General features: G+C 37.5%; 3 protein-coding genes across 11 annotated transcripts in view; all 3 read left to right on the forward strand.

Annotated features, from left to right (window-relative positions):
* The first annotated feature begins 36592 nt into the window (after nt 1-36592).
* LOC105438970 lies at nt 36593-67455 on the forward strand. Its single transcript, XM_030994064.1, has 10 exons — nt 36593-38050; nt 38803-39338; nt 46658-46697; nt 46962-47473; nt 48931-48970; nt 49681-50204; nt 50957-51005; nt 52330-52856; nt 66054-66102; nt 66750-67455. Exons 1-10 carry the CDS (start codon nt 36593-36595, stop codon nt 67272-67274), a joined length of 4260 nt encoding a protein of 1419 aa, XP_030849924.1. The 3' UTR covers nt 67275-67455.
* Nucleotides 67456-96405: 28950 nt separating this feature from the next.
* On the forward strand, nt 96406-112226 carry LOC105441766 (glucose-6-phosphate exchanger SLC37A4-like). Of its 6 annotated transcripts, none has more exons than XM_030993589.1 (10): nt 96406-96627; nt 97878-98093; nt 98838-99070; nt 100075-100210; nt 101147-101266; nt 102579-102749; nt 104758-104843; nt 108182-108295; nt 108830-108968; nt 109855-109899. In XM_030993589.1, the coding sequence occupies exons 2-10, from the start codon at nt 97949-97951 to the stop codon at nt 109872-109874; spliced, it is 1164 nt and encodes a 387-aa protein (XP_030849449.1). In that variant the 5' UTR covers nt 96406-96627; nt 97878-97948; the 3' UTR covers nt 109875-109899. The 6 variants fall into 6 exon arrangements, with proteins under 6 accessions (XP_030849449.1, XP_030849451.1, XP_030849450.1 ...); XM_030993587.1 differs by lacking the exon at nt 109855-109899 and adding an exon at nt 110467-112226 and having other exon boundaries at nt 96411-96627; nt 102582-102749; XM_030993586.1 differs by lacking the exon at nt 109855-109899 and adding an exon at nt 110467-112226 and having other exon boundaries at nt 96412-96627.
* Nucleotides 112227-139217: 26991 nt separating this feature from the next.
* Nucleotides 139218-144179, forward strand: part of LOC579319 (UDP-N-acetylhexosamine pyrophosphorylase) — a 31031-nt gene continuing 26069 nt past the window's right edge. For 3 of the 4 annotated variants that reach the window (XM_030993592.1, XM_030993595.1, XM_030993594.1), the window contains exon 1: nt 139218-139349. The gene's annotated coding sequence lies outside the window, so the exon portion shown is untranslated. The remainder of the gene's footprint in view (nt 139350-144179) is intronic. The other variant, XM_030993596.1, reaches the window with a different exon arrangement.

Consider the following 144179-nt stretch of genomic DNA (forward strand, 5'->3'; position numbering starts at 1 on the left):
TTGGGATGATTTGGAGCATTTTAAATTTTTGCGCGCGCGTAAACGCGCGGACGAACGCGCACGCGCGCATTTGCGCACTTTTATTGACCTCAACTTGACCGGACGGATATTGATCTTAATCATGATAATTATGAATGAGAAATACTTTTCCGTTATAAAGATATGATCATAAGTTGATTTTCACAAAATGGCGCCTGGATGACGTCACGATAAATTTGACTCTCTAAAAAGTCACGCAGTTCTAAGTTAGACTAAGATCTATCATCATGGCAAGTTTCATGATAATGGCTTTAGCCATTCTTGAGATATCCTGCGAACAAAATTGAGGAAGAATAATAATAATTTCTTCTATACAGACACAAAATAAATACTAGACTTTAATTCGTCACTTAGACGAATTAGGTGATACGTATGATAATGGTTTACATAACGAATAATGCATTACACGATATATTATTTTGTAAAATGCTTCTCCCATTTATATGCTTCTCCCATTATGATCTATTCATATGTCAAGATTAAATTGTGTCTCCTTGATCATCATGGATCTAGGGAAGATAGATTGAAACAATATATGACCTTTGACCCTGTGCAGTAACCAGTTACACATTTGACTCTAATTTACATCATGAAGAACACCTTTTGACGATTTTATCTTATTCAAAGAAATGAAAATGTAATTGATAAATGATTATCATCATTATGATAATGATGATCATGATGATAATGATCATGATCATGAGCGCGATCATGACATCTTATTGAAAAAATGAGGGTTGATTTAGATAGCATATAGTCTCAGCTACAACTTACTCAAAAGTCAACAAAATCCAAGCAGAAATAACGGCGATATTGCTCGCAAAAGACAGGAATGTAGACTCCAGATTTGAGAAAAAGTCATCTCCCATAGAGATTACACGCAAAAAGTAATGGATTAAGTGAAAATAGGGTAATAATAAAGTAAAAAGGGTTGTTTGTGACATTATTTGCGATTCTACGTGTTTTAATAATCAAAGGAGATGGTACAGTGAAGGTCAAAAGGAAAAAAAAGTGAAGAAAAAAATTGTTGGAGACACCCGGACTCGAACCAGGGATCTCGAGATTGGAAGTCAAGTGCGTTACCGATATACCAAAACATTTCCCATAGCGATTACACGTAAACAAAAATGGAATTCTAAAATCCCACTTTTCAAGTAAAATATGAGCATGATCCCGGCATATGATCGAAAAATAAAGTACACAGTGGAGATAGCTCATTGTCTCAGCTACAACATACCCGAAGCTCAGCGAAAACAAAGTCAAAACAACGGAGATGTTGCTCGCGAAAGACGGAAATGTAGAATGCAGTTTTGAGAAATAGTCATGTCCCATAGATAATACACGCAAAATGTAAAAAATTGACATGCCTCCCTTAATCGGAAAAATACGCCATGATACTTTTGTCAAAAATAAAAATTATGGTCACTACATTCGTAGAAAATTATCTCAGCTAGAACATATCAAAATTTGAAAGAAAAACAATCAATATTTACAGAGATACAATCAATTTTCCAAAATATGCAAACGTCATAATATGCAAATTAAAATTTTGAGTTTGGAGGCCATTATGATGACATTATGACTTAATTGAGGGTCGAAAGAGACATGAAATCATATTTCCATTTCATAATCTATCCAAATATGAAAAAATATTAGGAGTTTCTATCTATTCTGAAGAGTAACAATGAATTTTATATAGGCATGTTTTAGCCCATGTATTGTGGATAAAGATAACGCAAATCCGCGCGTGCTGTCAACTTTGACGGACGCTCATTGCGTTATTAAAAGATGAACAAGTTATCAAAATGCTTGGAAAAATGTGCCAAATATGATGATAGAGAAAATTTGGCGATTCTATGTTGCAAAATGCTAGAACGCGCAAAAATCGCGCACGCATGCGCGTGAGCGTGATTTTTTGTCAAATGCTCCATATGGCCTGAAACGTATGCAAAAAAAATTTGGGATGATTTAAAGCATTTTAAATTTTGCGCGCGCGTAAACGCGCGGACGAACGCGCACACACGCATTTGCACACGTTTATTGACCTGAAATTGACCGGACGGATATTGATCTAAATCATGATAAATATGAATGAATAATTCCTTTCCGTTACGAAGATATGATCATAAGTTGATTTTTACAAAATGGCGCCTAGATGACGTCACGATGATGTTGAGTCTATGAAAAGTCACGCAGTTCTAAGTTAGACTAAGATATATCATCATGGCAAGTTTCATGATAATGGCTTCAGCCATTCTTGAGATATCCTGCGAACAAAATTGAGGAAGAATAATAATCATTTCTTCTATACAGACACAAAATAAATACTAGACTTTAATTCGTCACTTAGACGAATTAGGTGATACGTATGATAATGGTTTACATAACGAATAATGCATTACACGATATATTATTTTGTAAAATGCTTCTCCCATTTATATGCTTCTCCCATTATGATCTATTCATATGTCAAGATTAAATTGTGTCTCCTTGATCATCATGGATCTAGGGAAGATAGATTGAAACAATATATGACCTTTGACCCTGTGCAGTAACCAGTTACACATTTGACTCTAATTTACATCATGAAGAACACCTTTTGACGATTTTATCTTATTCAAAGAAATGAAAATGTAATTGATAAATGATTATCATCATTATGATAATGATGATCATGATGATAATGATCATGATCATGAGCGCGATCATGACATCTTATTGAAAAAATGAGGGTTGATTTAGATAGCATATAGTCTCAGCTACAACTTACTCAAAAGTCAACAAAATCCAAGCAGAAATAACGGCGATATTGCTCGCAAAAGACAGGAATGTAGACTCCAGATTTGAGAAAAAGTCATCTCCCTTAGAGATTACACGCAAAAAGTAATGGATTAAGTGAAAATAGGGTAATAATAAAGTAAAAAGGGTTGTTTGTGACATTATTTGCGATTCTACGTGTTTTAATAATCAAAGGAGATGGTACAGTGAAGGTCAAAAGGAAAAAAAAGTGAAGAAAAAAATTGTTGGAGACACCCGGACTCGAACCAGGGATCTCGAGATTGGAAGTCAAGTGCGTTACCGATATACCAAAACATTTCCCATAGCGATTACACGTAAACGGGAAATGGAATTCTGAAATCCTACTTTGCAAGTGAAATATGAGCATGATCCCGGCATCTAATCGAAAAATAAAGGGCGCACTTGTGATAGCTCATTGTCTCAGCTACAACATATCCGAAGTTCAGCGAAAACGAAGCTAAAACAACAGAGATTTTGCTCGCGAAAGACAGGAGTGTAGAATCCAGTTTTGAGAAAAAGTCATGTCCCTTAGAGAATACACGTAAAATGTGAAAAATTGACATGCCTTCTTTAATTGCAAAAATACGCCATGATGCCTTTGTCAAAATGGAAAATTGTGGATTATTTATTTGTAGAAAATTGTCTCAGGTAGAACATATCAAAATTTAAAAGAAAATCAATCAATATTAACAGAGATACAATCAATTTTCCAAAATTATGCTGACGTCATAATATGCAAATTGAAATTTTGAGTTTGGAGGCCATTATGATGACGTTATGAGTTAATTGAGGGTCAAATGAGACATGAAATCATATCTCCAACTTATAACCTATCTAAATATGAAAAAATATTGGGAGTTTCTATCTATTCTGAAGAGTTACAAAGAATTTTGTATAGACATGTTTTTGCTCATGTATTGTGGATAAAGATAACGCAGGTCCGCGCGCGCTGTCAACTTTGACGGACGCTCATTGCGTTATTAAAAGGTGAACAAGTTATCAAAATGCTTGGAAAGATGTACCAAATATGATGATAGAGAACATTCGGCGATTCTATGTTGCAAAATGCTAGTACGCGCAAAAAACGCGCGCGCATGCGCGTTTGCGTGATTTTTTGTCAAATGCTCCATATGGCCTGAAACGTATGCAAAAAAAATTTGGGATGATTTGGAGCATTTTAATTTTTTTCGCGCGCGTAAACGCGCGTACGAACGCGCACGCGCGCATTTGCGCACGTTTATTGATCTGAAATTGACCGGATGGATATTGATCTTCTTCCTGATAAATATGAATGAAAAATTCCTTTCCGTTATGAAGATATGATCATAAGTTTATTTTCACAAAATGGCGCCTGGATGACGTCACGATAATTTTGAGTCTTTGAAAAGTCACGCAGTTCTAAGTTAGACTAAGATCTATCATCATGGCAAGTTTCATGATAATGGCTTTATTCAGTCTTGAGATATCCTGCGAACAAATTCGAGGAAGAATAATAATAAATAAATAAATAAATAAATAACTAGACTTTAATTCGTCACTTAGACGAATTAGGTGATACGTATGATATTGGTTTACCTAACAAAGAATGCATTACACGATATCATATTATTTTATAAAATGCTCTTCCCATAATGATCTATCCATATGTCAAGTTTAAATTGTGTCGATCCCTTGATCATTATGGATATAGGGAAGATAGCTTGAGACAATATATGACCGTTGACTCTGTGCAGTAACCAGTTACACCTTTGACTCTAATTTACATCATGAAGAACGCATTTTGACGATTTTTATCCTATTCTAAGAAATGAAAATATAATTGATAAATAAGAGCTTATGCCTGAATAATTAAAAATGTATAGTGTATGACGTCACGATGTCCCGGCGTAAATGAAAAGTCAAAATAAATGTGAGAATACATTAACGATCATTTTGAGTTGTCGACGTGAGATTCACTAGTTGCTTGAAAATAAAATCTTTAAATATCGGATGGATATATACTGTCACTGTATAAGGAATGTGGATTAGAGGGATATTGATCCGTCAGTCTTTCTTGAAGGCTTGTCAATTAAAGAAATACAAAGATTTGAATGTATTTCGCTCAAGAAATTACATACAGCATTGCCAGTAAATTTCACAGGATCAATGTTAAAATCTCCCATTATATAAACCTGTTTATGTTCAGTATGTGTTTTTTGTAAAACATTTTCAAAGACAGGGATGAAATTATTGATATTTGATTGGGGTTTCCTATATATGACACCTACAATAATATTATTATGTCTCGGCAAATTGCTTTCAATAAACAGTGATTCATAGTTGTATGATGGGTATAATATAAATATATCATTGCGTATTTCATATTCAAAATTGTCAGCGACCAATAGACCAACACCTCTACTCTTTTCTACTTGGCGATTAAAATGTATAAATGAATGACCAGACACATTGAATAATAGTGGCGTACTATCATTAACCCAAGTTTCTATACATCAGTACAGATGAAATTGTATAAAGCATTACAATGTATGTTTAAACTACGCGAATTAAAATGTAAAATACTAAAATGATAGTTAATGTTACTGAATTCAGTCGTAAAATCCTCATCAATATAATATTTACAGTTCAGAAACCTACTGAAATAAAACTCATATTCTTTTTCGGATAAATAGTTTAAATCATTGATATCAGTATAAGTATATGTAGTATTACTACCAAATATTGAATGAAGTTCGTCATTATTCAAGTCTTGAATAGGAAATGAACAATGAGAACAGAGTGGGTTATTAATGTAGCCGAATGCTCATGTTCTCTATAACGCTCATTTTATGTATTTTATTACCAGAGAAAAAAATATGTCAGTCAGTCACTCAATAGTGTCTGAGAGTAAAGTCTAGAAAGTAAAAGGGTTTCCTTACATAATTTCAATACGAGGACACTGCTAACGTTTAAGTTTCACAAATAGGACATACGTGACATATTCATCATTTCAACATTCAACCGAAAATTGTGATATGATCCCATCATCTGATCGAAAAACTAAAAGCACCGTTTTTATAGCCCATGGTCTCAGCTATAACATACCCCAATTTGGGAGAAAACAGAGCAGACATAAGATAGATAGTGCTCATAGATGAATGCCATGTAGATTCATGATGTGAACGAAATTCACCTTCCATAGACATAACACGCAAATGACGAAAATTCTGACATGTGGCCTTTAATTGAATTTTGTACTATGATGACCTCATTAAAATGAAACTTAGTGAAAAGTGATCTTGTAGAGAATTGCCTTATCTACAACATATCGACATTTCAAAGAGAATCGATGAATATTGAGAGAAATACACTACATTTTCCATAAATACAATGACGTCATAATATGCAATTTTGTATTTTTGACTTCCTAGGCCATTATGATGACGTCAAGATGTACTTAATGGCCAAATGAGATATGAAATCATACCTCCGACTCATACTCTATCTAAATATGAAAAAAAAATTGGTAATCCCTAATCATCCCAATGGACTTTTTATAGGCATGTTTTTGCCCATATATGCAATGTATTACAAAAATCGCGCGTACGGACGGTTATCTTGAACGGACGCTCATTCCGTTTTTAATAGTGATAAAGAGCTAAACATGGTATCAAATTTTCCGGAAAAATATGAGGAATATTCGGTCAAAAGCTTTTGCAGAGAAATTATTTTTCGTTCGGCCGTGACGAACGAAAACGTGCAAAAATGCGAGTTTTGCGTGATTTTTTATGAAATGCTTATAATGGCCTGAAACGTATGCAAAAAAAATTTAAGACGATTTTGAGCAATTACAAATTTTACGCGCGCATTAACGCGCGCGCCTACGCGTACGCGCATTTTTGAGCGCATTTGTTGACCTGAAATTGACCCGACAAATATTGACCTTGATCATGACAAATATGAATGAGAAATGGCTTTCTGTTATGAAGATATGATCGTAAGTTGATTTTCACAAAATGGCGTCTAGATGACGTCACGATGATTTTGGGTCTCTAAAAATTCACGCAGTTCTAAGTTAGACTAAGATCTATCATCATTAACAGTTTCATGATAATGGCGTTATTGAGTCTTGAGATATCCTGCGAACAAATTCGAGGAAGAATAAATAAATAATAAAGAAAAATCTTGACGAAATCAATAGGTGATACGTAGACTTCGTTACGTATCACCTAATAACAATCTTGACGAAATCAAAAGGTGATACGTTGACTTCGTTACGTATCACCTAATGATTCCTTCAAAATTTGCAATTTCAACTTTCGATCGAAAATTTTAACATGATCCCAACATCTGATTAAAAAACAAAGTCACCCTTTTTTGTAGCCCATGGTCTCAGCTATAACATACCCCAATTTGGGAGAAAACAGAGCAGACATAAGATAGATAGTGCTCATAGATGAATGCCATGTAGATTCATGATGTGAACGAAATTCACCTTCCATAGACATAACACGCAAATGACGAAAATTCTGACATGTGGCCTTTAATTGAATTTTGTACTATGATGACCTCATTAAAATGAAACTTAGTGAAAAGTGATCTTGTAGAGAATTGCCTTATCTACAACATATCGACATTTCAAAGAGAATCGATGAATATTGAGAGAAATACACTACATTTTCCATAAATACAATGACGTCATAATATGCAATTTTGTATTTTTGACTTCCTAGGCCATTATGATGACGTCAAGATGTACTTAATGGCCAAATGAGATATGAAATCATACCTCCGACTCATACTCTATCTAAATATGAAAAAAAAATTGGTAATCCCTAATCATCCCAATGGACTTTTTATAGGCATGTTTTTGCCCATATATGCAATGTATTACAAAAATCGCGCGTACGGACGGTTATCTTGAACGGACGCTCATTCCGTTTTTAATAGTGATAAAGAGCTAAACATGGTATCAAATTTTCCGGAAAAATATGAGGAATATTCGGTCAAAAGCTTTTGCAGAGAAATTATTTTTCGTTCGGCCGTGACGAACGAAAACGTGCAAAAATGCGAGTTTTGCGTGATTTTTTATGAAATGCTTATAATGGCCTGAAACGTATGCAAAAAAAATTTAAGACGATTTTGAGCAATTACAAATTTTACGCGCGCATTAACGCGCGCGCCTACGCGTACGCGCATTTTTGAGCGCATTTGTTGACCTGAAATTGACCCGACAAATATTGACCTTGATCATGACAAATATGAATGAGAAATGGCTTTCTGTTATGAAGATATGATCGTAAGTTGATTTTCACAAAATGGCGTCTAGATGACGTCACGATGATTTTGGGTCTCTAAAAATTCACGCAGTTCTAAGTTAGACTAAGATCTATCATCATTAACAGTTTCATGATAATGGCGTTATTGAGTCTTGAGATATCCTGCGAACAAATTCGAGGAAGAATAAATAAATAATAAAGAAAAATCTTGACGAAATCAATAGGTGATACGTAGACTTCGTTACGTATCACCTAATAACAATCTTGACGAAATCAAAAGGTGATACGTTGACTTCGTTACGTATCACCTAATGATTCCTTCAAAATTTGCAATTTCAACTTTCGATCGAAAATTTTAACATGATCCCAACATCTGATTAAAAAACAAAGTCACCCTTTTTTGTAGCCCATGGTCTCAGCTATAACATACCCCAATTTGGGAGAAAACAGAGCACACATAAGATAGATAGTGCTCATAGATGAATGCCATGTAGATTCATGATGTGAACGAAATTCACCTTCCATAGACATAACACGCAAATGACGAAAATTCTGACATGTGGCCTTTAATTGAATTTTGTACTATGATGACCTCATTAAAATGAAACTTAGTGAAAAGTGATCTTGTAGAGAATTGCCTTATCTACAACATATCGACATTTCAAAGAGAATCGATGAATATTGAGAGAAATACACTACATTTTCCATAAATACAATGACGTCATAATATGCAATTTTGTATTTTTGACTTCCTAGGCCATTATGATGACGTCAAGATGTACTTAATGGCCAAATGAGATATGAAATCATACCTCCGACTCATACTCTATCTAAATATGAAAAAAAAATTGGTAATCCCTAATCATCCCAATGGACTTTTTATAGGCATGTTTTTGCCCATATATGCAATGTATTACAAAAATCGCGCGTACGGACGGTTATCTTGAACGGACGCTCATTCCGTTTTTAATAGTGATAAAGAGCTAAACATGGTATCAAATTTTCCGGAAAAATATGAGGAATATTCGGTCAAAAGCTTTTGCAGAGAAATTATTTTTCGTTCGGCCGTGACGAACGAAAACGTGCAAAAATGCGAGTTTTGCGTGATTTTTTATGAAATGCTTATAATGGCCTGAAACGTATGCAAAAAAAATTTAAGACGATTTTGAGCAATTACAAATTTTACGCGCGCATTAACGCGCGCGCCTACGCGTACGCGCATTTTTGAGCGCATTTGTTGACCTGAAATTGACCCGACAAATATTGACCTTGATCATGACAAATATGAATGAGAAATGGCTTTCTGTTATGAAGATATGATCGTAAGTTGATTTTCACAAAATGGCGTCTAGATGACGTCACGATGATTTTGGGTCTCTAAAAATTCACGCAGTTCTAAGTTAGACTAAGATCTATCATCATTAACAGTTTCATGATAATGGCGTTATTGAGTCTTGAGATATCCTGCGAACAAATTCGAGGAAGAATAAATAAATAATAAAGAAAAATCTTGACGAAATCAATAGGTGATACGTAGACTTCGTTACGTATCACCTAATAACAATCTTGACGAAATCAAAAGGTGATACGTTGACTTCGTTACGTATCACCTAATGATTCCTTCAAAATTTGCAATTTCAACTTTCGATCGAAAATTTTAACATGATCCCAACATCTGATTAAAAAACAAAGTCACCCTTTTTTGTAGCCCATGGTCTCAGCTATAACATACCCCAATTTGGGAGAAAACAGAGCAGACATAAGATAGATAGTGCTCATAGATGAATGCCATGTAGATTCATGATGTGAACGAAATTCACCTTCCATAGACATAACACGCAAATGACGAAAATTCTGACATGTGGCCTTTAATTGAATTTTGTACTATGATGACCTCATTAAAATGAAACTTAGTGAAAAGTGATCTTGTAGAGAATTGCCTTATCTACAACATATCGACATTTCAAAGAGAATCGATGAATATTGAGAGAAATACACTACATTTTCCATAAATACAATGACGTCATAATATGCAATTTTGTATTTTTGACTTCCTAGGCCATTATGATGACGTCAAGATGTACTTAATGGCCAAATGAGATATGAAATCATACCTCCGACTCATACTCTATCTAAATATGAAAAAAAAATTGGTAATCCCTAATCATCCCAATGGACTTTTTATAGGCATGTTTTTGCCCATATATGCAATGTATTACAAAAATCGCGCGTACGGACGGTTATCTTGAACGGACGCTCATTCCGTTTTTAATAGTGATAAAGAGCTAAACATGGTATCAAATTTTCCGGAAAAATATGAGGAATATTCGGTCAAAAGCTTTTGCAGAGAAATTATTTTTCGTTCGGCCGTGACGAACGAAAACGTGCAAAAATGCGAGTTTTGCGTGATTTTTTATGAAATGCTTATAATGGCCTGAAACGTATGCAAAAAAAATTTAAGACGATTTTGAGCAATTACAAATTTTACGCGCGCATTAACGCGCGCGCCTACGCGTACGCGCATTTTTGAGCGCATTTGTTGACCTGAAATTGACCCGACAAATATTGACCTTGATCATGACAAATATGAATGAGAAATGGCTTTCTGTTATGAAGATATGATCGTAAGTTGATTTTCACAAAATGGCGTCTAGATGACGTCACGATGATTTTGGGTCTCTAAAAATTCACGCAGTTCTAAGTTAGACTAAGATCTATCATCATTAACAGTTTCATGATAATGGCGTTATTGAGTCTTGAGATATCCTGCGAACAAATTCGAGGAAGAATAAATAAATAATAAAGAAAAATCTTGACGAAATCAATAGGTGATACGTAGACTTCGTTACGTATCACCTAATAACAATCTTGACGAAATCAAAAGGTGATACGTTGACTTCGTTACGTATCACCTAATGATTCCTTCAAAATTTGCAATTTCAACTTTCGATCGAAAATTTTAACATGATCCCAACATCTGATTAAAAAACAAAGTCACCCTTTTTTGTAGCCCATGGTCTCAGCTATAACATACCCCAATTTGGGAGAAAACAGAGCACACATAAGATAGATAGTGCTCATAGATGAATGCCATGTAGATTCATGATGTGAACGAAATTCACCTTCCATAGACATAACACGCAAATGACGAAAATTCTGACATGTGGCCTTTAATTGAATTTTGTACTATGATGACCTCATTAAAATGAAACTTAGTGAAAAGTGATCTTGTAGAGAATTGCCTTATCTACAACATATCGACATTTCAAAGAGAATCGATGAATATTGAGAGAAATACACTACATTTTCCATAAATACAATGACGTCATAATATGCAATTTTGTATTTTTGACTTCCTAGGCCATTATGATGACGTCAAGATGTACTTAATGGCCAAATGAGATATGAAATCATACCTCCGACTCATACTCTATCTAAATATGAAAAAAAAATTGGTAATCCCTAATCATCCCAATGGACTTTTTATAGGCATGTTTTTGCCCATATATGCAATGTATTACAAAAATCGCGCGTACGGACGGTTATCTTGAACGGACGCTCATTCCGTTTTTAATAGTGATAAAGAGCTAAACATGGTATCAAATTTTCCGGAAAAATATGAGGAATATTCGGTCAAAAGCTTTTGCAGAGAAATTATTTTTCGTTCGGCCGTGACGAACGAAAACGTGCAAAAATGCGAGTTTTGCGTGATTTTTTATGAAATGCTTATAATGGCCTGAAACGTATGCAAAAAAAATTTAAGACGATTTTGAGCAATTACAAATTTTACGCGCGCATTAACGCGCGCGCCTACGCGTACGCGCATTTTTGAGCGCATTTGTTGACCTGAAATTGACCCGACAAATATTGACCTTGATCATGACAAATATGAATGAGAAATGGCTTTCTGTTATGAAGATATGATCGTAAGTTGATTTTCACAAAATGGCGTCTAGATGACGTCACGATGATTTTGGGTCTCTAAAAATTCACGCAGTTCTAAGTTAGACTAAGATCTATCATCATTAACAGTTTCATGATAATGGCGTTATTGAGTCTTGAGATATCCTGCGAACAAATTCGAGGAAGAATAAATAAATAATAAAGAAAAATCTTGACGAAATCAATAGGTGATACGTAGACTTCGTTACGTATCACCTAATAACAATCTTGACGAAATCAAAAGGTGATACGTTGACTTCGTTACGTATCACCTAATGATTCCTTCAAAATTTGCAATTTCAACTTTCGATCGAAAATTTTAACATGATCCCAACATCTGATTAAAAAACAAAGTCACCCTTTTTTGTAGCCCATGGTCTCAGCTATAACATACCCCAATTTGGGAGAAAACAGAGCACACATAAGATAGATAGTGCTCATAGATGAATGCCATGTAGATTCATGATGTGAACGAAATTCACCTTCCATAGACATAACACGCAAATGACGAAAATTCTGACATGTGGCCTTTAATTGAATTTTGTACTATGATGACCTCATTAAAATGAAACTTAGTGAAAAGTGATCTTGTAGAGAATTGCCTTATCTACAACATATCGACATTTCAAAGAGAATCGATGAATATTGAGAGAAATACACTACATTTTCCATAAATACAATGACGTCATAATATGCAATTTTGTATTTTTGACTTCCTAGGCCATTATGATGACGTCAAGATGTACTTAATGGCCAAATGAGATATGAAATCATACCTCCGACTCATACTCTATCTAAATATGAAAAAAAAATTGGTAATCCCTAATCATCCCAATGGACTTTTTATAGGCATGTTTTTGCCCATATATGCAATGTATTACAAAAATCGCGCGTACGGACGGTTATCTTGAACGGACGCTCATTCCGTTTTTAATAGTGATAAAGAGCTAAACATGGTATCAAATTTTCCGGAAAAATATGAGGAATATTCGGTCAAAAGCTTTTGCAGAGAAATTATTTTTCGTTCGGCCGTGACGAACGAAAACGTGCAAAAATGCGAGTTTTGCGTGATTTTTTATGAAATGCTTATAATGGCCTGAAACGTATGCAAAAAAAATTTAAGACGATTTTGAGCAATTACAAATTTTACGCGCGCATTAACGCGCGCGCCTACGCGTACGCGCATTTTTGAGCGCATTTGTTGACCTGAAATTGACCCGACAAATATTGACCTTGATCATGACAAATATGAATGAGAAATGGCTTTCTGTTATGAAGATATGATCGTAAGTTGATTTTCACAAAATGGCGTCTAGATGACGTCACGATGATTTTGGGTCTCTAAAAATTCACGCAGTTCTAAGTTAGACTAAGATCTATCATCATTAACAGTTTCATGATAATGGCGTTATTGAGTCTTGAGATATCCTGCGAACAAATTCGAGGAAGAATAAATAAATAATAAAGAAAAATCTTGACGAAATCAATAGGTGATACGTAGACTTCGTTACGTATCACCTAATAACAATCTTGACGAAATCAAAAGGTGATACGTTGACTTCGTTACGTATCACCTAATGATTCCTTCAAAATTTGCAATTTCAACTTTCGATCGAAAATTTTAACATGATCCCAACATCTGATTAAAAAACAAAGTCACCCTTTTTTGTAGCCCATGGTCTCAGCTATAACATACCCCAATTTGGGAGAAAACAGAGCACACATAAGATAGATAGTGCTCATAGATGAATGCCATGTAGATTCATGATGTGAACGAAATTCACCTTCCATAGACATAACACGCAAATGACGAAAATTCTGACATGTGGCCTTTAATTGAATTTTGTACTATGATGACCTCATTAAAATGAAACTTAGTGAAAAGTGATCTTGTAGAGAATTGCCTTATCTACAACATATCGACATTTCAAAGAGAATCGATGAATATTGAGAGAAATACACTACATTTTCCATAAATACAATGACGTCATAATATGCAATTTTGTATTTTTGACTTCCTAGGCCATTATGATGACGTCAAGATGTACTTAATGGCCAAATGAGATATGAAATCATACCTCCGACTCATACTCTATCTAAATATGAAAAAAAAATTGGTAATCCCTAATCATCCCAATGGACTTTTTATAGGCATGTTTTTGCCCATATATGCAATGTATTACAAAAATCGCGCGTACGGACGGTTATCTTGAACGGACGCTCATTCCGTTTTTAATAGTGATAAAGAGCTAAACATGGTATCAAATTTTCCGGAAAAATATGAGGAATATTCGGTCAAAAGCTTTTGCAGAGAAATTATTTTTCGTTCGGCCGTGACGAACGAAAACGTGCAAAAATGCGAGTTTTGCGTGATTTTTTATGAAATGCTTATAATGGCCTGAAACGTATGCAAAAAAAATTTAAGACGATTTTGAGCAATTACAAATTTTACGCGCGCATTAACGCGCGCGCCTACGCGTACGCGCATTTTTGAGCGCATTTGTTGACCTGAAATTGACCCGACAAATATTGACCTTGATCATGACAAATATGAATGAGAAATGGCTTTCTGTTATGAAGATATGATCGTAAGTTGATTTTCACAAAATGGCGTCTAGATGACGTCACGATGATTTTGGGTCTCTAAAAATTCACGCAGTTCTAAGTTAGACTAAGATCTATCATCATTAACAGTTTCATGATAATGGCGTTATTGAGTCTTGAGATATCCTGCGAACAAATTCGAGGAAGAATAAATAAATAATAAAGAAAAATCTTGACGAAATCAATAGGTGATACGTAGACTTCGTTACGTATCACCTAATAACAATCTTGACGAAATCAAAAGGTGATACGTTGACTTCGTTACGTATCACCTAATGATTCCTTCAAAATTTGCAATTTCAACTTTCGATCGAAAATTTTAACATGATCCCAACATCTGATTAAAAAACAAAGTCACCCTTTTTTGTAGCCCATGGTCTCAGCTATAACATACCCCAATTTGGGAGAAAACAGAGCACACATAAGATAGATAGTGCTCATAGATGAATGCCATGTAGATTCATGATGTGAACGAAATTCACCTTCCATAGACATAACACGCAAATGACGAAAATTCTGACATGTGGCCTTTAATTGAATTTTGTACTATGATGACCTCATTAAAATGAAACTTAGTGAAAAGTGATCTTGTAGAGAATTGCCTTATCTACAACATATCGACATTTCAAAGAGAATCGATGAATATTGAGAGAAATACACTACATTTTCCATAAATACAATGACGTCATAATATGCAATTTTGTATTTTTGACTTCCTAGGCCATTATGATGACGTCAAGATGTACTTAATGGCCAAATGAGATATGAAATCATACCTCCGACTCATACTCTATCTAAATATGAAAAAAAAATTGGTAATCCCTAATCATCCCAATGGACTTTTTATAGGCATGTTTTTGCCCATATATGCAATGTATTACAAAAATCGCGCGTACGGACGGTTATCTTGAACGGACGCTCATTCCGTTTTTAATAGTGATAAAGAGCTAAACATGGTATCAAATTTTCCGGAAAAATATGAGGAATATTCGGTCAAAAGCTTTTGCAGAGAAATTATTTTTCGTTCGGCCGTGACGAACGAAAACGTGCAAAAATGCGAGTTTTGCGTGATTTTTTATGAAATGCTTATAATGGCCTGAAACGTATGCAAAAAAAATTTAAGACGATTTTGAGCAATTACAAATTTTACGCGCGCATTAACGCGCGCGCCTACGCGTACGCGCATTTTTGAGCGCATTTGTTGACCTGAAATTGACCCGACAAATATTGACCTTGATCATGACAAATATGAATGAGAAATGGCTTTCTGTTATGAAGATATGATCGTAAGTTGATTTTCACAAAATGGCGTCTAGATGACGTCACGATGATTTTGGGTCTCTAAAAATTCACGCAGTTCTAAGTTAGACTAAGATCTATCATCATTAACAGTTTCATGATAATGGCGTTATTGAGTCTTGAGATATCCTGCGAACAAATTCGAGGAAGAATAAATAAATAATAAAGAAAAATCTTGACGAAATCAATAGGTGATACGTAGACTTCGTTACGTATCACCTAATAACAATCTTGACGAAATCAAAAGGTGATACGTTGACTTCGTTACGTATCACCTAATGATTCCTTCAAAATTTGCAATTTCAACTTTCGATCGAAAATTTTAACATGATCCCAACATCTGATTAAAAAACAAAGTCACCCTTTTTTGTAGCCCATGGTCTCAGCTATAACATACCCCAATTTGGGAGAAAACAGAGCACACATAAGATAGATAGTGCTCATAGATGAATGCCATGTAGATTCATGATGTGAACGAAATTCACCTTCCATAGACATAACACGCAAATGACGAAAATTCTGACATGTGGCCTTTAATTGAATTTTGTACTATGATGACCTCATTAAAATGAAACTTAGTGAAAAGTGATCTTGTAGAGAATTGCCTTATCTACAACATATCGACATTTCAAAGAGAATCGATGAATATTGAGAGAAATACACTACATTTTCCATAAATACAATGACGTCATAATATGCAATTTTGTATTTTTGACTTCCTAGGCCATTATGATGACGTCAAGATGTACTTAATGGCCAAATGAGATATGAAATCATACCTCCGACTCATACTCTATCTAAATATGAAAAAAAAATTGGTAATCCCTAATCATCCCAATGGACTTTTTATAGGCATGTTTTTGCCCATATATGCAATGTATTACAAAAATCGCGCGTACGGACGGTTATCTTGAACGGACGCTCATTCCGTTTTTAATAGTGATAAAGAGCTAAACATGGTATCAAATTTTCCGGAAAAATATGAGGAATATTCGGTCAAAAGCTTTTGCAGAGAAATTATTTTTCGTTCGGCCGTGACGAACGAAAACGTGCAAAAATGCGAGTTTTGCGTGATTTTTTATGAAATGCTTATAATGGCCTGAAACGTATGCAAAAAAAATTTAAGACGATTTTGAGCAATTACAAATTTTACGCGCGCATTAACGCGCGCGCCTACGCGTACGCGCATTTTTGAGCGCATTTGTTGACCTGAAATTGACCCGACAAATATTGACCTTGATCATGACAAATATGAATGAGAAATGGCTTTCTGTTATGAAGATATGATCGTAAGTTGATTTTCACAAAATGGCGTCTAGATGACGTCACGATGATTTTGGGTCTCTAAAAATTCACGCAGTTCTAAGTTAGACTAAGATCTATCATCATTAACAGTTTCATGATAATGGCGTTATTGAGTCTTGAGATATCCTGCGAACAAATTCGAGGAAGAATAAATAAATAATAAAGAAAAATCTTGACGAAATCAATAGGTGATACGTAGACTTCGTTACGTATCACCTAATAACAATCTTGACGAAATCAAAAGGTGATACGTTGACTTCGTTACGTATCACCTAATGATTCCTTCAAAATTTGCAATTTCAACTTTCGATCGAAAATTTTAACATGATCCCAACATCTGATTAAAAAACAAAGTCACCCTTTTTTGTAGCCCATGGTCTCAGCTATAACATACCCCAATTTGGGAGAAAACAGAGCACACATAAGATAGATAGTGCTCATAGATGAATGCCATGTAGATTCATGATGTGAACGAAATTCACCTTCCATAGACATAACACGCAAATGACGAAAATTCTGACATGTGGCCTTTAATTGAATTTTGTACTATGATGACCTCATTAAAATGAAACTTAGTGAAAAGTGATCTTGTAGAGAATTGCCTTATCTACAACATATCGACATTTCAAAGAGAATCGATGAATATTGAGAGAAATACACTACATTTTCCATAAATACAATGACGTCATAATATGCAATTTTGTATTTTTGACTTCCTAGGCCATTATGATGACGTCAAGATGTACTTAATGGCCAAATGAGATATGAAATCATACCTCCGACTCATACTCTATCTAAATATGAAAAAAAAATTGGTAATCCCTAATCATCCCAATGGACTTTTTATAGGCATGTTTTTGCCCATATATGCAATGTATTACAAAAATCGCGCGTACGGACGGTTATCTTGAACGGACGCTCATTCCGTTTTTAATAGTGATAAAGAGCTAAACATGGTATCAAATTTTCCGGAAAAATATAAGGAATATTCGGTCAAAAGCTTTTGCAGAGAAATTATTTTTCGTTCGGCCGTGACGAACGAAAACGTGCAAAAATGCGAGTTTTGCGTGATTTTTTATGAAATGCTTATAATGGCCTGAAACGTATGCAAAAAAAATTTAAGACGATTTTGAGCAATTACAAATTTTACGCGCGCATTAACGCGCGCGCCTACGCGTACGCGCATTTTTGAGCGCATTTGTTGACCTGAAATTGACCCGACAAATATTGACCTTGATCATGACAAATATGAATGAGAAATGGCTTTCTGTTATGAAGATATGATCGTAAGTTGATTTTCACAAAATGGCGTCTAGATGACGTCACGATGATTTTGGGTCTCTAAAAATTCCCGCAGTTCTAAGTTAGACTAAGATCTATCATCATTAACAGTTTCATGATAATGGCGTTATTGAGTCTTGAGATATCCTGCGAACAAATTCGAGGAAGAATAAATAAATAATAAAGAAAAATCTTGACGAAATCAATAGGTGATACGTAGACTTCGTTACGTATCACCTAATAACAATCTTGACGAAATCAAAAGGTGATACGTTGACTTCGTTACGTATCACCTAATGATTCCTTCAAAATTTGCAATTTCAACTTTCGATCGAAAATTTTAACATGATCCCAACATCTGATTAAAAAACAAAGTCACCCTTTTTTGTAGCCCATGGTCTCAGCTATAACATACCCCAATTTGGGAGAAAACAGAGCACACATAAGATAGATAGTGCTCATAGATGAATGCCATGTAGATTCATGATGTGAACGAAATTCACCTTCCATAGACATAACACGCAAATGACGAAAATTCTGACATGTGGCCTTTAATTGAATTTTGTACTATGATGACCTCATTAAAATGAAACTTAGTGAAAAGTGATCTTGTAGAGAATTGCCTTATCTACAACATATCGACATTTCAAAGAGAATCGATGAATATTGAGAGAAATACACTACATTTTCCATAAATACAATGACGTCATAATATGCAATTTTGTATTTTTGACTTCCTAGGCCATTATGATGACGTCAAGATGTACTTAATGGCCAAATGAGATATGAAATCATACCTCCGACTCATACTCTATCTAAATATGAAAAAAAAATTGGTAATCCCTAATCATCCCAATGGACTTTTTATAGGCATGTTTTTGCCCATATATGCAATGTATTACAAAAATCGCGCGTACGGACGGTTATCTTGAACGGACGCTCATTCCGTTTTTAATAGTGATAAAGAGCTAAACATGGTATCAAATTTTCCGGAAAAATATGAGGAATATTCGGTCAAAAGCTTTTGCAGAGAAATTATTTTTCGTTCGGCCGTGACGAACGAAAACGTGCAAAAATGCGAGTTTTGCGTGATTTTTTATGAAATGCTTATAATGGCCTGAAACGTATGCAAAAAAAATTTAAGACGATTTTGAGCAATTACAAATTTTACGCGCGCATTAACGCGCGCGCCTACGCGTACGCGCATTTTTGAGCGCATTTGTTGACCTGAAATTGACCCGACAAATATTGACCTTGATCATGACAAATATGAATGAGAAATGGCTTTCTGTTATGAAGATATGATCGTAAGTTGATTTTCACAAAATGGCGTCTAGATGACGTCACGATGATTTTGGGTCTCTAAAAATTCACGCAGTTCTAAGTTAGACTAAGATCTATCATCATTAACAGTTTCATGATAATGGCGTTATTGAGTCTTGAGATATCCTGCGAACAAATTCGAGGAAGAATAAATAAATAATAAAGAAAAATCTTGACGAAATCAATAGGTGATACGTAGACTTCGTTACGTATCACCTAATAACAATCTTGACGAAATCAAAAGGTGATACGTTGACTTCGTTACGTATCACCTAATGATTCCTTCAAAATTTGCAATTTCAACTTTCGATCGAAAATTTTAACATGATCCCAACATCTGATTAAAAAACAAAGTCACCCTTTTTTGTAGCCCATGGTCTCAGCTATAACATACCCCAATTTGGGAGAAAACAGAGCACACATAAGATAGATAGTGCTCATAGATGAATGCCATGTAGATTCATGATGTGAACGAAATTCACCTTCCATAGACATAACACGCAAATGACGAAAATTCTGACATGTGGCCTTTAATTGAATTTTGTACTATGATGACCTCATTAAAATGAAACTTAGTGAAAAGTGATCTTGTAGAGAATTGCCTTATCTACAACATATCGACATTTCAAAGAGAATCGATGAATATTGAGAGAAATACACTACATTTTCCATAAATACAATGACGTCATAATATGCAATTTTGTATTTTTGACTTCCTAGGCCATTATGATGACGTCAAGATGTACTTAATGGCCAAATGAGATATGAAATCATACCTCCGACTCATACTCTATCTAAATATGAAAAAAAAATTGGTAATCCCTAATCATCCCAATGGACTTTTTATAGGCATGTTTTTGCCCATATATGCAATGTATTACAAAAATCGCGCGTACGGACGGTTATCTTGAACGGACGCTCATTCCGTTTTTAATAGTGATAAAGAGCTAAACATGGTATCAAATTTTCCGGAAAAATATGAGGAATATTCGGTCAAAAGCTTTTGCAGAGAAATTATTTTTCGTTCGGCCGTGACGAACGAAAACGTGCAAAAATGCGAGTTTTGCGTGATTTTTTATGAAATGCTTATAATGGCCTGAAACGTATGCAAAAAAAATTTAAGACGATTTTGAGCAATTACAAATTTTACGCGCGCATTAACGCGCGCGCCTACGCGTACGCGCATTTTTGAGCGCATTTGTTGACCTGAAATTGACCCGACAAATATTGACCTTGATCATGACAAATATGAATGAGAAATGGCTTTCTGTTATGAAGATATGATCGTAAGTTGATTTTCACAAAATGGCGTCTAGATGACGTCACGATGATTTTGGGTCTCTAAAAATTCACGCAGTTCTAAGTTAGACTAAGATCTATCATCATTAACAGTTTCATGATAATGGCGTTATTGAGTCTTGAGATATCCTGCGAACAAATTCGAGGAAGAATAAATAAATAATAAAGAAAAATCTTGACGAAATCAATAGGTGATACGTAGACTTCGTTACGTATCACCTAATAACAATCTTGACGAAATCAAAAGGTGATACGTTGACTTCGTTACGTATCACCTAATAAAAATCTTGACGAAATCAATAGGTGATACGTAGACTTCGTTACGTATCACCTAATGATACGTATCACCTAATGATTCCTTCAAAATTTGCAATTTCAACTTTCATTTGAAAATTCCGACATGATCCCAACATCCGATGAAAAAACAAAGTACACCGTTTTTATAGCCCATGGTCTCAGCTATAACATACCCCAATTTGGGAGAAAACAGAGCAGACATAAGATAGATAGTGCTCATAGATGAATGCCATGTAGATTCATGATGTGAACGAAATTCACCTTCCATAGACATAACACGCAAATGACGAAAATTCTGACATGTGGCCTTTAATTGAATTTTGTACTATGATGACCTCATTAAAATGAAACTTAGTGAAAGGTGATCTTGTAGAGAATTGCCTTATCTACAACATATCGACATTTCAAAGAGAATCGATGAATATTGAGAGAAATACACTACATTTTTCATAAATACAATGACGTCATAATATGCAATTTTGTATTTTTGACTTCCAAGGCCATTATGATGACGTTAAGATGTACTTAATGGCCAAATGAGATATGAAATCATACCTCCGACTCATACTCTATCTAAATATGAAAAAAAAATTGGCAATCCCTATTCATCCCAATGGACTTTTCATAGGCATGTTTTTGATGAATATATGCAATGTATTACAAAAAACGCGCGTACGGACGGTTATCTTGAACGGACGCTCATTCCGTTTTTAATAGTGATAAAGAGCTTAACATGGTATCAAATTTTCCGGAAAAATATGAGGAATATTCGGTCAAAAGCTTTTGCGGAGAAATTATTTTTCGTTTGGCCGTGACGAACGAAAACGTGCAAAAATGCGTGTTTTGCGTGATTTTTTATGAAATGCTTATAATGGCCTGAAACGTATGCAAAAAAAATTTAAGACGATTTTGAGCAATTTAAAATTTTACGCGCGCATTAACGCGCGCGCCTACGCGTACGCGCATTTTTGCGCGCATTTATTGAACTCAAATTAACCCGACGGATATTGATCTTAATCTTGATAAATATGAATGTAAAATTACTTTCCGTTATGAAGATATGATCATAAGTTGATTTTTACAAAATGGCGCCTGGATGACGTCACGATGACTTTGAGTCTTTGAAAAGTCACGCAGTTCTAAGTTAGACTAAGATCTATCATCATTGAAAGTTTCATGACAATGGCTTTATTCAATCTTGAGATATCCTGCGAACAAATTCGAGGAAGAATAATAAATAAAAAAAAAATAAATAAAAATCTTGACGAAATCAATAGGTGATACGTAGACTTCGTTACGTATCACCTAATGATACGTATCACCTAATGATTCCTTCAAAATTTGCAATTTCAACTTTCATTTGAAAATTCCGACATGATCCCAACATCCGATGAAAAAACAAAGTACACCGTTTTTATAGCCCATGGTCTCAGCTATAACATACCCCAATTTGGGAGAAAACAGAGCAGACATAAGATAGATAGTGCTCATAGATGAATGCCATGTAGATTCATGATGTGAACGAAATTCACCTTCCATAGACATAACACGCAAATGACGAAAATTCTGACATGTGGCCTTTAATTGAATTTTGTACTATGATGACCTCATTAAAATGAAACTTAGTGAAAGGTGATCTTGTAGAGAATTGCCTTATCTACAACATATCGACATTTCAAAGAGAATCGATGAATATTGAGAGAAATACACTACATTTTTCATAAATACAATGACGTCATAATATGCAATTTTGTATTTTTGACTTCCAAGGCCATTATGATGACGTTAAGATGTACTTAATGGCCAAATGAGATATGAAATCATACCTCCGACTCATACTCTATCTAAATATGAAAAAAAAATTGGCAATCCCTATTCATCCCAATGGACTTTTCATAGGCATGTTTTTGATGAATATATGCAATGTATTACAAAAAACGCGCGTACGGACGGTTATCTTGAACGGACGCTCATTCCGTTTTTAATAGTGATAAAGAGCTTAACATGGTATCAAATTTTCCGGAAAAATATGAGGAATATTCGGTCAAAAGCTTTTGCGGAGAAATTATTTTTCGTTTGGCCGTGACGAACGAAAACGTGCAAAAATGCGTGTTTTGCGTGATTTTTTATGAAATGCTTATAATGGCCTGAAACGTATGCAAAAAAAATTTAAGACGATTTTGAGCAATTTAAAATTTTACGCGCGCATTAACGCGCGCGCCTACGCGTACGCGCATTTTTGCGCGCATTTATTGAACTCAAATTAACCCGACGGATATTGATCTTAATCTTGATAAATATGAATGTAAAATTACTTTCCGTTATGAAGATATGATCATAAGTTGATTTTTACAAAATGGCGCCTGGATGACGTCACGATGACTTTGAGTCTTTGAAAAGTCACGCAGTTCTAAGTTAGACTAAGATCTATCATCATTGAAAGTTTCATGACAATGGCTTTATTCAATCTTGAGATATCCTGCGAACAAATTCGAGGAAGAATAATAAATAAAAAAAAAAATAAATAAAAATCTTGACGAAATCAATAGGTGATACGTAGACTTCGTTACGTATCACCTAATGATACGTATCACCTAATGATTCCTTCAAAATTTGCAATTTCAACTTTCATTTGAAAATTCCGACATGATCCCAACATCCGATGAAAAAACAAAGTACACCGTTTTTATAGCCCATGGTCTCAGCTATAACATACCCCAATTTGGGAGAAAACAGAGCAGACATAAGATAGATAGTGCTCATAGATGAATGCCATGTAGATTCATGATGTGAACGAAATTCACCTTCCATAGACATAACACGCAAATGACGAAAATTCTGACATGTGGCCTTTAATTGAATTTTGTACTATGATGACCTCATTAAAATGAAACTTAGTGAAAGGTGATCTTGTAGAGAATTGCCTTATCTACAACATATCGACATTTCAAAGAGAATCGATGAATATTGAGAGAAATACACTACATTTTTCATAAATACAATGACGTCATAATATGCAATTTTGTATTTTTGACTTCCAAGGCCATTATGATGACGTTAAGATGTACTTAATGGCCAAATGAGATATGAAATCATACCTCCGACTCATACTCTATCTAAATATGAAAAAAAAATTGGCAATCCCTATTCATCCCAATGGACTTTTCATAGGCATGTTTTTGATGAATATATGCAATGTATTACAAAAAACGCGCGTACGGACGGTTATCTTGAACGGACGCTCATTCCGTTTTTAATAGTGATAAAGAGCTTAACATGGTATCAAATTTTCCGGAAAAATATGAGGAATATTCGGTCAAAAGCTTTTGCGGAGAAATTATTTTTCGTTTGGCCGTGACGAACGAAAACGTGCAAAAATGCGTGTTTTGCGTGATTTTTTATGAAATGCTTATAATGGCCTGAAACGTATGCAAAAAAAATTTAAGACGATTTTGAGCAATTTAAAATTTTACGCGCGCATTAACGCGCGCGCCTACGCGTACGCGCATTTTTGCGCGCATTTATTGAACTCAAATTAACCCGACGGATATTGATCTTAATCTTGATAAATATGAATGTAAAATTACTTTCCGTTATGAAGATATGATCATAAGTTGATTTTTACAAAATGGCGCCTGGATGACGTCACGATGACTTTGAGTCTTTGAAAAGTCACGCAGTTCTAAGTTAGACTAAGATCTATCATCATTGAAAGTTTCATGACAATGGCTTTATTCAATCTTGAGATATCCTGCGAACAAATTCGAGGAAGAATAATAAATAAAAAAAAAAAAAATAAAAATCTTGACGAAATCAATAGGTGATACGTAGACTTCGTTACGTATCACCTAATGATACGTATCACCTAATGATTCCTTCAAAATTTGCAATTTCAACTTTCATTTGAAAATTCCGACATGATCCCAACATCCGATGAAAAAACAAAGTACACCGTTTTTATAGCCCATGGTCTCAGCTATAACATACCCCAATTTGGGAGAAAACAGAGCAGACATAAGATAGATAGTGCTCATAGATGAATGCCATGTAGATTCATGATGTGAACGAAATTCACCTTCCATAGACATAACACGCAAATGACGAAAATTCTGACATGTGGCCTTTAATTGAATTTTGTACTATGATGACCTCATTAAAATGAAACTTAGTGAAAGGTGATCTTGTAGAGAATTGCCTTATCTACAACATATCGACATTTCAAAGAGAATCGATGAATATTGAGAGAAATACACTACATTTTTCATAAATACAATGACGTCATAATATGCAATTTTGTATTTTTGACTTCCAAGGCCATTATGATGACGTTAAGATGTACTTAATGGCCAAATGAGATATGAAATCATACCTCCGACTCATACTCTATCTAAATATGAAAAAAAAATTGGCAATCCCTATTCATCCCAATGGACTTTTCATAGGCATGTTTTTGATGAATATATGCAATGTATTACAAAAAACGCGCGTACGGACGGTTATCTTGAACGGACGCTCATTCCGTTTTTAATAGTGATAAAGAGCTTAACATGGTATCAAATTTTCCGGAAAAATATGAGGAATATTCGGTCAAAAGCTTTTGCGGAGAAATTATTTTTCGTTTGGCCGTGACGAACGAAAACGTGCAAAAATGCGTGTTTTGCGTGATTTTTTATGAAATGCTTATAATGGCCTGAAACGTATGCAAAAAAAATTTAAGACGATTTTGAGCAATTTAAAATTTTACGCGCGCATTAACGCGCGCGCCTACGCGTACGCGCATTTTTGCGCGCATTTATTGAACTCAAATTAACCCGACGGATATTGATCTTAATCTTGATAAATATGAATGTAAAATTACTTTCCGTTATGAAGATATGATCATAAGTTGATTTTTACAAAATGGCGCCTGGATGACGTCACGATGACTTTGAGTCTTTGAAAAGTCACGCAGTTCTAAGTTAGACTAAGATCTATCATCATTGAAAGTTTCATGACAATGGCTTTATTCAATCTTGAGATATCCTGCGAACAAATTCGAGGAAGAATAATAAATAAAAAAAAAAATAAATAAAAATCTTGACGAAATCAATAGGTGATACGTAGACTTCGTTACGTATCACCTAATGATACGTATCACCTAATGATTCCTTCAAAATTTGCAATTTCAACTTTCATTTGAAAATTCCGACATGATCCCAACATCCGATGAAAAAACAAAGTACACCGTTTTTATAGCCCATGGTCTCAGCTATAACATACCCCAATTTGGGAGAAAACAGAGCAGACATAAGATAGATAGTGCTCATAGATGAATGCCATGTAGATTCATGATGTGAACGAAATTCACCTTCCATAGACATAACACGCAAATGACGAAAATTCTGACATGTGGCCTTTAATTGAATTTTGTACTATGATGACCTCATTAAAATGAAACTTAGTGAAAGGTGATCTTGTAGAGAATTGCCTTATCTACAACATATCGACATTTCAAAGAGAATCGATGAATATTGAGAGAAATACACTACATTTTTCATAAATACAATGACGTCATAATATGCAATTTTGTATTTTTGACTTCCAAGGCCATTATGATGACGTTAAGATGTACTTAATGGCCAAATGAGATATGAAATCATACCTCCGACTCATACTCTATCTAAATATGAAAAAAAAATTGGCAATCCCTATTCATCCCAATGGACTTTTCATAGGCATGTTTTTGATGAATATATGCAATGTATTACAAAAAACGCGCGTACGGACGGTTATCTTGAACGGACGCTCATTCCGTTTTTAATAGTGATAAAGAGCTTAACATGGTATCAAATTTTCCGGAAAAATATGAGGAATATTCGGTCAAAAGCTTTTGCGGAGAAATTATTTTTCGTTTGGCCGTGACGAACGAAAACGTGCAAAAATGCGTGTTTTGCGTGATTTTTTATGAAATGCTTATAATGGCCTGAAACGTATGCAAAAAAAATTTAAGACGATTTTGAGCAATTTAAAATTTTACGCGCGCATTAACGCGCGCGCCTACGCGTACGCGCATTTTTGCGCGCATTTATTGAACTCAAATTAACCCGACGGATATTGATCTTAATCTTGATAAATATGAATGTAAAATTACTTTCCGTTATGAAGATATGATCATAAGTTGATTTTTACAAAATGGCGCCTGGATGACGTCACGATGACTTTGAGTCTTTGAAAAGTCACGCAGTTCTAAGTTAGACTAAGATCTATCATCATTGAAAGTTTCATGACAATGGCTTTATTCAATCTTGAGATATCCTGCGAACAAATTCGAGGAAGAATAATAAATAAAAAAATAAATAAATAAAAATCTTGACGAAATCAATAGGTGATACGTAGACTTCGTTACGTATCACCTAATGATACGTATCACCTAATGATTCCTTCAAAATTTGCAATTTCAACTTTCATTTGAAAATTCCGACATGATCCCAACATCCGATGAAAAAACAAAGTACACCGTTTTTATAGCCCATGGTCTCAGCTATAACATACCCCAATTTGGGAGAAAACAGAGCAGACATAAGATAGATAGTGCTCATAGATGAATGCCATGTAGATTCATGATGTGAACGAAATTCACCTTCCATAGACATAACACGCAAATGACGAAAATTCTGACATGTGGCCTTTAATTGAATTTTGTACTATGATGACCTCATTAAAATGAAACTTAGTGAAAGGTGATCTTGTAGAGAATTGCCTTATCTACAACATATCGACATTTCAAAGAGAATCGATGAATATTGAGAGAAATACACTACATTTTTCATAAATACAATGACGTCATAATATGCAATTTTGTATTTTTGACTTCCAAGGCCATTATGATGACGTTAAGATGTACTTAATGGCCAAATGAGATATGAAATCATACCTCCGACTCATACTCTATCTAAATATGAAAAAAAAATTGGCAATCCCTATTCATCCCAATGGACTTTTCATAGGCATGTTTTTGATGAATATATGCAATGTATTACAAAAAACGCGCGTACGGACGGTTATCTTGAACGGACGCTCATTCCGTTTTTAATAGTGATAAAGAGCTTAACATGGTATCAAATTTTCCGGAAAAATATGAGGAATATTCGGTCAAAAGCTTTTGCGGAGAAATTATTTTTCGTTTGGCCGTGACGAACGAAAACGTGCAAAAATGCGTGTTTTGCGTGATTTTTTATGAAATGCTTATAATGGCCTGAAACGTATGCAAAAAAAATTTAAGACGATTTTGAGCAATTTAAAATTTTACGCGCGCATTAACGCGCGCGCCTACGCGTACGCGCATTTTTGCGCGCATTTATTGAACTCAAATTAACCCGACGGATATTGATCTTAATCTTGATAAATATGAATGTAAAATTACTTTCCGTTATGAAGATATGATCATAAGTTGATTTTTACAAAATGGCGCCTGGATGACGTCACGATGACTTTGAGTCTTTGAAAAGTCACGCAGTTCTAAGTTAGACTAAGATCTATCATCATTGAAAGTTTCATGACAATGGCTTTATTCAATCTTGAGATATCCTGCGAACAAATTTGAGGAAGAATAATAAATAAAAAAAAAATAAATAAAAATCTTGACGAAATCAATAGGTGATACGTAGACTTCGTTACGTATCACCTAATGATACGTATCACCTAATGATTCCTTCAAAATTTGCAATTTCAACTTTCATTTGAAAATTCCGACATGATCCCAACATCCGATGAAAAAACAAAGTACACCGTTTTTATAGCCCATGGTCTCAGCTATAACATACCCCAATTTGGGAGAAAACAGAGCAGACATAAGATAGATAGTGCTCATAGATGAATGCCATGTAGATTCATGATGTGAACGAAATTCACCTTCCATAGACATAACACGCAAATGACGAAAATTCTGACATGTGGCCTTTAATTGAATTTTGTACTATGATGACCTCATTAAAATGAAACTTAGTGAAAGGTGATCTTGTAGAGAATTGCCTTATCTACAACATATCGACATTTCAAAGAGAATCGATGAATATTGAGAGAAATACACTACATTTTTCATAAATACAATGACGTCATAATATGCAATTTTGTATTTTTGACTTCCAAGGCCATTATGATGACGTTAAGATGTACTTAATGGCCAAATGAGATATGAAATCATACCTCCGACTCATACTCTATCTAAATATGAAAAAAAAATTGGCAATCCCTATTCATCCCAATGGACTTTTCATAGGCATGTTTTTGATGAATATATGCAATGTATTACAAAAAACGCGCGTACGGACGGTTATCTTGAACGGACGCTCATTCCGTTTTTAATAGTGATAAAGAGCTTAACATGGTATCAAATTTTCCGGAAAAATATGAGGAATATTCGGTCAAAAGCTTTTGCGGAGAAATTATTTTTCGTTTGGCCGTGACGAACGAAAACGTGCAAAAATGCGTGTTTTGCGTGATTTTTTATGAAATGCTTATAATGGCCTGAAACGTATGCAAAAAAAATTTAAGACGATTTTGAGCAATTTAAAATTTTACGCGCGCATTAACGCGCGCGCCTACGCGTACGCGCATTTTTGCGCGCATTTATTGAACTCAAATTAACCCGACGGATATTGATCTTAATCTTGATAAATATGAATGTAAAATTACTTTCCGTTATGAAGATATGATCATAAGTTGATTTTTACAAAATGGCGCCTGGATGACGTCACGATGACTTTGAGTCTTTGAAAAGTCACGCAGTTCTAAGTTAGACTAAGATCTATCATCATTGAAAGTTTCATGACAATGGCTTTATTCAATCTTGAGATATCCTGCGAACAAATTCGAGGAAGAATAATAAATAAAAAAAAAAATAAATAAAAATCTTGACGAAATCAATAGGTGATACGTAGACTTCGTTACGTATCACCTAACTAGACTTTAATTCGTCACTTAGACGAATTAGGTGATACGTATGATAATGGTCTACATAACGAATAATGCATTACACGATATATTATTTTGTAAAATGCTTCTCCCATTCATATGCTTCTCCCATTATGATCTATTCATATGTCAAGATTAAATTGTGTCTCCTTGATCATCATGGATCTAGGGAAGATAGATTGAAACAATATATGACCTTTGAACCTGTGCAGTAACCAGTTACACATTTGACTCTAATTTACATCATGAAGAACACCTTTTGACGATTTTTATCTTATTCAAAGAAATGAAAATGTAATTGATAAATGATTATCATCATTATGATAATGATGATCATGATGATCATGATCATGATCATGAGCGCGATCATGACATCTTATTGAAAAAATGAGGGTTGATTTAGATAGCATATAGTCTCAGCGACAACATACTAAAAAATCAACAAAATCCAAGCCGAAATAACGGCGATATTGCTCGCAAAAGACAGGAATGTAGACTCCAGATTTTAGAAAAAGTCATCTCCCATAGGGATTACACGCAAAAAGTAATGGATTAAGTGAAAATAGGGTAATAATAAAGTAAAAAGGGTTATTTATGACATTATTTGCGAATCTACGTGTTTAAATAATCAAAGGAGATGGTACAGTGAAGGTCAAAAGGAAAAAAAAGTGAAAAAAAAAAGTGTTGGAGACACCCGGACTCGAACCAGGGATCTCGAGGTTGGAAGTCAAGTGCGTTACCTATATACCAAAACATCTCCCATAGCGATTACACGTAAACGGGAAATGGAATTCAGAAATCCTACTTTGCAAGTGAAATATGAGCATGATCCCGACATCTAATCGAAATATAAGGTACACAATTTTGATAGCTCATTGTCTCAGCTACAACATATCCAAAGCTCAGCGAAAACAAAGCTAAAACAACGGAGATTTTGCTCGCGAAAGACAGGAGTGTAGAATCCAGTTTTGAGAAAAAGTCATGTCCCGTAGAGAATACACGCAAAATGCGAAAAATTGACATGCCTCCTTTAATCGCAAAAATACACCATGATACTTTTGTCAAAAATAAAAATTGTGAATACTACATTTGTAGAAAATTGTCTCAGCTAGAACATATCAAAATTAAAAAGAAAATTGATCAATATTTAAAGAGATACAATCAATTTTCCAAAAATATGCTGACGTCATAATATGCAAATTAAAATTTTGAGTTTGGAGGCCATTATGATGACGTCATGAGTTAATTGAGGATAAAATGAGACATGAAATCATATTTCCGACTCATCATCTATCCAAATATGAAAAAATATTAGGGGTTTCTATCTATTCTAAAGAGTTACAATGAATTTTATATAGGCATGTTTTTGCCCATGTATTGTAGATAAAAATAACGCAGGTCCGCGCGCGCTGTCAACTTTGACGGACGCTCATTGCGTTATTAAAAGATGAACAAGTTATCAAAATGCTTGGAAAAATGTGCCAAATATGATGACAGAGAAAATTCGGCGATTCTATGTTGCAAAATGCCAGTACGCGCGAAAATGCGCGCGCATGCGCGTGTGCGTAATTTTTTTATCAAATGCTCCATATGGCCTGAAACGGATGTAAAAAAAAATTGGGATGATTTGGAGCAATTTAATTTTTTTCGCGCGCGTAAACGCGCGGACATAAGCGTACGCGCATTTTTGCGCGCATTTATTGACTTGAAATTGACCGGACGGATATTGAGTTTAATCATGATAAATATGAATGAAAAATGGCTTTCCTTTATGAAGATATGATCATAAGTTGATTTTCACAAAATGGCGCCTGGATGACGTCACGATAACCTTGACTGTCTGAAAAGTCACACAGTTCTAAGTTAGACTAAGATCTATCATCATTGAAAGTTTCATGATAATGGCTTTATTCAGTCTTGAGATATCCTGCGAACAAATTCGAGGAAGAATAATAAAAATAAATAATAATAATAATAATAATAATAAAGAAAAATCTTGACGAAATCAAAAGGTGATACGTTGACTTCGTTACGTATCACCTAATAAATTAATACTACCTTTTCTTTTAAAGTGATTATCATCATCATTTGACTTACTTCTCTCATTAATGTGTATTCTTGGACATTAATAAAATCCAGTTCTTATTTATAGAATGTTAAAGAAATAAAATAATACATTGTGAATCTCCTACAGGTAAATATCTACCTAACCATCAGGAGTTACATGACCAGAAGACTCCGGTGCCGACTAGCCCAGGTATGATTGTGATATGAGGCCATATACAGTGTATATTCTAATTTTTATTTGCGTTTGGTGTGCTCCTTATTACCGTTTCTTCTGGATAAGTGTTAAGAATAAAAGTCGAAACTTGATTAAAGGTAAAGACCAGTTCTGGTCATGCGATTGCATTGTGAAAGAAACGTTGTGTAATCGATCAGGAAAGGTTGATCATCTAGCATCTGCAAGGTTCTGGAATCATCAAAATGATAAGAAATTTGGCCCATTCTTCGTAAAGTTACAAGCACTATACACAGAAAGATGTATAATATATATATGGGTAGTCCCATATTATGGGACTACCCTATATCTCTCACAGACCATGAGAGAAATACATTTACCAAATATATGAATTAGTAGGCGGTTTCCCGGCAAATTTTTTATCATCATGTATTAGTCAAAACATATTCTTTCACATGATTGGTAATGAGAGCTTCCATTTCATTTTTTTAAATAGGGGCGTTTCCAATACTGGTCTTTACCTTTAACACTTTGGTTGCCTTCTCTGATTCTGTGCACGGTTGCACTCTTATAAACACAATACAACAAATAGTGAGCCCTAAAAACGAATCCTTATTATTTTCTAAAGCAAGACAATTTCAAGGATCGTGTCTATACTATTCTACTATTCAGGATGACCAGAATGTTAATGTTGAAATACAGGATTTTTCTGCGCCCTGACTTCAATTGGCAGGGGAAAGTATAAGTTTGAAAGCCAACAGCTAATAACAAGCAAACAAGGCAACATATCAAAGTTTTGAAGAATTTCTACTTATAGCGTATACTGGCACATTTTTGCAACGGGGATTTAATATGCCTCTTTCAAAAAACGTGTTTCTGAAATTTGCTCGCTCGCAAGAGGACCACTATGATTTTTTTAATTACTGTGTTACGTTATAACAATACATTGGGTTTAAGATAAAAGGGATTATTGGGGCTTTGTTGTCAAAGGATTATCTTGCTTTTAAGTTTATATGAGCGAGCGAAACGAACAGGATAAAAACACTTAATTAAGGTACAAATGTCATTTAAACATCAATATTTCCTAGATAAGAAAATTATGAACAATTTATATCCAGGTACCTTGTTGCTTAAAGGGATCGTTTAACAATGTTAAATCTGAGATACACGGCCCTACGTGTTTTCAGTGTCTGTGATATGGTGTAATATTGAAGCTCAGAAAAAATCGCGCTTCAAAATGATCAAGAAGTGCCTCAAAAAAGTCTTGAGTGACCGGTTTTACCATACTCGTTTCCCCCAGTAGACTGTAGTGTTATGAAAACCGTTCGGCGAACGGTTTTCAAAGTTTGTAATTCAAATCATAAATATCTTGATAATCAGACAGGCGATCGGCTTGTAAAAGTCATGGAGTTCCTGACTGACCTAAAGGTTTATAGTTATCATTGCAGCATGAGCTAAATCCCAGATTTTGTTTCAGAATCTGAGACAAAGTTTAAATACCGGATCCCTTTAAAGATATTCGGGCACCTTGTTTCCCGAAATTACCATGTTTTGATTTTTGGGAGCGAGAGACGCGTGCGAGCAAAACACACAAGTCTTTATTTTTATTTTATTTTTTTTTGCCACAGAGAAAAAAAACCATGCTTTGATTTCATTTGTTTAACTCACCTCAAAATCTGCGTGTAAGGTTACAAAATTACAGAATGCCGCTCCTCGTATAGTGACCCTCTCCAACAAATACAGTCACATCACACGAGTTCTCAAAGCACTCCGGCCATTAGTTGCCCATTAGTAAACGCATTGACTACAAACATGAATATTGTTTTAAATCACGGTTTTGTCATGTGTTGCGCCAAATTGTGCATCTCATTTGATATATGTATTATATATATATTTTTTTTGTTTTTTTGTTCTATTTACACATGATTTCTCTTTGTTACCATTTGGCTTTACCCCTGTCCTTGCTGTCTCAGGTCAACGCATTATTTCATTATTGATAAGTTTATTATTATCTATGTACAATGCACAGGAGCGGAGGCACATCTTTAAAAGTGGGGAGAGAGCACCAACAAAAAGGGTCACTCTGGGGAAATAGGCGCCTACATAGGGTAATCTCGAAGTGGAAAATATGAAATGGGATATTGATATATTATCCTTTATTTTAAACATTTATATATATTCCGAGTTAGCGTAGCGAGGTAACTTTAGGAAAAGTCTAGAAAATGCCCTCAGTTACTTTGAGGTAAAAGGACGTACGTATGTTATGATAACTAATTTGTTTTCGTGAGAGGAGCATAACAAAACAACTTGGCATCGCACGAATTGTGTTTTTGTCTCCTTTTAAGCGATTTACATATCCCGCGAAGTTGCCTTGATTTGTAAAAGTCCCTCACTGCGTACACCTTTACGTTCTTAAACAAAGGGGGAAACGATTACCTTGACATTCTTTTAAGTTAAAAAGGGCATAGGAATTATTAAAGGACGATAATTTAAAGGTTGGAAGATGTCTCTTTTAGCAAAATGAGTAGATTGATAGTTTAAAGGGGCTTACGTTTAAGCATCATGAAAAGAGCATATATATTAAGTTACCATGGCTTATCAATAGAAGGGGCACTTTATATCATTGGAAATAACCACGATTCATTCCTATGAAATGTTGGGCATTGTGACCCCCCTGTACATGTTACTACACAAAGTAGCTCTAATGCCTTGAACCTAGGCGTGGCTCTTTAAATGAATGCAAACGGGCAAATTGTGAAGCGACACTTGTGATATATACATGAAGGGGTATCAGGGGGCAATATTAAAAGGGACGAGGGGCTATAATCAAAAGCAGCAAGGGAATCTATCAAATTTAAAAATCAAGACTTATTAAATTTGAAAAGGGACATCCATCCAAGGTGAAAGGGGACCCTATTAAGAAGGAGGAAAGGGGCACTTGTCAGAAACTGAAACGACACTTGCATATATAAGGGAATTTTTCAAGGCAGATAGGGCAAATGAAAAGGGTCATTTATAACTCTTGAAAAAGGGCACTCATCAAGGTGAAAAGGGTCACTAATAAGAGGGGTAAGAGGCACGTACTATATTGGAAAGGGAGCAGTTATCACATTGGGAAGGAACAATTATTATTACAAAGAAAATGGGTCACTTGTTATTGTAAGAAGGGGCACTTTTCAGGTACTTGAACAAGTGGGGGAAATAAGACGACCCCCACCCCCTGGGTACACTGCCTCTGCTAATGCATCACGTAAAATGAAACTGTTATTGCATAAAGGGCAACAACTAGGTTTATAGGCCATTGCCTCGACCGTATTTTTGAATTTTTTGAAGGGTCCTAATAATCACTTCCTTCACTCGTTAATTGTTTTAAGAACGTAACATTTAAGGCAACATCCATTTGTCCCTTGGAAAGCGAGGGTCCGGGAACTGAAGAGGCACTGGCACCAAATTTTGAAGATGGTACATGACAGGGTAGTATTATTTCATTTTCCTTCACACCGTGCATCTCTGTCCCTCTAATTTTTGTTTGAAAACCATCTTTAAAAAGAAGGAGAAAATAATTCCATCATTTTCAATACCGATTCGGAGAAAGTTTTCCTTACTGATCTAAACAGTCTAATCAAAGATAACAGCAGCGTTAGTGCGTTTCTAGGCCTTTGCTTCGAAAGAAAGAGGCAAATCGTCTGAATTTCAACAAGAATCTATACAATTAAAAAAAAATATTAATTGCAAAGGGGTCGATAGATCATGGGAGTATGATTAGATATTAGGTGTTATCTATGATTGTATCATTCCAGATATCTACAGTAAGAAGATCTCACCATCATTGACTGTTCAGCGATGTCGCGAAAAGTTGGAGAATAAGTACCGAAATCAATTGTGCAAAATTCAGATGAAACCGTGGGATCAAAGTGATTATGCTGAGTTCAAAGATATGCACACGGTTGTCACAATGGTGCAGAAGGACGCTCGTGGACAAGACACGAAAAAGAAGGAAACACTCCAGGGTTCTGTTGCTGAAATATTTTCAACAAAAGTAAACGGAGAACTGCCAGCTCGAATCCTCATTTCGGCCCCCGCTGGAAGAGGAAAGACCACGGCTGTCGCTAAGATGGCTTATGACTGGGTTCACAGAGAAAAGGGGTCAGCATTAGAACTACTGCCACTTCTGTTTGTTGTGAAATTCCGAAACACAAGTCAACTTACATCGATCGGAGAAGCCATCAAATCCCAGCTTTTGAGTGATGTTGATGATCTCACACCAGAGGGTCTGGAGAGTTTCATTAGAGAGAATCAGGGAATCTGTCACATCATACTAGACGGGCTAGATGAGTATGCCGGTATTTCTTCTTCAAACTGGAGCTTAGGGAGCAACATTGTCAGTGTCATCCGCTGGGAGGAATTTCCAGAGTGTAGAGTTCTTGTAACAACGCGACCTCATCTAGAGAACTTCTTCAATCAAGCGGAACTTCCAAGGGTATACACAAAGATGTGGATCGAAGGATTCTCGCAAGAGAGCTCACGAGAGTACATCGACAAGTTCTTTGCTTCAACTTCGAATCCTTGTGGTGGTCATGGACATGGTCTGAAGGTTTACCTTGATGACCAACCACTAATTAATGAACTTGTCAAAACACCTTTATTTTGTCTCATGGTCTGTCACTTATGGAGCGAGGAGCGTTTGAACACTAAAACTGCAACTCAAACAGAATTATTAGACAGCGTGAATGTTTTTCTGATGCACCATGCCAATGCCCGAGCAAAATCAAAAGAAAAACAAATAACACAAGACGAAATAACAGAAGAAGAACTAATCGAAATCATTCGTAAGCTGGGTAAGGTTGCTTTAGCTGGTCTAATCGACGACTCTAAAAAACTAATCTTCATGCCCCATGATTTCCGAAGAGTTCCCGCTATCCTTGATAGGGCATGTGAGCTTGGGATATTATCCAAGACGACGATTCCAACGACAATGCTCCAACGATCCCACAATACCACATCCACGACCATTGAGTTTTATCATAAGCTCGTTCAGGAACACTCGGCTGGGAAATACCTTGCTGCTAAAACGAAGAAATATATGTTACGACTGAAGATTTCTAAGTTGGACAGACTGCTGCGAAACATCAAAGCAAACATCGGTGACTATGAGAATCTCATCCGATTTGCTGCTGGCACAGATAACAGCCTTTGCATACGAATAATGAAGGCGCTCCTTTCCAACCGCTTTTTGGATGAGAGCGAGCGATATCGCATTCTCCTTGACTGCTCATCAGAGACCAAGGGTACTCAACAAAATGTGTCTTCGTTGGTTCAAAGATGTGTGAATGCAGAGAGTATTGTTCTAAAGTCACCGACTGTCTACACCGTCGTTGGGATGCAAAATCTTCCAAAGAAGCTTAAACGTCAGGTATTCACATTTTCAATCGACAACATGTGTTTACAATAATAATTTCCTAAAGATTGATTAAGTTTCCATCCCTCCGCTTTAACTATTAGTCAAAGGGATAAGATTGATTTAATAGATTATTAATTATTAATTGACGGCATCACCATGAATAATAATGCATGGTAAAATGATCAAGACGTATGATTCATTATCATAATTATTCTATATCTGCCCAATTACGGCCTTGATCAAGGTACTGCATTCCAAAAACGAGAAAAATAATGCAAACAAATACTACTAGGCCCTAGGGCCTATTCATATAGGGAAAATGATGAGACTCAGTCATTAAAAGCAAGTAGCCTATGTAAAACGAAGGAACTCTATACTTAATATGGAAAAAATACATCGGAAGGGAATTTTCATTACTTTAGCGAATAATATTTTCAGATAGGGTCAGGCTGCAATCTCGTTTGCGTTAATGATTACCACCAAAACACGACAGATAGTTCAGAATTTATTACGTGATCTTTGGACTTCTACCGGCCCGGCTAAAAGGCATGGTGTACTAGGATGATTACACCATCTTGGACGGCTTGAAGTGCAGAGAATATTATAGAGATGAAATATAAGAACAGTCCAGATTATGGACTAGAGATGAAATAGATATTTTCATCAACTGTTCTGACTATTTGTCTCTATCTCTCTTTCTCTTCAACGCCCCCCCCCCCCCGCCTCTCTCCCATTATCTCTCTCTCTCTCTCTCTGAACACCAGGTTAGAACAATAAAGTTCGAGGGGTCTACTCTAACTACCGACGTGACGAGTGGACTATGGTCCTGCCTCAAAGACTTTTTGATGTTAGATACTCTCGTCATCTCAGACTCGTCTCTCAGTTTCCCTCCATCTCCTCCGGAGCTTCTATCCGTCACACAGCTATCAGCTGAGAGAGTGACGTCACAATGCTACGAAGGAGTGCTCTCATCGATACCCGGAGTGAGAGATATCGATGTCTCTATCGACGTTGCAGAGACGAGCAACACTTTTCAGATCACCACCGCATCCAGGCCTATGAATCAGACTAGGGCTAAGGATGAACAGTTCTTTGTTCATATCAGACTACACGCCTTGACAGGACTTACCACAGACAGGAAGACTGAATCAGGAGAGACAATTGGAGAGCTTAGTCTTCTATTTGAAGACCAAACCAAAAACCAACAACGGCTGCATGTGTCCGGTGTGAGGGGCAGAGACGAAGAAGCCTTGGTGGACCTGTTTGTCAAGACTAAACAACTAACGTACTTGAATTCGGGGTAGGTACTAGTACTACTAGACCCTAGTTGAAATAGTTGAAATATTTATTGGTTACTGAATCATCATAGGTTATAACAATAATGTGACAATGTCTTTACATGAGTATAAAACATAAGTTAAATTACATTTCCACATTCAGTAAATCATAGATACATACGCTCGAAGAGGTGATGAAACAGAAGGGCTACAGCCTAAGCGTGACAGCTTGATACGCTTGCAGCCCAGAAACATTTAAAATCATAACGATTGTAAAGTAAAGTAAATTACAGAACATAATTGGGGGAAAATAACAAAAAATAAACAGTGACTTGCAACCCCCCCCCCAAAAAAAAAAAAAAAAAATGGGATAGAGGGTGCATGGGAGGGGGGTTTTCCTGCTATATCAAGGAAATGCTGACAAACATATATGATATCATGTGTTAATTTAAGAGATTTGTCAATATTTGCTCAATAAAATTGATTTCACACTTTTCTTGAAAGTATATACTGACTTCAAATTACGGATGTCAACGGACAGTGAGTTCCAAATATCCGGACCAGAATGTCTTATAGATTTCATAGCCATTGTTGTTTTAGGATTACATAAATGGTATTTATTTTATTGTCTGGTTGGGTATGTATGAATATTTCTATTCAAACAAAACATTGGTGGGAAGTGGGAAGGTAGGGAATCATTATGTAGACGGAACATGAACAGTGCTTTTTGTAAAAAGTTAATATCAGTTACTTTCAGAGTTTTTAACCTCGCGAATAGGGGATCAGTGTGATCGCGATATCCAGCATTGGTACACACACGAATCGCTTTCTTTTGTAAAAGTAGCATTTTATCAGTATATTCTTTTGAGTCTGCCCACAGTATATTGCAATAAGACATGTAAGGAAGAATCAAGGAATTGTATAGCATATATAGAATATTCAAAGGCTCATAATGTTTTAACTTATACAGTAAACCAACAGTGCGTGACACTCTCTTTGAAACGTAATGTACATGATCACTCCATTTCAGATTTTCATTGATGATAGTTCCAAGAAATTTAGTATTTTGTTTTTTCTCCAAATATTCACCATCCAAGACTATTTCAGGTATAGGTTTATCAGTTGCATTTTTCCTGCTTTGAAAATGAATATAATTAGTTTTTTTCAGATTCAGAGACAATTTGTTGCTCCTAAACCACAAAGACAGCTTAGGTAGCTCGGTGTTCAGAATTCTCTGAAGTGATCGAAAATCGGAATTGGAGCAAAACACATTAGTATCATCAGCAAATATAATATATTGTAATGATATAGTTGAGTTCGAGATATCATTAACATACAGTAGAAACAATAAAGGACCGAGTATCGATCCTTGTGGGACACCACATTTCATAGGCAATAATGATGAATCTACAGATTCGTAGCTTACATATTGCTTTCTACCTGACAAATAATCATTAAACCAGTCAAGAGCAACTCCTCTTACTCCGTAATAATGAAGTTTGCTTGATAGTACCTTGTGATCAAGAGTGTCAAATGCTTTGCTTAAGTCCATGAATACACCAATAACATGCTTTCGAGACGCCAAAGCATTCGAAACCTTATCATATAATTGTGCAAGGGCTAAATCGGTTGAGTGGTATTTCCTGAAACCATATTGATCCTGATTCAGTAAGTCATTTTCTGTTAGAAAACAATATAGCCTATTGTATATAAGTCTTTCCAATACTTTGGACAAACTCGAGAGAATAGAAACAGGGCGATAGTTTGAGACTTGGGAAGAGTCATCCTTTTTGTATATCGGAACAACCTTAGCAATCTTAAATGCTTCTGGAAATGTACCTGTCGTCAGAGAGAGATTAAAAATATGCACTAGTGGGGTTATTATATTTCCTATAACTTGTTTCAAAAGATATGTGCTTATCCCATCATGACCGTTAGCATAGCTTATTTTAAGAGAACGTGCAATATTCAAGATTTCAATCAAGTTTGTTGGTTTGAGAAATAATGACTTGTTGCAGGGAGTTTGAAGAAATTGTGAGAAGTCGACTCCGTTCGAAGCTATTGTATTGGCCTGATTGGGGCCAACCCCAACAAAGTAAGCATTGAAGCAATTTGCTATTTCTTTTGAATCAACCATTGTATTATTATCTTTGGTAATATGACACTTTGATTTACTCTTTTGTTTTTTGAGGGCTTGATTGATCACATTCCACGTTGATGATGCATTTCCATTTGCATTTTCAAACTGCTTGGCAAAATACATTTGTCGAGACTGTCTAATAATGGTGGTTAGTTTGTTCCTATATGATTTGTAATTATTCAAGCTTTCCTCTCCTGGGTGTCGAAGACTATATTTATATAATCTATTCCGTTTTTTAATAGAGCAAAAGATACCTTTAGTTATCCATGGCTGCTTGATTCTATTTCTTGCCGATCTTTTTTTAGTCATTGGGATATGTTTATTTAAAAGAGAGGAGAACAAGTTCCAAAAAAGTGCATATGCCTTATTGGTGTCAGTACATGCGACCCCGTCATTCCATGTTACTTTGAGTAGTTCGTCATTAAACATGGCTATTTTTTCAGCTGTGATTTTACGTATCATAGCTTGATTCTTTTCGTCCTCAGGATAATTGCGAACATGATTACAAATCAGGAAAATTGGAAGGTGGTCAGAGATTTCACTATACAAGAGGCCAGAGCCTATATAGTTATTGGTGACATTTGTAAAAATGTTATCTATCAATGTAGAAGAGTTATTTGCCAATCTGGTTGGTTTATCAATCATGGCATTGAATGAATTTGATCGTAACATATTATGAAAAGTATTATCTTCCTGCAAAAGATCAATATTAAAATCACCCATCAAGTAAACATCCTTTTTTCTAGATTGACCTTATGCAGCATCCTATCAAACTCATCCAAAAATAATTCAACATTTGTATGCGGAGGCCTATATATTGTACATATCAAGATGTTTTTCCTTTGAGCCATATTGATTTCAATGCATATCGAGTCAGTACCATCACTCTTCAAACTAAGGTCAGATCTAATTTTGTATGTTAACAAGTTTGAGATAAACATAGCAGCTCCACCACCCCTTCCGGTTTTTCTATCAGAACGTACAATCGAATAATTGTCAATATTACATAAAGTAGATGGAGATGTATCATTAAGCCACGTTTCTGTGACTCCTATGACTGAAAACGGTTTGGTGAGGGCCGACAGCAGAATGTTCAGATATTCATAATTTTTAACAAGACTTCGTGCATTTGTATGTAATAAGCTAAAGGAATTATTTTCACTCTCAAATCTTGAATTAAATTCATGAGGAAGATAATATTTACAATCCACTTTGTCATCCAATGACAGTACTGTAGGCCTAGTGTACTTGACCTAGATCTAGTACTAGTCTAGGCCTACTAGATTTAGGTCTAATAGGTATATCTAGCTCTAGTACTACTACTACTACTACTAGGTCTAGATCTTTATTGATGGGGGTTATTATTATATATTATTGATGATGGTGTGACCATAGTTCACTATCTCAACAAATCGGTAAGATTTTGAAATTCACTCTAACAAAGTTAGATCTAGATACTAAGACTAGATCTAGATCCAGATCTAATGGAAAGAGAAACCTAAAATTACCGAGAGACGGAATTTTGTATGGAATTTGAGGTGAAATTAGTAAAATATTGACTAAAGATCGGCAAATTTTGCAGTCTTTTGCGTCCGTTCCGCAAAAAAAACATGAACTTGCCGACAAGTGTCATCAAAATTGTAAATAAGAAGTAGACTAGGCCTAATAATAGTCTACCAACCAGGGGCGGCGATTTCTTTTCATGACCGGGGCGACAAAGTGCTAGGGAGCATAGTCTAGATCTAGACCCTAGATCTAGTGAACGAGAAGGGTGAAGGTGACTGAAGTGACTACCCCCTTACACTTTCACATGATTTTGAAGTTTTGTTGTAGATTATGTGATTGGCGCGTAGTGGCTCGCTGTAGCGCCGAATTAATGTCCGCTCGGCATGTGTCGTCAAGTGGAATAAACTGGATGCCATATGGCGTGCGCCAAATGCCACCCGGCTTGCTCCAAAATTTTGCGCCAGTTTGCGCCAGTTTGCGCCATACACGGCCATTTGCTTCCAAAATTCACCCTGCTGGCGCCATTCGCACCAATAGACGGCTACTTTGCGCCACTTGGTGATTAGTTTGTAAATACCGGCCATCGGCTACCTGGTTCAGAGCCTCCTCAGCTGCTGTATGAACAACATCTCTACTAAATATTTACAATTTTGATATGTCTGAGGCTTTTGATAATGTTAGAGTGATGATGCTGCTCCATCAGAAGATGATGAGAGATGCTGAGGTGGCCACTGCACATTTAGCGCGCTTTGGCGGGGTATCCGCCTCTGTTGGAATTATTTGGCGCGTAGTGGCGCAAACAAGGTACCACTTGGCGCCAAGTGGCGCCATGTGGCGCGAAAATCTCATTGGCGCAACTTGGCGCGCGCCATTACATTCCAGTGGATCCAATAGGCGGATTGTTTGCGCCAAAGGGCGATATGTTCGCGCCATTTGGTGCCACTTGGCGGACACTTGGCGCTGATTCCTCGATGCAAGTGGCGCGACGAAAATTTCAAACATTTTGAAATTTTCTTGCCGCCACATTCAAATTTGGTGCCGATATGCTAGGAGTCCACTGGGCCGGCGCCAGTTGGTGCCAGTTCGCGCCAAAGATTATGTGATTGGCGCGTAGTGGCTCGCTGTGGCGCCGAATTAATGTCCGCTCGGCATGTGTCGCCAAGTGGAATAAACTGGGTGCCATATGGCGTGCGCCAAATGCCACCCGGCTTGCTCCAAAATGTTGCGCCAGTTCGCGCCAGTTTGCGCCATTACACGGCCATTTGATTCCAAAATTCACCCTGTTGGCGCCATTCGCGCCAATAGACGGCTACTTTGCGCCACTTGGTGATTAGTTTGTGCCAAAGGTCGCCAAATTGGTTTGAACTTGCCGCCGCTTGGCGCTACTTGCCGACTAAATAAATACCGGCCATTGGCTACCTGGTTCAGACCCTCCTCAGCTGCTGTATGAACAACATCTCTACTAAATATTTACAATTTTGATATGTCTGAGGCTTTTGATAATGTTGGAGTGATGATGCTGCTCCATCAGAAGATGATGAGAGATTCTGAGGTGGCCACTGCCTATCAACTTATGCTGGCCAATCCTGAAGAAGAAGAGCCTCCTAAGAAGTAAAGGAAGCACACCTGGTGGTTTAGACCCATGCTCCACCCAGTTGAGGGCCGAACGTGGACAGTACCACACTTTGATGGAAGAGCTGAGTGAGAATGACAGGAGGAAGTTCAAGAACTACACCAAGGTGTCCCCAGAGATGTTTGATGACCTGTTGGTCAGGCTTACACCCCACTTGCAGAAGGACACCCACTTCAGGAAGGCCATTCCCCCTGGTCTCAAGTTGTCCGTCTTCCTGCGCCATCTCGCCACTGGGGCCACCTATGCCGAGCTGTCTTACAACTTCCGAGTGGACAAGGAAACCATCCAGAAGTTTGTCCCTGAGGTAGCCAGAGCGATAGTGGATGAGTATGCTGCAGAAGTCATCTCCCTCCCCACAACCAATGAAGGCTGGCTTGAGGTTGCAGGTGATTTTGAAGCCAGGTGGAATCTTCTTCACTGTCTGGGAGCCTATGATGGAAAGCATATCCATCTCCAGAAGCCCAACAAATCAGGCAGCCTTTACTTCAACTACAAGCAGTTCTTCTCGGTTGTCCTGATGGCTCTGGTAGATTCAAAGTACAAGTTCATGTGGATCGATGTAGGTGGGGTTGGCCATCAGTCTGATGCCTAGATCTACAACAACAGTGAACTGAAGGAGTGCATTGAAGCTGGCACTTTAGGCATCCCAGATCCAGCTCCTCTTCCCCATGATGATGAAGAGCACCCTTTGCCGTACTTCTTCGTGGGAGACGATGCCTTTGCCATAAGGACGTACATGATGAAGCCCTATGGCTGTCGAAACATGGACCAACAGCAGAAGATCTTCAACTACAGGCTGTCCAGGGTAAGGCGTCTGGTTGAAAATGCCTTTGGCATTCTGGCTCTGCGTTTCCAGTGCTTCCTTGGCCAGATGAGACAGGAACCAGATACAGTCCGCCTGCTCGTTGAAGCTGCCGTCATGCTGCACAACCTCACCAGGAAGCGCTATCAGGCACTGGACGTCCGCATGTTGGACCAGGATGATGCCCAGCACAACCTCATCCCTGGAGCTTGGAGAACTGCCGCCATCACTGTGATAAAGTCCTGCGATGCCGCCCTGCTTTTATAGGCGGCAAGTGGCGCCGAATGGCGGGCAACCAGGTGGCATTTGGCGCGAAGTAGTCACCAATCGGGTGCCGTTTGGCTCGCGTAGTGGCGCAAACAAGGTGCCCCTTGGCGCCAAGTGGCGCCATGTGGCGCTAAATCTCATTGGCGCAACACGGCGCGCGCCATTACATTCCGGTGGATTCCAATAGGCGGATTGTTTGCGCCAAAGGGCAATATGTTCGCGCCATTTGGTGCCATTTGGCGGACGAAAATTTCAAACATTTTGAAATTTTCTTGCCGCCACATTCAAATTTGGCGCCGTTACGGGCCACCACGAGCCAGTTGGGAGGCAGTTTGAGCCAATACACGCCACTAGGCACCTTATTGGCGACACTAGGCGCCACAGTAAATTGCAGTGGCGCAAACTGGCACCAACTGGCGCTGGCCCAGTGGACTCCTAGCATTAGGTCTCGTTGTTTTTATGACTTGTTCGTGAGTTACAGCGCGCAGGCCTATCCGACATCGATTTTTAAATCGCGATATCTCCAGAATCCTTTGACAATAACTAGTTTTCGTAGTTAAAAACTTTGCCCTCCGTTTGTTAATAATTAAAATAAATACATTTGTGTAAAATATGGGAAATCATGGATCAAATATCACATTTTCTAGTATTTTCAAAAAACTTTGCGAACTTTTGTCACTGCAGATCTTTGTGTTAATGTCGCTTCTTTAATTTTAAGACGGCATAAACACCAAACAATGTATTAAAATGGTATTTCATGGATGTTCTTATTAGCATTGACATCATTATCATGATTATATTTGTTACTTTATTTACCATTATTATAATATGATTATTATCATTATAGTTATTGTTAGTATTGTTGCTTTCATTTACCTTTGTAAAGAGGGGATGAATAATTCACTTGCATTCTTTATTAATGTAATATTATTTCCCAATAGTTGCTTTCAAGAATCACATTTTCCCCTCATTCCTTTTCAAATATTCTTTGTAGGAGTGGAGGTGGTACTCTACACAAAAAGAACAACGTCCAGGTGAGTGACTTTTGGTATACGGATGCATGCATTTCACTTAAAAATATTCAACAAAGGGATATCCTCTGGATTTTACTATTAAAGGGAATTGAAAAACAGTTCCATTTTTGTTGTATAAATAACTCAATAAATTCTCGGAATATGAATGCAATACTTGTAAGTTCAGCTTTACTGACGTGGAATTCTGTATGTCCACACGTTTATTCTCAATATTTAATCGATGTAAATAAAAGTGACAAGTTTGTCTGTTTATATTTATTGCAGAATACTAGGCTTGAGATAGAGCAATGCCAGCTATCTACTGAGACGACCAAAAAGTTGTTGTCCTGTCTCAGATCCTTCACCTCATTGAACCATCTCACCATCTCAGACTCCTCTCTCAGTTTCCCTCCATCTCCTCCTGAGCTTCCATCTGTCACAAAGCTATCAGCTAAGAGAGTGACGTCACAAAGCTATGAGGGTCTGCTCTCATCGCTTCCTGGCTTGGAAGTGGTCGATATCACTATCGGAGATGCAAGTACAGAAGACATATCTCAGATCCAGACTAGTCTACGTCGGTATCTGGCAGAACAAGATCTCACACGCATCGACCTTTCTTCTCTCCAATCAGAAGAGAATGTATCAAGCATGTCAAGAATGAGGATGGAAGGACTTGGTCTTCTTATCACAGAATTTCAGGCGATGTTGTCCGGAATACTTTTCGGACCCGAGAATGCAGTGATCGATCTTGTCCAGTCTTCAATGCGTTTAATGTCAGCAAGTCTGTTTATAGAACAGTGAGTAACAGAAATTAGTCTAATTATCTTTTTCTTCTATCCACTCAATTGTCAGTCAGACACAACTTATAAAAACCACGTCTAGAAAGGTACTCTTAAAACAGCGAACAAGGCACTGTGAATATAGCACCCTCATCTTTCAATTCGAGTCACTGTATGCAAAAGGCATGGGGAAAATTTGTCGAAATCAACCCGCTGTTCTTCTTCTTCTTCCTGAAAAGTGCAGGCTTCATGAAATGAAGGTTAACGCACTCTGGGTGGATATGTGCGCGCAGTCTGTACGCAGACAAGAATTTCTGATGCTGCAGATAAATTATGTACAGTGATGTGCTGTTAAAAAATAGCTAAGCTTTTATGCATGTTAGACGGTGCCGTCCCTCATTGCCGCGTTAAAGCATCGAGTGAAACAAAATCTCTCGGGTCTTTTTTCAGAGAGTTCCATTCTTTGCTGGTGCTATTAAAGAAGGAGTAAGTGTTGATTTATTGGAGTTTGTTGTCTACAGAAATAATGCTGTCGATATATTTATTTAATATCTTTGAAATTTGGAAAGATGTTTGCATGATTTATCCTTCATGGATTTTGAAGATAATTGAACCACAATATTATTTTACAAATAATCTATATCGACACTAGGTTGACTTAGAAGATTCTTATCATGCTTTATGTACACAATGCCTAGCACTGAAAGTTGAGGGCATATATTCACTAAGCGGTAATTGTTAATTTTAAAGTATTTGACTGTAGACCTACTTGGTTTTTCGCAGTTCTTGCTGACTGTTTGTTATTGATATGGGCATCGATAGATCTTTTATTTCACTTACTTGTAAAGCTCATGTGTTAAACCAGTCCATTAATTACCACCTGAAGTCGATTTAACTTGGATGAAACTAGAACAGTCATTGAGTACCGAAGATGATATTGAAGTTATGTTTAGGCAAATGTAACGTAAGGTAATTTTCCCAACGTTTAAAACGATTTTTAAAGAAGATGTCAAAACAGGAATTACATTTGTTTGTAATGCTCTAGAAAAACAAAACGTTAATCATTTGATCATGACTGAAATTTAGACTTCGAGAAAAATGTGTAGAATTTGTTTTAAAAAAACGTCAGTTATGTAAGCTCATATTTCCCTGGTAATTACTCAAACAATTACTCAAACAATCTAATGAAATATGATATGTAAATTCCAAGATTAGGACTGCTCTCTTCGAACGGATATAATGTTATGGAATAAGATGTGGGTTTCACATCCTTATTTGTCAGATCGAAATATTTCATACTTTTTATCAAATAATATTCGTATCGTACAATATTCGGTGTAAAAGGATTTTTAGGTGAAATAAGACTACATTTGTCATTATTTGGAAACATTCGGGTCGTAATGTATTATTCACCAATGTTTAAAGTGGCTCATGTGTTTTCTCTCACTCCTTGATCTCTCTTTGAAATGATATAGGTTTTTGGGGTCGCTAAACTCCGATAAACATGCATTGAATGTAAGTATACTCTAATTGTACATGTTCATACGCCTTATTTTGTTCGTAATATTTCAGAAAGCAATTCCCACTTCATGCCGAACAGAAAAAAGTATCATACTTTTAACTTATTTGAAACAATTAATTATCACATTTTACGTTTCCCATTGTCATTTTTGTTTATGCCAGAAATATATTCATACGAACAATACAACGGTATTTACAAAGAACATAAGTGCATAAGCCTAAATTTATATGTTAATTAATCTTAATGGGGATATTAAGGGGCCTACGGTAAAAGCATAGCTTGATGGATGTAAGCCCCGTAACATAAATCAATTATAAGTCTGACAAAGTTGTAGGGACTAAAAACAGTTGAAACAAATTAATACAGGCCTATAAAGTAAGTATCATTTTCTTTATTGTTTTGCCAACTCTCTTTTACAAATGAATTAAATGATCCAATCAATTTTTTCAAATAAATTGAAGCTACATGTAAGAAATAAGTTTAATAAAGGAAAATCATTCCAGTCCTCAGCCCGTGTCGATCAATATATCAGTTGAGTTCGAATGATTTCTACCCCAGGTTTTGTTGATGTTGTTTCTGTATTCTCCTTTCTTCTCAAAACCATCGATATATATTGCTCTCAAGAAATTTATTCCACTTGTAGTTTTTAATCTGTTAAACTGTTGTAGAAACGACGACTTGTTCTTTCTGTATGTCATCATAGATTGACATGTTGAATATCAAGGACTGCCAGCTATCTACCGAGATGACCGAGAAGTTTTGGTCCTGCCTCAGATCCTTCACCTCACTCAACCATCTCACCATCTCAGACTCCTCTCTCAGTTTCCCTTCATCTCCTCCTGAGCTTCCATCCGTCACAAAGCTATCAGCTGTGCGTGTGACGTCACAAAGCTATGAAGGTCTGCTCTCATCGCTTCCTGGTTTGAGAGTGATCGATATCACTATCGATGATGCAGAGAGAGACATACCTCAGATCACGGCTGGTCTTCGTCGGACCGGAGGACAGCAGCTCACACGCATCAACCCTAAAGCACCGCCATGGCTCCCATCAGAGAAGAAGAGTGTATCGAGAGAGACGATGAGAGGACTGGGTCTTCTGATCAGAGAACAAACCAAGGACCTGCAGCGGCTTTGTCTGTCTGGGATAAAAAGCTTGGACAAAGAAGACTTGGTTGAACTTGTCGAGTCGTCAACATATTTGAAAGCATTGGATAGACTGCATTTACAGTGAGTTCGAGTAGATGTTCATACATTTCTCAATAAAATTAAAGTAGACAAAATTAAACAGAAAGTCTAACTGTAATGTAAACTATAAAAGGTGAATAATAGGTTTGTTTTTGTGTGACTTTGTCTTATCAAAATTGTTTCGAGTATGTAAATATCTTTGATCGTATTACGAATTATCAATTTAAGATCAGTAAAAAGATAATCACACTTCACAAACTGCTGTGAATAAAAAAATGAATTTGAAATTGGTTAGATGAAAGGAGGGGGCATGCAAATACTATCAAATAGTCAATGCGATAATTTCCCATGGGAATCCTCTAGTCTGCCCCAGCCAGCTCAATGGCTTCTCGCGGTGGTGGGGTGTTGAGGGAGTCATGGGGTATATTTTTCTTATATCCCTACTTTTTTACATCCCAAACTGAGGCTGTAAATATTTACAATTTTTTAGGCAGTTATTTTCTGTCAACTCGCATTTCCCATGGCACTACTCTCAATGTATGCCATTGGTTGTAATGCTATATTTGTTGAGAGTATAAATGATCTTTTGGACTAGAATAGCTAGAGACAAAAGAGAATTGAAATGTAATATGAGGAGGGCTCTTCAACTCACTAGAACCTTCTGCATGTATACGGTACTCGCAGGCCATGTCCGATATCGATGTTATGTCATGAATCCCCCAAAATATTCCCACTGTTTTTGTGTTAATATATTTGTTTTTGACGCTTTCAACTCTCTATATCAAATATTATAGGTATCTTGATGGTGGATGTTTTAAATACGATGGAAAATCGGGTGTCCAGGTAGGCAGATATCTTATACATATACTATATACGACAGTGGCGTAATGAGCAAAAAACTTTGGGGGGGGGGGGGGCTGACCAAAAAAATCCCAATCACCCCACCCTAACATGCAGTCCCCGCTGAACGTTTCTCAAAGTGGGGTCTTGGGGCTGAGCCTCCGAAGGGGGGGGGGCACAAAATGGCATGGGGTGAAATATATGTAAAACGATGAAAGAGTAGGGATCTTTTGCAATTTGAGGACCACATTTGGCGCATTAATGTCTACCGGCACTTATTGGAAAAAAAGAGGCCTTCTTGAATTCAGACAACATTAAGATACACTGTAGTAGAGAACGGCACAACGAGTCGTCTTCTTTCTCTAAAAATTTAATGAAACGGCAAAGCTTCCGCGCTTCGCGCGGGAGGGGATTGGTCAGAAGTTAGAGAAAAGTGATCTGTCACGTCGTGTGACGTTGTATAAATTATGCTTTGATGCCGCACAATGCACAAAGACGGTGGTCCGGTACTTCACCGTAGTACTTGCAAAAATTATCTCGTGTGTATATACTGTGTCGTTATCGGGGGCGCGGCTAGATCTTTTTCAGTGGGGAGGAGGGAGGGTGTAGAGGCCACCGATTACCGACAAAAAGGAGCCACCAATTACCAACAAATATAAAAATGCCAATTTCCAAATGCCTACAAATCTAACCCTATAAACCCGGGGCCAGGAACTAATTTATTTTTCAGCTAGCGCCCCCCCCCCCCCCAAGCACCCCCACCAGTACGCCAGTGATATACGACTTCCAAAATTTAGGAAAGCAATTCACTATTTGCGCCTGAACGGAAAACGCAAATAAATGTTCATTTTTAAGTAATACAATCAAAGATAGCTCTTACAGATTCAAAGGGGTGATTGGGCCACATTCTGTCTCGTGATTTTGATGGCTACGACTGTAATTAGCATATTTCTCTTCCCGTCAGTTGTCGATGGTTATATTGAACTGTTTAAACATATTATGGTAAAATTAGCGTATTTTTACGTACCCTATCCAAACAACCCTACGCGTACCCATTATTTGCAATGTCGTAGCGGCTCCCATTTGACACTAAGGCTGGACGGCTGGAGGAAAAAAATGGCATAATATGACAATTACCATTAATTTCTGTTAAGGAGGTGCAACCTAGGCTATATTATATAACATATACTAACTGGATTAAAGATAACCCTTTTTTTAAATTATAAGTTATCAGAGAGGGAGGAGTCTCGCTATGTACCTGGTTTCGCATTACGTGATTCAGTAACCATTTAGTCTCTCTGTATTTCATTATCTGTTCTAATTCCAGAACGAGTGTCGACTCCTCGTAAAGAAATGCCAGCTATCTACTGAAATGACTGCCAGAATGTGGTCCTGTCTCAGATCCTTCACCTCACTGAACCATCTCACCATCTCAGACTCCTCTCTCAGTTTCCCTTCATCTCCTCCTGAGCTTCCATCCGTCACAAAGCTATCAGCTGAGAGTCTGACGTCACAAAGCTATGAAGGTCTGCTCTCATCGCTTCCTGGCTTGAGAGTGATCGATATCACTATCGATGATGCAGAGAGAGACATAGCTCAGATCACGGCTGGTCTTCGTCGGACCGGAGGACAGCAGCTCACACGCATCGAGCTTAGAGCAGCGCACTGGCGCCCATCAGAGAAGAAGAGTATATCGAGAGAGACGATGAGAGGACTGGGTCTACTGATCAGAGAACAAACCAAGAACCTGCAGCTGCTAAATCTGTCCGGGATGAAGTGCTTGGACGAAGAAGACTTGGTTGAACTTGTCGAGTCGTCAACATATTCGAAAGCATTGTATAGTCTACATTTACAGTGAGTTCGAGTAGATTTCCATACATTTGTCAATGAAATTAAAGTAGACAAAATTAAACAGAAAGTCTACCTGTAATGTAAACTGTAAAAGTGGTTAATAGATTTGCTTTTGTGTGATTTTGTCTCATCAAAATTGTATCGAGTATGTTAATGTCTTTGAACGATCAATTCAAGATCAGTAAAAAATTATCACACTTCACAAACTGCTGTAAATAAAAAAAATACATTTTAAATTGGTTAGATGAAAGGAGGGGGCGTGCAAATACTATCAACAAGTCCATGCGATACTTTATCATGGGAATCCTCTCAGCTGCCCCAGCCAGCTCAAGGGCTTCTCACGGTGGTGGGGTGTGGTGGGAGTCATGGGGTATATTTTTCTTATATCCCTACTTATTTGCATCCCAAACTGACAATGTAAACATGTACACATTTTTAGGCAGTCATTTTCTTTCAACTCGCATTTCCCATGGCACTACTTACAATGTATGACATTGGTTGTAATGCTATATTTGTTGAAAGTCTAAATGATCTCTTGGACTAGGATAGCTATAGACAAACGAGACTGGAAATGTTATGAGGAGGGCTATGTCCAACGTCTTGATGAACTATAGCCTGATAGATTGATTGATAAATGATATATTTGTTATATATATATATAATATATACTTAGATTTGGTCTATACCTCCGTACAGTGCTCAATGCTTATGGGCAGAGCAAAATATATATTGGATAATATATATATATATATATATATATATATATATCTTCAACTCCCCAGGACCGGTATTCGATTCAATACTTAGCATAAGTAAGACATTTACTAAGTAAATGGCTATTGTAATGTCGTAATACGGAGTAAGTAAGGCACCATGCATGCAGCTTGAATGCTAAGGGTGGGTGATGAGCTCATTTATTTGTGAACAGCAATATACATCAGCATGAAGAAAACCCTGCAAATCAATCAGATGTGCCAAACATAAATACGAGACAAGTATAGATTCTTGTCAACATATATATGATACATAGTATACAACAATGTGGGCGAGGTACGTAGTACAAAATCTAAGTAAAATATTTACTGATAAGCATTGTGACGTCTCACGGTCAATTAAAAGTAATGCGCATTACAATAAAGGCGCGTTGATATAAATGCGCGCAGGCTATAATACTGCGTAAGAAAACCACATGCCTGCCAATCAAGGCCTCCAAATACTTGGCTTACGTCTGGTATTTGAGTTTATTGATTTCACATTTCACATGCAGAAATAATACAGATAACAAAATATACATAAAAGACATATTGTTTCATAATATAACAAAATGATTATATTAATTGACAAGGTTATCATCACATTTGTTTGACAACTAATATCATTTAAAGGAAACCCAGATAAAAGTACAAACTGTGAAATGTGCAGGAACCTATAGAAAAGCAGAGCTTGTAAAGAATAGGTTCCTGGGCGACTTGAAAAATAACAGGGACAGAAAATGTTTACTGTAGAGAGAGGTACACAATTAAAATTAAGACGGTAGTAGTTTGACAAATAGTTGTTTGCGAGTTCAATACAATACAATACAGAAAAAGGAAAGAAAAAGAAATACATTAAACCGAAGAGTAGTAACGAGCCAATAAATAGCAGAGTATGCACCATACATGTTTGCACCACCTGAACGTTTACAAAAACCGAACAATAGAAATCATGAATTATTTATTCCTTTCCTGTTAAAATCCACTTAAATGTCACATAGGCAAAAGAACACCTAAAATTGCAAATGAATTGTAAAATGAATTGTAAAATGGTACACGTTATAAAAAAAGAACATTATACATGAAATGTCTAATCATCATTATTATTGTAGGCATTCAACAAATGTAACTTGAGTTTATATTTAAATTGATGAATAGAAGAAGAGTGAAGTAAATCAGGATGAAGATTGTTCCAAAAAGACGGACCAGTATATACAATTGTTTTTTGAGAAAATGAAGTGCGTAAACGGTGGATGTGAAAATCATTCCTTTTCCTGGTAGGGTATGAATGAATATCCAAGTTCTTAGTGAAAAGAGAAGCAATAGAATCAGGCAAATCATTTGTTGTAAGTTGATACATGAAAATACCCAAATTATAGAGAAATATATCAGACACATGTAGAAGGTTATTGTTGAAAAATAAGATGTTTGAATGTGACCGGAAACCAACATTGTGAATTATTCTCAGGGCTCTTTTTTGAATGACCAATAAACTATGCAGTTGAGTCTTGGAGCAGTTGCCCCATGCTAAAATACCGTAATTTAAATAAGGGAAAATTAAGGTGGAGTATAGATTCAACAGGACATCAAGAGGAAAAAAGTTAAGTCTGTTGATGACGCCGGTATTTCGTGATAAAAGTTTACATAAATTTCCAACGTGCATTTTCCAATTAAGTTTACAGTCTATAACAAGACCAAGAAATTTTGTGTGTTCAACAAATAAAATGTTTATGTCATTAATGGAAATGTTACCAGGTAGTGATGTTATGGAGTTACTGAAAAGCATATAGTTCGTTTTAGTCACATTAAGAGATAATTTATTGGCATTAATCCACTCCAAAACAGATAGTAATTCATTGTTTACAACGTCAGCAATAATATTGGGATTTGGATGAGTAAAGAAAATATTGGAATCATCGGCAAAAAGTATGAATGACAAAATGGGGGAGGAAGTTTGGAAATCATTAATGTAAAGTAGAAACAAGAGCGGACCCAGGAGAGATCCTTGCAGGACACCACAAGTGATATGTCGTAGACATGAGTCATGATCATTTAAATTAACATATTGCATTCTGTCTGTGAGGTAATTCCTGAACCACTCCAAGGCCTTCCCTTTGATCCCATAATGGGATAGTTTATATAAGAGAATATCATGGTTAACTGTGTCGAAGGCCTTGGAGAAGTCCAGGAAAATGCCAATAGTATGGGACATATTATCAATAGCACATGCAATCTTATTAATGAACATGAGTAATGCATGAGTTGTGGAGTGTTTACGTCGGAAACCATATTGAGATGACGATAATATGTTAAATTTAGATATGAATTTAAAGGTACGAGTATGAATAATCTTTTCTAACATTTTTGAAAACGACGAAAGCAAGGAAATTGGGCGATAATTACCCAAGTCATCTTTACTACCAGATTTAAATATAGGAACCACCTTAGCAATTTTCATTTTTTGAGGTGCAATACCATTTAGTAAAGATAAATTTAAAATATGAGCAAGAGGATGGGCAATCACACCGATTACCTTTTTTAAAAGAAAATTAGTTATGCCATCAGCACCTGCACTTTTTTTATTCTTAAAACTATTGACAATACTAATTAATTCAGAACAGTCTGTTGGAGTTAAAAAGAATGAACTTTGGTTGGAATTTGTGAGAAAAGAATGAAAGGGTTTACCAGATGTGGGTATTTTCTCAGCTAGCTTTGGCCCTATTTGAACAAAAAAAGAATTAAAAGATTCAGCTAAATCACGAGAGTCTTGAATCTTCACACCATCATCAATCACACTCTCAATGTGTATAGACTTAGTTTTACTTTTCAGGACATTATTAATAATCTTCCACGTATTTTTAGCATCATTTTTATATAAATTGAATTGTGAAGAATAATAATCTTTTTTAGCCTGTCTCAATAAAGATGTAAGAATATTACGATATCTATTGTATTTCAATTTAGAGCCCTCAGTTTCTTTTACTTTATATTTATAGAACAATTTGTTTTTACGGTTAATGCACTTCAAAAGAGATTTAGTGACCCAGGGCAGTCTGGGCACTTTTTTGTAATTAGAACGCAATGGAATACATATCGGAATATACAGGTTGTATAAATCATCGAAAATTTCAAGGAACCTATTATAACAATCGTTTACATTTTGACAATTATATAATTCAGACCAATCAGTAGAGATAAGACTTTGTCGAAATCGTTCGATGTTCACATGGGGCAAATTACGAAAACCCGACACCTGCTTACTGGAATTACACTGTGAATGAAAATTGGGAATGAAAGCAAACACTGGGAAGTGATCACTCAAGTCGGAAAGTACTATACCAGATTCAATATAAGAAGATACATTTGTAAAAATATTATCGATCAAAGTGTGACTGCTATTTGATATTCTTGTTGGTTTGGTGATTTGGGGAAGAAAAGAATGGGATAAAAGCAAATTTAAGAATTCCAAATACTGAGAATTTGAGTCACACGATAACAAGTTGGCATTAAAGTCGCCCATTATAAAGCACATCTTGTTGGCAATATGAGGTGATGATAAAATAGTCTGAACAATTTCAAGAAATTCAATGAAATTACTTTGAGGTGGCCTGTAGATTTCACCAATAACGATATGTTTTTTACCAGGAACTTCAATCTCTATAAATATGCTTTCAAATAAATCAGACATGATGGTTAAGTCATTAAGTATTTTGGATGCATAATCATTTGAAATATACAAGCCAACTCCGCCGCCAGTTTTGTTTTTCCTGTTATTAGTGACAAGAGTGTAGCCATCAATAAAAAATAGTGAGGAGTTAGATTTAATCCAGGTTTCACAAATACCAATGAATGAACAATCATATTTAATTTTGTCCAGGAGTAGTTGAAACTGGTCAAAATTTTTACCGAGACTTCTGACATTGCATTGTAGAAAAGATAATTTATTGACAGCCTTTGAAAAATGATCAATGAACTGAGATTCTGTAAAATAGCGTGAATGTTTGCTGCCTGACAATGACTCACATGAGTCCATGTTCAGTTGCAACTCAGCAGTGCATAAATTTAAATATTCAGCCGTGTCAGCTTCATGACGAACGTTATCTGTAGTTATGTAAGAGGAGGATGCCTGTGAATTATCAGGTGGTAAAAGTTGTTGATCATTACCAACATTAGATAATAGAGGTTCAGTCATTGATAAAACATGAAGTAACAGGTGAGTAACGGAGAATCCAGTAGATGAACTGGAATGACATATATATAAATATGAATAGGAAAGAAGAACGTTCAGGTGGTGTAAATACACAAAAGGCGTGGTTTATAATATGACATTTGTTGTATAGTAGAATTAGAGATGGTTCGCAATAGAATGTAATAACCGATTTAGTACAGGTAGCATCAATCAGGAAGTTAACTGAATCAATTGTACATACGTATACATTCATTGGAAATAAGATCGAGACAAAACACAGATAAGAAATTTAAAAAAAAGGAAATTCATTACTTAGCACTTGTACTAGAACACGTAGGGAGTAGGGAGTGGTAGGGAGCTGACTTAGATTTAAAGTAAAATACTTAGCCAAAAGTGTGAATTAATTACCAAAATTGGCTAAGTATTTTATTTAAGCCAAATACTAAGTAAAAAGCTTAATTTTTTAACTTAAGTATTGAATTGAATACGGGTCCAGGACCTTCTGCATGTTAGTACCATACGGTACTCGCAGGCCATGTCCGATATCGATGTTATGTCATGAATCCCCCCACAAATTCCCATTGTTTTTGTTTTATTTATTTATTTATTTATGCATGTTCACAATTTCACAATTCATTGAAGTTAACATCACATGAAAATTAATATAAGATGACAAATCATTTTCAATTTTACAATACATTTGAATTAGCTTCACGTGAAAAAGAATATAACATTGTTTTATCAAAGACAAGTTGCAACTTATATACAGTTTAAAGAATGAACACACAAAGGTGATGAAACATAAGCAAATAGAGCTTGAATCGTTACAACACCTTTCAACTATATAATATATGACAAATAAAATTCCTAAAGTTTTGTAGTGAACTATTTACACTATTTACAAAGTTTTAAAAAAAGAAACAAAAAAAAAGGGGAAAAAATCGTTAGGCCTAGTAACAAAATTATGTTAGATTTAATTAGAACTGATAAATAGATTATAATGTAAGTAATATCTTACATCTGTGAAATGATAATACATTTGAGTGCTCTTTTAAAAGAGTTTGTTGATTTTATATTTCGAATATCATTAGGTAAAGAATTCCATACATCTGGACCTCTGTGTCTGATTGATTTCTGGGCTAATGTAGTGTGAGGATTGACCACATGTAAATTCGATGACTGCCTTGTTGAATACGAATGAACCATGTTATTAGGTTGGAACATTGAAGATAATGACGTAGGTAATAATTTGATATTAAAACGGAACATAAATATGGCAATTTGGAGGAAGTTAATATCATCAATCTTTAAGCATTTCAGTTTAGCAAATAGTGGGGTAGCATGGTCACGATAACCAGCTCGGGTACATATGCGTACAGCTTTCTTTTGTAACAGAAGAATATTATTAGTCACACACTTGGATGTTGCCCACAAAATATTACAATAAGAAATGTGTGGTAAAATTAGACTATTATATAGCATAAGTTTTCATTTCATTTATTTTCCACATTAAAAACCAGATAAATATACAAGGTAAAAGATTACATTATACACATTTGACACATAGAGCAAAAGAAAACAGATACATAAGCATAAAAGAACAATGAAAATCTACATCAGTTAACAAAAACATCAACATTAAAACATAAAAAGGTGAGTAATGTAGATGGGGCTAGAAAAAGCGAAGCTTGTCGAGTCTAGCCCCGGTAGCAATGAAGGGGAAGTCCACCCTGAGAATGTGTGTGGCCAAGTAAAGGCGGAGTAAACCCATCCTCAGGGTGGACTCTCCCTTCAAATGTCTGGTTTTATAATTAGATTAAATTGACCCGATGATAACATAATTGCGATTTGAAACATAATAATAATTGTTTTTAAATTGATTTGACTATTTAGAATTGCAGAGATATTGTTTATATTTATACTTAAATTGTCGTAATGATGCAGATTGTTTGAGACTGTTATCTAAAGTAGACCATGTAAGGTTACCCTGATACTTAACACTTCTTTGGCCAGTAGCAGTTCTGTAATAAATGCTATGCAAATTCTTGGAGTTTCGAGTGTTATAACAATGTACATCACTGTTGCATCTAAACCAGTTTTGAAGTGAGTTTGGTAATAGTCCCTTTTCAGACTTGTACATAAATTCTCCCAGTTGTAACCTACCTAATTCATATACAGTCAAAACCCTTAATTGTTTAAAGATATTGTTGGTATGGGCCAAATAATGAGACTTGGCAATTATGCGTATTACACGTTTTTGCAACAAATGTAAACGATTTAACAATGTATTTGATGCATTTATCCATAGCATATTACCATATTGTAAATGAGGGAGAATTAATGAATTGTATAGCAAAAGCAGTACCTTTGACGGTAATACAAATTTCAGTTTTGACATAACTCCAGTAATTCTCGAGATCTTTAATGCAATATCATTAATATGTAAAGACCATGATAACTTGTCATCAATATTAACTCCCAAAAAGCGGGCACTATGTACTCGCTTTAAGGGCTCCACTGAATCTGGTATATCAACAAACTTAAGAGTAAGTAAGTTCTTATCATATTGTTTATTCAATGGTGCAAAATGCATAAAATTTGTTTTCTCAATGTTTATCCTTAACCCATTCACTTTGTACCAAATATTAACCTTTTGTATTTCTTTATTCATATTATGGACAAGAGTATCTAGTTTCTTCTCGCTTAAAGAGACATTGGTGTCGTCTGCAAAAATAATGTATGACAAAGTTGAGGAAACATTCGGCAAATCATTTATATATAGAATAAACAACAGTGGCCCAATTATTGACCCTTGGGGCACTCCGCATGTAACTTCTTTTTTCAAATGAAGTTGCATTATCATAAACAACATATTGTTTTCTTTCCTTCAAATAATCCTTTATCCACTGTAATGGCAAACCTCTCACACCATAGTACTCCAATTTGGATAATAAGGCTTGATGATTAATGGAATCAAAAGCTTTTGAGATATCCAATGACAAACAGAGTGAATGTTTGCTATCATCAAGGGAAGTAAGTATTTGGTCCAAAAAATAAGTCAAGGCCAATATAGTTGAATGACCAGATCTGAAGCCATATTGAAAATTCGACAAAATCTCTCGTTTCTCAATGTAAGACAATAATCGAGAGTAAAATAATTTTTCCAAGATTTTGGAGAAAACGGGCAAGAGTGACACCGGTCTATAATTACAAAACTGCTCGAGGGAGCCTTTCTTATAGATCGGAGTCACCCTCGCCAGCTTCATACTGTGAGGGAATTTACCAGTGGAGAGGGAAAGGTTAAAAATATGTACCAGTGGAGCAAGAATGAAATAGATTGATTCTTTAATGACAGAAACAGTTATATTATCATGACCAGGACTTTTACCTATTTTCAGTGCCTTCACTATATCTATAATTTCATGACCTTCTATTGGTTTCAGAAACATTGACTGTTGATATTGACCATTCATGTAAGATCTACACTTCAGCATGTCAATATTACTTGTATCTGTGAACATTGTCCCAATGCCTATGAAATATTCATTGAATTTGTTTGCAATATCAACAGGATCTGTAAGTTTCTTATTATTTTCATCACGAAAACAGTCTTGGTTCTTTCTTTTAATTCCCCTATTCAACATATTGTTAATAATATTCCAAGTTCGTTTACTACAATTACTTTCTTCAAACTGCTTTGCATAGAAAGATTCTTTTGACCTTCGAATAATTAAAGTTAAAGTATTTCGATACTGTCGGTATACTTTTTTCCTGTATGCAGAAGGGTTCTTCAAATACTTTTTGTATAGCTCTATCTTTTTCTTACATGATTTCAATATTGCTATTGTAATCCATGGTTTAGATTCCCTTTTTCGGCAACGCCTTTCTTTCAAAGGAAAACAAGAATTCTGTATGATATTAAATTCACTGAGAAATACTTCATAAGCTCTGTCACATGACTCTTCATGCATCACATATTCCCAAGAGTGTTCAGTCAGGGCAACCCTAAATTTTTCAAAGTTTGAGCGAGACATGTCTCTTGTATAAGTTTTATTGCATTGATCGCGCTTAAGCCAATCACTACGTTTTGACCGATTGAAAACAAAAATTGGAAGGTGGTCTGAAATGTCTGCCAGTAAAATACCGCTTTTTAACACTAGACTTGTGTCATTGACAAAAATATTGTCAATAAGAGTTGAACTTGACTGAACTATTCTTGTTGCCTTTGTTATGAGAGGGGCATAAGAGTGAGAAAAAACCATTTCCAAAAAAGAGTTGACATGTTGGTCAGAGTGTAGATCCAGTAAGTTTAGATTGAAATCACCTAAAAAGTAGCATGTTTTATTTTCGCGACCAACTTTCTCTAGAATATTGTTAAGATCTGATATAAAGTCAACACAGCTCTGAGAAGGAGGTCTATAAATTACTGCAATTATCAAGTTTTTACTATTACTGTGAGCTACCTCGATGAAGTAAGATTCAATATGTTCATTAAATAGAGATAGATCAGTTCTTTCCTTAATATGAAATGAAGTTTTAGCAAACATTCCAACACCTCCTCCACGGGATGGTCGCCCTTTTCCATAATATTCGTAGCCAGCAAGTGACAATAGACAATCTGGACCTTTCGAAAGCCACGTTTCGCTGAGCAGAATAAAATCAACTTTACACTTTAGCAAATCTAGAAACTCAGACATAGTATCAAAGTTTTTATTGAGACTGCGGCAATTAATATGCATTAAGGATATGTATTGTTCATCCAATAACAAAATTTCGTTATTAAGTTGATCAGGTAAGTAATACTCTGTTTCTTTGTCTATTATATTGTTCATTAGGTCTGTGCCGAAGTTATCAATGGCACTATCATTGCATGATTCTAGTAAATCTTTCAAATCAAAATTAAGAATAGGTAGTTGAGATGACATAATGACAAGTACAAGTACGAACACAACTTATGAAAAAACAAAAACAAATTTTAAAATACAAGAGATGTATAAAAATATCAGGATCCAAAAATTGACCCATCTGGAATTGTCTAAAAGTTTTTAAAAATTTCACAATTTGACACAATCATTTGTTTCTTTCCGTAATAAGTAATATTCTATCAGAAACAAAACATTTTATTCTATACAGTACGCCAATATTTCTGGAGATTGGTGTAACAATGTGTTTTACATGGTCGCTCCAGTCAAGTTTTTCATTGATATAGACACCAAGGAATTTCGTACATGTCTTTCTCTCTAAAGAAATATCATCTAGTTTAATATTAAGAGCAAGGTTGCCATTAGATTTTCTACCTCTAAAATGAATATAATTTGTTTTAAGAACATTGAGAGAGAGCACATTACTTCTAAACCATAAAGTCAACTTTGGTAGTTCCGAATTTAGTTTCTTTTCTAGAGTGTTGATTTCACGATGAGACAAGAAAACACTCGTATCATCTGCAAATAAGGTATAATTTAAAGTTTTAGATACATTACAAATATCATTGATATAAATGAGAAATAATAATGGGCCCAGGATGGATCCCTGCGGAACACCACATTTAAGATACAGAATGTCAGAGTTAACAGAGTTATAATAAGTGTACTGTCTTCTCATAGATAAGTAACTCGCAAGCCATTGTAAAGCTATGCCCCTTATTCCATAATGCTCTAACTTAGAAAGAAGAATTGAATGGTCAAGTGTGTCAAAATGCTTTACTCAGATCCATAAATACACCAATGACATGCTCGTGAGCAGCTAGTGCACTTGAAACGCGATCATAAAATTTCAGTAGCGCAAGATCTGTAGAATGAGACCGCCGAAATCCAAATTGATCAGGATTCAATGATTCACATTTATCTAAAAAACTGTAGAGCCTGTTATAAACAATTCGTTTCAAAACTTTAGAAAAGCTAGGCAGTAATGAGATTGGTCTATAGTTAGAAACGACCATCACGTCATCTTTTTTATGAACAGGAATCACCTTTGCCAGTTTGAAAGAAGAAGGAAACACTCCGGTCATCAAAGAGAGATTGCAAATGTGTACAAGAGGCGTTAGAATTGAACCAATGATCTTTTTCAATAAAAATGTACTGATTTCATCATGCCCAGAAGAGTGACTGTTTTTTAGCGATCTCACTACATTGAGAATTTCAATGTAATCCGTTGGTTTTAGAAAAATAGAAGTATTAGATGGTTCATTGAGGTACTGTGTGAAGTTGGTTCCATCTTTATTTATCATCTTGGCTTGATTTAGGCCAACATTGACAAAATAAGTGTTATATGCATTTGCAATATCTTCTGCATTTGTTATTTCTTTATTACCATGAACAATTTTTCCTGGAACTTCATGTTTTCCTTGCTTGCATAAAGTATCCTTTACAATTTTCCAGGTAGATGAAATATTGCCATTTGCACTTTCAAACCTCTTAGAGTAAAATAAACGACGTGAACATCGTATAATTGATGTTAATTTATTTTTATATTTCTTGTATTTTTCAACATTATCTGGTGATCGTTTTTTCATACTTCTTTTATATAGGACGTTTCTTCTTTTTATCGATCTAAGTATCCCTCTAGTAATCCATGGATGATTTCCTTTTCTCTTGTCGTTTAATTGCACATATGGAAAATGTTTATTAAAAAGATAATAAAACTTATTCCAAAATACTTCAAAAGCACTTTCTACATCGTCACAAATTATAACATCATTCCAATTTTCCGAGAGTAAATCTTCATTCAGACAAGAAACATTTTCATCAGTAATTTTACGTTTCTTTTCAATTCGCCTTTTTTGTGTTACATCAGTTTTGTGGTCAAAAAGTAAGCAAAACACAGGTAGATGATCAGATATTTCACAATAAAACAGACCTGATTGAGAAAAGCCTTTAGATGTTTTTACGAAAATATTATCCAACAATGAAGATGAACGATTACTAATTCTGGTTGGTTTATCAATCATAACACTGAATGCATTGGAATCTAGAATATTTCGAAGACGAAGTGAGTTTGGACTATTATTCAGTAAATCGATATTAAAATCACCCATAACACAAACAGATTTATTGAAAGAGTTGACAGTTGACATGAGCAATTCTAAATCATTTAAAAAGTCTACCATGTCTGTGCTGGGCGGTCTGTATATAACGCAAACAATAAAATTCTTTTCATTAGGAAGATCAACTTCAATACATAAGAGTTCCGCAGTTTCGTTTTGGAAAGAAATATCACGTCTGGGCTTAAAAGATAAAGAATCCGCGATATACATTAGAAGTCCGCCGCCCCTACCACTCGACCTGTCTTTACGTATTTGTTTGTAACCTTCTAAGGTATATAAAGGTGGAGATTGAGGATTTAACCATGTTTCGGTAATGCCTATAATTGAGCAATCGAACTGTAATGATGATAACAGGATATTCATATTTTCATTATTCTTACTTAGACTCCGAACATTACAATGTAAGAAACTAAGAAATTGTGTTTGTTGAGGTTGATCCTTTACAGGATTAAACTCATTAGGTACGTAGTACCTACAGTCAATATTTGGTTGTAATTGGTAATCTTCATTAGTCATTTAAGGATGAGAGTCTTGCAGAATTCGATATTTTGGTTGAATATAGTGACAGCATAAGTTGACACTGATTGGGGAGGCAAACTTGCCAATAGAGCGAAATAAAATAAAAACAGAAAAGATATGAAACATATGAAATAATAATCATCGTTATGGAGTTTAAGAATGTTAATCGTAAATATTGCCTACTTTATTAACTTGTTGATATCGTCTACTTCAACTTCTTGATATCATCCTTGGTATGGATGATGATCGCAGGTTCCTTCTCATCTTTCCTCACGAATATCTTGCCGTTGACGGTCCACACGAACTTGAAGCCCGCCTTCTTCCTTTCGACGTTCACGATTCCGAGCACCTCTCGGGTAACGCTTGTCAGGTTCTCGTTGACGTAGAATTTGTTTGCACTGCCATGAACACCGATGTCCCTGGTTGTGACATTCTTCAGCTTTTTTCGGCCATCGTATACTGCATTCCTTGCTCTGCGACTGTTAAATCGTACAATGATGGATCGTGGTCGACGATCTGCCCCAGCCCTTGGAGCGCCCAACCGATGCGCAATGTCGATGTCAGTCTCCTTCAGTGAAGGGGCAACACATTGGGCGACCTTCAAAGCCAACACAAGAGGACTCTCTTCTCTGCTCTCAGGAAGTGCTAATATTGTTTTGTTTTTTTTTGCTTTCAACTTTCTATAACAAATACTATAGGTCTCTTGATGGTGGATGTTTTGAATACGATGGGAAATCGGGTGTCCAGGTAGGCAGATATATTATACTAATACTATATACGACTACTAACATTTAGGAAAGCAATTTACTATTTGCGCCTGACCGGAAAACGCAAACAAATGTTCCTTTTCAAGTAATACAATCAAAGATAGCTCTTACAGATACAAAGGGGTGATTGGGCCACATTCTGTCTCGTGATTTTGATGGCTACGATTGTAATTAGCATATTTCTCTTCCCGTCAGTTGTCGATGGTTATATTGAACTGTTTGAACATATTATGGCAAAATTAGCGTATTTTTACGTACCCTATCCAAACACTAAGACTGGACGGCTCGAGAAAAAAAAGGTATAATATGACAATTACTATTAATTTCTGTTAACGAGGTATAACCTAGATCTAGGCATTATTATTAAACGTTTACTATAAACTGGATAAAGATTATTTTTTAAATCATAAGTAAGTTATATTTTCCCTCGTTATTATTTTCCCTATATCGCTGCTCACCCTACCAGTCAATTATGTATACTGTGGTTATAATTATTCATGTAATGTCCGCCTTTAAGCTATAATACAAAAGGGGGGTCTCACTATGTACCCGGTTTCGCATTACAGCATTAACGTGATTCAGTAACCATTTAGTCGCTCTGTATTTCATTATCTGTTCTAGTTCCAGGACGAGTGTCGACTCCTCGTAAAGGAATACCAGCTATCTACTGTGATGACTGCCAGAATGTGGTCCTGTCTCAGATCCTTCACCTCACTGAACCATCTCACCATCTCAGACTCCTCTCTCAGTTTCCCTTCATCTCCTCCTGAGCTTCCATCCGTCACAGAGCTATCAGCTGAGAGAGTGACGTCACAAAGCTATGAAGGTCTGCTCTCATCGCTTCCTGGCTTGAGAGTGATCGATATCACCATCGATGATGCAGAGAGAGACATAGCTCAGATCACGGCTGGTCTTCGTCGGACCGGAGGACAGCAGCTCACACGCATCAAGCTTACAGCACCGCCATTACTCCCATCAGAGAAGAAGAGTGTATCGAGAGAGACGATAAGAGGACTGGGTCTGCTGATCAGAGAACAAACCAAGAACCTGCAGCAGCTATCTCTGTTCTGGGTGAGGTGCACAGACGAGGACGACTTGGTTTACCTCCTCGAGTGCTGCAGACATATGAAGACGATGTCAGAGCTGTGGTAGGTTCTTGAATAAAATCTTGTATAAAATAGATTAAAATCCTACTGGACGATCCTGTTTAGTTAGTCTGCCGTGAGAAAGCATAATGAAACGAATGCGTGAAAGGATGCAAAGGTTAAAACGTGGGTATAACCTCCAAGTTTTTGACTGAAAGTTAGGATGGGTCTTGTTTGATTATCGCTCTCAATTGTTATTTTAGAATTTTCAATGTACCGGTACAGTTGCAATGAATAGAATTTGAATACCTGTAGATCTATTGTTGCATGTATTAGTATGAATCGTAGGAAGTTAAAATAACTTAGGCCATTTTGAATTTAAACAAAACTATGCAGATAAAATAAATTATCATTATTATAAATTTTCATTATTAGTTATTAGACTTCTATCATTGTTATAACTTTTAGGTCTAGATCTAGTTTATAATTGTTATTATTATTAATATTATTGTTGTTGCCACTACTATCATTATTATTATCATTTATTATTATTGCGTTTACTATCAGTATCAATATTTCGGGTTGCATTACCATTAGCTTTTTTTAAAGCAAAATGGCGAATCGCCGAATACAGCGAATTTAAAAGTTTCGTGCTCTGCAAGGAACCGTTAAAGACAAACTGTCCTTTTTAAAAATAATTCTAGATCGTTTTTCGGATGCATCGTCTAAGTAACATCAAGTTTCATGAGATGGAAGGTATGCCCCCCCCCCCTTTCCCCAGCCTACGTCAGCTCTTACTCTTCGACTCAGAATTTGTGAATTTTCGTAGCTTAAACAATGCCAAGCTGGGGAAATTTAACTTATTTTCCAGGTGTTTTAAGGCCGAATCACTTTTGGCTTAAAACTGATGCTCGTTAGCTGAACTTTTCCTCGAGTCAAATTTAAGCTGGAATTGATTTTGATAAATTTTTGGTAAAATGTAAGTGGCTCTGTAATCAAGGCTAGAATCTAGTCGATGTTTGGTCAATCGATCAACCACAAAATTGCGTCGCTAAACTACTGCAGGAGAGGTCCTTGAAAAGTAAGTAAATTCCGTTTGCTTCAAGAAAAATCATTCTGTTGACAACTAAATTGTTATTTTGTTAGAAGAAAAGCATTCCTCTCATTTTTAACCGAACGATATTTGAAATAAATATCAACTAAAAGCATTCCCCAAGTGAGATAAACTTAGTCTAGATCTAGATAGTTAAGATGGACGAATTGCACCGGTTCATGTACCGGTAGTACCGTATTTCCGCCCCATTCATATAAATGCATGCATGTCCAACTGTACTTGTCTGAAGACGTTAAATATTTGGTTAGGACAGGTCCAAATTCATTAGGAAATATAGTTTATTCTTGAAATTGATAACAAAATCAGTCTAAGCCTACCACGGGTTTAGGAATCATCGCGTTGTTTGGTTGATGATAAGTCTAGGTCTAGACTAGACTAGACAGTAGACTAGATCTAGAGTCTATATCTAGATCTAGACATCTAGATCTAGTGCTTATTATTGTAGATTTAGACTTAGATCTAGGCCTAGATTCCAAATTATCTACTTTGTCTTTTGCCGGTATATAGTCTAGGCAGTGCGGTATACATTGTTTTATGTTGATAATAGCAATCAACAATATCATTTTTTAACATGTCATGAAAGAAAATTGGACTCCACAGTGTCAGACCCAAGACCAAGTTAGATCTTGATTAAGATCTTAATGTAGATTTAGTCTACATGATACTAGATCTAGGGTAGATGTCTACCTAGTCTCTACATTGCACCCTTTGTGCAGGACTAACTTAAATCAGTTAGAAGTTGGAGTTCGTCCATTAGTCCTTGATGTAGATCTAGACTAGATCTACTTGTATTTTTGGGAGATCTAAATTGACAGGAGTTAGACCTAGATCTAATCTAGGCCTACATATAACATGTTAGCCTTTAGACTAGATGTAAATGTAGAATGTTATGTAGTAGGCTCATGAGTCGTGTATCAAACTCAATATTTTGTTTTCATTCATTTCATTTTCTTCAGAGTCGGAGATGGAGAGGACCTGGACTCTTGAGTCATATCCAAGAAAAAGACTTCTAGTCTAAGACTTCTCTCCCATCGACTTCTCTCCCATCGTGTCTTCAACGTCCTGGACTAACTTCTCATCCTACCTTGGCCCCGATGAAAGGGTTTGGATCTGCATAGTGTAATCTGATTCAAGGTGTACTGCAAGATCCTACCGTGCTAAGTGGCCCTTTGATGTGATCTTCTTAGCAAAGTTTGAACACCGACATTACAATAAGGGTGAGGTTTTTTGTCTTCTTCTTCTAGACCTACATGTACATGTACATACAAATAAATTACTAACTTGTTGTTGAGTTTTATATAGTGTTGATATTCATTTATGATAAAGGGTTAAGATGCCGGATATTAGATGCTACAATAACAAACTGAACATTCTGTGTTCTTAATTTAAGAGGAAGCCAACCATCACAGGTCAAAAACATATATAAATTACTAAATCAGCCAGATTTTGATCAATATTGTTCATAGAATAGGGCAGCAATTAAAGTATAAAGATGTGATTGAAGAAACTCTAACGAGCATATGTACGATGTTAGCTGCTTTCTGTTTGTTATATACCATTTAAGGTAAATATTTCCCTTCTATTCCCCAGAGGGTAATTTTAATCAATTCTCTGTAGACTCTACAATAGAATTTGGTTCAAGATCAGAGTATCCAAGATTAAGATAAGACTGTTGTAGAGTCAGATTACAAATGAAAGCTCAAGTTCAAGGTCAACACATTCAAGATTAAGATTTTAAAGAAATGTTTTGGATCAAAATCAAAATCAAGAAGAGTCCAAAATGTTTCTTATAACAAAAAAAGGTTCCAAGTTCCATAGTCCAATTGATACAATTATCACATTTTCTAAAACTTTCAATGTGGTTAGTGACATAGTGGTTTGACCCAAACACATTTAAATTACAATTATAATCACTGATGAAAATGTATTTTTGTTCAGTTGAACACATTAGATTAGGTAAAGTGACAACTATTATTCTGAGAAGTATTTTCGCTCTTTTTATGGTATATGTATTTCTCTGTTTTAAATCTTAGGTTGCAACGTAAAGATCTGTGGCATCTACATGAAACGCAAACTCATGGCATCTGGACTTTCATACCTATGGTCTTGTCCATCTCTTCAAGTTGAAAAGGTAAGCGGTATCAGTTAACATAATTGATCTTATTAGTATGTTTTGTTTTTCTTCAAAAGCCTACAAATAAATAATCTGTTCTAACTAAAACTGCTTTTGTATCAATATTTAAAATTTAAAAAATTATTATCTTTCTACTTGATGTATTTTCCAATAAAAGACATTAACATGACTAGAAATACAAAAGTTGTAGATAGATTGAAAAATTACACTAGTATTTATTAATATTTGTATTACATAACTTTCAATTTCAAATTCTAGACTGCAGAGCCTGAATCCCCTGCAACATTATGCTTCATATGAAACATCAGCCAGCCTACAGGTACAAGCTCCCTTTCCCAGCTCTAAGCAAGAGGGACCACAATGCTAAACAGATCGTGGACTTGTCGCTTTCTCATTTAACTACGACTTCCAGTGAAACAGATTATCAAACTAACTCGTCTGAAGATATTGAAAGTGCTCCAGTCCGTGTACTAACATTTGACATTAAGTATGATAATATTGGTAAGATTTCATCAAGTAATATTTTAAAGGAACACTCAAAACTTTCTTGCTTTCTCAATCGTCATATAAACATATAATTATCTTGTTTACACTTTAGCAACCCTTCACAAGGTCTATTTAGTAACAGCACCAGACAGAGGAGAGCGTATTATCTTGTTTACACTTTAGCAACCCTTCACAAGGTCCATTTAGTAACAGCACCAGACAGAAGAGAGGAGATATAGACTGGTGCACTTTTAATATCTTCAGATGAGTTCATTTGAAAATCTGATTCACTGGAAGTCGAAGTTAAATGAGAAAGCGACCAGTCCTCTTGCTAAACATTTTAATAATACTTCCAAGAATTCTATTCTTTTAAATAGAATTGTAGAATCTTGCTTAAGAAAAAAAAAATATTACAGTTGAAAGATAAAACTAAAGTTCTTATCCAAATTAAAGTTTAATATATTGCTATTTTGTAAAGTGTTGTTACTGATCTATAAATCTATGATTCTGTAATGGAGGTTATTGTTTCTAAATTTACATTCCATAGATAATTATCTGTTCATGGTGATGAATCTTAAAATATCAATTTAGAAATTTCAAAGAAGCAAATTCATCTGAGCAGCAGTGGACAAATTTGAGGACCTATTTTGAACTTTTCGTAGAGGTTCTGTTGTCATGACACTGTGTCGATAATTACCTGTTTATGCCTCAACTGTATATTCTTATTCTTTGCATAACAACAAATTCAAAAGAAACAACCGAACATTGTGATTGCAGTGAAAACAGACTTGTCCGGCAGGAAATAATATATCAACTCTGATTTATGTTGTTCTTAGAAATCGTTCAAAGCTGATAGGAAAAAATGATAATTAACTTCATATAGACGAACTGTTGTATCAAGAAAAACATTTTAACCAACTGAATGTCCTTTAACATGACAATGTGTATAACCTTTTATATAGATTAACAATCATATGGGTAAGACCAATCCTAAACACAAATGTTACTCTGTTAATCTCCACCAATTTACATCGACTAGACAGTGGTAGATATTAACTACAATAGTTTTAACAATTTGCTATCACTTTAATAGCAGTACTTTTATTTGTGTCATTGAAAATATTCTTATTGTATCCCTTGAATTAATTTGCTTTTGCTCGTCATATAACAAATGTGGATTTTCGTGCAATAAAGCAAACAAATAAGGATTAGACTTTAAAGCTTGAAAATCTGTGTAAATTCTTTTTTGTATTTGAGCAATGTACTGTTTGTCATTTAAAAAGAAAAACGGGTTGGGGCACAGAATGAATGGATGAGATTGGACGTTAACGCATGGTAGTAATTATGAAATGATGTGATTCAATGATGGTGTGATTGTTTGATAGGGAGTATTCAAATAACCTAGCAATGCTTTTGTTAGAATCCAGTTTTTATGGTAATTAATGGCCACAAATAGGCTATTAATTTTGTACAGAATTCTCCTTTTTCCGATACATTCCCAAATTGAAGTTGGCTGTCATCTACGCCATTCAAGTAAATCAATGCTGAACATATCGGATTGCTAGAATATTTTTTTCTTCTTGTTTTTGTCTCGCCTGCGTAGCAAAAAAGCGAGACATAGTCGCCGCTTTTCCGGTGACGGCGACGGCGGCGACGGCGGCGTCAACATAAAAAACTTAACCTATAAGGTTAAGTTTTTGAATTTTTGATATAATTTTGAATGTATAAGTCCTTAGTCAATGAAACTTAGACTATAGGGTTATTAAGTATCCCCAATCATGTGAGTTGAATTTCAGGTCACAAAGTCAAGGTCAAAGGTCATTTCAGGTCAACAGACTTAGACTATGTTGTGGCATCATTATCGAAAACTTAACCTAAGGTTAAGTTTTTGAATTTTTGATATAATTTTGAAAGTATAAGTTCTTAGTCAATAAAACTTGGACTATAGGGTAATCAAGTATCCCCAATTATGTGAGTAGAATTAAGGTCACTAAGTTAAGGTCAAAGGTCATTTTAGGTCAACAAACTTAGACTTTTTTGTGGCATCAACATCAAGATTTAGAATTGTTAACATATTTTCAAAAGTGTTTGTTCAAATTCCATGAAACTTGTACCCAAGAGTTATCAAGTATCACAAGTCATGTGACACAAATTCCAGGTCACAAGGTCAAAGGTCATTTTGGGTCAGTAGACTTGGATTATGTTTTCACAACTTAATACGAGAATAAATGAATCAATTTTTCTTATTTGTTCATGATTCTTACATATTCACTTCAAAATGCTGATTATATTCAGAGGATTTCATTTTTGGGGCCTGCTAATGGGCCACCCTGCCTATAAATAATGTTCCAACCTCAATTTTTCATCTTATCGAATTGCGTAATGCAGGCGTTTCCCTTGTTCTTTTTTTTTAATGGGTTACTCTCTCAGTATTGAACATGTTTACCTGAGAGGCCCTGTACAGATTATAAGTTGAAAATACAGAGGAAATTGAAAAAAGTTTAATTACATATTACCTATCATGTTATTGATTATTTTTTTCCTTCGTTTTTAAACATGATATAAACACACGCACAAAAAAAAAGATAACTTGACCAGGTTATAAAGCAAAATAACATACTTCCTTTCGAATCGATAAAAACAAAATTAAAGCAGGAAAGCTTAAAAGAGCCGTCTCTGGGAGGAAAAAAATGATAACATGTATTTTAAAATTGATTTTAAAGCTTAAATCTGTTGTTTTTCATTATGAAACAGGCCCTAAAATCGAAGTAAATTTAAGGCACTTAAAATTAATCTGATTAATTTTTATATCAATTTTAAGGCCTCATGAAACACCCCCCTGATCTTTCAACTTCCCTCTCCACCTCCCGGAGTTTGTATTTTTTTGTCGCTAAACAAATTAAATGAGGCCTACAAAATTAAATCGTTCATGAGAAGAAAAAAATCAGATTTTTTAATCCCAACATGAAAATACTAAGAGTATCATATTTTATCGCATTCTCTTTCTGTTTATCTTTCTTAATTTATCGGTTGTTTGTATGTCTCTCTACTTTATGTATTCCTCTTTCTTTCTCCTTATATCCCCCCCCCCCCCCCTCTTTAGCGCTCTCTCTCTCTCTCTGTGCTTCTTTCTCTTTACTCTAACTTCCAACGCATCTTACCTCCATCACTCTGTTTTCTAAACATAGGTTATGGGGCTGTAAATCTGAAGAGGGCGGCAGACTGGAATCTCATCTCGAAGGTCTTCAAGCATCATCAAGAGGCAACCTCAATGTGTCTCTTCGACATGTAAGTATCGCTCCACGTTGTGTGCACTGTACACGTTCACTATTTCTTTTTATGCCTCCGCCACCGAAGGTGGTGCCGGAGGCATCATGTTTTCGGGTTGTCCGTCCGTACGTCCGTACGTCCGTCCCGTTTGACCGTTATCACAATATCTCAAGAACCATTTAAGATTTAAACTTAAGACTCGGGAATAGTATTTATCACCATAGGAAGACGATCTGATTAGATTTTGCAGTACGTAGGTCAAAGGTCACAGGTCACAGAGGTCAACTTATGAAATTCCTTGTATTGAGTTTGTTAGCGCGATATCTCAAGAACCATTTGAGATTTAAACTTCAAACTTAAGGATAGTATGTATCACCATAGGAAGACGATCTGATTAGATTTTGGAGCACGTAGGTCAAAGGTCAAGGGTCACAGAGGTCAACTTATGAAATTCCATACATTGAGATTGTTATCATGATATCTCAAGAACCACTGGAGATTTAAACTTCAAACTTAGTGATAGTGTGTATCACTATAGGAAAACAATCTGATTACATTTTGGAGCACGTAGGTCAAAGGTCAAGGGTCATAGAGGTCAACTTATGAAATTCCATACATTGAGATTGTTATCATGATATCTCAAGAACCACTGGAGATGTAAAAACTTCAAACTTAAGGATAGTATGTATCACCATAGGAAGACGATCTGAATAGATTTTGGAGCACGTAGGTCAAAGGTCAAGGGTCACAGAGGTCAACTTATGAAATTCCATACATTGAGATTGTTATCATAATATCTCAAGAACCACTGGAGATTTAAACTTCAAACTTAATGATAGTGTGTATCACCATAGGAAGACAATCTGATTAGATTTTGGAGCACGTAGGTCAAAGGTCAAGGGTCACAGAGGTCAACTTATGAAATTCCATACATTGAGATCGTTATCGCGATATCTCAAGAACCACTGGAGAATTTTCACTTCAAACTTAATGATAGTATGTATCACCATATCATAATATCTAAAGAACCACTGGAGATTTAAACTTCAAACTTAATGATAGTGTGTATCACCATAGGAAGACAATCTGATTAGATTTTGGAGCACGTAGGTCAAAGGTCAAGGGTCACAGAGGTCAACTTATGAAATTCCATACATTGAGATTGTTATCATGATATCTCAAGAACCACTGGAGATTTAAACTCCAAACTTGTTTAAATTGCTCTATGGCGGAGGCATCATTTTCGACTGCGCGCAGTCAAAATTCCATCTCGTTTTCATCTGTATAAAAACCGCTATAACACTCATATTGTTCTGTATATCATTTTTAATATTCAATTTGGAAATTTATTTCTATTTTAGGCCCACTTTCTTTGTTAACGTTTTTCAAGTGTTTTTTTTTTCTGCAAAATCATCCCATTTTGTTTGGTAAGTTTTTCAAACTCTTTCTTTATATTTTGAGTTCTCGTATCAGACTCTTTTGTCTCTGTTCCGGGTTTTGTCGATTTTTATCCCATTTCCTAGAAACCAGTTCTAAGACAATTACCCCCTGGGCAATCACCCCCCTTGGGTCGTCATTTTATGGGGGTATTTTCCTGGGGGGGGGGGTATTTTCCTTGGGGGGGGGGTAATTTTTCCGGGGGTGACTGCCCAGGGGGTAATTGTCCTGATACAAAATGCTCAACAGAATATCGAAACGTTGCTTAATAGCATTATTTAACTGTTGATATATGTTTCTTCTCACCCATGTGTTTCTATCACTTTTCACATGTAGTTCATTTTGGTTTCCTCTGTGTAGATTGCACTTCTCGATTTTTTTCTCGATATTTCTTGTTTCGATGCTATGATTTTCAGTATGATTTATTATCTTTATTCCTTGCATGCAATTGAGAAGTTTCTTTCTGTAATCAGTTCATTGTTCGGCTCTTTGTTGTATTTTATTGCGTATCCGGACACCTACCCCTAGGACAATTACCCCCTAGATAACCACCCCCAGTCAACTACACTCTATACAACTACTCCCAGGACAACTGACCCCTAGACAACTATCCCCTAGGACAACTACCTCCTAGAACAACTCCCCTAAGATAGTTGTCCGGGGGGTATTTGTCCTAGAGGATGGTTGTCGTAGGGAGTAGTTGTCTGGGGTTAGTTGTCCGGGAGTAGTTGTCCTAGGGGGTTGTTGTCCGGGGGTAGTTGTCCCGGAGGAAGTCGTCCTAGAGGGCGGTTGCCCTAGGGGGTAGTTGTCCTAGGGGTAGTTGTTTTAGGGGGTAGTTGACTGGGGGTGGTTATTCGGGGGGCGAATGTCCAGGGGATAGGTGTCATAGAACCATTTTATTGTGCTACTATCGTTATAACATATTCTCATTCACAAAGACTTATCGTGCTGCATTTTGGTTCAATTTTTGTTTTCTTCTATTTAATTAATTGTTATTCTCATTATCCTCCCACTCTTAATTTATTTTCTTAGTTCTACCGCTGATTCTTTCTGTTTTGTATGTGGTATGTTTCTGCTTAAAAAGTACTTCGTGCCCGTCCCCCCCCCCCCCCCCTTCAGGCGCGGATCCAGGATTTCTTAGGGGGGGGGCCCATTTTTTTTTTTGTCCGAAAAAAAATCGTAACGACTCAGCCAGCCGCTAAATAAGCGGAGGGGGGAGGGGAGGGGAAGAGGACACTTTGGGGGGGGGGGTCTCAAAATTTGACATTTTGTTCCGTAGGGGGGGGTGAGGTCACCTTTTTTAGGTCAGCCATTGGCATATTTTAAAAAAAATTAAATTAAAAAAAACACACATAAAAAACCGAAGGGGGGAGGGTCAACCCCCTAACCCCCCCCCCCCCCTTCCGTACGTGCCTACTCGTCTGAAAATAGCTTTTCCCCTCCCGCGCGAAGCGCGGAAGTTTTTACGTTTCATTAAATCATTAGAAAAAGAAGACGATTCGTTGTACAGTTTTTACTCTTAATCCTCGTCTTAATTCATCCCCCTCTCCCGCGCAAAGCTCGGAAGCTTTTACGTTTCATTAAATCATTAGAGAAAGAAGATGATTCGTTATACCGTTCTCGACTCTTAATCCTCATCTGAATAAAGCTTTTACGTTTCATTAAATCATTAGCGAAAGAAGACGATTCGTTGTACCGTTATGACTTTTAATCCTTGTCTAAATTCAGTTTCCCCCCCGCTTCGACGTTTCATTAAATTTTTAGAGAATGAAGACGATTCGTTGTTCCGCTCTCGAAAATAATTTAGTTTCCCCCACCCGCGTGAAGCGCGGAAGCTTTTACTTTTCATTAAATCATTAGAGAAAGAGGAAGATTCGTCGTACCGTTATGACTTTTAATCCTTGTCTAAATTCAGTTTCCCCCCCCCCTCCCACGCGAAGCGCGGAAGCTTCGACGTTTCATTAATTCATTACAGAAAGAAGACGATTCGTTGTACCGTTCTCGACTCTTAATCCTTGTCTGAATTTCAAATATGTTCTTTGTCTATTCCCTTTTCTTCGTACGTCCTCTTCCTTTACACTCCTCTCTTTTTTGGCCGGCGTTTATTGGGGGACCACCCCACCGCCCCCCCTGGCTACGCGCCTGCTGTCAGATGAACATATGTTGATACCTTGTCCGCCCCGGAAGCTCAGGGGTTTAAGGTTTTAATTTACGGTCAGATTAGCATTCAGGGGTCCGCATTAGCGCCCTAGACGGGGTCCAGGGGGCAGAGCCCCGGAAGTTCAGGAGTTTAGGCATTTAATTACGGTCAGATGAGCATTATTTTGATACCTAATTGTTACAATGGCAGGTCACTAATTGGCTTGGGGTTCAGGGGGCGGAGCCCCGAAATCTCAAGGGTTTTAGGCACTCAATTACGGTCAGATGAGTATCGAGGGGCCCGCCTAAGGGCTCTTGGTTGGGTCCAGGGGGCAGAGCCCCCAGAAGCTCAGTGGTTTTAGGCGTTTAATTACGGTCAGATGAGCATATTTTGATACCCTATTATAATGTGACACTGGCAGTTAACTATTTTTTCTTTCTCGCTCTCTTTCTTTCTATTTCTCTTTAATATACTTTTTCAAAGAAAGTGTGGGGGAGGGGCTCGAGGATCCCGATCCCCGCCGTTCCGCGGGCCCTGATATGTAGGCATCTCAAGAAGCATTTTCTTGCCTGGCTGTAAATTTAGGAATTTGTCATTTTCCAACAAACGCATGAAGTGAGGAAAATTATCTCATTTCAGAATTATTTGTTAACCACCGTTATGGAATTATAAATAATCCACGTTTGAATTCTATTTCTCCAACCCCCCCCCCCCCCCCCCCCCTCCGATCTACACCTTGTTGGCGGGAAAATTGCAACTGATATCCCTTACCTTTCTTCATTCTCTTTTTTTTCCTTTCCCTTTCTCTCCTCTTTCACTTTCCCTTCCCTTACTTATCTCTCTTTTAGGTTTTCTTGGGGTGGGGGTGGGGGGGAGGGGCACGGTCATTTTGGTCCCCAACCTGCTCCACACATTGTTGGCGGGATTAACCGCAACTGATCTCCGCTTCTTTTCTCCCTTTTCTTGTTGTCTTCCTCTTTTTGTTCCCTTTTAGCTCTCCTCATTTCCTTTTCCTTCCTTCTCTTTTTTTAGCGGGGACGGGGGGGGGGGAGGCTAGGGTCGTTTGCCTCCCCCCTCGATCCACAACTTGTTGGCGGGAAAATTGCAACTGATATCCCCCTTCTTTTCTTTTCTTCTTCCTATTTTGTCCTTCCCTTTATCTCCTCTTTATCTTTTTTCTTTCCCTTTCCTTCTTCCTTCTCTTTTATTTGTTTATTTTGGGGGGAGGGGGAGGCAAGTCCTCCCCCCCCCCCCCGATCTCCTTCTTCCCTCTTCTCTTTTCTTCTTCCTCTTCTTTTTTCCCTTTCTCTCCTCTTTCCCTTCTTTTCCTTCTCTCTCTCTCCTTTTTTTTTTTGCGGGGGGGGGGGGGGGGGGGGGCAAGGCACGCTCGGCCCCCCCCCTGGATCCGCGCCTGCCCCCCCCCCCTCAGTGTTAGTTAGAGTACGCATATGCGTGTTCGCTCCTTTTGAAAACACCCCCTAAGTCCGGTGTGTAAAATCAATTTTGTGTATGTACGAGCCGGACTTTGGTGCGTGAAAAGTACCCCTTTACCGGACATTTTGGTAACACGCATGCGGTCATTCCGGCCCCGAAATGGGGGGGGGGGGGGGGGGGCGGGGCTTCATGTATACGGAAGAAAAGTGTCACATTTTATTTTAGATAAGTGCCGCGTGTTCATTTCAATAAGTGACCCGTCCCATTTATATGTGCCCTTATTCAAATTTGAAAGGAGCCATTTTTACTTTGACAAATGAACCTTTTCCTTTCTTATGAATCCCCTATCCCCTTCTTATAAGTGCTCATTTACATCTATGATGTGTGCCCCTTTTAATATCTGAATTGATTGACTGAAAGGTTTATTGAGAACATTCCATGATCACAGTCATACAACTGAAGTGACATGGATTTCAATACCAACTATGCACGTGTAAAAAAAAAAAAAAAATTATGCATTTGTCAAAAGGATATAGAAAACTGAAGAAAAAAAAAATAAGAATAAGAATACAATTATGATTCATTACAGCTGCCTGTACACATTATTCAGCATTAATGAGAAAAAGAGGAAGCGAAAGGCAGAGGAGAGTAGTAGAAGAGTAGAGAACAAAGCTAAGCAGAGCGACCGAGGAAGGAAACGAGTTGGAGAGACAGAGATGTAGAACAGGGTCGATAGGAGAGGGGAGGTACACCATAGGTTAATACATTGGCCATAGCTGTTATAAATCACATATCTATCTTTACTGACAAAGAATATATAGACAGATATATAACAGGTGAGGTATTGCAACACTTCTTGAATACTAAATAGGAATGAAATGAACATAATAGGGTGAAGGAAGAACAGGGATGTTAGAAGCGGAAAGAGGGAAACTAGCAAAGGAATAGAATGAGACCAAGAAGAAAGTGATGAGGGAGATAAATTTAGAGCGCGCGCAAGAGAGAGAAAATTTGTAGGTAAGAAGTTCATTCCATTCATTCAATTCAAAATGGTTTATTTCAAATAAAACTTTCATCGCGGCGTTTAGCCGAATTACAAAAGTTTACAAACAAAATTAATAACACATAATGTAATATATAACATAGCATAACATGATATATTGAATTTGTAAAATAACTCAGTATACATACGAGATATATAGCTTATTGCAACATATGGAAACATAAATTAGAAAGAAATCTGTATTAAATAGCATTAAATAGCACTGAAATCATGTGAAAGAAGGACTAAAGTAAGCAATAAGCGGTAAAAGGAGCAAGTGTATGTGGTGGAAAAAATCGAGAGTAAGACTGAAAGGTGAGGAGTAACGTTTGCAAATACACTGTAACTCATTGAAATTAAGAGTGGGATAGATTTACAGAGGAAGAGTGTTAAAAGGCTGAGAGGGGAAAAGGTATAGGAAGTAGTGGTAGAAATTCATATAAGAGGATACGGGAAAGAAGGGAAAGGAAGAAGAAGAAAAAGTCATGAAACAAATACAATACTTAATTCGTATGAGTGTATACACAGGCAAAGGCAAGGCAATCAAATCAAAGAACGAAGGAAGAAGGAGAAGGGAAAGAAGAAAGAAAGAAAAAAGGAAAAAAAGAAAATAAGTCTAGAATAAAGAAAAGAAGAAATAAAAGGAGGAAAAAAGGGGAAAAAGGGAAGAAGAAAAAGAGGGGTGTGAAAGAACAACAAAGCAAAACAAAACAAAAAAAGTGATGAAATTGCCGAGCCTGAATGGTACAAGAAAAGGAGTGTCATAAGTTGAGTAACGTGCACCGATAATCACTCTCAAAACTCTCTTTTGGACTCTTTCTAACCTGGTGATTTGGTTTTTGGTGAGGCCTCCATTCCATACAGTATTGGTATATCATAGTAATAAATAGTTCGCTATGTTATTATTGTTTTGTAATTTACGTAATTTTACGTTGAATTGGAATTAATTAAAAAGTAGGAGGGAGGAGGAGAAGCAGTGGTGTAATGAGGTTTATTCGCATCACCACCCGACTCTTACATGTTACTACAGGCCCCGCTGAACGTTTTTCAAAAAGTGTGGGGGGGGGCTAAAGTATTTACGATCAGGTAGAGCGTAGCGAGCGGAGTAAATGCGTAAATTGGCGTGGGGCCCAGTGTCGGTACGGTCAGATGAGCATTCAGGGACCCGCGTTAGGGTCCTTGGTGGGGGTCCAGGGGGCAGAACCACCGGAAGCTCAGGGGTTTTAGGCATTGAATTATAGTCAGATGAGTATTCATGGGCCCGCCTTAGGGTCCTTGATGGGGTCCAGGGGGCAGACCTCCCGGAAGCTCAGAGGTTTTAGGCATTTAACTACGGTCAGATGAGTATCCATGGGCCCGCGTTAGGGTCCTTGGTGGGGGTCCAGGGGGCAGAACCAACGGAAGCTCAGGAGTTTTAGGCATTAAATTACGGTCAGATGAGTATTCATGGGTCCGCCTTAGGGTCCTTGATGGGGTCCAGGGGACAGAGCTCCCGGAAGCTCAGGGGTTTTAGACATTTAACTACGGTCAGATGAGCATATTTTGATACCTTATTTGTGACACTGGCAGGTCACTGATTGGCGTCGGGTCAGGAGGGCAGAGCCCCCAGAAGCTCTAGGATTTTAGGCATTAAATTACGGTCAGATGAGCATCTAGGGGCCTGCCTTAGGGTCCTTGGTTGGGTCCAGGGGCAGATGTGGGAGCCCCCGGAAGCCCAGGGGTTTTAGGCATTTAAATACGGTCAGATGAGCATATTTTTATACCTCATTTGTGACACTGGCAGGTCACTATTCTTTCTTTCTATTTCTTTTTAGCATAATTTTTCAAGTTGGGGGGGGGGGGCGGAGCCCCGCCTTTTTGCGGGCTCTGACACGTAGGCTTCTAAATAACTGTATTTTTTAACCTGACTGTAAATGTAAGGATTTGTCATTTTCCAACAAACGCATATAAAGTATAATTTACAGAAAAGTGAGACAAAATCCCGGAAAATCATGTCATTTCAGCAATATTTGTAAATCACTCCCCCCCCCCCCCCTCCCCACCAGTACGCGTGTGAGGAGAAGAAATACAAATAGAGAGAGAGAGAGGGGAGGAGAAAACTAGCAAAGGAATATGATGAGATTAAGAAGGGTACAGAGGGAGAGGGAGGAGGAAGAAGAGAGAGTGAGAGAGGGGGGGGGGGGGTTCGAAGTTAGGATTTTTGCGAACATGATGGATTTCTACAGCACGATTCGACTGTAACCCATTTAAGTATATCTCTACATAATATTATACAGACAATATTGAGCAACCGTTACAAAAGAAACTTTAGGATTCTCTGCAACCGTCTTAAAATCACTCAGAACCAACTAATGAATTTAAATCGGATCGTTTTTTTTTGTTGCAACCTTCATTTTCAATAAAAACAGTGGTACACAATTTGCGATCACGACAATTTATACCGGATCAGCAAAGTTCACAAATCTACCACGCAGTTATTACAAACGTATATAGTGAGATGTAGATATATGGTAGAATACTCCCGATGAAGCGGAGCGCGTGCACTTTCATGTGCCGATTAGCAATTGAATCCAATGACCGGGGTAATAATATTAACAGTGTGAAGCGCATATAAATGTAATACTGAGCGCTTTACAAGTGTGACTATTGTTATCACTATTATCACTGTTATTATCATTGTTATGAAAAACGTAGAGGTTAGCTATAGATATATGGTAACATAACATTTGTATTAATTACAGTCTTCTCCATTTATATCGAAATTAAATGAGATTTGTTTTGCAGGGTATATGTAAATACTGCTAACAATAATTGTTATATCAAATGACGATTTATCATTCTCACCAGGTACGGTAGGGCACTACTTCTGAATGTGTCAGTTTTACACTCTCTTAGCCTATCGCTGTGTCGGATGCTGCGGTTTTTGATCTGTATCGGGCAACCAGTCTTCGAAATTTGTCTGAAGTGATTCTGCAAATGTTAGGCATATACTAAATGATTCCCTCAATCGCTTAGTGTTGTGAGCTCAGTCTTCTGGAGGGCATCGTTGTAGTTCACATACTGGTCAGAGAGAATAATCCGCAGGGTCCTTTTCTGGATCATTAATTTAGATGGATAAGTGCACCTTCTTTTGAAACGTGTCCATTTTCCCGTCTAATACGTGCCCTTTTCCCTCTTGATACGTGCCCCCTTTTCACATGTGATCAGTGCAATAAGTGCATCTTTCCCCGCGGCACTAATGTCCTTCGGTAAGAAATTAATCTGCATTAGCCAGTCTCCACCCAGGTGATGTAAATGATTACCCGGTAGGAAGAAATTCCTTGAATGCCAGAGCGCCTTGTCAGGGCTACTCGACTAATGCTGGGGTAATAATAGTAAAGCGCTTAGAAACATTAGTATTGAGCACTATATAAATGTTACTATTAATAGTATCTTTCCCCTTCTAATAATTGCCCCCTCCCTCCACCTTTGAGTGAACCTTGGGTATGAGAGGGGTCCCTTTTCACCTCTTTTACTTTGATTCTTCCCCCTATTCCTATCTAATAAGTTCTTTTTTTTCTCCTTTTGATAAGACTTAGGGTGCGTTTAATCGACACTTTTTAACCCTAGAATCACGATATTTAAAGACGTTTAGTTTAAAACACGTTCCGTTCAAGCGATTTTTTCGTCGGTCGTAAAAATAAACGTGTTTAAAAACACAAACATGAAACGCTGAAAAAGAGTTTTGTATCATGATTCTGCAGAATCACGGTCGCTAAAATTCGATTGAACAAACGGAGTTCTCAATTATGATTCTATGGCGTCATTTTCGTGGCCTGTTCCGGTTTGGGCAAAAACCGCGCGCCTGCTTTTCATGCAATTTGCGTTCACTATACCATGCTATTTTTCGTGGCCTGTTCCGTTATGTTATTCTTTGTTTTTTCCTTCTATCACCTTTTCTTATGTTATTCTTTTTTTTGGTTATAAATCTATCACTTTCTCTTTTGTTATTCTTTGTTTCTTCCTTCTATTTTTATGTTATTCTTTGTTTTTTCCTTCTGTCACCTTTTCTTATGTAATTCTTTGTTTTAATCATTCTATCACTCTCTCTTTCTGTCTTTCCTTATGTTATTATTTGTTTCTTCCTTCTATCACCTTCTCTTATGTTATTATTTGTTTTTACAATTCTATCAATTTCTCTTATGTTATTCTTTGTTTTAATCATTCTGTCACTTTCTCCTTCTGTCTTTCCTTATGTTATTCTTTGTTTCTTCCTTCTATCTCTTTCTCTTATGTTATTCTTTGTTTTCATCATTCTATCACTTTCTCTTATGTTATTCTTTGTTTTCATCATTCTATCACTTTCTCCTTCTGTCTTTCCTTATGTTATTCTTTGTTTCTTCCTTCTATCTCTTTCTCTTATGTTATTCTTTGTTTACATCATTCTATTACTTTCTCCTTCTGTCTTTCCTTATGTTATTCTTTGTTTCTTCCTTCTATCTCTTTCTCTTATGTTATTCTTTGTTTTCATCATTCTATCACTTTCTCCTTCTGTCTTTCCTCATGTTATTCTTTGTTTCTTCCTTATATCTCTTTCTCTTATGTTATTCTTTGTTTTCATCATTCTATCACGTTCTCCTTCTGTCTTTCCTAATGTTATTCTTTGTTTCTTCCTTCTATCTCTTTCTCTTATGTTATTCTTTGTTTTCATCATTCTATCACTTTCTCCTTCTGTCTTTCCTTATGTTATTCTTTGTTTCTTCCTTCTATCTCTTTCTCTTATGTTATTCTTTGTTTTTATCATTCTATCACTTTCTCCTTCTGTCTTTCCTTATGTTATTCTTTGTTTCTTCCTTCTGTCACTTTCTCTTATGTTATTCTTTGTTTTAATCATTCTACCACTTTCTCTTATGTTATTCTCTGTTTCTTCCTTCTATTCTTATGTTATTCTTTGTTTTTATAAATCTATCACTTTCTCTCATGTTATTCTTTGTTTTCATCATTCTATCGACTTTCTCTTTCTGTCTTTCCTTGTGTTATTCCTTGTTTCTTCCTTTTATCACTTTCTCTGTTGTCATTCTTTGTTTTAATCATTCTATCACTTTCTCTTTCTGTCTTTCCTTGTGTTATTCTTTGTTCCTTCCTTATATCACATTCACTTTCTCTTATGTTATTATTTGTTTTAATCATTCTATCGACTTTTTTCTTTCTGTCTTTCCTTATGTTATACTTTGTTTCTTCCTTCCATTACCTTCTCATTCTTTGTTTTATTATTGCGATCTATGCTCAAAACAGCAGTCGACAGTCGGCCGTAAACAATTCCAGAAAGCGCGCGCCGAAGTTGACCTATACTTCCTGGGTCAAACTGCGCAGTGTAACGCGCAGTAGCTGGGCTCGAAATGAGCTAGAATCAGCGTTAATGGAAAATCGCTTGAACGCTTTCCCGCATTGACCTAGTTTTTTAACGGCGTTTTGATTTGTGATTCATGTTTGTGAATGCACCCTTAGTGTCACCTTCTTTCCATTGTAATACGTGCCCCTTCTCATTTTGTAAATGCCTTTTTTGCTTCTGATACGCGCCCCTTTCAAATATGATAATGTCTCCTTGTTACTTTTGATAAGAGCCCCCTTTTCTTTCTCATGATTGCCCGTTCATAAGTCCACCTTTTATCCTACTGTCGCTAACGAAGTTTTCCCTCTTGCGGTCATCTAAAGAACTATATCCATTTTTAGAGAATGTGAGCAGCTTTGAGTATCGTAGCAGGTACCCTATTTCTACCACCACAATGAAAAGCATTGAAGCCGGGGGAAAGGGCAGGTGGCATGAAAGAAAATACATATCTCATAGCCTCCCTATCATATGCCCCTCATTTACGAGAGAACCTAAGAAGCAGTATTTCGGACAACTTAATGATAGGCTTGAGTTCTGGTAATGATAGAAACACAATTCTCACAGATTCCAACCAAAACTTACACTGAATGCTGAAGATTACGAATGAATGACATGTGTAGGGGCTGAGTAATGAGCATAGAAAGATAAGGAAATCAAGGTAAGAAGGCCCGATACCATGTGCTTAGCACAGGTCACTGTGTGCAGATTAGAGTTGTGGTTTTTATTGAAATTGAGTTTTCGTGAGGTTGTTCTTATTTTCCTCGTTTAAACAATCAACCTACTGCAGGCCAAACAATCCAGTTAATGAATATGTTGTGGTGTATGACAATGTGCCCCTTTTTCCCGGAGAGTTTCCTATATTATGGTGCCACCCCCCCCCCCCCCGTCCATAGTGAAGACGTCCCGCCACCTTGCTCTTTACTTGTACATATTCCTAAAATCAAGTAAGAATGCCCTTGTCTCTCCTGTTTTGTTATGTTCGTCGTATGCCTCTTCTTTTTGCTTTCAGTTTTGGTGTCATTTTTCACTACGTTAAAACTTAATAAGCTGCAAGTAATTTGTATTCAATATAGGTAATTTCACTTTTTTAAGGCTCCGAACATTTTATTTTTAATTATTCGTTAGGTTAAGCAGTGACGTAAACATTATGCTTCCTCGAGCACGTACATGCCACCATCGCATTGGGAAACAAAATAGGAGAGAGAGAAAGAGAAACGAAAAGATTACGAAAATGAGAGTGTAAATGTGCATAGACCCAAGCCGAACCACTGGAGTAATATAGGCCCTGTGTTTCCGTATGGCGTAAGCTCAAGATAAAACATAGATACGTGTCCATTACCAGTTATCATAATAACATAAATGATTTGAAAATATAAATTCGCTAATTTGCTGATGCAATGATATATGTGAGCATTAATTTCTTGCTTTTCAGAATGATGCTACTTTCGTTTATGCGTCCATGACTATGTCGTATGTTGATTAAAAAAATGGGGTTCCACCGTTGCCCATAAGTCATGTTCTGCTTTGTGTAAAAAGACTATACTTTCTTCGCATTATGACTCACGAATAGCAAATGACAAACATCATGTTAATATGGAATGGCGATTAACCATTACACTCTTTCCCGATTCATCTTTAGTCAATAGACCCCAACTATAGAGGACAATGAATTTCGGGAAAGAATTCCTTATTTTTTTAACAATAATACAGTTCATTACCTAGATAGAAATAGGAACCAGAAACAGGAATACATCAATAAAACTGACATTTGTCAAAAAATGCGAACAATATGAAGTCCCAGTCTTATCATAACCCAGAGGTAAAAAGAATAGTTCATCATTTATGTAAAATCAAGTGAATATGAAAACAATACACTTCGATGTCGTTGAATATTATTCTTCTTATCGTAATTTCATTATTTGTTCTCGTTCAGGATGATTTATTTAGGCTTCAGGAGTACTACATTACCCACACTGATTGAGCCACAGTGCAGCTGCAGCTGACATAGTGCATTGGCTTATATCTGACATCACTATTTTTCTCACATTGGATGAGTTTCAGTGATGACGTCACACTACCCGGTCAAGTTGACATGCTGCATTGTCTCATACCTGATATATACCTGATCTACTTCCTGGTATTTATTAACCCATTTCCTACTGAAAGCGGGCTATTTTTTGTATTAAAGCTATGGGGAATATGTTACATCAGTAGTCAACATGTTAACTTCCAGGAGAAATTAAGTTACATTTATTTCATATCCATGCTTAGATATTGTAAGCCCCTGCTAACCAGCTTTATGCATTGTCATTGGTAATTATGTTATTGAATGTAACTCATGCCTCATTTTCCTCATCGTACTTGGAATAATATCACTCCTTATTACAGTTTTTTCAAAATATTTAAGCAGCATGTTGTTTTACATTTAGATATAGAAACACTTTTGTACAAATGGGTTGTTTGCACTTTTTTATGAATCAAGTGTAATGATGATCGACGATGTAGATTCATAAAAAAAAACGGCTGTTTTTGAAATGTTATGATAAATTTTGGAAACATACGAATTTGGGTTGTTTCCAAAGTTTAATATGAGTTAAGGTATACGTTTCATTCTTTATTTTTTTATTTTGTTTGCTTTATCAAAATATTTGAAAAGCTATTTGAATTTTGAATATAACTTAAATTTGCAATGGGACTATTTCCCTAATCTTAGTACAAACATGATACTTGTATATGGGATGATCTTGATGGCGAAATATTGCACAAAATGCATGCTTATACTATTGTGGATCTTTAAACATATGTTATTTCACACGCCCTCAACTCTGAGTACCCCCCCCCCCCCCCTCCCTTCCCCCAATTCGATTGGGGGAGAGATGAATGAAAAGGAAACAGAATGTGAAATAATACACGTAGTATATTTTCGGGCAAAAGGCCCTCCCGGTTTTTTCTCATTTTACTCGATTTTGTTCGGTTAGAATAATATCATAATACAACGATATATTTGTTAATGGCCTTGTATTAAGTTTGGTATTATACTCGGAGCATTTATATCAAATAATGCAATTTACGTCAGTACTTCACATCACCATTTAAATGTGAGACATATACCCAATGAGTCCCATGGAATGCATGAAGCTAATTAATGTACTTGTTGTAAAAATGTACATTTCTATATTATGAACCAACTTTTGTATTATATGTACTCTATATGCATAAATGTATATACGTACACACATTATATTATTCATTATTTTGACAAGTACACCTTGGATTGCTACTAGAGTAGCACTATTTATTGTATTGTAAATAGGTTTGTGTGACGAAAAAAATTACGAAGTTCTTACAAAAGATGCATATATGTGTTGGAAGATTAAGTAATTGTGTCTAATATTGCTTTTGTACGTGATAATTCCGTTATGATAATCTTTACAGCTGCATACGAAACTCAAGTAAGATTGTTACTTTTCATTATTTTATTGTTTATTGATATTCATTCCACCAACATTTTTGATGGATAATGTTAGGAGTGTATACGAGTTGTTTCTATCATATATTAATGACATCACTTGTATCATATATGGGGATTGCCCTACAGATGAAGTAGAAAGAATGCTTCATCTGTTATTCACACAACTACACTGCACATCTTACTCATTAAATGATTAAAATATAAGTACTTGATTTGTATGCGGTGTATCAACAATACCAAACAAAGGAAGAACAAAAGGTGAGACTGGAAACAAACGGTTCTTTAAAAGTGGTGGTTTGAGGAAGAATTGTTATAAATACAAATGTGTGCGTGTTCTAAAAAATGGAAATAGAAACAAAATTAGCAAAGACATAAAGTTACAATGCAAATAGAAAACATTGATTTTATTACAACTCTACGACAGTTATTACATGTATGATATCTGTACAAGAAGATGTATAACATTCAGTTACCAGGTCTTTGCAAGTGATCAATCTGGACCTTGATTCCCGAAATTTTGGTATTAAAAAGAAAACATGAATGTTGTCACAGATGTCCGAACAATAATATTGATGACTCTTTCATTACGAAGGGACGAGTTGTTATAGCGCCACCTTATGACTGCTTTTACTAAACCACATGAAAAACTGTGCAGTCGATCACCAGTAGACAACGTGTAACAAGTGCATTTATTATTGTCCCTTAAAATTAGGTATCACAGAGAGACAGAGAGAGGGAGAGAGAAAGAAAGAAAGAGAGTGACGGGAAGGGTATAGAACAGAGAGGGAGTAACGGGAGGGGTATAGAGCAGAGAGAGTGAGAGAGAGTGACGGGAGGGGTATACAGCAGAGAAAGAGAGAGAGAGAGAGAGAGAAGATGACGGGAAGGGTATAGAGCAGAGAAAGAGAGAGAGAGAGAGAGGTTAGAACAGAGAAATAAAGAGTGGGGGAGGGGGAGGTCATAAATGGAGCGGAAGAAATATATTTGAACTTGTTTAAGAATCTTGCCCACTAAAAAAAAACATGTTAGGTAAAGTTAGAACCATGGAACGAAGACGTCGTGTTTCCTTGCTGCAATTTTTTTTCTGGCAACACCCCTCCCCCCCCCCCCCCCCCCCCCCCCCCCCCTCTCCCCCTCAGTTCATGTTCGCGGCATTGAAAACAAACACAAATCAGCAAATTGTAAGTTGCCTACACTTCTACGATATGGGATAGGCCTTTAAAACTTCGACTAACTATATGCATCATAAACTCAGCATATTTTAGATGAGGTATGGATCATAATTATATTCTCCCTCAGATCCGGCCGTAGATGGGGTAACTAGGTTAGTCGAGTTTCTCTATTTATACAGTGGCGTAGGCAGCCTATTTAGTGGGTCTGTTGAATGAGGGGGGGGGGGGGGGGGCTCTAGTTCCTCAGGTCTTACTCGAAAAATGAAATGATATTTACAAGGCTACTGATTAAGGGGGGTTGAAAGAATCTAGCCTTAATTAGTGGGTCAAGGCGGGCGGGCGGAGCGGCCGTCTCAACTTGCAATCCTTAACAAACAAAGAAAATCAAAAGAAGATGATAATTTCCCGAGTACAACTGACGTGCTTTTCAAAAATCCTTCTGGGACAGGTACCCCCCCCCCCCCCCTCCCCCATTCCCTCCACCGCGGCCCGTGTGACCGCGCCGTTTGTCCTACCAGTTTCGTTTGTCCGTCGGACATAATATGCGGGTTTTCTGCTCGCACGGATCGTCCGAGGGACGATCCGTGCGGTTTGCTATCCGCACACTTTGTCCCCCATTGTTTTTTGATAAAAGGAAGCAACTCGGCAAATCAATGTATTTAGACTCATTGTAAATCATGTGGTTGACATTTTTTCTAGAGATTACATAATAATAACTCTACAATTTTTTTAAAGCAAATGGGCCAGTCCTTTTGAAAGTAGAAGTGAATATTTTCTTTAAAACCTTTATTTTATGAAGGCATACTCGTGATATCGGCCCCACAACTGTTGTAATCGATTATACTTTTGTACGTGGCTTCGTACATCAACCAACTCACTACTAGTATATACTCGTGATACAGGCCCCGCTCCAAGTATTTGGGGGCGTTTCGAGGTTTAATGAAGGAGTTAAATGGGAAATAAAAGTGATTAAAAATGGGGTTGAAAGTGAGTTGGGGAGGCTAGAGTATTTAAGATAAGGTAGAGCGTAGCACAAATTGGCGGATGCTCAGGGGGTAGGGGCATTTAATTACGGTCAGATGAGCATATTTTGATACCTTATTCATGACACTGGCAGGTCACTAATTGGCGTATGGTCCAAGGGGCGGAGTCCCCGGAAGCGCAGGGGTTTTAGGCATTTAAATTAAGGTCAGATTAGCATCCAGAGGCCAGCCTTAGGTCCCAAGGTGGGGTCCAGGGGGCAGAGCCCCCGGAAGCTCAGGGATATGGGCATTTAATTACGGTCACATGAGCATACTTTCTTTTCTATTTCTTTCTATTTAATTCTCTTTAATATACTTTTTCAAAAGTGTGTGTGTGTGGGGGGGGGGGGTTGAGCCCCCAAGCCCGCCGTAGTAGGCCTCTAAATAGTAAATAAGCACATTTCTTGCCTGACTGTAAATTTTGATATTTGTCATTCTCCCACAAACGCATAACAAGTATAATTTACTAAAAAGTGTGGGAAAATCCCGGAAAATTAGGCCGTTTCAGCAGCATCTGTAAATCACTGGTATCAAATTAGAACAAAAAATTCACTTTTAAAGTTTTTTTTTTTTAGGGGGGGGGGGTAGCAACTGGCTGATTACTTAAACCTATGGTGTCGAGGGGCTCTTTCTTTATTTTTGTTCGGTAATAAATAAGGTTAGTTTATGTGGGTGTCACTCAGGCGCTGACATACGGGGGCGACGGACCCGCCCCCCCCCCCCCTCTTTGAAAAAAAAAGAAAGGAAAGGAAAAAGGAAAGAAAGAAGGGCTAAAAACACGAGTTACATGTAGAAGTGGACCAATAAAGGCGCTCACATATCCGTATCAGGGGAAATATACACGGGGGCTCGGGGTGAATCAGCCCCCGAAATGCCAAAAAGAGCCCCCGAAAGTCATAAAAGTAGCCCCCCGAAATTTTTAAAGTATTTTTTCCCTGATCCGTATATAGGACAAGGCCCTGGGGCAGCTAGCCATACTCCGATATTTGGGTCGTTTTCCGATCAGAACTAGCCCTATCATTCCAGGATTTTGTTTCAGAACCTGAGAAAAAGTCACCCAATCCCTTTAAGTTTCAAAAAGTAGACTTCATTGACCTGTACATAGGCTTAGGAACCGGGGGTGCTTGGGGGGGGGGGGGGGGGCTCAGATATCATTGAGCCCCCCCCCCCCAATATTTCGGCCGGGCTCGGTTATCATGAGCCCCTGATAAGTATCTGATAAGTACAATTACCCAAAGAAAGCTCAACCAAAGCTTAATATTACTCATATATAAATCTCGTAAGATAAACTGGACTTGACAAATATTGCTCAAAACTTTGTTTCCAGGAACACAAGAAGACAAAACTTCTTTGGCACATTTGTCTGAGGCTGCATGTACACCTCAAAAGAAGAAAAGTCTGAAATTTTTCGCCGCGATGACATAGACGAGGAACAAAGAATTTATTTCCAGGTGCAAATTAAAGACAAAGGAGGATCTCAGAATTATATTTTTTGGGTGGTGCCACATTTCAGTTTTTAAATATGTCCGTTTATAGGCATTACAATAAAAGTTTTGTTTTTCACGTTCCTGGGGTATTATTTTTTCCAAAGGTGTTAAATGTGTGTTATTTTAACACCTAGTACTTTGTCTTACTTAATACAAATGAACTGAATGTCTTACAATTCAACGATTTCTTCAAGTAGGCCTACTTTTATTAATTTCTTCAACTGCTTAAAATTAAGGCTACAAATGCTTTGTTACTGTTGAGCTGTAGTGTGAACAGGCTACTCAGTAATTCACATTTATAGATTGGTGCACATTATTATGCTTGATCATCCTCTCCTATCTGTTTGTTGTCATTCCTCTGTTAGTCATCCTTTATTTGCTACCTATGATATTTGAATATTCATTATTTCCTTTTATTATATAAATGAACATGTAAATACCTATATATGCAAAATAAACCCTGTAGGTTTAAAGTTGTAAAGCCCAGGGCAGTTCAACACACGCAATCATGAAATAAGGGTGTCTTTATCGAAGTGTCTCTGTAAGTTTAGAACCACGCCCTGTGCCTACCCGCTCAGGCCACCCTACATTCAGGGGCGTCGCTAAAGGGGGGGGTGTGAGGTTGAAGCCGGTGGGATTTTTTTTTATGTCGGTCGGCCAGCAATTTGTTCCCCTTCGAACTGTAACTTTTTATCGGACAAAGAAACATTTTTGAAAATTCAGACAATGATTTAGAGTCGGTACAATGAATCGTCTTCTTTTTATAATAATTTAATGAAACGTCGAAGCTCCCGCGCTTCGCGCGAGAGGGGGAAAACTGAATTCAGACAATTAGGGTTAAGAGTAGAGAACGGTATACAACAAATCGTCTTCTTTCTATAATAATTTAATGAAACGTCTAAGCTTCCGCGCTTCGCGTGGGACGGGGAAACTGAATTCAGACAAGGATTAAGAGTCGAGAACGGTACAACAAATCGTCTTCTTTTCATAATAATTTAATGAAACGTCTAAGCTACCGCGCTTCGCGCGGGAGGCCTTTCACCCACCCCCTACCCCACCTAGGGAGCGCTTTGCGTGCTCTTTAAGTGATTCGCTTGCTCAATACGCCCCTCTCTTAAATAAGATCCTACCAACGCGCCTGCATTAAAATATATAGCTATGATGCTTACTAAGTTGAAGAAATAATTTGTATATTAATGTCGTCGGCGAAAATGACCATTTGCGCATAACAACTTAGCCTTTGGCCTCGGGTTTTAAAGGGTTACATTTGTAGATATTGGGACATTTAATTTCGTCGGTAATTGGTGGCTTGTTTTGTAGGTAATCGTTGGCCTCTATACCCCCCCCCCCCCCAACTGAAAAAGGTCTAGCGACACCCCTGACGACACATAAGGCCTATACTTGCGTTTTGTGAGAGGCTCAAGTATAGTTGAGTAATTTTTGAAGAAAAACAAAACGAGTACTCGCTCTCCAATCGTATTGGTTATTTGGGAATTTCGAATGTCATCAAATATGTTTTTTTCCTTTTTACACAATGAATGTTTTGTGACTCAATTCAGGCCTGACTAAATATAATTTTTTTCGTAAGGCAACAGACAAGTAATTTAGTCATATACCTGATTAACATTTGAAGATTTCCTAAACTAATGCCTGGCCGTGCGTAACCCATATTTGAACACTAAGTTGCACCTGAAATTGCAACATGTGCATTATAAGCTCAAAATGCTTTCTTTCATACAAATACACAAAAAAAAATCCCAAAAGCTTGAATGCATACTATTTCACAAGATGTAATTAAACAATATAAATGATATTAATGATACACTTATACATGTACATGCAAATGCATGATCATTTTTGCGCTTCCTGCTCCCAGCAAGATAGTTTCCTTCTACATTTAATTTTGTTGCTGTTGTGAGTTTATATTCATATTTTTGTTATCAAACAGGAATAAATAAATGAATATGTAAATACATTTGTACAATGATAGTTGTACAATGATGATAGAAGAACCAATGAAAATCGCAACTGATCTTCCTCAATTCCTTTTCTTTTCTTCCTCTTTGTTTTCTGTCCCTTTCTCTCCTCTTTTTCTTTCACTTCCCTTCTCCTTCTCTCTCTCTCTTTGCTGAGGGGGGGGGGGGAGGGGTACAAATCGGGACAAATTGCAACTGATCTCCCCTACCTTTCTTCTTCCTCTTTTTCCCCCTTTCTCTTCCCTTACTTCGCTCTCTCTCTCTCTCATTTAAGTTTGCTGAGGGAGGCAGGGGCCTTTCGCCCCCTCCCCCGATCCACACGATGATGGTGGGATTAATCGCAACTGATCTCTGCCTCTTTCCACCCTTTTCTTTTCTTCTTCCTCTTTTGTGTTCCATTTTGGCTCTCCTCTTTCCCTTTCCATTCTTTCTCTCTTTTTTTGGCGGGGAGGGGGTGGGGTTGGTCGGGGAGGGGGGGGGGGCAGAGGCAAAGGCCTTTCTCCGCGATCCACATCTTGTTTGCAGGAAAATTGCAACTGATATCCCTTCTTTTTTTTTTCTTCTTTTTTTTTCTTTCCCTTTCCTTCCTTCCTTCTCTCTTGTTTTGCGGGGGGGAGGGGAGGCAACATCATGGGCGGCAAGGCCCTGTCGGACCCCTTTTTCTTTTTTTTCTTCCTTTCCTCTTCTCTCTTCTTTCCCTTTCCCTTCTTTTCCTTCCTTCTCTCTCTCTCTCTCTCTCTCTCTCTTTTTGTTTGCTCAGGGGCAAGGGGAGGGCAGGCGAAGGCCTTTCGCCCCCGATCCACACCGCGTTGGTGGGAAAAATCACAATTGATCTCCGTACCTTTCTTTTCTTTCCCTTCCCCTTCTCTTCTTTTCTCTCTCTTTAAGTTTGCTGTAGAAGGGGGGGGGGGATACAAGGGCCATTTGCCCCCCCCCCCCATCCCCAACTTGTTGGCGGGAAAACTGCAACTGATATCCCCCTTCTTTTCTTTTCTTCCCTTTATCTCGTCTTTTCCCTTTTTTCTTTCCCTTCTCTTCCTTCTCTCTTTCTTTTTGCTGGGGGGGGGGGGGCAACAGCCTGAGAGGCAAAGCCCTTTCGCCCTCCCCGATCTTCTTCTTTCCACTTTTTCTTCTTCTTCTTCCTTTCCCTTTGTCTCTTCTTTCCCTTTCCCTTATTTTCCTTCCTTCTCTCTCTCTCTCTCTCTCTTGCTGAGGGGGGGGGGGGGGGGGTGGCGAAGGCCTTTCGCCCCCGATCTCCTTTGTTCCCCCTTTTCATTTTTTCTTCCTCTTCTTCCTTTCCCTTACTCTCCGCTTTACCTTCTCTCTCTCTCTCTCTCCATTTTTTGTTGGCGGTGGGGGGTCAAGGCCCTCCCCCCCCCCCCCCCCCTTGACCCGCGCCGGGAAGACCTGTAGTGTCATCCCTAGCTAGCTGGCAAAGCTGAATATGGGTTATCCAGTCGTTTCATTCATTAAGTATTTTATACTTGTATTGAATTGTATACGTGTGGAATATAGAGTACGGACATTCGGTGCGGCAGGCGGACTATTGGTGCGAGACCTCTTCCTCACAGAATGTCCGTCGGACATTTGAGGCGCGCACGGAATGTCCGACACGGACATGGTGGACATTCTGTTATCCGCACCGATCGTCCGCTCTCGATCGATCTCTAATAGGCGGACGATCGGTGCGGGTAACATTCTATGCGGTCACACCCGCCCCTCGGCCTCCACTCCAATCGACTGTCCAGAAAAGGGCTTTATCGGATACATTTTTCAGTGGATTCCCGGAACTTGTCCTATTCGGATATTATTCTCGACACCTGAGACCTTGATCTTATCCTCGTAGACCTACTCTTCATTGACGTAAGTTTGAGTTTGACTTTTTAATAATACCTTTGTGGATTAACTTAATATGTCAAAGATCAGTATATGAATGTGTAACTGATCGGAACCAACTAAACTATTTAAGGCCGTAGGTCTATGGCAATAATTATACAAATTGGGGGCGATTGCATGATTGTGTTATAGTAGCAGTTCCCAGCGGAACGTGAGTCGTTGCTTACCCTAGCCGTGGGGCGTGGGATCCAGGAGCAATTCGCTCGTGAATCGTCAAGTAGCAGGAAACGGCGTGCAACTAAGCAGGCGCATCTGGATCTGGATGTGTACGATGCACTGGGCATATAGGCATCGGTAGCGAATTGGTAGCGATTCAATGTAACAATAATAATAATAATATGACAAATTTATAGAGCGCTTGTGACAAAAGTTTCAAAGCGCTGTACATGTACACAAATCAAAATTACTTCAAACAAAATCAATATTACTAATGGAATTAACATTTATACTCAAGTCAATTATTACCAAGAAAACAAAAATTACCTACATAGACCTAATTCACTTAACCAATTATCATTACAATACTTAAATTAACAAGAAAATCAAATATTTCTATCATAACTTAACAAATTGACATTACTTAAATTACCAAGAAGATCAAACATTACTAACATTACTAAAGAAATTAACAAAACATGTAAATTCCTTGGAAATTAACACATTATATCAGTAATAGTAATAATTTTAAAATGTAGCCTTATATTGGGGGCTAGTTCAGAAGTCTATCCAAACTTTGACCCGTAACTCCGGCGAGGAGATACCCTACTAAAACATACCAAAAATTAAGTAAATATTCATCAAATGTCCAAATAAATTAAAATGTTATATGTTTGTTACCTGTTTTATGTCAATTTTCTCATCTTTTTCAGAGTATTTTTCCTAAAAACGAAGACTTATAATATGCACTTTCTCATGGGATTCACGGCAAAATGCAGCACATTACAACTGCATACTATCCCGACGGTCTGGTACGGGCACGCGCGTGTGTTAACTTAGCGACTGTAATCTTATTTTAATCTTAGTTTATGGTCGCTAACTGAACACACACGCGCGCCCGCACCCCAGCGTCGCACACAGTAAAGTGTGTGCATAGTACGCATACATACATACGGTGTTGACCATTAAAAAGTCAGTGCGTCTTTGCTAGCTGGCTCATCAATTCAGTAATAATGCTCTAAACTTTACTTCACATTATTTTCTACTCTCTTAATTTACAGCTGCACTAGATGCAACCCTCTTACAGTTGCCTCTGCAATAGGTCTATATCTACAGTGAATTCTGAGAGGAAATGTTAACATTGTACAATCAATGGCGTCTTATCAACGTTGGGACACTCTTCATTGGCTATGGTCTCTATATCTTAAACAGAAAGAGTTTTGTTTTTCTCCTGCCAGAGATTATTGAAGATGAGCATCTCAAAAATAATGATCTTGGTAAGTTACCTTGAGGAATTATTCATCAGTAAGTTACAGTAACCCATTGCTTACTGTAACCTGGTGGTCCCTGTGTTAAGTCCATATTAATGAGATAATGCAATAGCCAATGAGTTAATACCCACCCACCACCAGACCAGTAGGTTTCAAGATATCAGCACTTTAGATAAGTTCAGGAAAAGAAAGATTTTACCAGAGCTTAGTTTGCTGATTGAAGTTTGGTAGCTGGAGCAAACAAGGGAGTTTCTCCATTCTACAATGGGAGAAGAAATATATGTAATCAAAATAATGAGACTATGTTCATCAATCTCACCTGTTTTTCTCCTAAATGTCAAATGTCACAACTACATGCACACTTGGCTCTTTGTTACTGTGTAAGGATGCTAAAACAGGCTTACTGTGATTGCAGAACTAAAAAGGAATGATAAGAAATTCTGTGCTTAAGTTAGAAAATTGCTTTTATGTGACCAAACGTGCGAAATGTGTGCTCATGAGTTGAATACAGCAGCCAAACATCCAGATTATGTTTGTTTTGTTTCTTTAAATTGGTGTTGTTTATATTGACATTCTTGTCTTTCAATTTATTTCTCATTCTCTTTCTTTTTTGTGCCCCACCCCCCCCCCCCCCTCTCTCTCTCTCTCTCTCTCTCTCCCTTCCTCTCTCTTCCTCTCTCTCTATTTCTCTTCCTATCCCTCTCTCTCCCTCTTTCTCTCCCTCTCCCCCTCTCTCTCTTGTATGACCAGGTACCATTACGAGTAGCTTGACGTTAGCCTACTCAATCAGTAAGTTTATAGGAGGAATCCTATCTGATCAAATCAGTCCTCGTGTCATGTTTCCCTTGGGGCTGTTTGCTACTGGTGCTCTCTCACTTCAGTTCTCGGTATCAACCTCAGTCCAGAGCTTTATCCTGGTCTCTTTCCTCATGGGTCTTGCACAAGGCGTGGGCTGGCCAGCGGTAGCTAAAGTCTTGAAACAGGTGAGTGACGGATTAAAGTTAGGCCTGATATGATCCCCCCCCCCCCCCCAGCGAAAGTCTTGAAATTAAAGATTAAAGATAGGCCCGATGTAAAGACTCTTCAACCCCCCCCCCCCCTCCCCTCTAATCAGGTGAGTGAGGGATTAAAGCTAGGCCCAATGTAATGACCCCCCTCCCATACTCTAAAAAAGAGAGACATTAAGAATAAAATAATATAAACAGTGTACAGAATAGATAGTTATTTAATTATTCATCATTTATACACATTCCATAATCGTACATTCCATGATATTCAGGTGAAAGTTCTTTTCAAAAAGGAATACTCTTTATTGATGTAGTGAAAATACCTTTTGAATGATTTATTATTAAATGCCCAGAGAGTAAACTATCCCAGTTTAATAAACCTGCATGTACAGTATGTAATAAATATTCTGTTCTATTCTTGCTATGTGCTAAAATCATTGAAATGTTCTGTTGTGCTCTTTTCTTGACCACTCCAAGATAGATCTATGGTGGAGCTAAGTAAAGGACATTCAAAGAAATTTCAAATCTTTAGATACTTTAGATTATGTCGGATTTGGCACTCATAATGCTGGCAATGTTGGTGGAAATTTAGGTTCATTTTTGTTGTGGCTATCAACTCTGAAATGATTTAAAGCTAATCTTGAGCTCTGGTATGGGAATCGTATTTTAAGAGAAAATTGCTATGATTTATTCTGGATTGTTTATCTTGCAGCAGATTAGTTGTTTGAACCAGTAAAATAAAAACAAATGCACAAATACTTACTTGGCACATCTTTGATAAAAAGCACAACTCCCATTTGTACATACATGTAGTGACCTGTGTTAAGCACATGATGTCAGGCCTACTTACCCAGATATCCTTATCTATGCCCATTAATCAGCCACTAAACTTTCAGTGTAATTTTTGTTTGATTCTGTGAGAATTTATTTTCTATTATTACCAGAACTCAAGCTTTAATATTTTTTTCTTTTCTTTTCAGTGGTATCCCCAATCTGAGATAGGCCTTTGGTGGAGTCTGATATCTGCTGCTGCTAACGTAGCTGGTACGTTAGGTCCACTAGGTCTCGCATTGCTGGCTATCAACTTTGGATGGAGAGGTGCCATGCAGTTTTGTGGTAAGCAAAGAAGTGTCTAATGATATATATAGCTCTATACATATTGTCCTCACATATGACATACACTCTGATGTTGTGATAGTCTACGAATTCAGTCCTTGATGGGTGCAAAGATCTCGAAAATCAGCCGATGAGAAGGTGACTTATCACTGGACTGTTCATGTTCCCACCAAGAGAGGGCCAGGTCAGCGCGACATCAAGGAACGGAAATAGCGGTGACCTCGGGTGACCTCGTTGCGGAAGGGGTCGTTTATTGTTTGGCCACTGATCCCGGATAATCCTGCCCTGCTCTCCACTTTTCTTGCCTCCCTGTTTAGAGGGAGGGTAGTTTTGCTCTACATATAGGGTAATGCACAATGGTTTGCTCAACATTTCTTACATCAATATACATGAACAGTCAAACCTGTCTATAGCAACCACCCAAGGGAAACAAAATGTGGTCTTTGTAGACAGTTGGTCTTTTTAGACAGGTTCCTTTTGTGCATGTTTCAATAAGAATCCAATTTTAAGGGAAACACAAAATGTGGTCCTTGTAGACAGGTGTTCTTTGTAGACAGGTGGTCACTAAAGCAGGTTTGACTGTGCATGTAATTGATATAAAGAAAAATATCTACTTCAACACATGAGTTTATCCATTTACATGTGTTTGTAGAAGAAGGGAGGCAGTCACTATGAACATGACTGACAAAGAAAGCGGACAAAATATACAGTTCATCAAGTAGACAAAGGAACATCCCTTCACTGCTATTTTAAATGTAAAAAGGTGAATATGCATGTGACACCTGTTGTACACATTTTTACGTAATAGCAGTGAAGGGATGTTCCTTTGTCTACCTGAGAAACTGTATATTTTGTCTGCTTTCTTTGTCAGTCATGTTCATAGTGAGTAATATTCCATGTGAATTGAAATATTCAGTCTCTTTTAATATGTCTCAGCTGGTGGTGCTATCATTGTAGCTGCGACGGCAGGTTTTATGATACGCAGCTCACCTACAGATGTAGGACTTCCGTCTATACAAACCTCAAGTGATCAACCAAATAAATCTACAGATGATGGTAAGTGAAGCAGGCTTACTTTCTTTTAAAGCTCCTCTGAAGTGTTGGGACCCCCAAAGTCGCCGAAAATTTGATGGCAAAATTTCACTTAAACACTTGACTGCTAACCACGTACATGTCAGTGTTCTGGCTCTTGCATGCCTGTGCGCACCATGTACATGTACATGCTTACTGTATTGCATGTGCAAGACCGTAGCACTGCATAAGGCCTAGCCCTACTGTGTAAATTTGCACTGCAATGATGTTATACAGGTCTCGAACAGTAGAAGGTGCTCTTCCATAAAAATACCAGCTTTTTTGTGTTCAGTGAACAGTTTTTGTACAGTACAAAATTGCTGTAGCAAAAGCGGTATGAATGCGTTTTAAGCCGCAGTCAAGTGGTTAAATTGTATCATAATGTGAAAGATTATGTCATTTAAGACGCACTTCTGCAAAGATTTCCATGTACAAAAAATGTGTTTGAAGACTAATAACAGAATACATGATTTGGGTTTTCTGTTTTATGCAGAAAACCTATGAAGTGATGAGTGCATACATTATGTTTGGGTCCTTAAACAGTAAACTTCAGTGAAATCTGAGAAGCTGTTATATCAGTGAGGTTGGGTATAAATGAAGAACTTCTAGTGATAAGCTACATGTATAAAGTGGACAATAAAACTTACGATATGTTCAATTATATAAAATATTCATTTGAAGGTAAAAAATACAACTCAGATTCTTTATGGGTTGATTTTAAGTTCATGGTGAAATCATATTTGGAAAGTGTGATTAACTATACATTTGGAAAAGAAGGTGAAGTTCAAAAATCTATCAATGGTTGCTGTAAAACCTTTATTTATTTTTTACTGTATGTTTATATGTAATTGCTAATAAATACCTCGAAAGAGGATAATAATGATAATATGTCTTGTTTACCCAGGGTAGCCTTATCAGTATTCATACTGTTCTCCCTGAGGGCCCTGCAATCATATTATTACCCCGGTCATCAGATTCAGGCTTACCTGCATACAATGTATGCACAGTCTCCACTCCCTAGGGAGCATTCCAGCCAGGCATCATTTTTACAAGCTCACACTTGCTAATCTAAGCACATTAGCTTTCGCCTCCTACCGGGTACCCATTTAACACCTGGGTGGAGAGTGGCAAATGTAGATCAATGTCTTCCCAAAGGACATTAGTGCCGCGGTGAGACTTGAACCGCGGACCTTGTGATCCACAGTCCGGTGACATATCCACTCTTCCATGACACCTCTACAAGATGAGAAAAAGAAGGGGGAAAAATAATAATGTTTGATATTCTCTGTCCTTCCAGCAGGAAGAGGAGATTCATCCAGTGTTCTGCAGAACCTGTGGGCCATCCTGTCAAGTCCTGCACTCTGGGTTATATCACTACTCTTCCTCATCAGTAACTTCCTTGTCAATGGTATCACAGACTGGGGCCAACTCTTCTTGATACAAGAGAAAGGTCTTAGTCATACAACAGGTGAGAGATAGGGTAAGACTGGTCTGAGACTAGAGACTGGGGCCAACTCTTCTTGATACAAGAGAAAGGGTTTAGTCTTACAACAGGTGAGAGATAGGGTAAGGATGGTGTAAGGCTAGAGACTGGGAAAAAACTTGTCTGAGACTAGTCTCCATTTGATAGCGAAGCAAAGTCTCAGTTGTAGAATAGGCCTATGTAAGAGATGGGATAAGACTGGTGTGATAGTAGAAACTGAGACCACCTCTATTTGCAGGCCTGATAAAAACCCGATTTAAATCGGTTTCCCGATTTTTTTTATTTTTCCCGATTTTTTCCCGATTTTTTTTTTCTTCCCGATTTAAAAAAAAAAAAAAAAAAAAAAAAATCCAGATTTTTTTTTTTTTTTTTTTTTTTTTTTTTACTTGATTTTTTTTCTCCCCTATTTTATCATGATTTCCCCGATTCTCCCCTTATTTTCTCTATTCTTCCCTATTTTCCCCCAAATTTTCTTACTCGAAAGGGGGGAATGTTGTTAGATGCCATTTTTTCCCCGCGAATCCTCTTTTTTTTTTTTTGTCAAGGGGGGCGTGGTTGAGGGAAAAACGAAAAACCTATTTTTTTTTTAGTGCTCACTATCACCCCTGATTTGGTAGAGAAGCAAGGTCTCAGTTGTAGAATATGTTAGATATAGGATAAGACTGGTATGAGACTAGAGACTGGGACCACCTCCATTTGATAGAGAAGCAAGGTCTCAGTTGTAGAATATGTTAGAAATAGGATAAGACTGGTGTGAAAGTAGAGACTGGGACCATTTCTTTTTGATACAGTTGGCCTAGGGAGCACACTTTATATTCATTGAAGTGATATATAAGTTTGGATCAAACAGACGATATTATAAACACTTGAAAACATGAACGATGACAATTGGGGTTCGAGAGAACCAGGGGGCCGTTTCTCGAAACCGTCATAACTACAAGATCAACGACATCTCGCCACTGTCACGCAACTTGTCAGCTAAGTGTTTCACGAAGCCGTCTTTGCCAAGATGAGCGACAACTTCCGCGACAAGCGAGTTGTCACTGCTCCGAACCTGTCATATCTTTTTAATTGCTGTAAAGCGCCATCACAGTCAGTTTGTTGCCATTCCATGGGCCGCGAAATGGACGATTAGTTTCACTATCATTTTGAGAAAAATGTAGACGAGTTCGGTACGTAATTCTCTGGGATGCGAAATGCAAATGTACAAAAGTGAGAATACAAATTATACAGAAACTTTAAAAAGCTGAATATAAACATTAAATCACAAATCATTAAACTATAACATATAAATAAGAGAGGTAAGAATGTTACACACCGTTTTCCATAGTCGATCCATAGTCTTTTCTTAGGATACCGTCATACCTTTGGGGCCTATGTGCATTATTTTTTCCTCTCTATTTACTTCTTCCAAATTATATTTTCAATATCAAATAAATTATATAACGAGTATTTATGAGACTCTAGAATAAAAACTGGCCGAGAAAAGACATTTTGCCTAAAATTCCTCGTCACAATAAACAAAAAAGTACGTATTGATAAACTATCACATTACGGTATCCTTCAACTAACTTTTGATTCGACTGTCCAAAAAAAAACACTCACCGGTTTTTCTTCAATTTAAGAATCTTTACAGGAATATGCAAATCGTTTGATGATGTGAATATGATAATGACACTATTTATATATATTTTAGGAGAATTTATATGTATATATTTCTTTTTGAACAATTTTAGCCCCAAAACTTGTTTTGGGTTATTCTTGATAAATCAAATGGATCGTGACAAAGACTATGTTCTTGAGCTGCTAGTATCGCGATATATCGATATCATGTCTGTCATGGCTTTGTGAAACGGTTTATCCGCTTCATGACATCTCCGTAGGTCGCCGACAAAGATATGACTGTCATGGAGTTGGTTTCGAGAAACGGCCCCCAGGGTCACAGGGTCATAACAATGAAAATTCTGAAAATCTTGTTAATTTTGTTTTCCAGGTAGTTCTTTTACCAGTGCGTATTCCCTTGGTGCTACAGTAGGCAGTATAACATCTGGATACATCACAGATAAACTAGTAGCAAAGGTACGGTACAGGTGTTTCCATTTACTCTACCACTAGTAGCAAAGGTACGGTACAGGTGTTTCCATTTACTCTACCACTAGTAGCAAAGGTACGGTACAGGTGTTTCCATTTACTCTACCACTAGTAGCAAAGGTAAGGTACAGGTGTTTCCATTTACTCTACCACTTCGTTCTGACCCACCTGACACACTTTAATCTCACCCCCTTTTTCCCTATTCATTTTCTACACACAGGCCTTTTCATGAGACAGTTGTTGTGACTGGCTTTTTTTGCTAGTGAATATTCATGACATTATGCAAATTATTAAGATCGCACAGTTCTCGAGCGCGGTCATCTTTTTGTCGCACAAAAAATACGATCAATTGGCTTTAGCGCAGGAAAGTCTGAACAGCTCGGGCTGACTAATCACCAAGTAATGCTTGCCCTTAGGCTACCAAGCCAGTCATTGTGTGAAATGTTCTTTGATAATGAGAAATAACGAGTTTGGGTAGGATTGCACAATATCATTATTTCATAAATAAATGTTGAATATCTGAAAACAGCCACAAATAAATTGAACATTATGATGGGCTGGTGGCGTGCGCCTGTAATCCAGCTTACAGTGGAAGTTACAAACTGATTCAGCCGAGGACGCAGGTTCGAAACTGAGTCACGTCTTTCGGATGGTGACGTTAAAGGTCGGTCCCCAGACGTAAATAATCATATCTGATTGATACACGTCTGTAAAAACCAAATACACACACACACGCTGGTAATTGTAAACTACTGCAGAATATGTTGCCTAGTAACCAAAGATGTGGCAGAGGAAGGAATGGTCGTATATTTAGGTCAGTTCATTCACTGACATGTGAGGCCCCCCTCCCCCTGAGTTTACATAAACAAATAATGTTGGAATTTACAGGCTTAATGAATGCCATCATACAGTGTGTATTATATTAACACTAATTAGATCAATTTATGTAGTGCATCTATTATATAAATATATATAAATGTATTCTCTACTGCACTGTGATGAAAACCAAACTACCGACAGTGCTACTTTACAGATACAGTCAAACCTGGTTTAGTGACCACCTGTCTACAAAGAAAGACTACATTCTTTGTTTCCCTTGAAAATTGTTTCTTGTTGAAACATGTACTAAAAGAACCTGTCTACAAAGACCACTTGATGTGTTCCCTTGGGCGCTCGCTATAGACACGTTTGACTATATTTATGTTTCACATTTCTTTCATTATTTCATTATCATTTTTCTAAATTGAAAATTAAAATATCATGTTACAAATGATATTACATTGAGTCACTACACACAACATAGAGACTGTGTGTTCCTTGTATATGTATTTGATATCTTGGCTAGCTGGCCTGTTAGAGACTGTTTGTTCTTGTATATGTATTTGATATCTTGGCTAGCTGGCCTGTTAGAGACTGTGTGTTCCTTGTATATGTATTTGATATCTTGGCTAGCTGGCCTGTTGGAGACTGTGTGTTCCTTGTATATGTATTTGATATCTTGGCTAGCTGGCCTGTTAGAGACTGTGTGTTCTTTTTATATGTATTTGATATCTTGGCTAGCTGGCCTGTTAGAGATTGTGTGTTCCTTGTATATGTATTTGATATCTTGGCTAGCTGGCCTGTTAGAGACTGTGTGTTCTTTTTATATGTATTTGATATCTTGGCTAGCTGGCCTGTTAGAGGCTGTGTGTTCCTTGTATATGTATTTGATATCTCGGCTAGCTGGCCTGTTAGAGACTGTGTGTTCCTTGTATATGTATTTGATATCTTGGCTAGCTGGCCTGTTAGAGGCTGTGTGTTCCTTGTATATGTATTTGATATCTTGGCTAGCTGGCCTGTTAGAGACTGTGTGTTCCTTGTATGTATTTGATATCTTGGCTAGCTGGCCTGTTAGAGACTGTGTGTTCCTTGTATATGTATTTGATATCTTGGCTAGCTGGCCTGTTAGAGACTGTGTGTTCCTTGTATATGTATTTGATATCTTGGCTAGCTGGCCTGTTAGAGACTGTGTGTTCTTTTTATATGTATTTGATATCTTGGCTAGCTGGCCTGTTAGAGATTGTGTGTTCCTTGTATATGTATTTGATATCTTGGCTAGCTGGCCTGTTAGAGACTGTGTGTTCCTTGTATATGTATTTGATATCTTGGCTAGCTGGCCTGTTAGAGACTGTGTGTTCCTTGTATATGTATTTGATATCTTGGCTAGCTGGCCTGTTGGAGACTGTGTGTTCCTTGTATATGTATTTGATATCTTGGCTAGCTGGCCTGTTGGAGACTGTGTGTTCCTTGTATATGTATTTGATATCTTGGCTAGCTGGCCTGTTAGAGACTGTGTGTTCCTTGTATATGTATTTGATATCTTGGCTAGCTGGCCTGTTAGAGACTGTGTGTTCCTTGTATATGTATTTGATATCTTGGCTAGCTGGCCTGTTGGAGACTGTGTGTTCCTTGTATATGTATTTGATATCTTGGTTAGCTGGCCTGTTAGAGACTGTGTGTCCTTGTATATGTATTTGATATCTTGGCTAGCTGGCCTGTTAGAGACTGTGTGTCCTTGTATATGTATTTGATATCTTGGCTAGCTGGCCTGTTAGAGACTGTGTGTTCCTTGTATATGTATTTGATATCTTGGCTAGCTGGTCTTTTAGAGACTGTGTGTTCCTTGTATATGTATTTGATATCTTGGCTAGCTGGCCTGTTAGAGACTGTGTGTTCCTTGTATATGTATTTGATATCTTGGCTAGCTGGCCTGTTAGAGACTGTGTGTTCCTTGTATATGTATTTGATATCTCGGCTAGCTGGCCTGTTAGAGACTGTGTGTTCCTTGTATATGTATTTGATATCTCGGCTAGCTGGCCTGTTGGAGACTGTGTGTTCCTTGTATATGTATTTGATATCTTGGCTAGCTGGCCTGTTAGAGACTGTGTGTTCCTTTTATATGTATTTGATATCTTGGCTAGCTGGCCTGTTAGAGACTGTGTGTTCCTTGTATATGTATTTGATATCTTGGCTAGCTGGCCTGTTGGAGACTGTGTGTTCCTTGTATATGTATTTGATATCTTGGCTAGCTGGCCTGTTGGGGGAAGGTGTGCTTTGATGCAAAATTGGTATGGATAGTAGTACAACTGAGAAATCCAGATTTTAAGCTTATTTTTGATAATTCTGGCGTACTTTGGCCGAATAGACCCCCAACAAATATATATACCAGTAAGATGTGAGGTTCATGTAGAGGTGTAATTCAAATGCTTTCATTTTATGTTCTACTTTTTAAATAGTAATTAATTTCATTGAAATTGTCCTTCTTTTTGTTGTTTTACATGTATTAGTATGGTCGGAGAAGAAGAGGAACATCCCGGTATCCATGGTTACTGCTCATGGTTGCGTTGAATCTTCTGTCACTTCATACCCTTAGAAACTACATAGATAGAGAAGCATACCAGGTAACTAACCCCTACCCATTGTGTAGGTAAAGTAGTAATAAATGAGTATGTGTGCTTCGAAACAAAGTGCCATATTGTTAATTCAATTCAATTCAATTTTATTTTGCCAAAACAATTTAAATGAATATAAGATACATGTATGTACATGAAACTATAGATTGTTACATGAAAATAATGTATATACATGTACATATATATACATTGGGACAATATAAAAGTTGATTGGCAGGTAGCAGCCAGAAAGGAAATGAACCTTATATTAGTGGCCGACCTAAAGATGAATAATTTAAAATAAATATGAGCAGGAGTTACAGGGGCTCATTCTATTGGTTGGTCTATGTTTAGGTATAGCTCAGAAGAGTTGTGTAGTGTTGTTTGGGATCTAGGCAGCAGAGAACTCATCTATTTATCTCTTTATTTACAGGAGCTCATTCTATTGGTTGGTCTATGTTTAGGTATAGCCCAGAAGAGCTGTGTAGTGTTGTTTGGGATCTAGGCAGCAGAGAACTCATCTATTTATCTCTTTATTTACAGGAGCTCATTCTATTGGTTGGTCTATGTTTAGGTATAGCCCAGAAGAGCTGTGTAGTGTTGTTTGGGATCTTGGCTGTGGAGAACTCTCCTATTCACCTATCCGGGACGGTCCATGCCTTCGCAGCTTTAGCTTCAAGTGGTGAGTTTACACAATTACCTAAACAAGTGTGTGTAGGCTATTGTTAGAACACTGCAGACAGGGTTCATATGCCTAAACAATTAACATGAGACGATATCATATCTTCATTCAAAATGTGCTTTTTTGGTTGAATATAATCGCTAAACTTCTGTTTTATTTACTAATCAGCAAAAGAAATTAATGAATCAACAATGTGAGCTCATCTCCAACAGAAACTTTATCAATGGCTGCTTTTAAAGAATAATGTAACAGCCATTGACAAATCAATGCTCTTACGATGTACATCCTTCTCTCAGACAGCTGACTTTTTCATTGGATTACCTTTCTTTCCGCTGTTACAAGCAAACATGATGTGGCACGTAATGGTTGTGCCCCTGGATGGATAGCAAACAAAACAATTTATCTACCAAAATCTCTGGTAGAGGGGAAATTTTAGAGCAAGAAAGTCCGGCCCGAGAATTGTAAACGAAAGGGGTGTATTTGACTTTTCACCCATAGACTTCTTTAAAAATGGGGATGTTTTTTCTCTCTCTCTCTTCGAACTCATGAACAATTGAAAAAGGGGGTCAGACATAGAAAGGGGATGTTTTTCTCTCTCTGTCCTTAGACTCCTGAGGAATTAAAAAAGGGGGTTATAAAATATCTTGAATATCATAGATAGAGGGAACATTGAGCAATGTCCCAGATTTAGGGGGTCTCAAAGGCAAGAAAAGCCTGCATGATTGTTGATATGGTATCTCACTGTGTAATCCAACAGATAATGAAGCAGAACATCACTAAATTATATCTTTGTCACAAATATGTTTTTAGAAAGTATTTATAGTCGTTTTGGTCTAAGACAATAAAGAAGAACAAAAAAGACGTTATCACATTGTTCTCGCTCCAGTTGGTGGTGTATTAATCTGATCAATAATTGGAACAATAACGGACAGGGCCTATTGGTCGATGCACACAGGTGCTCAACTAATTTTAGATCCCTTGTTGACCATACTTAGCGAGACAAATGAATATCACTAGCGATACTTCATATGAAATGAGTAATATATTTAACATTAAAGGTAAAGACTAGTTTTGGAACGCCCCTCTCTCAAAAAATTAAATGGAAGCTCTTATTACCAATCATGTGAAAGAATATGTTTTGACTAATACATGATGACAAAAATTTCGCCAGGAAACCGCCTACTAATTGATATATTTGGTAAATTAGTTTATCTATTGGGATGTGGTAGATATAACGCACGTGTGCGTCGTCCCATATACATCTTTCTGTGTACAGTGCTTGTAACTTTACAAAGACTGGGCCAATTTTCTTATCATTTGATGATTCCAGAACCTTGCAGTACACACCAATACTTACAATGTATATGCTAGATGATCAACCTTTTCTGATTGATTCCACAACGTTTCATTCACAATGCAATCGCATGACCATAACTGGTCTTTATCTTAAATATAAAATATGTTTTCCCATTTGTTTCTCTCTTGTTTCTCTCTCTAGTTGGCGGTGTATTAGCTGGGCTACCTCTGACTTACATCTCACAGCATTACACCTGGTCACATGCTCTCTATTGCATGGAGTCAGCCTCATTTCTCAGCCTTGTCGTCATGCTTCTTATACGTAGGATGAACATGAGAATTGGTTACCAGTCTCATCAAAAGACAGACTAAACTTCTTTTCATAACGTAACCTAGCCATCCTACCGCTGCATTTGATTGGCTCAATAGGAACCTATACGTCATGCGCTTGTCATAAACATTCATGATGTGCACGCACGCAGAATCTGATGCGATAATTTATCAAATATGAGACATTGCGACAAAATCGGGTCGTAACTTGTCTATATTCATTGTGACATACTGGTTAGTCCAGAATTTGGCCGATTTAATTTTGATCGCTACCAAAGCAAATATTCATATATTGAAATATTGATATGCAGCACTAGGATGGCTAGGATACATTTTAAAAAGACGCCGACCTGGGACCCGTTTCTCAAAGCCTTTTTTCAATGACAAATGACAAAAATCAGTGAAAAATCTGCTGATAACCAATCCGAAGCAAGGATTTCACTAGCTTATAACAGAAACTGTAATTTGTCACTGATGACAATTTTTGTGAAATGGGGCCCTGATGGAAGTCAAAGAAAGACAGGGAGAAGTAAACACAATCAGAGGCTTAATTCCATCTTTTCCTCACGTTTAGTTCCCCATGCAAGTGAGAGCCTTATTCTTTACTGGAAACATTGGTATCATACTAATTATGCTTTTCTATATCTTTATTTTTTATACGCGTTTGATGTTTCTCATGTTACAGTCATGCAAATCGACAGATTGAAAGTTGAAAAAAAATTGTGATTTATTTGCAAGAAATGACAATTATTATGTCCGTCTCAGCCTACTTCCAATATAATGCTAATCTTGAGCTCTGGTATGCAGGCGCGTACACAGCGGTGGGGGGGGGGGGGGTTATTGAACCCCCCCTCCCCCCCTCAATTTTTATTATGAGTTTGGTTTTTGATGAACCCTTCCCCCTCCATCCCTCATATTTGTTTTTAATGATAACAAATAATGTGACCTTACCCCCCCCCCCCCCCCTCCCCTAACTGAACGTAATATCGGTCTGAAATTTGCATGCAAGTGAAGTATAGAATACTATGGTAATTTCAATTTTTCGAAAAATTCAGTCATTTGCATATTTATGCAATCAAGTATTTTGACCCCAAAAACAAACACCTAAACTAATCCCCGCCCCCCGGGGGCTATATAAGGTTAAAGCCAAATCTCTCGCATATGGCCATGCTCTAGAACAGTTTGATCGGGAATAAAAGCACCCCCTTTTGTCCCTTGAAGATGTATCCTATACATGCATGTATTCCTTCTTTCTGTTTGTTTGGTGGGGGGGGGGGTGCTCCCCATCCCTGTCTGTAACAAAACAAGAAAAGCAACTATGTGTTAGTTGCAACATCATGTCTTTGTGAGAAGCAAATGTTACGATGATCAGGCAGTGCAATTATAAGTAGAGATTTTAAATCAATCTTGTTATTTGGGGAAATAATGCAATATATTGTAGCATACTCGGTCCAGTATTAAGTAAGACGTAAAGGGTGTTATAGTTGATTGTGAAATATGTACAAGTACATCATGAGATGTCAGTCAGTCAGCGTTGAGCTGTCGTACATCATGAGATGTCAGTCAGTCAGCGTTGAGCTGTCGTTGCGACAGGTACGTTACAAGGAACGAGATAAATTTTCTTGAACTGCAGATACTGTGTGAGTGTCGTTTCTTGAGTTCCTGTCATACATTTAGTGGTTGCGGGAATGAGTGAAATGAGAGCTAGTCCACGTTTTTCTTACACGATATACTTTTGTGAGAGGTTGTTAATAGGGACTTTTAGATTTGCACGACGACAATAGGTCTATGCTACGATCGACATCCTTTTAATGCACTGCCTTGAATGGACGTCACACGTATCAGTCCACGCAGGCTTTGGTATTTTTATGTGTACAAACCCCCCCAAAACCCCCCCCCCCCCCCCCTTTGGATTTTTTTTTTTTTTTTAAATTAAAAAAAAAAAAAAATTATCCCCATGACTGACCTAAACCAGGTGACCTTACCCCCCCCCCCCCCCCAAACGGAGCAAAATGTCAAATTTTCAAATTTCGAGGTCAAAAAAGAAAAAAAAAGTGTCCTCTTACCCCCCCCCCCCCCCGCTTATTATTCGGTCGGCTGAGTCGTTGCGAAATTTTCGGCCCGATTTATAAATGTTAAACCCCCCCCCCCCTTCAAAAAATCCTGCGTACGCGCCTGAGTCCACGCAAATCTAAAAGTCCCTAATGAATGATTGCGAGAGCGTGGACCGGGTTTTGAGAGACTGCACATGCAAGGCAGAACGCTACCCCGGCAGAGCCTGGTTACGCCACAATATTAATCAACCAATTAAAATGTTTCGTTGTTGTTTGTCTGTTGTACTGACTGTGTATATGCAAGGTTAAATCAAGCTAGAGATGCATGAGTAGGCAGTATCCCAATGTCAAGCATGAATATTCATAAGGTGGTCGTATATTAGGTTACAGATCAACATTGATGCATTATGAAGAGCATGAATATTCATAAGGTGGTCGTATATAGGTTACAGACAGTGGCGGATCCAGGGGGGGGGGGGCCCTCCCCCTTGAGAAAAAAATCATGTAAAATCACGTGATTTTTACCTTTTTTGGGGGTTGGGCCCCCCCCCCCCTGGCGCTCAAGGGGGGGGGGGGGGGTGCAAATTGAAATTTTTTTGAGGAGAAAAAAAAAATGTGCTCACTACCCCCCCCCCCCCCCCCCCCCCCCCCCCCCCCCCCCCCCCCCCCCCCCCACTGAGCGAATTTTCGGCCGGCGCGATGTTCAAATTTCCGGGAGCTAAAAAAAAAAAAGTTGGGCCCCCTCCCCTAAGAAATCCTGGATCCGCGCCTGGTTACAGATGCATTATGAAGAGCATGAATATTCATAAGGTGGTCGTATATTAGGTTACAGATCAACATTGATGCATTATGACGAGCATGAGTATTCACAAGGTGGTCGTGTATTAGGTTACAGATCAACATTGATGCATTATGAAGAGCATGAATATTCATAAGGTGGTCGTTTATTAGGTTACAGATCGACATTGATGCATTATGAAGAGCATGAATATTCATAAGGGGGTCGTACATTAGGTTACAGATCAACATTGATGCATGAAGAGCATGAATACACTGTTGGTCATAATGGTGGAATAATTATTTTTACCCCAATTTATTGAATGATTTTGACAATGATTTATTCCAACATAAACAAATCTTCTATGTGGGCTTGCCTTGAAACATAATGCATGGCCCTACAGAGGATTTTTTCTTGTTGGGGACTGGGGGAAAATGCAATGAATTATTGAAAATTTATTGCATTTTCTTTGTTTTTTCGTTTTTGTGTGGGGCGTCGACGTACCCTAGCGCCTGCCTGCGTACAGTCATGGTTCAGTAGCAATTAAAGCACAGGCCTCGTTACTGTGAGCCCCCAGGATCAAAACCGTGTCGATGTGCTATATTAGTGCCATTTTATGAGGCGTTAATCCCCATTACTGTCAATTATGACTTAAGGATGAAGCTAGGTCCCCTAGTTGATTAGCATAGTACCACACACATGCTTTAGCAGTTACGCAAAACAAACACTCCCCAATTGTCATTCAATAACATCTGAGAATGTATACTATTACCTAGATCTATTGGGAATAAATCATTGTCAAAATCATTCAATAAATTGGGGTAAAAATAATTATTCCACCATTATGACCAACAGTGTATATACATTAGATAAGGTGGTCGTAATTTGTTGCCGACCTCCACTTGCCATCCTATACAAACAAAAAATAGCTTCAATGCGAAATGGTCTTCAGTTTCCCCAAAGCGTTTTTGCCAACGTGATGATCATACCACGGCACACAACATAATCACTAGAGAAAATATAACTCCTCTAGGCGGTCCAAAGAATGTTAATTACACACCCTGCCAGTCAATATATGTTATAATAGATAGCCTTGATTAAGACTAATGGCATGGCGTAAATGTTCATAATTGAATGACACACGCCCTTAAGACTGAAACAACAACAACAACAACTCTAATCTCTGGGGAAGAGGATAGTTCCTGGGTCTCAATTACCTTACAAAGATATTGCGCATGCGCTATAAGCGTGAACCACTTTTGTACAGGATACAGAGCTTGCCTGCATTCTTTGCCTAACTTGAAAGAGATATCTTCCAACTTTTCCTTCATTTCTTTCTTTCTCTCCTTTCTTCAATAATGTTTCATTCTTTCTTTCTTTTTATCTTTCTCAATTTAATTGTTTGTTAGTGTGTTTGTTTGTTTCTTACTTTCTAGTTCTTCTTTCCTTTTCTGCAAGATCTAGGCCTACGAGAAAAAACTAATTGCAAGCATTTACAATTAAAGTCACTTCATGAGTCTTCCACTCCCTCTTATACTAGACATATGATTCCCTCCCCTTAACCTACCTCAATTCACTTTTCAAAACATAGATTTATATTGCGTTTCCAGTGGCGGATTTAAGTAAGGGGGCACGTGGCAAAAAAAAAATATGCAAATGGCTGACCTAAAAAGGTGGCCTTACCCCTCCCCCAACGGAGCAAAATGTCAAATTAAAAAATTTCGTGACCCCCCCCCCCCAAAAAAAGTGTCCTCTTACCCCCCCCCCCCCCCCCCCCCCCCCCCCCCCCCCCCCCGCTGAGTCGTTGCGATTTGGGGGGGACTAACAAATAATATATATGTGTTCTCTTCCCCACCGTGTGCCCCCCACCCCCGGCAAAAAATTCCTGGATCCGCCCCTGGTTTCTTTCAATTATTTCAAAACATACATTTACTATCCTCTACTAATCTCTGTATAGATCTAACGTTAGATTTCACACAAACGAAATAAAGTTGTTTACTCACCCAATGTTATATCCATTACTTGCGGAGAACTTGTCACTGTTTCCAAAATTTCCAGCATAATCCAACAATGTCTTGATAATAACTGTAAAGTTTAAAACTTTCAACGGGTCAAAAGCCGGGGTCAAAGGTCACAATCAGCTGTTTAACAAACACGAACGCAACGTATTTACACGAGCTAGGGGCCTATAGACCCCTATGCTTTTTGTCTACTTGTTAACGATATCTTCACACTAGTAGTACGCTGATAAAAAGTGATACTTCACAACCTTTGGCCACCATAGGCCAAGGAGCCCCAGGCCTAAACTCCTCCTGACTAGATGCGACATTAACTCTAGATCTAGACTCTATAAATACCGTTTCCCATCTCGATGGATACTTGTTGAGGTTCTGGTCCATTTGGCCTTGGTCATGTTAGTCCGCACGATCCGAGCCCGCGCTGCCTGATCAGAGGTTGTGATGTTTTGTTTCGGCCTGCAGAACTAGCTGCATGATATACTGTAGGTCTAGGCCTACCTCGCATACGGAGTGGCTCATTTCGTCCCGACTCCTTCGCTTCGCGTGGTATGCGTTCCGTGTACAAATTAAAGGTAGCGCATTCGAAAACGCGCCACAAAAGCGCGCCTTGTCTAGCTAGCTCGAGGCGCCAAATTCTTGACAAATTTAATGTAAACGAGCTTATTATTGTTGCGTCACAATGGCCAGCGCAAATCCAAAACAATCGCGTGGTATGCGTTCCGTCTACAAAAGGGAGCGCATTCGGAAACGCACCACAAAAGCGCCTTGTTTAGTATAGTATTAATGACTGCTTTGAGAGAAATAGTTGTTTTTATACGCTCAAGGGAAGGTTAGAATTGTGATATTACCCGAGGCGTGCCGAGGGCAATAGCCCAATTGTAACCTTCCCGAGAGCGTATAAAAACAACTATTTCTCGAATATTAAAGCAGTCATTAATACTTTTATATGCCAAAAAAAAAGAGTCAACTTATGACACCATCTTAGCCTTTATCTAGTTTATCTGCACGATTGTTTTTTATGAGTGTATCTTTGAGAGTAGACTAAAAAATGAAAATTAAAAAATAAAAAACTTTTGTCGAAGATGGGATCCGATCTCTTGCGTGCAAACGATGATGTGACCAAAATCACCGCCTTAGACCGCTCGGTCATCGCACACTGATAAAATTCTGTGTAGTTTTCTCTGCTGTATACATTAAAATGGATTGAAAACGGCTTCGCGTGCTGGATGCTTCGCGGCAGCTCCATTAAACGGACCCTTCTTTTACTTTTGCAAGGCATTGGCACGAACTTAGATAAAGATCTATCGGCAGATGTTGTTTTTGGAAGTTTATTTTCGTCTTCATGTCAACAATGCAAGATAAAACTGTCGCTAAGAATGATCGAGATTCAATTGTATTGAAATTACCGACCAATTCTTCGCACACGTGCAGTATCCTCGATCGCTCAGACCAATTTTTAACATGTGAACCTATGGGTATTTTACCAAGACTGAACTATTTTTTTTAAACTATTACATGGGTTTGGAATTTTACCGGGAATTTTACAGGAATAGTTAAAGTTGTTTATGACTGCAATTTCGACCAATCAGATGGCTGGATTTCCTAAGTGAGGTATATAATCTTCTTTATTTGATTGTAACATTGGTGTGCGACAAGGAGGAAATTTATCTCCGATGCTATTTGCCCTTTTTTTTAAATGACTTCAAACATTTCATTTGCGAAAAGTTTGGAGGGATAAATATTCTTCCTGACAAGATTGATGCAGCTGCAAATCTAAATGGTATCAAAATGGTATAGATGTATATCTCAGTCTTTTCACATTACTGTATGCAGACAATACAATAGTTTTTGCAAAAACTGAAAGTGATCTTCAGCTTGCTCTTGATGCAGTATCTGATTACTGTAAAAAAAAAAAAAAAAATGGTTTCTTCAAGTTAATACAGCTAAAACCAAAGTTGTATTTTCTCGGGGTAAAGTTCGAAAAATTCCTATATGTCTATCTTGGAACTATATACTTTTAACTACAAATTACAACAAATTTCGTAAAGCACAAATTAAGCAACTTAATCAAGCTAGACGAGCAATGTATAGTCTATTATCTAAAACTTACCAACTGCACTTACTTATTGATATCCTCTTGGAATTATTTGATCAACTTGTGTTGCCTATTCTGCTCTATGGAAGTGAGATATGGGGATTTGAAGTGCTACATGATCTTGAAATTTTCCACAAGAAATTTTGTAAGCAAGCCCTTTCTGTCAAGAAAACAACTGCAAATCGTATGGTACTTGGTGAATTGGGGAGGCTTAAACTTGAGAAATATATCGAAAGCAGAATGATAAACTTTTGGTGTAGGATTGTACATAGTGGACAGGATAAATTTTCAGGTAAGGTGTATATTATCTTAAAATTACTCTTTGAGAAGAATAAATATCAGGCACCTTGGTTAAAAAAAAATCAAGCTGACTCTGGACAATATGGGGATGTCTAATTTATGGTAAATTTGTGAAAATACTAGCTGTGAGTGGGTCAAGGAAACTGTGGAACGTCGATTGAGATATTCTCATGCTCAGTATTGGTCTGCTTGTATGTACGTTAATTCGCATTGTGTTAATCATCGAATCTTCAAACATTCTTTATGTTTAGAAAGATACTTAATCGATCTCATTAAAAGAGATCGGACAATATTAAAGCTTATCTGCCATAGTTTACAGGAGGGATTAGAGCGCCCTGCAAGGTCACTGGACAGGGGGTTATCTCATCAACTCAGCTCTCAGTTAACATAAGAAAAAGAGGATCATGGGGGACCAATGGTCATCGATTAGACATTGTTTGTTATATAGAGGGCGCATGTAGCTATACAAGTAGTGCAGTGGGCCTTTAAGTCGTTTTCGCTGTGGCAATCATTACCTGCCGATTGTAGCTGGTAGATATTCAAATACTCCAAGGGAAATGAGGCTATGTACGTTGTGCAATTTGCAATCGCTTGGGGATGAATTTCATTACTTGTTTGTGCCCTACCTTTCGTTCAGACAGAAAATTGTTCATCGATAAATATTTTATTGAAAGACCAAATACACTGAAAATGGATCAGCTTTTAACTCCAATAATGTACAAACACGTTTAAACTTAGCAAAATTCTGTCGAAAAATAATGCTTCGTTTTCATTAATTTAAGTATGTGCAAAAAACATGTTATAAGTTCAATATTAACTTTATTTTTCTCTTTTTTGTCTTATATCAATTTAATAAATTGATATCATGAATATTTTCAGTAATTCATTAATTCAGATATCAATTTACTAGTGCCAGTAAATTTCTTTTTCAATTGCTTCCATTAATTTCGTCATTAATTATCGTTTTAATTAATATTATCTTTTGTTTTATTATTATTATTATTATTATCATCATCAATATTGTTATTATCATTATCATCATAATTTTTCTCACTATTTTCGATAGTGTTATTTTGTATGGATGAACATTAATTCTATTTGTATTGTATATTTCACAGTATTAAATTGACAAATTCAAACTGATTGTTAACTTCTCCAATACCCCAATGTGGGTGACATGAGAATAAATTGTCATTGTCATTGTCATTGTCAGCTAGAGGCGCCAAATTCTTGACAAAATGTAAACGAGCTTATTGTTGTGTCACAATGGTCAGCAAAACCTAAACAAAGAGCGAGTGGCCTACCAGCCGTGTAAAAAATATTTGTCAAAGCATTTTTGTAACTCTTTAAAATTTCATATTGATAATCTCTATAAATATTCATTTAACTTAGTTTTTTTCGCAGCCAAACATCAAATATTACGAAATCTAGCTGTAGTAAATAGACTTACACAGACATGAAAGTAAACAAAAAGGGAGATGCCACAATGATGACTTAGAGGATGATTGAAAGTTTGGACAAAAGATATTTAAGCAATGTGTTCTGAGATCAAACTTATTGCAATTATAAAAAGTGTTATTCACCAGCGTGTTGTTGGAACAGTTTATTCAACTTACAATGTGTGTGTGGATCTGTGAATAACGGTAATTGTTTTCATTATCTTTGTTAGGAGGAGGGTGTAAGGGGGGTGTGAAAGACAAGCTAGACGGGGTTGGGAACCTTACATCTCTTGCCCCAATTCATTCCTTTTAACAAAAAATTCATTTCTGTTACGATTTAGGTTATATTCTTTTTTGAACGACTACGTGATTGTAAGATCTATTTTTCTAACAATATAACAGAAGTAAGCTTTTTCTGTTCTAAAGGAAATGTAATAGGAGATCATTGTGGAAGTACGTTATGAAAAGAACCTACTGCGCTTGTAAACATGTATCAAATATAGCTATTATATTGATGAGGATATGAGTAAAAATTGTGTAGAGTCTTATGATATATAATTTTGCGCTATGTTGTATCTTAATTGTGCAATTAACGTATTAGATTTTATTTATTGAGAGAAAAAGAATAAAATAACATTCCAAATCAACGACACCAAAATCCTCCATCACCCAACAACAAAAAAACACCAGCCCCTGTGGAGTGAGCAACTCTCTTCGCAAGCACAGTTTGTGTGTATGTGTACGTGTGTGTGTGGACAAAGGTGTGAATTCATACTTGATTTCTGATGTATTTATTTACAGCTTAGATTTTTTCATTTTTTTTATTTATTGATGAAGGATAAAAATCAAATGTACATCGCACTTCTCTCGAGTCACCTGTACAATTGTGGATCTTCTGTGGCTGGTTCCTCAGAAACTAGTCCTATAAGCCAATCACAAATATTTTGTGATTTCAACTACATCATGTCAGTGCATGGTAATTTTTTTTTGTATTCATGGTGTGTTGGTATAATTATGAGTTATGGTTGGAGCGATTGATGCGGTTAACAGCGTTGGTGTGTTATGTGGATTTATCATATACAGAATGTGAATAGTGGCAGCGAATTAAATCATATTGACAAGGATACAATTTCTAGTTGTACTCGATAAATTCTAAGTTAACATATTCTCTCTCTCTCTCTCTCTCTTGCATTACGAAAATATGAATACAATATTTGCCTTGATTGAGACAAATAGAATATTTTATCAGTATTTAACAGGGAGAAAGAGATGGGGAGGAAATTAATCTAAAGGAACATTTAAGATATCTATTAAATGTTCATTCATGAACGATATGCAGGTATATTAAAATGTAAAATAATTAATCATAGAGCGATGATTTCTGTTAAATAAAATGTAATTTTCATAATAATATCTATAATGTTCTCTCGGTAACTATGTTAATTTATTATGGGCGTTCCCAACTCAAGCTATGCTTTCCGGGTTTTCGCCTCCTTCCGTATCTGAATTATTTACTGTATACTCTATGTTGAAATAATTGTTACATACAGTATATCATGTATATATACATTGTGTTTCATATTGTACTGTTGAGAAGGAAATAAATGTTAATACAAATACAAATGATAAATCAATTATTTGACGCTGATTGATTCATCAATCCATCAAACATTACGAAATCTAGCTGTAGTTACGATACAGACAAGAAATTAGATATAAAATGGAGATGCCAGAATGATGACAATGACAGTGATTAAAAGTTTTACTAAAAAACAGTCAAACAATTTGTTCTGAGATCATATTTCTCGGATTTTTGGAAAGTTCTATCCACCAGCAAATGTTGAACACAATATCCAATTTTACATGCGGTGACTTGTCGGTTACGAACAATGATGAGAACAATTTTGAATAAAAATTAATCAAACTATTTGTTCTAAGACTCACATTTCTCGGATTTTGGGAAAGTTTTATCCACCAGCAAAATGTTGGACACACCATCCAATTTTACATGCGATGGCTTGTCGGTTGCGAGATGGTCATGGCAGGCTTCGATATTTGATTTCGATAAAACTAGAAGCTATCTACAGAGTACTTCAACATTCATCTGGGTAGAGACGCTTCGTCACATCAAGTTACGAGAAAGAATATCATCATCTCACAGAATTCTACTCGAACACTGCATCGAAATCAGGTAGGCCCAACATCCCTTACGTTATGCCTGGTGCACATGAGTCGTCTTTCTGATTCCGTCGATTTGTAATTGTATCGATAATGATATCGATTATTTAGGAGCGCTAAAACAAAAAAAGTATCTTTTCGCTTACTATGTAACAGAATGTGAAGAGAGAACCTTAAAACTCATAAATAGGTCAATCAGACTTCATTACTGAGGAAAGAGGTATTTTTAATGGATCTTTTGAAAGTGGCAAGACAGGTTAATTATCTTTCGAAGCAGCCACTGTAAAACGTTTTTCGGTAGTTGAGAGTCTGGATTTGGGAATAATTCGTGTATATTCAGTTGTTGAGCTTAGGTCTGCATTTCTTCAAACATTTGTTCGCCTCTTGTGCAACGGGCTTTTAGTGCACATTTATCAGGAGCTATGCTTTGGCAACTCTAGTCTGATGGGTGCGATGGCCCAGTGATCTCGTAATTATGAAGTCCCATGTTCGTAACACCCCCCCCCCCCCCCCACTCAGTGTTATTTAGGGTACGCATATGCTTGTTCCCTCTTTTTGAAAGCACCCCCTATCTGAGGACTGCCAACATTTCCGAACCCCCATTTCGCGGGTATTTCCTGGGCTTTTCCTGCCTTGGAGACCCCCCTAAATTCGGAAAAATGCTCAATGTACCCCCCTAAATTCGGGAAAATGCTCAATTTACCCCCCCCCCCCCCCTAAATTCGGAATAATTTCTCAGGAGTCCAAAGAGATGAGAGAAAAAAAAGAAAAAAACACCCCCTTTTTAAAGAAATCTTCGGATGAAAGTCAAATACACCCCCTTTACTTACAATTCTCGGGCCGGACTTTGTCGCACGAAAAGTACCCCTTTACCGGACATTTTGGTATCACACGCATGCGGTCATTCTGACCCCGGAGTGGGGGGCCGGGGTAACACTAAAGGGTGTCCTTTGGTATGGCATTAATCCTCATGACTCACTCCGATTTACACCTACCTTCCTAAACTGTTAACTGCTTTCAAAATACTAACTGTTTTCAAACTCAAGCTTGGGTATGAGCCATTATATTATTATTGCATGTTTTGTTGGGTAAAATGTACCAAAAATGTGTTACATTACCTATAGTGATGGTTTTAAGTCTTACCTACCTCCTATATGTAAAAAAAATACCGAACTGATTTAAAGGGGAGGTCCAACACGATATTTAGTTGGTTTTATTAAAAGCAGAAAAGTGAGACAAACCAATTAATAAAATTTGAGCAATATCCGATAAAAAAAAAAAAGGAAAATTATATATTTTTGAAGTTGCTAAACTATGACGTATCTTGCGACCCCCTCTTCAATTTGGTATGTACATAAAAATTAATAAACTTTCAATTTCCCAGTCATTGATTACAGAATAAATTGGTTTTATACAGATCTGGTTGTATATATAAAAACATAATTATTTGCAATAATTATATTTAGGGTGAATGTATGATTAATAATAATAATGATAATAATAATATTTCAATTTTATATAGCGCTTAATATGAACATCTCTAAGCGCTTTACAAATATACTACTACCCCGATCATTGGATTCAGTGCTTGCCCGCACACACTGTTTGCACAATCTCCACTCCCTGGGGAGCATTCCAGCCAGGCGTTACCTGACGCTAAAAAACTGTTTGACCAACAACGACGGCCGCATCCTACCGAACATTTTCTTCAAGGAATAACAATTATATAAACCTTTAAAGTCTGTTAGTACAAGTCAAATAGGAGGGGATCCGCAAGATACGTCACAGATTTGCCAATTTGTGTTTCATTGATTGCACCTTCAACAATTCATTTTTTTTGTTTGTTTTTTTTTTTGTCGTGTTTTGCTCAAACTGTCACGTTCCTCTCATTGTTCAGCTTTTATTAAAACCAACTTAATATCAGGGTGGACTTCCTTTTTATAAGAGTTGGGTAAAATTTGAACAAAAGAGATTAAAAAAAGGACCATAACAGTTTGTTGGGTACGAATTTATACCAACACTAGATAATGTTTAACCAATGTTGGGTACATTTCACCCAACAAACATGCTAAAATTATAATGGCTCATACCCAAGCTTGAGTTTGAAAACAGTTAGTATATTGAAAGCTATTTAGGAAGGTGGGTGTAAAGATATTATGTCCCTTTTGCAGCCAATATCAAATTTTGTAGAACGTTGCAGGAATTATGAATATGTCTTGTATGTCGTATCTCTGAAATTTAAACATTAGCAGTGTCCTAGTATTCAAATTATGCAAGGAAACCCGTTTACTTTCTATAGTATAGAGGGGGGGGGGGGAAGAGGACAATTTTTTTTTTTTGTTCTCGAAATTTGAAAATTTGACATTTTGTTCCGTTGGGGGGGGGTGAGGTCAAGCTTGTACGTTTCATTAAATCATTGGAGAAAGAAGACGATTCGTTGTACCGTTCTCGAAAATAATCCTCGTCTGAATACAGCTTTTACGTTTCATTAAATCATTAGCGAAATAAGACTATTCGTTGTACCGTTATGACTTTTAATCCTTGTCTAAATTCAGTTTCCCCCCCCCCCCCCCCCTCCCACGCGAAGCACGGATTCGAAGCTTTTACGTTTCATTAAATCATTAAAGAAAGAAGACGATTCGTTGTACCGTTCTCGACTCTTAATCCTTGTCTAAATTCAGTTTTCCCCCCGCTTCGACGTTTCATTAAATTTTTAGAGAATGAAGACGATTCGTTGTTCCGCTCTCGAAAATAATTTAGTTTCCCCCACCCGCGCGAAGCGGGGAAACTTTTACTTTTCATTAAAGCTTCGACGTTTCATTAAATTATTACCGTTACCGAAAATTATCCTCCTCTGAATTAAGTTCCCCCTGCCCTCCCCCGCGCGTAGCGCGGAAGCTTTGACGTTTCATTAATTCATTAGAGAAAGAAGACGATTCGTTGTACCGTTCTCGACTCTTAATCCTTGTCTGAATTTCAAATATGTTCTTTGTCTATTCCCTTTTCTTCCTACGTCCTCTTCCTTTACACTCCTCTCTTTTTGGCCAGCGTTTATTGGGGGACCACCCCACCGCCCCCTGGCTACGCGCCTGCTGTCAGATGAACATATGTTGATACGTTGTCCGCCCCGGAAGCTCAGGGGTTTAAGGTTTTAATTTACGGTCAGATTAGCATTCAGGGGTCCGCCTTAGCGCCCTAGACGGGGTCCAGGGGGGGGGGGCAGAGCCCCGGAAGTTCAGGAGTTTAGGCATTTAATGACGGTCAGATGAGCATTATTTTGATACCTAATTGTTACAATGGCAGGTCACTAATTGGCTTGGGGTTCAGGAGGCGGAGCCCCGGAATCTCAAGGGTTTTAGGCACTCAATTACGGTCAGATGAGTATCGAGGGGCCCGCCTAAGGGCTCTTGGTTGGGTCCAGGGGGCAGATCCCCCAGAAGCTCAGGGGTTTTAGGCGTTTAATTACGGTCAGATGAGCATTTTTGATACCTTATTATTTGTGACACTAGCAGGACACTATTTGGCGTGGGGTCCAGGGGGCAGAGCCCCCATAAATCAGGGGTTTTAGGCATTAAATGACCGTCATATGAGCATCTAAGGGCCCGCCTTAGGGCCCTAGGTGGAATCCAGGGGGCAGAGCCCTTAGGATTTTAGGCATTAATTTTAATCATGGTCAGATGAGCATATTTTGATACCCCATTATAATGTGACACTGGCAGTTAACTATTTTTTCTTTCTCGCTCTCTTTCTTTCTATTTCTCTTTAATATACTTTTTCAAAGAAAGTGTGGGGGAGGGGCTCGAGGATCCCGATCCCCGCCGTTCCGCGGTCCCTGATATGCAGGCATCTCAAGAAGTATTTTCTTGCCTGGCTGTAAATTTAGGAATTTGACATTTTCCAACAAACACATGAAGTGAGGAAAATTATCTCATTTCAGCATTATTTGTTAACCACCGTTATGGAATTTTAAATAAACCACGTTTGAATTATATTTATCCAACCCCCCCCCTCCCCTATCAGTATGCCAGTGGGCCCCCCCCCCCCCCCCTCCGATCTACACCTTGTTGGCGGGAAAATTGCAACTGATATCCCCCTTCTTTTCTTTTCTTCTTCCTATTTTGTCCTTCCCTTTATCTCCTCTTTATCTTTTTCTTTCCATTTCCTTCCTTCTCTTTTATTTTTTTATTAGGGGGGGGGGAGGGGGAGGCAAGTCCTTCCCCCTCCCCCGATCTCCTTCTTCCCTCTTTTCTTTTCTTCTTCCTCTTCTTTTTTTTCCCCTTTCTCTCCTCTTTCCCTTCTTTTCCTTCTCTCTCTCTCCTTTTTTTTTTAGCGGGGGGGGGGGGGCCAAGGCACGCTCGGCCCCCCTAGATCTTATTCCCCTTTTATCACCCCTGCATCATCTCTTTTTTTCACTCTATTTTAAAAAAAGGGGAAAAGGAACTTCATACGTGATGATATACGCAATAGAAATATGGTTTGTTATTATCATTACTACAATCGAACCTGTTTATTAAAGATAATATGCCCCTTTGCAGCCAACATCAAATTCTGTAGAACTTTACAGGAATAATGAATTTGTCATGTATGTCCTATCTGTGAAATTTAAACTTAACAGTGTCCTAATATTCAAATTATGCAAGGTAACCCGTTAACTTGCTAGACTTCACTGGCATTTAATATAATTGTCAGACTGCCGGTACTTTTGCTTTGTTGGCACGTAACGTAGTGACCACTCCCTGCTCTGGTTAGTGGTATATACAGGTATTATAGTGTTATTGGGACTCATGTTCCTTTCGGTCACATAATGTCCCTGTGGGTAAACCAAAAAAAAGGTCAGACATGATAGAAATAGATCGATAAAAATATTTTTTATTAAAAAGATCATCACGGCCAACGGCCGAATTGCGATCCATTTCCCAAAGATACAATTTAATTGCAATTCAAATTCAAATAACACAAAATATAACATCAATCAAAAATCAAACATCAAGACATTTTATAAAAATACATTGATCAAATTCAAATTTTTAAAAAAGAAAGAGAAAGTGAGAGGTGTAAGAAAGGGAGAGCTAGAGTGATGAGAAAGAGAGAGAAAAAGAGAAAGGAAGAAAGAAAGAGACACACAGAGAGAGGAAGAGAGAAAGAGAGAAAGAGAAAGGAAGAAAGAAAGAGAGAGAGAGGATGGGGAATCGAGATTGAGGAAGGTGATTTTTTTTTTACTGAATAGTTATCTATTTCATACAGGTTAGCTCCATCTGTTTTTGTTTAAGAGTATAAACATTCATAAAATTTACAATTTCACTAAGGATAGTTTCTTGGTTTATAATATGTTTTATGTTCTTTTTAATACAATCCATTTCTTTCTTCTTTTCGTTTCTTTTTTCCGTCTCCAGCAAATATTTCGTTGATTTTTCACACTATTCGATTCATTTTTTGTCTTGACTCCTAATGGAAACTCATCTTCACTTATCTGTTAACCATTGATAAAATTTCATTTACATTTTGTCCCTTTTCTCTAAATTTTCTTCAGATGGAATTTCGTCATTTTCATTACTAAACTGAATAAATGCTTCTTGTAATTGTTTAAAAGTTTTATCTTTTTGCATTTGCCTTCGTTTTGAATATTGTATAGTGTATTCTTTTATTTTATTTTCGCACATTTTCCATTTCATCTAGGCATTTAGGTCTGCATTTTCTAATTTGAATTTACAAATCAAACTTGTTATATTCACCTTATAATTGGCTTCCTTCAAGAGTCAATTATTAATTTCCATGACCCTCATCCTTTAAAAGTGTTAGAGTTTGGAACATTTTGGAACTGGTTTTATTTAATTCCAGTATCCACCCAACACCAAAACATCATTTGCATATTTCAACTTTGCAACAATTGAAATAAATTCGTATAAAATATTTATTTTTCACAACGTTTAGTGGGTGCCTAAAAGTTCAAAATGAAATAAGAAATGTCCTAACATTTCAATCTTATGGCTACTACTCTTCTATTAAAATGCATGAAATATTCAAGTTGTTCAACATATTTAGTTTTTCGTAGACATATAGCTACACCTTTTGAGTAAATTGTGCCATGATCAAAGGAACAATAATAATCTGCTTTCCGATGTTAAAAAGGTTTCTTGAAGCAAAACGATATTTGATTTCTGCTTAAAATACATACACATATTTTATTTCGCTTTAATTCGTCTCTAATCCTTCTTACATTGAGAAATAAGAAGGCAGTGTTTTATACGTTCGTCCATATTAACAAATCATTACGTCTTACATTTTGTGTTTCCTCCTTTCCTTTTCTTCCTTTTCTTCGGTGTAGGAGATCTGGATATCTGCTTAATATCTTTACATCAGAAGAAACCGTGTCTTCATTTCCATTCTCACTTTGTTGGTTAACTTTATCCTCATTTCTACGTGATGATGATGCTGTTGGCTTCGGTCGAAGAAAGTAAAAAAAAAAAAAAAAAAGTCCGATTGGCGGGATTCCTTTGGCCGTGCGCCAACGTCATAATTGGAGTTGATAAAGCATAACTATTGGCCCGAATTCACAAAGGAGGTTTGTCGACAAACCTGGTTTGTAAAAAACGCGTCGAAACGCGCGTTATATGAGGCACATAAACCTAGGTCTGTCGTCAGGCCATAATGTCTCGATCGCTCGTGATCTTGGCTATTGTGTCTCTCGTCTCGCTCGCGTTGCTGGGTTACGCGTACGTCTGCTTGCATTGGCAACTGAACCTTTTATGCCCGGGTTGGTTGCAGATCTTGCATTTAACATAATACATATGGTCAGGCGCGGATCCAGGATTTCTTAGGGGGGGGGGGGGCCAAATTTGAAATTATGCGAGCAAAATATTGGTACGTAATGCTGACCAGCAGTGACGTAATGCGGTGGGGGGGGGGGTGGGTGCAGGGAGGGGCGAGTTCCCCCTCCCTCTTGACGTTTCATTGAATCATTAGAGAAAGAAGACGTTTCGTTGTACCGTTTTCGAAAATAATCCTCGTCTAAATTCAGTTTTTCCCCGCCCGCGCAAAGCGCGGAAGCTTCTACGATTCATTAAACCATTAGAGAAAAAGACGATTCGTCGTACAGTTCTCGACTCCGAATCCTAGTCTGAATTCAATTTTTGACGTTTCATAAGATTATGAGAGGAAGAAGACGATTCGCTGTACCGTTCTCGACTCTTAATCCTTGTCTGAACTCAGTTCCCCCCTCCCCGCCTGCGCGAAGCGCGGAAGCTTTTACGTTTCATTAAATCATTAGAGAAACAAGACGATTCGTTGTAGAGTTCTCGACTCTTAATCCTCGTCTGAATTCAGGCTCCCTCCTCCCGCGCGAAGCGCGGAAGCTTTTAAGTTTCATTAAATCATTAGAGAAAGAAGACGATTCCGTCGTTACCGTTCTCGACTCTTAATCCTTGTCTAAATTCGTCCCCCCCCCTTCCGCGCGAAGCGCGGAAGCTTTTAAGTTTCATTTAAACCACTAGAGAAAGAAGACGGTTCGTTGTACCGTTCTCGAAAATAATCCTCGTCTGAATTTAGTTTCCCCCCCCCCCCCCCCTCCCGCGCGAAGCGCGGAAGCTTTTAAGTTTCATTAAAATCATTAGAGAAAGAAGACGATTCGTTGTACCGTTCACGAAAATAATTCTCGTCTGAATTTAGTTTCCCCCCTCCCGCGCGAAGCGCGGAAGCTTCTACGTTTCATTAAATCATTATAGAAACAAGACGATTCGTTGTACCGTTCTTGACTCTGAATCCTAGTCTGAATTCAGTTTTTGACGTTTCATAAGATTATGAGAGAAAGACGACGATTCGCTTTACCGTTCTCGACTCTTAATCCATGTCTGAATTCTGTTCCCCCCTCCCCTCCTGCGCGAAGCGCGGAAGCTTTGACGTTTTATTAAATCATTAGAGAAAGAAGACGATGCGTTGTACCGTTCTCTACTCTTAATCCTTGTCTGAATTTCAAAGATGTTCTTTGTCTGCTCCTTTTTATTCCTACGTCCTTTTCTCTCCTCTCTTTTTTTATTTTGCCGGCGATTTTCGGGAACCGCTCCCACAGCCCCCCCCCCCCCCCTGGCTACGCGCCTGCGGTCAGATAAACACATTTTGATAACTTGTCCGATCCCAGAAGCTCAGGGGTTAAAGGCAATAAATTTCGGTCAGATAAGCATCAGGGGCCCGCCTTAGGGCCCCTGGTGGGGTCGAGGCGGTGGAGCCCCCGGAGGCTCAGGGGTTTTTAGACATTAAATTACCGTCAGATGAGCATCTAAGAGCCCGCCTTAGGGCCCTAGGTGGAATCCAGGGGCCAGCAGAGCCCCGGAAGCTTGGGAGCTTTAGGCATTTAATCACGGTCAGATGAGCTTATTTTGATGCCTCATTATTTTTTGACACATTTTTTTCTTTCTTGCTCTCTTTCTTTTTTATTTTTGTTTAATATATACCTTTTCAAAAAAAAAGTGTGGAGGGGGGGGGGGGGGGGGCTCGAGGCTCCCGATCCCCGCCGTTCCTCGGGCCCTGACATGTAGGAATCTCAAAAATCACATTTCTTGTCTGGCTGTAAATTTAGGAATTTGTCACATACAAACGTATAATTTACTAAAAAGTGAGGCAAAAATTAGGAAATTATGTCATTTCAGCATTATTGTAATCCACCGTTAATATGGAATTAGAAATAAACCACGTTTAAATTTGATTTCCCCCAAGCCCTCTACCCCCTATCAGTTCGCCAGTATCTCCCCTTTCCCTTTCCTTCCTTCTCTCTTATTTTTTTTTGATTGGGGGGGGGGGGGCATCAGCCTGGGAGGCAAGGCCCTTTCGCCCCCCCCCCCGATCTTCTTCTTCTCCCTTTTCTCTCTTTCCCTTTCTCTCCTCTTTCCCTTTCCTTTCCTTCTTTTCCTTTCTTCTCTCTCTTTTTTTTTTTTTTTTTTTTTTTTTTGGGGGGGGGGGGGGGGCCAAGGCCCGCTCGGCCCCCCTGGATCCGCGCCTGTATATGGTGCCCGGCTTTTAGACATTTTGAACACCTTGGGTGGTATTCCGATAGCGGGTACTAAGTTACGCATATAGTCCACACTTTTATGGAGTGCCCTGTACAGATTATCTTAATCCTGCGATGAAAAGTGTCCCCAAAATAAATTTTGCAATGAAACTGGAAGAAAAAGATGATATGATTATGATCTGATTTTCAATAAAGGCCTTGGTAGATTATCTTTGTCATGAATATTGAAGGAGAAAGATGAAACTTAGCATTCCATAAAAGTGTGAACTAAAATTCTTGTCTAGTCTGGACTTAGTCCCGGCTTAAGTTTTGAGAATACCACCCATGTTCACTTGTTCGGGATGACCAGAATGAAAGATTCTTCCCCGAAACGTGTTTGCCACATTTATCATTCTTGGTAATGGTTGTGAGGGTGGATCAACGTAGCATACCCGATCGCCGTTCAGACAGTTCACCAAATGTCCGTTCACACGTAGTTTTTTTCTAATTAATCGACCTTTCACTGTACATTTGCATTTCTCAAGATCACATTTAATCATACTATTAGTGACAAAGGAATGTTTATGATTATTACTCTCGTTAAATCTTGGTTCAATTTCGTGTTCGGGGTAGTGTTATATACGGGTACAACAGTGTTGTTTTTTGTTTTTATTGTTATCCAATTATGACAAGCTTCACTCTCTCCTCTTGGTCTTGCAGTGAAAAAAGGCCAATGACCGGTTGGATGTTTGGATACCAAAAATAGCAACAGATGTTCTATGTTTCAATAAGGCGCAATAAAGATCCGAACCTTGGACTTGTCTACAAGGTATGTCACGGGTTTGCATGAAGATGGACTTCAATCCATTAGGCACGTATGTGTCCTGTGAGGGTGTGGCTGTTTTGGGTTTGTATGAAGATGGGCTTCGGTCCATTAGCCACGTATGTGTCCTGTGAGGGTGTGGCTGTTTTGGGTTTGTATATAGATGGACTTCGGTCCATTAGACCCGTAGGCGTCCTGTGAGGGTGTGGCTGTTTTGGGTTTGTATGAAGATGGGCTTCGGTCCATTAGGCATGTATGTGTCCTGTGAGGGTGTGGCTGTTTTGGGTTTGTATGAAGATGGGCTTCGGTCCATTAGGCACGTTTGTGTCCTGTGAGGGTGTGGCTGTTTTGGGTTTGTATGAAGACGGGATTCGGGCTATTGGGCATGTTTGTGTCCTGTGAGGGTGTGGCTGTTTTGGGTTTGTATGAAGACGGGATTCGGTCCATTAGGCACGTTTGTGTCCTGTGAGGGTGTGGCTATTTTGGGTTTGTATGAAGACGGGCTTCGATCCATTAGCCGCGTATGTGTCCTGTGAGGGTGTGGCTGTGTTTTGGTTTGTATGAAGACGGGATTCGGTCCATTAGGCACGTATGTGTCCTTTGAGGGTATGGCTGTTTTGGGTTTGTATGAAGATGGGATTCGGTCCATTAGGCACGTTTGTGTCCTGTGAGGGTGTGGCTATTTTGGGTTTGTATGAAGACGGGCTTCGATCCATTAGCCGCGTATGTGTCCTGTGAGGGTGTGGCTGTTTTGGGTTTGTATGAAGACGGGATTCGGTCCATTAGGCATGTTTGTGTCCTGTGAGGGTGTGGCTGTTTTGGGTTTGTATGAAGACGGGATTCGGTCCATTAAGCACGTTTGTGTCCTGTGAGGGTGTGGCTATTTTGGGTTTGTATGAAGACGGGCTTCGATCCATTAGCCGCGTATGTGTCCTGTGAGGGTGTGGCTGTTTGGGTTTGTATGAAGACGGGATTCGGTCCATTAGGCACGTATGTGTCCTTTGAGGGTATGGCTGTTTTGGGTTTGTATGAAGATGGGATTCGGTCCATTAGCCACGTATGTGTCCTGTGAGGGTGTGGCTATTTTGGGTTTGTATGAAGATGGACTTCGGTCCATTAGACCCGTAGGCGTCCTGTGAGAGTGTGGCTGTTTTGGGTTTGTATGAAGATGGGCTTCGGTCCATTAGGCATGTATGTGTCCTGTGAGGGTGTGGCTGTTTTGTGTTTGTATGAAGATGGGCTTCGGTCCATTAGGCACGTATGTGTCCTGTGAGGGTGTGGCTATTTTGGGTTTGTATGAAAACGGGATTCGGGCTATTAGGCATGTATGTGTCCTGTGAGGGTGTGGCTGTTTTGGGTTTGTATGAAGATGGGCTTCGGTCCATTAGGCACGTATGTGTCCTGTGAGGCTGTGGCTGTTTTGGGTTTGTATGAAGACGGGATTCGGTCCATTAGCCACGTATGTGTCCTGTGAGGCTGTGGCTGTTTTGGGTTTGTATGAAGATGGGCTTCGGTCCATTAGACCCGTAGGCGTCCTGTGAGGGTGTGGCTGTTTTGGGTTTGTATGAAGATGGGCTTCGGTCCATTAGGCACGTTTGTGTCCTGTGAGGGTCTGGCTGTTTTGGGTTTTTATGTAGATGGGCTTCGGTCTATTAGGCACGTATGTGTCCTGTGAGGGTGTGGCTGTTTTGGGTTTGTATGAAGATGGGCTTCGGTCCATTAGCCACCTATGTGTCCTGTGAGGGTGTGGCTTTTTTGGGTTTGTATGAAGATGGGCTTCGGTCCATTAGCCACGTATGTGTCCTGTGAGGGTGTGGCTGTTTGGGTTTGTATGAAGATGGGCTTCGGTCCATTAGACCCGTAGGCGTCCTTCGAGGGCGGGGCTGTTTTAGCGTACATCGCGAATCCGCGATATGAATTTCTTTAATTAAAATGAAATATATGAATATCTGTCCAATCGAGTAAAATGTCCAGTTAATTTCCAGACCAATATATTGATGTCTCTCTGGCGATGATATCGTCACAAAATGTGCCCTTTTATGGATATTTTCCTTCCAAAAAAAAGTAGAAAATAGCAGTTTCTAACTAGGGCCAATGAAAAGTCTTGACGTGACCTATGATCTCTCAAAATACATAATTGTATTGGTAATATTTACGATGGTCATGTTCACGGGCATGATAATTAAAAATGAGTTTGTTGTTTTAAAGACTACAAAGGAATACTGAACAATCATGACACAAGATGGCTTTTAAGTTTACATAATTTGGTTTACAAAAAAGACTGTGCATAAAATTTAAAAACAATAACATTATGGAGGGCATATTTATTTCCTAAAATTCAGGCTCGAACAACCGTCGTTGTCATTTTGATTGATGATTTAACAATACGATGATTAAACAACTAAGCACGACATGGTAACTGCCTCTGCTTTAGGATTGCCTTTTCGTATATAGGGCACGGATTCATTTCTAATAACCTAAAATTACTTAAAATTGAGAGAATTATCCAATCCATATTCTTCCCATCTTCATACCTTTTAAAGGGTTGGGTAACATTTTACTCATAAGAGGAAAAGTAAGGAACCATGCATGTTTGTTGGGTAAGAGTTAACCAATGGTGGGTAATGTTTAACCAAGGTTGGGTACATAAACAAACCTGAATCTTCCCATTTTAAACTCTTATGTTCAAAATTGTACCCAAACTCTACACTGCTTTAAGAGTGCACATATTATACACCTCTTCGTTATCCCGCTAGCAGAATTACTCCCTATCATATAACACTACTGTTTCTAAAATGAAATCGGTGCATGCACATTGCAAGGATACAGCATATAAATATCTATATATTTAATCAATCTTTATATTCTCCCTTTTCTTTTTTGCAGCTGTAGGGTGATACCGCAACGAGAACTTCGACAGGCATACTAACTGGATCTTGTCCATGCAGGCGCGTACGCAGGGGGGGGGGGGGGGGGGGGGGGGTTACAAACCCCCCCCCCCCCATGTAGTTTTTTTTTGTGTGTAAGTTTGTGTGATGATTTTTGTGAACCCCCCCTCCCCCTTTTGATTTTTTTGTTTTAATTATGCCAATGGCTGACCTAAAAAAGGTGACCGACCCCCCCCCAACGGAAATTTCCATGCCAAAAAAAAAGGGCTCCCTCTTACCCCCCCCCCCCGCAACCCCCCCCCCCCCCCCACCCCCCCCCCCCCCCCCCCCACCCCCCCCCCCCCCCCCCCCCCCCCCCCCCCCCCCCTTGAAAAAATCCTGCGTACGCCACTGTGTCCATGTGCCTATGGTTTGACATTTTCTCTGTTGTTGAGACTTTTGTCAAATTGATGCAAGAAAAAATAAATCATCGATGATCAGTCATCCCTGGCCTCAATCCTAACCCGAACGAAATCATTACATTGCCTCTAAAATATTTATCTCGTTTCAAAGTAAAGTATCAATATCCTACATGTAGCCCAATATATTATTGTGTTGACGACAGGTTAGTCAATTTGGAAATTTTATTGTTTGATATAATGCATTGAAGATTTCAATCTTGTGAATGTGCTTCATAATTTCTGTACAGAAAAAAAGTGCATAGGAAACCATTAAGGTGTATGCATTTATAGAAATCAATGATCTAAACAGTATATTCCGATTGTAAATTTTCAAATTTTTAATCAGCTGCTTCATTCGCTTACACATTGTTCACAAAACGATCTCATTAAATTGAATGACGTAATAATTCCTCCTCGGGTAATATTACTTTTGTTCATGTCGTGAGAGGGGTAACTATGGACAATAAAAGGGAGAGAGAGAGAGAGAGAGAGAGAGAAAGAGAGAGAATGGGAGAGTGATAGAGGGGCAGAGAGAGTGAGAGTGAAAGAGAGAGAGAGAGAGAGAGAGAGAGAGAGAGATAATGAGAGATGATAGAGGGACAGAGAGAGTGAGAGTGAAAGAGAGAGAGAGAGAGAAAGAGGGGAGCTAGGGAGAGGGATAGACAGCTATGATCAGGCATCCCAGAGAGGGAGAGGGGATACGAGGAGAGAGAGAGAGAGAGAGAGAGAGAGATGAGACAGAAGGGGGGGGTAGGTAGTGAGCAACACTAGTTTTTTTTGCCCTCAAAAATTTGAAAATTCGCACCCCCCCCCCCCCTTGAGGCCAAGGGGAGGGGGCCCGTCACCAAATAAAGGTAAAATTAACGTGTTTTTACCTGTTTTTCCCAGGGGATGGCCCCTCCCTGGATCTGCCACTCGGGAAGAGGACAATTATTATACAACAGGACAAGGGGCACTTGTCAAAGTAAAAGGACCTGTTAGATTGGGATAGGGGCAATTATCAAAAGATGAAGGGGGTACTTCTCAGAGGTAGAAAGTGGTACTTCTCTTACCTAAAAAGGGGCACTTACCTATGAGAATGAGATCACTACATCTATGCGAATATCAAATTGGCAATTTGTTCAACGGATTATGACGTAGTCACCCCTTATTTTCCCGCTTGTCGTGTACACAAATATCACTAATTCTCTGTTGTTCTCCCATGTACTTTCCCCCTAGTTGAAACACTATTCAAAATATGTTATGGAGAGTATATAATTGCCGCCACTCTAAAAAGAAAGATCATCACGAGTTATACACTTTTGACAAATTTTTAATTCTTTTCAATTTAGCCCATTTTTATCGATTCAGCCAATTTGAAGAAACCATAGTTATTGAAACTTTCAAAAAGGCAATATTTTATTAATTTTGTCCGATTTCATTACATTTTCACTAGTCTTCTTTTTTTTTATTTTATTGCTTTCTTTTTTGAGTTGTTTGCTACAAGGGTTCTGTTTCACTTAACTAAACAAAACTATTAAAAACAAATCAAACTCAATTCAAAAGACTGACTTAAGAAAATAAATAAATGAGAAAAAATATTTTAGAAAATGAATTTAATATAATGAATAAATTCAAAAAGTAAAAAGAATGAAATAACATCAAAAATTGAATTGGATCTAATTTAATTCCATAGCATTAATCACATGAATTTAAATAATTTTGTAAGGTTAATGCAAGATAAATGATCTTGGTTGATTTGATCCGTAGTCACCTTTGATGTTGTTGTTGTTGTTGTTGGTAAATGTTTCATGGCGTTCATTCAGTATTGAATATATACGCCATTAATATCTTCAATTTGATAAGAAAATCAGTTATAGTCTTCATAAGAAAACTGAGAATAAAGATTTGTAATGAAATAATTAATTAATAAGTAACGCAATTTATTAGGAGTCTCTGGATGGTTTGCAACTTCGTGTTTCTGCTTTTTTTAAAGTTTAATCTGGTCAGCCCGGTTTCGATTGCATGGAAACTAGCTTTGCCCGATTTGAAACAGGCTTCTCGGCTACTCGGCGTGCGTGCGCATTGGTCTTTTTTTTGGTAACGCACGGTGCCTAGACCACTCAGAAACACAGAAACACTAAATTGAGACACATCGTACAGAGGCGCTCCTGAAACCGAATTTCCAATCCGTTCAAGTAAATTGTTATACAAATCTTGTCACAAAAATTATCATTATTTGTAAGCAAACATTAAATTGGCCTTTTTGTTAGTATCAATGCATAAAAATAGAACAAATTGAAATATGAACGTCTTTCTTTCATCATAGGCCTTATTACATACATACAAACATTATATTTCTTTATTTATTCCTCCTTTTATTTTCTTTAGGAGAATCTCCTAAAGAAGCGAGAGGAGAAAGAAGTACTTTGGCTTATTTTACTTAACTTGTAGGTAAACTTATTAATGAGGTCTCTTGTTTTATTTGAAGCGACCTGTTCTATGGATGTATAGTAGGATGGCATATTGAGCCTTCTGTGAAAACTCGAAAAGTATTCTTTTTGTTTCTTCTATTGTTTTGGTGTCTAAATCTGAGAAAAGCATCGCTCGTTCGATGATATACTTATTACAATAAAATATAAAATGTTCTTCTGTTTCACTGATGTTACAATAATCACAACATTCTGTTTCACTTAAACCCACTTTAGCCTTTTGTTGGTTCAGTTGAAGAACACCCATTCTCAATCTATGTAATATTACTTCACTGTATCTTGATTGATATACATGAATGATTCTCAAATCGTTTTAGAGGTGATTCTATCGTTTCCATCTTTCTTCCCCAATTTCTCGTACTCTTTTACTCAGTATTGATTTCAATTCTTGTACATTAAGATCATTGTTAATTTCTATGTTTTTCTTTAATGCTCTCTTTGCAAAACTATCTACTACTTCATTCCCTACTAGTCCACAGTGAGATGGGATCCATTCTAGTGTTATGTTTATACATCTATAATGAAGATGAGTAATTTTTATCAGTATTTCTACATTAGAAATGTAACTTTAAAAGTGTCTGGAAGCACTGGAGTATTATCAAAATTAAAATTTACCGTTCCCCAAAATGTTCTAACGTTATTATACAACTCGATAGTATTACCCCATTTATCTTACTGCAACATAGTGTGGGGAAATTCATATTCATCTCATCTAAATAAAATGAAAATACTTCAAAAGAGGGCAATTCGAATTTTAACATATTCAATGTATAATTCTCATACGAAACTATTATTTAGCAGAATGAAGGTTCTTCCTGTCCAAGAACTAATATCACTTAATACTTGTATATTTATGTATCATTTCCACACTGGTAATCTTCCACACATTTTTCAAAACATGTTTATTAGTAATTCATCCGTTCATTCACATAACACAAGGCAACAAATGTTATTACACAAACCCCCTGTACGTACAACCCATGCACTGAAATCATTTAGAAATGTGGGAATAAGTAAATGGAATGATTTAAACGAGGATATAAGATCAAGTTCAACTTTGTCTAGGTTTAAAGTTTTGTGCAAAAGGGAACTATTTATTAATTTGTAAAACTGGGTAGGACTATAAGTTTTAATCTCATATTTCGCATTTTTCATGTGTTACCTCTTCTTCCTTTTTCTTTTAAATATTCTGCTCTCTTCTTCTCTCTCTCTCTCTCTCTCTCTCTCTCTCTTATAATAAGCTTTAAAATACATTGTGTGTGTGTGTGTGTGTATGAGTGAGTATGGCTGAGTGTGTTTTCAAGATATTTGTAATTGTTTTGTAATAAGTATGAATATACATGTATCTCTTTTTTTTGTTGCTTCTTGTAGCATGTTTTATTATATTTGTATTTAATTCTATGTTAATGGGCCCCATTTACCAGCTCTGCTTCTCAGGGGTCCATAGCCTGTCATCATGTTATAATTATTGTTCCAGTACCAGTGTCATTGTAAATTGTTTTTAATGATTGGCTGAATAAATTGATATTGAAATTACTACGAAATTTTCTTTTATCTGAGATTCTATTGCATTTAGTGTACTCAGAGAGTCTGAAAGAATAACAATACCAACATAAATATTCAAGTTTTCAATCCAATCTAATGCCATAATAATGGCTACTTGTGCTGCCCTGTATGATGATGTATTCTCTTCTGTTCATGAATTTTCATCGCTGGAACGTAGAAGCCTGCTGCCGCATTGCCTCCCTTAGGGTCTTTAGATCCGTCTGTGTATATATTTATGTAGGTGTATAGTGTTTATTACTTCTAAAGATTTGGCTTTTTGATAGTGTGGGTTGTCATTCTTGCTGATCAATCAGTGGAGATGGTGGGTGGTATGTAATGCCATTGTGGAAATGGTATTGGTCTATTTTCTTCAACCTCATCCGATTCTTGAACTATTTTCTCATTTAGAATTTTAAAACCAAAGGGCTTTTTTACTTTCTCTTTTTTGAGATTTTCATAATGCCAACAGTTGATTGCCAACACCTTTGATGACATGGACTATTAAAGCCGTATATATCTCTATGACTAGAGTACTACTCTATCTATGACTAGAGTACCTATATAGGTACTCTATCTATGACTAAAGCCGATCGCCCTCTTGCGACATTCTTGTTACATTCATATTGTTTTCGAGTCGTATTCGTAGGTGTACGTGTCACGCCTTCTTGATTTGGCTTTTCGGTAAACGTCGACACTTCACCTGCACTTCCCATACTTGATGCGTTTACTGTACTGACATCCCAAAGGTATGTATGATTACATTTTAAACGTCAATTTCAACTATAAAGATACAACTTATTAAAATGTGGCATGTCGTTCTGGTCGTTGAAAATTACACGAGATCTAGACAGAGCTACGATCTACTCTACACTTACTAATATAAGGCGGCACTAACTGCAGGGAGCTCCCACGCCGGTACCGAAGGCGTCCGTCGGAGCTCCAGACTACCTACCCAGAGCTTGATTAAAAAACAAACGATTTAGACAGCGGGTTGGGTCGCATTTTTTTTCGCAATGTAAAGATGTAGTAATTACAATTTTGATTTACAATGTTTTTCTACTCCTCTGGGCATCTTTCCAGCCACTTGAAATTATAATTTGAAGAAGTCTTTGATGGGAAAAAAGGGTGATTCTTCGTCGTAACCCGGTGATTCATCCATGTTAATCACACATAGCCTAGCTGGTGCATTACTATCCTGGCTGTGTATTAAAAGCTGTGCCATTGATTCTTCTTCTTCTTCCTCGGTAAATGCTACTTCATACAACGAAGATTACGCACTGCGAGACAAAACACCACTGTACAAAACTCAACTGATTTCACCTAAAATCGGTACTAGACCCTAGTCTACTGTCTTTAGACTTAGTGACAATTGATGACACCTGAATAGCATGGGTCTAGACCTAGATCTACATGTAGATCTAGATCTACATGTAGATCTAGATCTATACAATTTTTCAACGTTGATGTTGGAAAGAATAATTTAAAAATTCAAATTGTGAGTCTAGACTTTTCTACTGACACTGTCAAACTTCCCAATCAGCCGCATCGGCATGATTGTGTGCATTTGTGTGTTGGGAGTGTATTGACTACATGTATTCATGTATTCAAATGTTGCCTATTAACACGTAGCTAGTGCAGTGCTAGAGGTCAATACGCATTAGCTTTGCTGTACGTGTCTGATTGCGCACCTAAATCTTAAAATCCTTCCCGTAGAGCATGCATGCATGCTGCTGTCTATGTGCATGGCGCGATCATGCAAGGTTGGTCAATGTTTTTACTTAAAAATCGTGATTCAAACCTTTATTTCTTGTGACCCTGAATGTGGTACCCAATAAATGAGGTGCCATATGAAAGATCAGATTAATCTCCATATTTCCAAAGGGGCGTCATCTCAGAATATGTGGTCAAAAGACAAAACAGCAATTTAACTTTAAATGTTGTCTCCATCCTAGGTCTGAAACTTGCCACTTTTTAGAAATGACAAGTAGTCCCAGTTGTAAGGAATATATCCATGCCCTTGTTTTTTTGCTAGCCCCCAGGGATCACAGCACAAGTTATTACAGTTTGGATTGTGGGCTGTGGCCTATTCCGAAGGCATCAGAGCTCCCTGGAGTTGGGTCTACACTTACTCCAGGGAGCTCTGACGCAGATGCTGAAGGCGTCAAAGCTCCAGAGCCCCCTTATGACAAGGATTGAAACAGCGGGTCGGGTCACATTTTTTTTTGCAATGTAAAGAGGTAGTAATTACAATTTTGACTTGCTTTTGCAATGCTTTTTGATTCAGCATCTTCCCAACCACTTGAAATTATAAGTTGAAGAAGTCTTCGATGGGAAAAAGGGTAATTCTTCGTCCTAACCCGGTGGTGCATTCATAAATAATGTCGTTCGTCGATTCAAAATGGGAAAGAGAAAGTACGCATGCGCGGTAGCAGCAAAGCAAATATGAATATTCATGATATAGAGCGCCGTTGGCTTGAATTTGCTGAATATGCATGAATCAAAGAGACAAGGTCCTTCTCAACCTCTTGGATATTCAGAACATATTAACCCCGGCCCTGCACCTCTTGATATTTCAGACCGGAATGCCGCCGTGGACAATGCATGTAAACAAAACTTCCTTTTGGACCAATAAAATTGAATTGAATTGAATTGAAACCAAAGTATCCTTGTTGCACTGAAGCAATCTCCTCTGCTGTTTTCTTTAAAGGCTTTGTTTAACAATTTTAAATCTAAGATGCATGGCCCTACGTGTTATCAGTGTCTGTGATACGGTGCAATATTGAAGCCCTAAAAAAATCGCGCTTCAAAATGATCAAGAAGTGCCTCAAAAAAATAAAAATCTTTGAGTGACCGGTTTTACCATACTCGTTTTCCCCAGACTGTAGTGTTATGAAAACCGTTTGGCAATTGGTTTTTAAAATTTGTAATTCCGATCATAAATATCTTGATAATCAGACAGGCGATCGGCTTGTAAAAGTCATGGTGTTCCTGACTGACCTAAAGGTTTATAATTAAGATTGCAGCATGAGTTAAATCCAGGATTTTGTTTCATAATCTGAGACAAAGTTACCAGATCCCTTTAATGTAAAATACAAATACAACGAATCAATTTTAAGCCCGCGCCCTATCTGGCTAGCATGCAGCATGTTCAACAAAATGTCAACAAACACAGCTGGTTCCGAAAAAGCATGTGTACACTGGAACCTTTTGTTCATTTTCATTGGTGTTGTAACAGTATTTTCTCCCCTGTCTCCTGCTCTTGAGCAGGAGAATCCCTTCGCCTTTTTCTCTTCTTTTCATCGACTATTCTATCGGCTTTTTCTCCTCTGTACTCTTCATAGTGGCCATTTCATTGGATGCTTCCGGATGCATCCAATGAAAGTCAGGCCGGTTTGAAAGGGGTATGATAAAGAGAGAGAGAGAGAGACAGAGACAGAGACACAGGAATGTTGTCCTTTGTGCTCGTGCATGTGATGTAGTACATGTACATCTAGGACTCTATAAAACACATGACTGAGTCAGCTGACTGGACATGGACTTTTGTTCTGAAGGATCAAGTTTAGATCCTTTTTATAGCAGTAAATGTTGGGCAAAAGATAAATAAAGACAAAATAGGCAAGCGCTATATTTATGTGGATGCAGTGATAAACATGCTCCTTTTCCTTCCCTTAGAGATGTGACCTTGTTTGTATTATATCTCATTACCACATTGCCTATATCGTCGGTGGGGTGACAAAACCTCGTATCTCAAAAATCATGAATTTTCAGGAGAGCGAAAAAACCTTTCCTGTCTCAACAGATTCAGTGCTGTGACACCGTCCTTTGTGTGGAATTTGTGAAAAAACCGAGACAGGAGGCATTCCATGGATTTATCAGGTGGTGTCGTAGGCCATTAGGTACACAATTATGCAAAAAAATCAAAATCTCAAAAAATTGAGATACAAGGTTTTGTCACCCCACCGACGATATGTACATGCAGATTGGATAGAGAGAGAGAGCTAGTCAACAGGTTATAATATGGGTGTCTATGTAAAGAGTATACACCTGTGCCCCGGCCCTGTGTACACGTCAGTACACACACATCAATAGCCGTGCTCAAACAATGGTAATGTTGGTCGGCGTAAAGGTAAAATATGGTAAGGTCGGCATACTGCTCGTCTGAACGATAGTCATGTTTATTACGCCGACCTTTACGTCAACCGATTTACTCCTGGGTTCTTCTAGGAGTAACATGCTAAAACTAGAGTTTCTTCTCAATATACATGTAAACACAGCCAAAGCAATATTGGTCCAGAACATATCCAAAATCAAGCTTTAAAGGGATCCCGGACCTTTGTCTCAAATTCTGAAACAAAATCCTGGATTTAGCTCATGCTGCAATGATAATTATAAACCTTTAGGTCAGTCAGGAACCCCATGACTTTTACAAGCTGATTGCCTGTCTGATTATCGAGATATTTATGATCGGAATTACCAATTTTAAAAACCATTTACCAAACGGTTTTCATAACAGTACAGTCTATTGTGGTAAACGAGTATGGTAAAACAGGTCACTCAAAGAATTTTACTCTTTGAGGCACTCAGTCAGACCGCAGCCGGTGCGAAAACCCTCTATTTTACTCAGCACGTATGCAAGAATTTACGTGTCTTGCATACGTAATGAGTAGTGCAGACGGTCTTCCCGATCAGCAATTTTTGCCTTTATAATTGTTCATTTCTCATGAAATGGGTCTCATTTTAAAGATAAGAAGTTGCACTCTCTATATATATGACAATCATGTTAAATATATTTTGGAAACAGATATTTCGCCTTGAAAATGGGGTTTTTCGACTATAAATCTATCTAAAGAGTAGGGCTGATTTTCACATAGAAATCATTCTTGCGTCAAAAAGATGTTATAATCAGCATAAAGCATAAATATTTTTCTTTACAATGATATCAAAATTATTATATTTTACGCTGTACCAAAGTCAGGAACCAAGAAAAATCATGCGAATGTTCATGAATAATTAAAAAAAGTAGTCAACTTTGCCGATGTGATAATAGAGCGTTCTGATTGGCAAAATACGTCAACTACATCACATATGTTCTGCTTTGGTTTATTAACATTCTGAATACCAAATTTGAGTAAGCATTCCTTGTTGTGTATTCCTGTAATGCACGTGCGCACAAGCAGTCATGACAACAGTCTGAAGACCCTGGATCAATTACGTCACCTGCTTTTCAGATAATCTTTTTCTACATTATTTCTCTTTTAATCATTTTTCTTTCTTTTCTCGGCCAGTCGGTGGCGCGGCGGAGCTCCCTGAAGTTATGCATTGCCATTGCTCAGATGGCGAGCGTACATGAGTATCAAATCACACAATTTCGCGCCATCATATAGAAAGAACAAATTGGTAATTTCTGGGTTTTTAGGGTCTTAATTACTATGATTATAAAGAGAACAAGATTTTGCGTCAATTAGGTTTTGACATTATTTTGATCAGTGACTTTTCATCTTTCCAACGAATCTCAAAGTAAACAAATTAATTATGTACCAAAGTCAGGAACCAAAAGCGAAATTCCGGGTACAAAA

Source organism: Strongylocentrotus purpuratus, unplaced genomic scaffold (genome assembly GCF_000002235.5).
Source record: "Strongylocentrotus purpuratus isolate Spur 01 unplaced genomic scaffold, Spur_5.0 spur5_scaffold_20, whole genome shotgun sequence".
NCBI lineage: Eukaryota > Metazoa > Echinodermata > Echinoidea > Camarodonta > Strongylocentrotidae > Strongylocentrotus > Strongylocentrotus purpuratus.

Coding starts and splice junctions, on each gene's coding strand:
- LOC105438970 (XM_030994064.1), top strand. CDS start 36,593: ATGGTGCAGAAGGACGCTCGTGGACAAGACACGAAAAAGAAGGAAACA. Junction 46,698..46,961: donor ACAAAAAGAACAACGTCCAG/GTGAGTGACTTT, acceptor TATTTATTGCAG/AATACTAGGCTTGAGATAGA. Junction 48,971..49,680: donor CCGATAAACATGCATTGAAT/GTAAGTATACTC, acceptor ATGTCATCATAG/ATTGACATGTTGAATATCAA.
- LOC105441766 (XM_030993586.1), top strand. CDS start 97,949: ATGTTAACATTGTACAATCAATGGCGTCTTATCAACGTTGGGACACTC. Junction 100,211..101,146: donor AGGTGCCATGCAGTTTTGTG/GTAAGCAAAGAA, acceptor AATATGTCTCAG/CTGGTGGTGCTATCATTGTA. Junction 108,296..108,829: donor TAGATAGAGAAGCATACCAG/GTAACTAACCCC, acceptor CTTTATTTACAG/GAGCTCATTCTATTGGTTGG.